This window comes from Nyctibius grandis, chromosome 27 (genome assembly GCF_013368605.1).
Source record: "Nyctibius grandis isolate bNycGra1 chromosome 27, bNycGra1.pri, whole genome shotgun sequence".
Lineage (NCBI taxonomy): Eukaryota > Metazoa > Chordata > Aves > Nyctibiiformes > Nyctibiidae > Nyctibius > Nyctibius grandis.
The window spans coordinates 4850106-4969643 of NC_090684.1; the positions used below are offsets into that span (position 1 = coordinate 4850106).

The 119538-nt window shown below is 52.4% G+C and overlaps 6 protein-coding genes across 7 annotated transcripts; 3 read left to right on the forward strand and 3 right to left on the reverse strand.

Moving 5' to 3' along the window:
* The first annotated feature begins 33473 nt into the window (after positions 1-33473).
* On the forward strand, positions 33474-35024 carry KCNA10 (potassium voltage-gated channel subfamily A member 10). Its single transcript, XM_068419321.1, has one exon. It carries the CDS (start codon positions 33474-33476, stop codon positions 35022-35024), a length of 1551 nt encoding a protein of 516 aa, XP_068275422.1.
* A 5298-nt stretch (positions 35025-40322) lies between these two features.
* On the reverse strand, positions 40323-43770 carry LOC137674195 (embryonic pepsinogen). Its single transcript, XM_068419410.1, has 9 exons — positions 43715-43770; positions 43217-43379; positions 42788-42905; positions 42232-42350; positions 41922-42121; positions 41666-41779; positions 41015-41159; positions 40656-40754; positions 40323-40460 (listed from the first exon to the last, which is right to left on the reverse strand). The coding sequence occupies exons 1-9, from the start codon at positions 43768-43770 to the stop codon at positions 40323-40325; spliced, it is 1152 nt and encodes a 383-aa protein (XP_068275511.1).
* A 4864-nt stretch (positions 43771-48634) lies between these two features.
* On the reverse strand, positions 48635-52085 carry PROK1 (prokineticin 1). Its single transcript, XM_068419449.1, has 3 exons — positions 52014-52085; positions 49761-49886; positions 48635-48754 (listed from the first exon to the last, which is right to left on the reverse strand). Exons 1-3 carry the CDS (start codon positions 52083-52085, stop codon positions 48635-48637), a joined length of 318 nt encoding a protein of 105 aa, XP_068275550.1.
* A 2704-nt stretch (positions 52086-54789) lies between these two features.
* On the forward strand, positions 54790-56601 carry LAMTOR5 (late endosomal/lysosomal adaptor, MAPK and MTOR activator 5). Its single transcript, XM_068419422.1, has 4 exons — positions 54790-54873; positions 55033-55094; positions 55602-55719; positions 56231-56601. Exons 1-4 carry the CDS (start codon positions 54839-54841, stop codon positions 56289-56291), a joined length of 276 nt encoding a protein of 91 aa, XP_068275523.1. The 5' UTR covers positions 54790-54838; the 3' UTR covers positions 56292-56601.
* A 1669-nt stretch (positions 56602-58270) lies between these two features.
* SLC16A4 (solute carrier family 16 member 4) lies at positions 58271-69883 on the forward strand. 2 transcript variants are annotated; one of them, XM_068419339.1, is made up of 9 exons: positions 58271-58456; positions 59007-59113; positions 60243-60375; positions 60743-60886; positions 60995-61156; positions 61690-62238; positions 64222-64433; positions 64959-65052; positions 69550-69883. In XM_068419339.1, exons 1-9 carry the CDS (start codon positions 58441-58443, stop codon positions 69702-69704), a joined length of 1572 nt encoding a protein of 523 aa, XP_068275440.1. In that variant the 5' UTR covers positions 58271-58440; the 3' UTR covers positions 69705-69883. The 2 variants fall into 2 exon arrangements, with proteins under 2 accessions (XP_068275440.1, XP_068275441.1); XM_068419340.1 differs by lacking the exon at positions 59007-59113.
* A 9611-nt stretch (positions 69884-79494) lies between these two features.
* On the reverse strand, positions 79495-87318 carry RBM15 (RNA binding motif protein 15). Its single transcript, XM_068419415.1, has one exon. The coding sequence runs from the start codon at positions 87263-87265 to the stop codon at positions 84380-84382; it is 2886 nt and encodes a 961-aa protein (XP_068275516.1). The 5' UTR covers positions 87266-87318; the 3' UTR covers positions 79495-84379.
* Between the last annotated feature and the right edge of the window lie 32220 nt (positions 87319-119538).

The following is a 119538-nucleotide window of genomic DNA, read 5'->3' on the forward strand; positions in this document are numbered from 1 at the left end:
TGAGTGTTACCTGTGCCAGTAAGGCCTCTCTGTGACCCAGGGGATGTCATGTCCCATTCCATGCCTCAGTTTCCCCATCTGTAACACAGCTTGCTAAGCTGTCTCCAAGGACCCAGGCAATTGCAAAGCTTAGCTCAGTACTGGGACAGCAAAAATGCATAAATGGGTGGCTGAACCTGTGGATGGATGTTGTCAGGAGCAGAGGAGGTATTTAAGGGCAGCCAATTAAGTATGGAAAACCATCTGAGTGCACAAAAAGGAATGTAGGTATTTACGAGCAATGCCTCCTGAGCGAAATGTCACAGTATTTGCTATAACACTGAGTGGAAGAAATCCCCAAACTGGGCCAGTTTGTGTTTCTCAGCCCCATTTCCAAGCCCAGGAGAAGCTCCAGACGGCTTCGGCAGATGCCAAACCCTTCCCTTATCTGTGTCCTGTTGGCTTGTGGGCTCATAAATGTCTAAATACAAAGTGGCACAAGGAGTTTGTGGAGTCGAGTCTGCTCTGCACAAGCTCTCCAATGAGGCGGCAGGAGGAGGCTGCGAGGCAGACACAGTAATTGTTTTAAATTGCCGGTCTATCAGCGTGCTGCACCATCCTGGCCGTGCTTGGAGGATGCAGGAGATGCTGTCAGGGGTGTTGCCTCCTCCTGCTAGCCAAGCTGCTTGTGCTTTTACACCGTTCAAAGGGACGAGGAGAGGGATGGAAGAATTACACCATCAAACGCGGAGACCTCCCTGCGCTTGGGCAGCCCTTTTGGCCCCGTGATCAGCAGCTCCCAGCCTGCGATCCCAACTGCGGCGAGCGGCTGATCCCCGCCGAGCGCAGCCTGGCTGGTTACGCCTGCGCTAAATGACCTACTTTCCTCCACTTTCTTTGCTGAGTGTTACCTCTCTGCCAGGCAAAACCCCACGAAACCCCTCGCAGATCCGCTCTGGCTCATAAATTAAAGAGGATTCCAAGGTGGCACAGCGATGCTCTTCGTTGCGAGGAGGACGGCCGCACGCCTTTGCAAAAGCTCCTCTCCCTACTGAGGGGCTCAACCCCTCAAAATCCTGCTCATTTACATCGAGGAAGGAAAAGATTCAAGTGCCAAAGCAGCACTACCTCTGTTACCTGTCCTGGAAAGCTCGGGATGCTCAAACCCCGCTACAGCCCATCGCGTGCACCCCAGGGACACGCGGGAATTTTTAGCCCTCCCGGCTGCCCGTTTGCGAGTCCACTTCCATTTGGCAAAGTGGGCGCTTGGATCCTGAAAGCACCTCCCGGCCGGGAGCTGCGAAGAGGCCATTAAGTAAAATGCTGAGAGTGGGGAATGGAAAATGATCCCGCACCCAGGATGCTGCCGCGTTCCTGGTGATGCTCTGCGGATGCGGTGGGAGCTGATGCGGAGTCGAACCATCGCTGCTGCAGTGCAGCCGATTCAGAGTGGCCTTAACCAAATGGCTGGGTGCAAAAAATTTGCAAGGGTGGGGGTGTGAAGCGGGGCCCCCACAGCCTATCTTTAGGTAACCTCCAGGCAAGGGTTTGGTGCTTGCACAGCGCTTGCCGAGACGCACATTTATCCCGTGGCTCTGGAAATCAGGCCAGGTGCCTCTTTCTCCTTCCCACTTTCTGTTCCTCCTTCTTCTCCCTCCTTTGCATTATGCTGAAAAAACTATTCCTGGGAGCAGAGCTCTTATCCGCACCCCGGCACGGTGTGTGGGGCAGGAGAAGGGGAGCTTTGGGCAAATAAGAGCAATATTATTAAAGAAACATAAATCTACGCTTTTACAGATGCAGAATTGAGTCTGCTGAGACCCTGGATCTACGAAGCATTAGGGCAAACAAAATAATGAGATGGGATCCAAGGATTTAAGCCAGCTCTACCCAAATATTTAGAGCTACCCCAATATTTAGGCCCCTTGCTTCAATGTTACCCCGATTTCATGGGGAGGGCAGGCACCCAGCTGCCTTTCTCAGCCCAGCGTGCTGCGGTCCTGCTTGGACGTCGCGTTGCCCTGTGCCTCTCTGTGCTGGGGAGACGCAGAAAGAGCCACGGTGAGACTGCCTGAGCTTTTTATCCTAAAAAATGTTTGGAGAATCTGGGTCCAGGGTGTGTGGGAGATTTACCGAAGGCTCAGCAGGTTTGTCCCCCTCCTGCTCTCCGTGGCTTGCTGTCGTCGGGGTAAAGCTTGCTCACCACCCTGGTGGGCACGGGAGATGGGGGCATTGATCCAAGCCCGAACTGCATGATGCTCCACAGATGAGTCTGTGGGAGATTATTGGTGTGAAGGACGACTGGCTGTGTTCATGGGGACCTGAGGGGATCAGGCACCACAGCCTCAGGGTTAGCAGAGAAACCCCAGGGCTGGTGAGAACCCAGAGAGTTCGTTTTCCTGCTGCTTTAATGCAGCCACAATCAGCTCCTGGCAAGAGCAGCGCTGGGGTTTGAGGAGCCGGAGGTGCCAAGGTCATCCTGCTCCTTGTATCTGCACGGAGATCAGCCGGGCACAATCCACCAGCTGCCCCCACATCCTCTGCAACCTCCCTCCCACGATCGCCTCTCTGGTCCACAGGCACCGAGCAGGATCAGGGCCCAAGGACGTGGTTTTTTACCCAGCGAGAGGTGAAGGTGGGGTTCAGGCAAGGGAAGCAGAACGCATCTGCCAGGCACCTGCTCCCTGCCTTGCAAAAAAATGCCGACCTCGCTTCGCGTGGGAGCGCGGCCTTTTCTGCGTAGGCGTGGGGTTGTCTTCCACTGCCCTTTTATCCTTGGCTAATTAGAGGCAAATCTCTGCTGAAGGAACACGGTTCTTCATAGCTGAGCCTTAATAACTAGAAAGTGGTTGCGAATGCTCAGAGGCAGCTGCAGAAATCCTGGGCAGAAATAGGATGTTTATCTTGCAGCTCACCAGCTTTGGCTCCGGGGATAATGAGTTTCTGAGTTGTAGAAGAGGCAACAGCGGATACAGCCCCGTATTGTCCGAGTTTAGAAAAGGATCAGCTGGATGGACCAACTAAACTCCCAAGTCACCCCTGGGGAGGACCTTGGAGATGATGTGGCCATGGCGAGGTCTCACCGATCCCCGGGGATGATGTGGGGAGCAGCTTGGGTGAATCGTGTCTGAGCAAATGAAGGTGTTTGCTGGTCTCTGGGCAGCTGGTTCTAGGTGCAAGTCCTCTCATCCCCAGGGAGATGTCTACAGGCAGCTGGATCCCACCTGGAAAGGGCATCATCCTGCTCTAGCTGCTGTAGAGGAAGGTGAGGGAGGCTGGTCCCAGGTCCCTGATGTTGGGTGAGATCTTTGAGATGGGTCCTGGGGAGCCCAAAACCAGGCTGGCAAGGTGGAAAGGGCAGAGAGAAGATGGACCATGGCACTTTCCTTCCCATTGAGCTGCGGTCACTCTCTGCCCCTGCCAGCACTGTGCGGTGGAAGGGCTTTGCTCCAAACCTCGTGTTTTATCCCTATGGAAGGACTGGGCAGGCCCAGGGGAAAGGAGCAGGGCTGAAAGGAGCAGGTTTTCTCCAGATTCAACTGGAGAAACCAAGCAGTCTGGTCTGCTGAGGTCACCTGGGGCTCAATGTGCTCGATGGAGACACTGGGACCTCCGAGGGATGGAGGGATGAGGCTCCCCTTGGCTGTTGGCCTCCATCCAGTAACTGCACAGGGGGTCCAGATGGTTGCAACTCCTTCCACTTCCAGACTAGCATGATCCACGCTCTTCAGCGTTCACATGCTGGTTATTTCCACTCTTTAAAAGTCAGAAGGAGACTTTAACCCTGAAAGACCTCCATCAAATAAGAAGAATGCTCGTACTTGTATAACGTCTCCAAGCCAGGCAGCCCAAAGCACTTTACTCACAAATGTTTTTAGAGGGTTTGGGTTACTGTAATGCCCTGAAACCCTTAAGGATGAAAAAAACACAGCGGAGCATTTGATATAGCAGGGCATCATTTCGTGAAGACAGACACACACAAAAAAAGGGTTGTGGCATCCAATAAGGCTGGCAAGAGGCAGGCATTGATAGTAACTATTATTATTCTGACGATGACGTTACGTGGCTCTTACACGGTGCTTTTCATTAGTAGCTCTAAAGTGCTTTAGGAAAGAAGGGATTCAGATGTCTCGACTGTCTGCGGAGGAGCACAGTCTGATGCAGAAGCTCTTACTGCAGTTCTACTGGTTGCAGGGCAAGGGCCTCCTCTGCTCCACTCCCAGCCACCCTAATGGCATTTGGTTTATTATTCAGCTTCTAGAAGTCTCCCTGTGCTGCACAGCCCAGGGATGTGGTCCTGATAAACCAAAACAGCGCTGGGGGGGTCACCCCTTTCCATGAATAACCCCCTCCCCTATGACCCTCCCAACATTCCCATTCCCCCTGCACTAAACACAGCAGACTGATGCTAAAATCCCAGTATTTTTGGCCATTCACACACCTATGTGAGCAGCAGCCTTCCTGCGGTGGGAAGGGGTGCGAAGTCCCTGGGAGGGGGGACACCCCCACGGCTTCGATCCGCCACCCCCACAGGGTTTTGCTCTGCACAGGCTGTGCAAGGACAGAGAGAAAGGGCATTGCAAGAGCTCCCTGGCACAGCTCTGCGGTACAAATTCTCCTTCAGCCTTCCTCCCTGCTCTGGCTGGGGGCCAGGCAGGTAACATCAGCCGCCCTCCACCATAGCCCTGCGGATACGGGTGCAAGCTCAGGCTCCAGGCACCTGGGACCGTCCCTGAAGCATCAGTATCTCCATCCTCATGGCACCAGGCAGAGCAGCCTCCTCTGCGCAGGTCTGTCCTTGCCTTCACACTGCCTGCCAAGGCCACCACTAACCCATGTCCCTCAGCACCACATCTACACGGCTTTTAAATCCCTCCAGGGATGGTGACTCCACCACTGCCCTGGGCAGCTTGTTCCAGTGCTTGACAACCCTTTCAGTGAAGAATTTTTCCCTGATCTCCAATCTAAACCTCCCCTGGTGCAACTTGAGGCCATTTCCTCTCGTCCTATCACTTGTTACCTGGGAGAAGAGACTGACCCCCACTCTGCTACACCCTCCTTTCAGGCAGTTGTAGGCAGCGATAAGGTCTCCCCTCACCCCCCTTTTCTCCAGACTAATATACATCCATTGAATCCCAGTGAGCACGGGTTTCAGATCCCTTCCCCTCCATGCCCTAGTTCAGCCTTTAGTGATGATGCTGTAGGGGAAAATAGCTCATGGGTTTAGCTCAAGCAGTTCCCAGGTGGGATGGTGACATGTTGACCATGGTGGGAGTTGTCTCTGGAAGGAAACAGCCCCTGAGAGCTCCAGAAAGAGAAACGAAGGAGCCTTTGGCCACAACGCAGGCAGTGCTTTGGTGCTGTGCAGGATAAATGGGATGGCACTGGAATACTCTGCTGGAGGGAGAAGGTTTGCTCAGGTGGCTTCTCCCTGGCAGGGGCTCGGGGGTGCTTTGGTTCAGTTCTGCTGTGCTCTGCGGCTCCCGTGAGCTCATCCTCTCCCTCCCTACCAGCATCAGCAGAACCGCCAGCTCAGCACAAAGCTGCAACATCGCGGCTCAAGGATTAGACATTCATTTGCCATAAATAGAAAATTGGGGGAACGTGTTTTAGTGTATTAAATATATTCCGAGAGGCTGCTGATGCGCAGGAAGATGACTGTCCTATCGATCCCTGTCCTCATCCCGCTCCCCACCTTCCTCTGGGCAGAGATGACCCTCTCACCCTGTGCCGACCCCAAGGCCTGACCCTGTGACCAGGAGCTGAGGATTTGTCACCATGATGGTGCTCTTTGGGAACGAAGAGCCCTAGAGCCAGGCTCCCCATCAGGCTGGTCCCCTGGGGATGTCTCATGCTTATGGAGGACCTCTCCATTCGGTCTCAGTGTTGGGAGCCCCGTTACGGTCAGCAGAGAGAAACTCCTCTGCATGATTCATCTGGCTTAATTCAGCCGTTTGCCTCGGGGCCAGCAGAGGCATGCCTTAAAAGAACCCATTTTTCTGCATTCGTGGTGAAAGGAGTCAAGGAAACAAGCTCAGGTGGACCATAGATGCCCACTATTGGTACAAGAGATGCCACTCGGATTTCCAGGGCACTGATGCCTGAAAGACCCTTACTAAGACCTAACTGTTAGGAGCTGCGTGGGATGGGATGGCTTTGCTGTGTGCCCAGGCAGAGCGGTGCTGAGATGTGGGGTTCGCATGACTATAGCTGCTTTCCATCACCAGCTCCATGCCTGGATCAGTATTTTCACAGTGAAGCCATAAGGACATGCCCCCGCTCTCTCAGCTGGTGTCTTTTGTGCCTACAGAGAAGAGAGAAGGCCCCTCTGGATGCTCTTTTCTGGGCCATGTGCCTTTGGCGTGCTGGGGATGTGCTTTCCCGGCTGCCTCTGCTCCTGCCTTCTGCTGCAGTGGCATGATGCCCACTCACGCCTTGGCCAGATGGTTTCCCAAGGCAAGCTCTTGCCAAGTGAAGACAGGTTGAATGGCCAGCCAGCACAACACCATAGGTGCCACAAGCCTCGGTGGTGGCATGGGAGAAGCAGTTTTGGGGGCAGTAGAGGACTGCAGGGTCCACATGTGGCTCTGATGAGTGGCATCTCTTGCACTAATGGTGAGGGTGAGCATCTATGGTCCATCTGATCTTGTTTCCCTGACCCCTTTCACCATGAAGGCAGAGAAATGGGTTCTTTTAAGGCATTCCTCTGCTGGCCTGAAGGCAGATGTCTAAATTAAGCCGGAGGATTGATGTGGAGGAGGGCTTCTTTCTCTCCGCTGACCATGACAGTGCTCTTGGCAACAAGACCCCATGAAATTCTCCTGGGGATGCCTCTGTATGTGTGAGAGATGAGGAGATGAGTCAATGGGGCTCCAGGTTCCTGTAAGTGCTGTCTTTCCCCACACCAAATACAAGTCATCCTCTCATATCCTTGAGTCATCACTGCTCAAAGCAGTGGTAGAAACCACTGCAAGATGGTGCTGCAAGAGGAAGCCAGAGGAGCACCAAGGTCCCATGGCAATGCAAGGGCCAACAAGGCTTTGTGGCAGCTCAGTGCCATATTTTCTGGACTACTGAGCTGGTTCATCCCCAGCCGCACAGCTCAGAGTGGTTCCCAGTGCTGCCAGAGCCCCAGCACCCCTCTGCCACCACGCCCGTGCCCTGGCCCTGCACACATCCCTGGATTTACTCCAATTTTATGCCTGATGAGGCTCAGGCCTTACATTGCCAGTTAACGGACCTTAAAATGCCTAGAGATCCTGGTCCTGTTTCCCTGCCTTCAACAAGGGTGAAATTTTGCTGCAGGGGGGGTGATGGTGAAGGTGTAGGTGCCCAAGTCCCCTGGGAGCAGGGAGGCTCATCCCTTCAGGCCCCATGGGAGAGCCCAGACTCTGCCTGGAGGTGAATATTTTGCCTGTGTTTTCATGCTATAAGGAGCTATAAGATATTATTTGTAAGGGCATCCTCTATTCCTTGCTCTCTTAATATTGGGTGAAGCCTATGCCCATGGGAACTGCCTCATGGCTACATGTTCCCAAGCCAAGCAGGTGTGTCCCCTCCACCAGATCTGTCTGCAAGAGGGTTCCCATGCCCAACAGAGGAGCAGAAGACACTGCAAGGGACATGACGAGGCGTCTGCAGGGAGATCAGGTCGAACCCAAGTGTCTCGGGAGTGAAGAATGTCCTTCTCAGCATGTCCTGGTGATGTTTCCACCCTGGAGCGAAGCCACTCTTTTTTAGCGACTTCCTGCTTATTTCATAAAAGCATTGTGAAGGATGGGAAGATTTTCAGTGGCCTTGGGAGAGACAAGAAGTCTCACATGGTTCTTCTCCCTATTGATCGGACCCTCCAGATAAGACTTTCCTCTGAAAGCTCTTGCCTCGGTTGTCCATTTTTCCTCCAAAATCCTCCTGCAATGATGGTAGCTGGCTGCTGTCTTCAGCGGTTCAGCTCACGCTCGCATCTGCCGTTTTTATAAATAAATGATGAGTAGATTGATTAGTCACTTCCCTCCGACTCCAGGCCTCTCACCCCCGACCGTTTGTTGGCTTAAGTGGAAACTTCTCCAAACTCTTCTAGATGGTACCAGAGTGCAATTCCCCTTGGGATGAGGTGGGAGTGTTTAAGCATCAGGAAAAATCTCTCCTTCATCTTTTTTTCCCCTCTTCCTTAGACATAGGGCTGGTTTTATCCTTGCACACCCACTTACCCATGGTGTCCCATGCAGCATGTGCAGATCAGCGTGGGATGAAGCGGAGCTGTTGGTGGGGTGGTTGCATCCACTCTGGGGTCTTCACTTGGCCAAGGTGGGGGATACATTAAAGCAGGATCATTCCCATGAGCCAGCCTGGCCCTGGGCATCACAGGGAAGGATGCTCTGCCTCGTTTCTCCCTTCTACAAAGCCTTGGGCAAGTCCCTTTAGAACAAACCCTCAAAAAAAAAAGGGTTTGGTGTCCTGTGGGTGGTTTAAAAACCCCGTTCCCCTGCAACGAGTCGCTGCTCTACAAGGTGGGTTTATCCTGGGTGGGAAGGAGGGTTTTATTGGGGTGTCTCCCCCCATTAACCCCTCATCTGCTGCTAAATGTGCTTGCTGGGGGGGGAAGGAGGAAGGGGCCAAGCCAGCAGTCCCTACCACTGTCCCCTGTCCCCCTACGCCAGATTTGTACCCTTCTCGATGTGGTGCACCAGCAGCTGCATCTTCCTACTTAGAGGAAATCTATAAACCACTTAGTACAGAGCGAACCCGCCAGTGGCCTTCTGCGGAAAATTGATCAGCCAAGGGTTTAATCTTGGCATTTTCCTTTTTTACCCCTTTCTTTCTCTGTTTTTCTGAAGCCACCTGGGCCATCTTCAGCAACAGCACCCAGCACCCTACGGCTCCATCCCGCTCCCACCTCTTGTGCAGTGGTATGAAGCCCCATGGCTGATGCCTCTGTGTCTAATGGGCTCCCCCCATCAGCCCTGGGGTTTTGGGGACAGTTTGAGCCCAGCCAATGGCCAAGGTCCTATGGAGTGGGTATCTGAGCTGCTTGTGGGCTCTACTGCACTTGATGTGGTCCCTGGGCTGAAAGGGGGTGACGTCCCACCGTGGGGTGCGTCAGTCCATACAGACCAGTAAAATCTCCCCAGTGCATGGACATTTCCCTCTCTCATCATATCCAGAGGTGAGGAGAGCCACCAAGATCTAGGAAACCATCCCCAGCTGATCTGCACAGTGGTGTCAGTTCATCTGCACACTCTCCTTCCCCTTTGCAGGCTCCAAAATCTCTGGAGATGGGTGGAATAAGCCAACGGGGCAAAGCCCGCAATGCCAAAAAGGTTGTAGATCTTGCCATCAACCTCAGAGGAAGGAGTAAACCCTGCCCAGGTAACCTGAACCTACACCTACACCCACACCCAGAAAAGCCCCACATCTGGCCAGGACCCACCACATCTGGCCTCAGGGGCTGGTGCAGAGATTAGAGCCATTCCTGAGCAGGGAGCCGGGGAAATGTTTATTTTTTTTTTTCACAGAAAAATGATGACTCATTGACTGAATGCCTTTTGCTGTTGTTGTTGTTGTTGTTGCAAACATATTGTTTTGATTAATATCTTGGCTTGGGAATGTAGATGAGGAAAAAAATTTGAAGTTTTCAAAGCATCCTATTGGGAGAGCAAAATCTGTTTTATTTCAAACGTTAAGTTGTTTGGGAAAAGGCTTTTAAAAGGTTAAAACTGAGTGAAATGCTTGGTTTAAGAGCAACACTCATTCAAATATTCAAACTGCAAATTTTTTTGGTGTCTCAAACTCTTCATTTACTCTAATTCTAGGGAGGAAAACCAACCAAGCCCCACAAAGAGCCTCCAGAGGTGGGAAAGCTGTTCCCATCCCAGAAATTATCTTTAGAAGAAGGATTATAGGGTCAGGCTTTGTGCAGGTACCTTGGAACCTGTTTTTTTTTGTCCAAGGATGGCCCCAAAGCCTCTGTGGTGATGGAGCTGCTGGTGCTGGCATGGGCAGGAGCTGCTGGTGCTGGCTGGTCCCTCCTCGGTGGCTGGGACATCGCCCCAGGATGTGAAGCAAGGGCTGGAGCTGGTGGCAAAACCCCTCCTGGAGGTTTTTTTTTTTTTCCTTTTTGCTGGAGGATGATGAAGGTATTTGCAACTAGAGTCCTTCCAGGAGGAGGACCGACAGCACCATGAGCATGTCTTCGTATACGCAGGCTGATGCAGGGCACTCAGTGCACTTAAAACTGCTCTTGCAAGGCTGGAAAAGCCCCAACACTGGTGGAAACCACTTAAATCTCCAGGAAGAAAATGCCCAGAGTTTCAGCAGCTGAGTGCACCCCCAAAGGGGACTTGAAGCATCCCCAAAGGGGACTCGAAGCCCCACCAGGGGGACAAGGTGGTCAGCAAGGGACACGTCAGCTGAGGACCCAGGAGCAGCATATTTCTGCAGACACTCTGGCAATAACTGCTCCGAGCCATTACCTACGGGAAGGTCTGCAAAATACCGACGTGATGCTGAAGCAGGAGGAGATGCTTGGGCACACGGCAGCTTCCCAGGGACGTGCTGTTCTCCTACGCACCGTGAATAAAAATAAAATAAAAGCAGTGTCGGGATGGGGTTTGTCCCTGGAGGGGATCCCTGATTCCTGCAACGAGCTCCCAGATGTTCCCAGTCCATTGGGATCAGGTAAATCTCCCCAGTAGGTGCCCCTTGTGTCCAGGCTGGATGCTGCACCACGAGCTGGGGGACAGCGCAGGGCGACACGTTATTTTAGTGTCAGATGTTGTTTTCTGGTTTTCCAGGCAGAGAGCAGAGTGCAGGGAGCTGCAGACTGGAGCAGAGGGGATTTGCTGATCGTTTTTTTGCCAATCACAAATTCGAGTGAAATTCCACCAAGGTTTGGAGCCAGGGGAAGGCAGCGGGGGAGAGGGGAGGAGGCTGCCGAAGGTTCAACCATGTTGTTTGGATATTTGTTCAATAAAATTCTCGCTGCTTTCCTGCGCTGGGAACACATCCCCTTCTGAACTGCCCTTGGTTTGGAAGGGCAGAAAGCCTTGGACGTTCGCTCCTTACTGAGATATAAATCAGATTTTTTCCCCTGGGGCTCCTTTGTCCCTGCCAAAGAAATGTCCCACCCTGTCCCCATGGCATCTGCCACCCTCCCCGTGCACCATCCCCAGCTTGCCCCCCCTTCATGGGGCTGTCCCCCAAGCCAGAGACTCTGCTCAGGTTCATCCTCCCAAAGCTCAGCTCTAGACATCTTGGTGCTATTTAAATATTTACAGCGAACGGGTGGTAAAAAAGATTGAACCATGAATTATTCATGGCTTCGCTTTTATCTTGGCAGGGGCCGTTGTATTTAGCAGGGAGGATTCCTCCGGCAGAGGGATGGTGGTCAAGAAAGTGGTCGAGAAAATGGGGACAGAGGGAGGGTCTTGGGGTGGCCGAGGGGAAACTGAGTGGGCACGTACAGGGCATGGTGAGATGAATCCGGCGCTGAATCAAGGTGTATTTTTTCCTCCTTGCACACGTTTTTAAGCAGCACAGGGCTGGTGCATCGGGAGGTTGGTATCCTGCTGATGCGCCAGAGGACGTTGGAGGTCTCCAAGTGCAGGAGATGCTGCACCTGCACGGCCCCGGGGATGGGTGTAAGTCATCCTGTGTGTCCCTGTGCGTCCCTGTGCCTGAACAAGGGGGCGATTTCAAAAGGGTCTGTGTCCCCCTGAGCTGCCCTCGCTTTGGGCATCCCTGGCACTGGGGGGTCTGTAACCCAGCCTGCGTGGCTCGAAAGGGAGCCATCTCCTGCAGGTAAGGCTGTTCACGCAAGCGGTTTCCAGCGATTGGGGAATATGCTGCAAATCCCTCCATCCTCCTGTTCACCCCCAGCAATTTACCCCAAGGAAGCTCGCAGAAAGCATAATGCAACCCCCCTGCAAGACACTTTTTCTGGGGACTCAAAGGCTTCAGTCACACCTTAGAGGCAAAAATAAGTGTTCAAAACCTCAACTGCAAAAGGGAGATGGAAAATCCTCTTTGCCTTTCTGTCCCTGGCAGCTTCTCCCCATCAGGACTCTCTCCCACTAGCCTGCAGATGGATTTTGACACCACTTTGGACCTAAAGGGGAGCAGGTGATGTAAATCGGAGTCAGTTTTTGGAGGGGAGGAGTGGGGGAGAAACATGTTGGGGAAAACCCCCCACAACCCTGTGTCTCCTCTCGTTGGGATTAGGGCTTGTTCTCAAGATGATGGCATCTTGTTTGCATCCAAATAAACCTGAACCTGGTGCTGGACCAGTCTCACCAGTATGGCCATGGGCACTTTCCCATTATTCAGCCTAAAATCTCCCCGTCTAAGTCATCGCTGCCATGGGGGCCAGCCTGCCTTGCTGGGAATACCCCGTGTTACCCCAGCTGGGGATTTGGTCCCTTGACTCCATAGCTGCAGTTTGGGGGGTGTTGGACCCTTTTGGCCCTGGGCTCAGCTCCCACAGCCCCGCTGAACACCTGCACCGGCAGAACGATCCCGCCGTGCCTCAGTTTCCCCATGCCTGCAAGAGCCACCACACAAAGCTCGGAGGGATACGGTTTGTAAGACAGGATTTTTTATGTTTTCCTGGGAGAGTGTTTCCTTGTGTACGCCCTTGGGGGGGGAAATTAAAGGCCAGAGAAGGAAGTATTTGGATGCCTGCACCCCAAAACCTGGGTGCTCTTACAGAGCAGTAACATATGCGTGCACTGCTACAGACTCAGCATCATCAGCCTGCAAACAGAGGATGCCCCGGGGTTTTTCAGATAGGAAAAGCTGCATTTCCCTGTTTGGCCACTTACGATCACCAGCGTTTCCCTAAGAGATTATTCAGCCATAAGCAAAAAAAAAACCAAACTGTTAAATGATTCTGCATAATTAATCCCATGGAGATATCCTGGCGTCATGCTGGTGGGGTGGGAGAGAGGGATCGTTCCTACTTAGGGGATGGACAAATGAAGTGTGAGGAGCTTGTCTGAGGAGAGAAATTGGTTACGCCAAGGGTTTGCCCAGCCTCGTAATTAAGGGCTATCCCTTCCCTGGGAAAGACCCATAATTATTTCCTTGCTCTCGAAGGAGAATTAGTCATTGCTGGCCCCAAAAAAGATATTTCTTATTTTGTCCATCTCATCGTCAGCAGCCCAGGCAGCTGACCAAGGGCTGTCCCTGTGTCCAAACCAGGGCCAGCTCCAGTTTGATGTGGGATTTCAAGGGACTCCCCCAATGCAATCCCCCCACTCCCAAAAGCCAACCTCTGGCTACCCAAATTTCAGCCCATCCCTGGGCTTTCAGTGCGCAGCAGCAAAGCTCTGTCCCAGCTGGGGTTTACAGGGGGGGCAGCTTTAATATTTTGTTTAAAAGTCTTCTCCAAGAAGCCCCCCAGAGCTGGGCTAAGCAGGGTCACGGGCAGCCCGGGGGACAAGTAATATTAGGGTGAAAAGGAGTTTTTCTCCCTATTCCTGGCAAAAAAAAAGCCAGTGCTGGAGAGGGGACAATCCAGGGAGCTATTTCCCACTCGGGAATTGCTTCTGGAGGCTCCCCAAAGTTCAGCTCTCCGAGGGGTGCAGCACGTCTTGCAGTTTTATGGGTGCAAACAGAGGCTCGTCTACCCCAGGATCTTCCAGGAGTGACCAACATCAGCTGCCCATGGAGGAGGACAGGGATGGGGACAGTATCTCCAGACCTTTCCCATGGGGGAACATGTGCTTTGGGGACTGTGCTGCAGAGCCCTGCCTGGTTCTGCAGGAATTTGGCCCTGCGTGTGATTTGTGGGGCAGAGACGATGGGTCAACAGCTATGGTCCAGCAGAAGGGAATGGGGACGGAGGATGCTGCAACCAGCACTGGATGTGGGGTCAAACATGTTACCCAACATGTTTGTTGGTTGATCATGGGTGATCACGGGTGATCACGGGTGCTGATTACCACCAAGATCCTTTTCCTTCCTATTCCCTGCCCAATTCCTACATTTTCCCCCAGATTTTCATCCCAACCAACACATCTGGTCCCAACCAGCAGGAAAACCTCCTCGTTAGCATCATCAGGGGAGCTGCAGCCTGCCAGGGCTGGGGGCTGGTTGGGCACCTGAGCAATGAGGCTGATCATCTGGTGAGCAGCTCCACCTGCCTGAGGTTAGAAAAGGACCTTTGGCAAAGGCAAACCAGTCTGGGACCATCCCTGGGGTTGCTGTTCTTACTGGGACAGCCAGTATGCTCTGCTCTTGGGTTAAAGCAGGTGAGCGAGGGCAGGCAGAGTTAGGGGGGAGCAGGGGTTGTGGTTAGTTAATTAGACAGCAATAAAGTGCAAGATGTGACTATTTGAGGGTGCGGGGACGTATTTCGTGTGCAGCAGCGCTGGGGATGTTGTGACAGTTTTCTGGCAGCTCCTGTCTGCATCGTCCTCCCCTGGGAGATGCGGGGAGGGGGAAGAGGGTTTGTTAATGGGAAGGATGAGGAGAGGTGGGTTTCTGTGGGTGGGTTTGTTTTACACCAGTGAATTTTGCTGACTTGTTTCAGGGCACGTGCTGTTGAAGTCGGGGTGTGGTGCTGCCTGTTGAGCTGGTGGGAGCAGGGATGGAGGGGACCTTTTTGGGGCAGCAATGAGCTACCAGCCCCCCAGGAGCCACCTGGACTTAGGAGCAATCACCTCTTTTATTTTTTAAATGCGTATTTTTATTATTTTACCCCAGGAAGGCTGTGGGGTGCAAAGGCCATTGGGCTGATGGATGTATCGGTGTCTAAGAGATCCTGATAAATATATCTGTGTTAAAAAGTGTCTAAGCTTAACCTCTCCCTGCCCAAGGGACTGTGTGGAGGTGCTGAGTGGGTGGTTTTCCCCCTTTTTTTACCCCAAAGAGGGCAATTGTGCCCCCTTAACTTCCAGAAGCATTGCTGCATCGAGGCAGGTTTACACCAGCTGAGGATCCACAGCAGCTTTTTAACCATCCCATTGGGGGTGAAATGGGTGAAGGAGGGCGAAGGGGCTCCTGTCTATGGGGTCTTTTCTCATCGCTTCTGCACGGTGGTGGAGGGGATTGGTGGAGTGGGATGTGACAGGTCACCACGCTGACTTGCCAAGCTTTGGGAGTTCTCTGGAAACTGGGTTTTGAATTGCAAGGGTCGAGCTTGGGGGGAGAAAACAGCGTTTTAGGTAGAGCGCTGGAAAGCCTCATCTCCACCAAGACCATTCCCGAACCATCAAGTTGCCCTTTGCATCCAGCATCTCCGCCTCCACTGCAGAGTGAAGTTTCATGATCTAATGCTTTGTTGTCACCAAGAAAAGCGCCTGCCTTTTCCCCAGCTCTGGCATGAGCCCGCTTGAGCTCTAAACCAGCAGAAAAGTGAGGGGTTTTTGCAGCAGGTGAGCAAGCTGAGGGGGTTGGGAGAGGGGAAATGGGACCTTTCCAGTGTCTGCAGCACCCTGGCTGGTGCAAATATTGGTACCTGTCACCAAGAGCCCCCTCTCCCCCCTGCCCTAGGGGAGTGGGGCTGAGAAAACACTTGTTATGGGACAAGCCTGGCTTTACATCACAGGGGTAAATGATGTTTAGAGGAATACATATAGACTTGAGGGTCCAGAATATGGCACAGCTATGAACCACTCTCTTCTTGCAGCTCCTGAGAGCTGGTGCCTAAATCCCTGGGACATTTTGATCCTAGATCCCTCAATCCAGTGCCTTTTGGTAGCAGAAGGGTCCCTCCCTGTATTTCCACCCTTTTCTTCCTCCCTAGAGCGAGGAGCATCGGCAGGAGCCTGGTGCATGAGTGGGGCCTGGCAGGTTTTGAATACCTGTTCCTCTGTAGTTACACCAATATGCATATTGATATGTAGGTGTTTGCATTCTCTTTTGTCTCTCTATATGTGTGCAGGTAGAGGAATACATATATATATATATATATATGTACCTGCACACACTTTATCTCCTTCCCTGGAGAGCAATGACACCAGCTGAAGCAGCTTCCTCTACACCTTTCTAATCAGCCCAGTAAGTCTCATTTTCAGTTGAGGTGAAATTTTCCCCCAAAAGACCAATTCTTTTTGTCCCCAGGCTCAGCCTTCCTTGCAATGCACCCCTGCTCCCCCCCCAGCAGCCCCAGAGGCTGTCGGAGCTGGGACCTGCTGCAGCCCATGTCCCATTAAGCATCAATCAGTGCAATGGCTTGATTTGTACCCACAGCTGGATGGGTTTTCAGCACTGACAATGACCTTGACCCCTGTCATACCCTTCTGTGTGTGTTGAAATGGGTGGGTTTAATAGTGAAGAGGGGAACTAGAGCCCTTAAAATCCCTCTTGGTGCATGTGTGCCCATAGGTAGCACATCCCTAAATAAGACATATGCACCGTGGTCCTCTTCGGTCTGGAGCTGTTATATCTCAGCTGCTTGCCAAGACCTGCAGGATCCTTTTTTTGGGGTAAATTTGCCACGTGCCATCCCTGCCCACTGCAGAGGATGGGATGTGGGGGCCCAACTTCATCAGCAGCACAGCCCTGGGTTTGGGCAGTGAGGGAGGGGGGTCTGGATGCAGCCGTCAGGTCCTGGAGGCCCTGGGGTGCTACGGTGGGTTGCGTCCCCCATCCTGGTGAGATTTAAATAAATGTCGTGGCATGCTGTAAAAATACAATGTCTTGGATTAAGCTGCTATATTTCCATCCCCCAGACAGGGGCACTGTTGGATTTAATTCCTGGTACAAGATATTTTGATCTTTTTCAGTTTACGGTCCACTGAAGCTTCTCTGGGAGGGGCACAAATTCCCCTGCAAGGAGTATTTAAGATTACTGACAGTAACTTTAATTTTCTTGGTCATTTTTTTCAGAGCCACCCTTAGCCAGCAAGACCCGGCAACCACAAAACAGACAGAAACCACTGCTTTGGAGACACCAGCAAGCACTTTCTGATGTTACCAGGCTTCAGCTGCTGCAGGGACTTGGTTTGGAGGCTCAGACGGAGCAACCCGAACAGGCAGAGCTGCTCCCTCAAGCTGCTGCCCGTGTGCTGAAGGAGGAGTGAAGGCAGCAGACCTGCACCTCCCTCACCCGATGCAAAGGGCTGGAGGGATGTTTTGGCAGCTCAGGCCTCTTGCATGTGCCATGCCTCAGTTTCCCCATCTATAACCTCACCTTGGCCAGGGTTTTGAGACGATGAAGTGATGCCACACTTGGCCTTATGACTCTGTAAAGCAGGAGTATCTGCTTGGGGTGGATGTTGTCTTACGCTGGTCTCCCACACCATGCGGGAGGGATCCTTCCCCTCTGCTGTGGCTCCAGTGAGGCTGGTTACAAGCAGGGCACCAGAGCCAGCTCCTCGCCTTCCTCCTGGCTGTCCTCATGTGCAGGGAGAAGAAAGACCTAGCAGAGGATCTAATTTCAGACTTTCCCCCTTGCTCTTTCTTCCCTCCCTAGTTTGCAGAGGCACTGAAGGAGGGGTATTGACCCCTCTCTTCCCTGCTGCAGCCTTTCCTTTTCCATCTGCATTTCTTTTCTTCCTTGATTGTCTGAAAAGAAACCAACTCCCTCGCCGTTGCCTCACCGCTCACCCCAAAATGGGACACAGCCACATCTTCATCCCTGCACCGGTCCAGCGGCAGAGACAAGGTGGGCAAGCACATCTCCTCCTCCCTTTGCTGATTTGAGGTGATTCTCCTCCTCTACTCTGCTCTGGTGAGACCAGTCCTGGAGCACTGTGGCCACCTCTGGGGTCCTCAGCACAGGAAAGACATGGACCTGTTGGAGCAGGTCCAGAGGAGGCCACAGGAATGATCAGAGGGATGGGACACCTATGAGGAAAGGCTGAGAGAGCTGGGGTTCATAGAATCATAGAATGGTTTGGGTTGGAAGGGACCTTAAAGATCATCTAGTTCCAACCCCCCTGCCACGGGCAGGGACACCTTCTACCAGACCAGGTTGCTCCAAGCTCCATCCAGCCTGGCCTTGAACACTGCCAGGGAGGGGGCAGCCACAGCTTCTCTGGGCAACCTGGGCCAGTGTCTCACCACCCTCACAGGAAAGAATTTCTTCCTAATATCTAATCCAAATCTGCTCTCTTTCAGTTTAAAACCAGGGGTTGTGCAGCCTGGAGAAGGGAAGGCTCTGAGGACAACTTATTGTGGCCTTTCAATAATTAAAGCAGGCTTCTGAGATGGGGACAGACTATTTAACAGGGCCTGTTGTGATAGGACAAGGGGTCATGGTTTTAAACTGAGCGTAGATTCAAACTAGATATAAGGAAGAATTTTTTTACAATGAGGGTGGTGAGATGCTGGCATAGGGTGCCCAGAAAGGTGGTAGATGCCCCATCCCTGGAAACATTCAAGGTCAGGTTGGACGGGGCTCTGAGCAACCTGATCTAGTTGAAGATGTCCCTGTTCACTGCAGGGGGGGTGGATTAGGTGACCCTTAAAGGTCCCTTCCAACCCAAACTATTCTATGATTCCTCATCCTTTGGCTGATAGAAAATGGACAAGCAACATTCCCTTTGTGGAGGAGGCTGTTGTGTGGGTTAAATATGGGCTGGATGCTTTGATGTCATCCTTCGTGGATGCTGGGGTGAGATGCTGCTCTCCCCAGGGAGGAAGCAACGGTGCGAGCAGATATGTGCTCCGGTCAGAGGTGGTGGTGAGAGTTTCTTATTACTGATACAGAATAGCCTGATTTCGGTGACCAGAAGCTGCCATGACGTGGGTTGGGGTTATGCAAACCCGCCGAGGAGGTGACAGGCGTGGAACAGGAGCCTGCCCGTTGATGGGGCATCATGGAGTTGGGCAATGAAGACCTTCAGGGTGGAACTTCATCAGGGTCAGTGTGGGGTCCAGGGTGATTAGTGACAGTGTTTATAGATGGCTCGATGAGGGGGTGGGGATCAGATTGCCCAACATGGCCCCGGCACGAGGGATAGCATAGCACGGCCTGGTGAAATCAGAGTGGGCAGAGAAAGTGATCACGAAAGATTAGAGAAGGGGGGAGTCCTGGGGAAAGGGGGTCTCAGGGCACAGGGACAGCGATGGTGGGCCATTGTCCTCTGGTTAAAGAGCTGGTCCAGGGACTGGATGGTGCTCCCGGCTTTGCCCTAAATGCTCTTCACCTCCTCTGTGTAGTGGGGAGGGGGTTGTACCGCAGACCTGCCTGAGGTCCCCAACTCAAAGCCATAGTGGAGAGTTAACCTGTGTGAGCATCCCTCATCTCCTGCGCTCCTCTTGCTGACGGGAGCCAGCCCCAAAGCACAGGGGTGGTGTGGTGGGCTCCATGATGCTGAACAAAACACGCACCCCTTTGCAGAGCTGGGGCCAGCATCCAAGTCATGCAGGGGACAGGGAGATCCCCAGACCTCCTTTTACTGAGTTAGTCTCAGCTTTCCCTTCTCCTCGTCTGGGTTTTTGGGGTGCTGAGCACCCCAACTCCCAAGTGCATGGAGCAACCCTCTTTTTTCTCCCCGCCCTGTGCCATTGCCTAGCCTTCCCTTTCCCTCTCTGCCTGCCAGGGACCCGCTGGAGCATGGCCGGCGCAGAGCTGCTGGCGTTGGCTGCCTGTACCACGGGCAGCTCGGGCTGCTCCCGCCGGGGCCGGGCAGATGGCAGGCAGGGCAGGTTGCATCCTGCACAGCAGCCCGGAGAAAGCCACCGTGAGAAGCTTTTGTTTTGCTGCCTGGAGCTTCTCTTTCAGGTTCGGCGTTTCCAGGGCATCAAGGGGTTTCTGGGAGAAGGAGCAGCACTGATGTGATGGGAGAGGTGTGCGACCCTCCTTGGAGAGGGCTCGGGGTGACTTGTGGTCCCCTGTCCTGCTCTGGATTGATGTGGGCAGCCAAGACCCTGGGGGGAGGCTGGATTCAGCACTACAGCTTTGAAGCTTTCATTGATGAGCCAGACACAGGTAAGTCTCACAAAGCAGGAAAATAAAAGAGGAAAAAAGAGCCAAGTGGGACAGAAACCAGGGAGAAAGGAGGTGATGGAGACGGCAGGGTGCGGCGAGGAGGGAGAAACACAATCCACCCAAGTGGGTACATAATTTATTTGCCCATTAGCTATTAATAAGCCGGCCTTTTGTATCAAGTCTCCTGACGTCCTTGTAACAACTTCAGGCCTTTCTGCGGAGCATCACCCTTTCTGGGTGTTCCTGTGCCACTTGCCATGCTAACATGATTCTTGATATGTCCCGTGCCTTCGTTACCACCATTCAGCTGAACGAGTAATTAATGAGATTCCCCATTACTGCAGTGTAACAGTAACCTCTGGGAAATACCCGTGAGGCAGCACCATCTCCTAGGGATACTGGGCATGCATGGCTTTGGGTGGTGCTTAAAGGGTAAGGTAGGTCTTTGGGGCTTCCTTATGAGTTGGGTTAAGGCAGAACTGATGACTTGTGCAAGCCATGGACCTTTCCTTCCACCACCTGCTATTCATGATTACTGCAGGATTGGACGTGGTACCTGATACCAAGATGCAGATCAACTCAACGTAGCAAGGAGAGGTGGAGAAGACCCATCCGTCCTGGTCAACCCTGCAGCCTCCAGTGTGTACCTTCCTCCTATCCTCCTCACCAAGCAGAAGATAGATGGGCTTAACCCATCCCAAGTATTCTTGGGATAAAGATGACCAGGACACCATACCATAGGCTTGGAAGGACCCATCAGAGCAGTCAACGGCTCCTACAGCTGGTTCTTGGTGGCTCAGGGAACGAGGTTGGTCTTTGCTTATGGGAAGATCCTTCTGCAACCCTGGGGCACATCACCTCTTCCCTGGCATTGCCTGATGCTGCTGCTCAGAGCTGAATGCGGGGCCGCTTTTTGAGTTTGCCCACAGTGTGGGATGCTCAGTGCCTCCTGGCAATCACCTTGAAAACCTCCCAGGGCCTCCCTGGGACACAGAAGGACCACAAGTCAAATGGTCCCCAAAGTATTGGCCTTGTGTCCCTTAGGCATTGCACAGGGAAGAGCGGTGAGGCCAGGACCCAAGCCCGATGCCATGCAGCTCCTGTTAAGGCAGCAACGTGCCTTGGTGGGACCAAGAGACTGGACTACAGCCCACATCTGGGCAGGTAAGAGCTGCTGGACTCTTTGGTGCCTTTTAGTCTTAAAATGTGAATGTTGCTTCTTAAAACAGGTGTTGCTGCCAGGTGGGAAGCTCTTAAGGTCAAGGGGAATCCCTCACCCCGTGTGTGCGCTGCCCATGGAGCAATGATGGGGCCAAATCTGCTCCCAAGTAATGAAGCTGTCACTTGGGGGGGTTCAGCTCAGAAGCTCTTGGGGGTACAACCCCTCTCTTGGGGCTGGTTGCCGAAGGGTTTGGGTTTGTTCGGGGCAGTTGTTACCCCCATGGGTGAAGATGCACCACAGCCCTACTTGCAGCACTGCTTTTCTTCCCCGTGTTTCCTTTAAAGCCAAGGACTGCAAGACGCGGTAGGGTTTCATGAGGGTATAGGATTTCCGAATCTGAGTCTTTCCTGAGACAAACTCTTTCTAATCCTTACCTGCGTGTCAGAGATGCGCAGGCACCGGCCACGTCCATAACCACCCAAGATACTCTTACTGCTTGAGGAAGGGCTGTAATTTAGGCTGGCTGAAGGGGGCTGCAGGTGAGTGACTGGTTTTAATTTTATTTACTGTGCTTATAAAAGTCTCTACGGCATTGATGATATAATGGAAATGTAACTGAGCCCAACACCCATGGAAAGCTCCCACTTATATTAAGCCAATCCTTTTATTTTACTTTATTATCACTAAGATGTGGAAGAATCACCTGGTTGAAAAGGTTTCCATTTATCTCCAGCTAAAATGGCACTTGGCTCGTGGTTTTGTACCGAGTTGTGCTGATACAGGAGTTTTGGATGCTCTTGGGTTTGTGCCTGAACCCAGACAGATACGCTCTGTGCTTTGAGCATTTACAGCCTTTGTTTCTCTTCCAAGACTTAAATAAAGTCGTTACTCTTGGCTGTGATCTTTTTAATGGGCTTGAATGCTTTACAAGTCTTCCATTAGAAAATCATCAGCTGTTGCAATCTGCTTTATTGGAGCATATGCAAGAAATGTTGAAGACATCGAAACACAGGCGAGGAAATATCAGTTGCCTTCAGCCTGCTCAAATTAAACTGTAAGGATCTGGGGTGAAAGGATTCATCAGTATTTCTGACAGGCTGAAATCTACGGCTGCCAAGGAGTCAGTTAAAACCCGAAACAGCAGCGGGAGCATCTGTGGTATCGGGATGAATGAAATGGGGAGGGGATGAGATCCAGAAACAGATGACATCAGATTCAGGCTGCAACAATAGGAGTTAATGGGATCTTTTCTTTTTAGATGGGCTTGGTCTCCCCTGGAAATAAAAGGGATGTTTTAGGTGATCCCGGGGGACTGAGTGTGGGAATCCCCACTGCACTTATCCCGGTGACGCAGAGCAGGATGTGGGGAGGGTTAATGGGAATATATTGGGTCAAAACTGCCTCTAGTTCCAGTGGATTTAGTACAGTTTGCACTTAGTGGTGAAGAATAAGGTACAATTTTCAGAGAGTCTGGTTTAGGTCGTCTTGTGGGTTGGTGCAGGAGCGCAGACGGAGCTGATCCTGGCGCTGCCTCAATGCTCACTGCAGCTCTCGCACTAATGAACACTTCCATCCTCCAAGCACTAATGAAAAAGCCCACGGAAAACCAGTTGCTGGGGGTAAAGGTTGGGTGGACGGACTCAGAAGGGGCCACAGAGACTGTCCTTGGTTAGTACTGGGTTCAGGTTCAAGCAAGAATCAACCCAGAGTTACTCCATGAGCACCTTCAGGGTTGTTTGACGTGTGATGATTTGCACGGTCTCAGGCAATCCCTGTAGAGACTGCAGAAATTTCCATACAAGCAAAGCTTCAACCCAATAAAGCCTAATTTTTAATGGGGGGGTGAAAAATGATTGTATTGCTGATTCCCAGAGCGATTCAGTCTGGCTTCCTCAGCTGAGCCGTTCCCTTTGCATCTCCCTCAACCCCAAAATGGCTTAAAACTGCAGCTTTTACAGCCGTGATGGTGCGTCTGTGCCCCTGTGAATGATTTCCCGTTGCACCCCAAGGTGAAGTTCAGCTCATGGCGTGCAGCTGGGAAAACCACAGCTTTACCCTGGTTGCTTAAGTGCTGCCCTGGGCGAGGAGAGGGGACCAGGGCACCCCATTGTGGGGCGGCCATACACCCCTCCGGGCTCAGCTGCTGAGGGTCTCGGCCGTATCCACTTTCAAAGGTCACTGGAAGGAGATGGGGAAATTGCTCCAAGGCAAAATCAGCTCCAACTTTGCACGAGGAGCCCGGGGCTATTGGGGGAAGGTGACCCCAAGGGGCAGCTTTTGCTCTCTGAGCTTTGAGATCTCCTTTACCCCCAGAGCTGGGGGGAGATTTTCCAGGACTGATTTTCCAGGATGTGAAAAGATGGTCTTTTTTATTTCTTTTTATTTCCTTGGGGTTTGGGTTTTTTTGAGCAACTTCTCTGGGAGACCCTGACTTTGCACATCCCGCTGCCGGAATGCTGCTGAAAGGGCTCAGCGCTGCCTGATCTCGATATTTTCCTTTCTCAATTTCAACGGCACAGCGTGGAAACCTGCCCCAATTACACAGGCTGGAACGAAGCTTGAGGGAAAGGCTCAGCATCCCGAGCTGCTGGCAGGAGGATTCGGGATGCAGGTGAGGGCTGGGGGCGGCTTTTGGAGGTCAGTTGGGAAATGCTGTGGCTGGTGCTCACCCTGTTCCTGGGTGCTGGCTCCCTTTCCAGGGTGATGCTCTCATTTTTGCCTTTGCTTGTGAAGTTTTGGAGTGGGGAAGGAAGGCAATGCTCTGTGCAGGGGCTGGGGGAAGAAATGGAAAGGGAAATATCTGTGGGTTCATCAAATCCTGCCAGCAAAGTGGGCGGGGGCTTGAAACAGCAGCTCAGCTGCCTTCGCTGAAGGCAATAGGTGATGCTGGCAGCCCCGACGGCTCTTGGGGCTAACTGAGGGGTTATGGCCGAATCCAGCACCCTCTGCTCTGCCCCTGCCTGGGGCTGCTCTTGGCTGTGTCCAGGGTAAGGCCTGGACCCACTGTGGTACGGGCAAGGTGTGACCCCCCGCCCTGCACAGGCACCCTTGGCCACAGCGATATAAAATCAGGATGGAAAAAGCACCCTGGGGTGCTGTTCTTCCTCCCTCCTTTGGCACTTTGGGAGCTCCCCTCTTCAGCTAATGGCAATTAAGCTCCTGGGAATGGAGGATTTTCCTGTGCACCAGCACGAAGTCAGGCCCAGACATAGGAAGTGTCCGGCCAAGGGGATGCCTGGCCTGAGGAGCCCTGGATGCCTCTGCCTGGCTGGTGCCTTGGCATGCAGCCACGCCGTGGGAGCAACTGAGGGTCCCAATTCTCTGGCTTCTCCTTCCTTTCAAGTGGGTGCAAATGGATGGGGAGTTCCCTGTGAAATCAGCACCGTCCCAGCTGACCGTGGCAGAGCATCGCAGCGAGCAGCCCTGTGCGGGGGGCACAGAAAGGGCCACGTCTGAGCATCACCTCCTCTTCCTCCACTCCTTCCTCACCCTCGTTTGGAAAGCAAAGGCCATGCATGCCTTTGTGGACTTGAAGGTGGTGAGTTGAGGTCCTGGATGCTGCTGCTTGCGGGCAGGACCCAGCAAGGGAGCAAAAAACCCATTTCAGGCACAAGGAGAATGAGGGCAAGGAGTCCCACTGGGCTCACGTGGGTACCGGCATCGCCTTTCCGCCCAGCACAGGAGAGGTACGAGCATTCCCGGCACTGCCGTGGCCATGTACCTGCGAGAGGCAAAGGGGCAGCACCGCCAGGCAGCCCCCAGGCAGCGGAGCTGAAGGAGGAAGAGGAGGATGGAGGCGAAGGGACCGGGCACCCCACGTGCTGGGGGAGGATGAGGATGATGCAAAAGCCGGGTTTGTTGCTCCCTTCTTCTTTGCAGCAGCCTTTGCCGAGGGGTTTGGAGGAGAGGAGGGTTTGGGGGTGGGTTTGGGGCTGTTGGGTGCTGCACTCCTTTTTTGTTGGGTATTTTTTAGGTGGTGGTGACCAGGGGAGAAGTTTAGTTTGTCCTTGGAGGAAAAGGGAGGGTGAAGCGCTGCAAGTAACCCTGCCTTTGCCAGGAGCGTGAGGGTCCCATGGGCATCATCTCATTTTAAGTATTTTAAGCTTTTTGCTTTTGGGTCCAAATTATCATGTCCTCACCTGGATGGGACCACGGGGTCACGGGCTGCTGTGATGTGCTTGGGAGAGCTGCCCTGAGCTCTGCAGCGGCTCTGGTAAGCCCCGAGTGACACCAGGACCCCAAACCTGCCCCCGGCTCTTTGTAGCTGCTGCTGTTGCAGAACTCGGGATCGATGCAGGTATCCGTCTGACCCGATTAGCGGCTTCCTATTGCTTTCCCTTTATACCATATATCCATTTTTGGCTCTGGCCGACAACCTCCGAGCAGGGTTTGCTGCCAGTGCGGATTTTGATGGGGGGGGGACACACAAAGTCCTTTATTTGTCCCTAGGAGCAGACTGAAGTTACAGCACTGAGCTCCAGACGTTGGGTCGAGGTGGGGGTTCTGCCTTTCTCCCAGCGCTTTTGGACAGACTGGGAAAGTTTCCCATCGATTCGGGATCGACTTGTCTTTATCGCGTTACAGCCGCGGTAAGCAGGGAGGGTGAGAGCGGGGAGGATGGCTGCCTCCCCTGTCCCCATCCAGGGGCCCTGATGGAGCCGGGATGCTCGAGGGGGAAGGGGTCACTCCGTGCACCCGCATGTTCTTGCGCTTTACAAGTGCTTTACGTCCGTCTGTCCAGCCCCCAGCCCCTTCCTGAAGTGTGCCAAACACTTGGCAGCAGCGATTTCTTTGCGAATCCCAGCGGAGAACAGACCACCAGCCTCCAAAAGCCACCACAGCCCCCTCCGAGTCAAAAACCCATTTAAATCTTTCCCCGAATCAGGCTAAAACCCCGACTCCGAACACTGGGAAGATGAGGGCTCAGCTGTGGCAACGCCTGGCCCGCACCCAGGCCATCGCCAGCTCCCTTCGGCAAGCAGCCCACGATGCCACAGAGCTCGTTTCGCCCCATCTGGCTTTTCCTGCTACCTGTGTTGCTCTGTGGCAGTTTTTATGGGACCACGGCGGCTCCCTCCTAGCAGGGACTTGCCCTCGCTTGTTATTAAATTACATCCTGACCCGGTTAATCCAGAGCTGATTAATTTTGGACTGTATGGCTGGGTATCAGAAAGGTTTCATCCGTCTCATGGTGTGTACTGTATGTACCGGGCTCTCTGTTAATCTGATTTTTTTTTTTTAAAATATAAAAAAAATATGGGTGGAAAAATCAGAATGAGGTATGCAAACTGGGGGGGATTAAAGGGGTCCAGCTGGGAATGCTTCCCTGCCTTCTGTGGGGGTCAGCAGGAATCCAGTTTGGGATCTTCCTCCTGTGCGTCTTTTCCCGCAGGGCTCCTGCTTGCCTGTAGAGCACATCACCGGCTCTGGGGAAACTGAGGCACGGAGATGGAAGTAGCCCATAGGAGTCAGTGGCTGCTGGTTCAGGCTGATAATTTCTTTGCTGGTGCGATTTGTGGGTTTAAATGTTGGGGCTCATCCTGCCCCCCCCGCCCCTTGCCTAAGACACACTTTAACCTCTCCTTTTAAAAGCAAAGGTCTCGCGTAGGGGTCTCAGACCAGGCTGCTCCTGAGCTCTGGGCTCCTTTGGTGCCGTGGGGCAGGAGAAACCCTGGACTCGCTCTGAGCCACTCTGGTATTTCAGTGTATTTTGTCCCCTTTTCCATTTCTCTGCTGTTCCCGCACAGAGGACCTGAAAGCAGAGGCAGCTTTTGCCAGACCCCTGTCATCCCCTTGAGGGTTTGAATTATTCTTTCCTATATTTTTTTATCACTCAGAAACTACCAACATCTCCCCTCTTGCTTATTCCCTCGCAGCTGCACACATTTGCCTTGAACTTAAAGAGCTTGATTTGCAAATGTGTCTCCTGAGGAGGGGGATGATCCACAAACTTCTGTGGGATCTTCCCCAGCAGCAAACCCAGGAATTCCTTGTTTTCCTTCCAGGGACGGTTCCTGCCCCATTCCCGGCAGCAGCAGATGTCCTGTCCATCTCACTAAGCTTCCAAGGATGCTCCGTGCCTGAATCAGAGCTCAAATACTCCCTTAATTATCACCATCCCTTGCATTAACCTGGTGCAGCCCATCTGGCTGGAGTCGGTCCATAAACCCAGCCCTAAATCGAGGGAGTTGAAGGGTTTGGGTTGTGCTTTTGCATATTGCCTCCCAAAATCCAGCCCTCCCCAATTTGCTAATTGAGGGGCATTTCACGCAGGGCTGAGAAATAAGAAATATTCACCCCACTATCTCAAGCGGCTGCAAAGGTGCCGTGGAGACAGCGCAGGTCCAGCCAGGAGCCACGTAGCTGAAATAATAGTGCTGAACCCCAGCTAATTAGTTCTGCTAAGAAAGAGGAAAATTAGCAGGGGCTCATTACTGCAGCAAATTGCCCCGTGGCCTGAAGCGTGCGCCTGGCGCAGAGCGGAGCCCAGCAGACGCGCTGCTTTGCAGAAGTCTCTGCTGGCATCGTTTTGCTTGGGAATTAGGGAAAAAAAATCAAATTAAGTGTCATTGCCTTGTTACACAGGAGCAAAGATGGGCTCTGCAGGACCTTCTCCTCCTTCTTCCCTCCCTGCTCCAGTTTATTCTGTGTCAGATCACAGGGGAAACGGGTGTGATGAGCTGGGCAGTACTCTGCCCCTTTCTCCACAGGGAAAATTAAGCATCTCGGCAGAGCTGGTGATGCCAGGAGTGTGGAGCAGAGGATTAGAGGGAAAGAGGTGAAGGAGGAGGTTGTGACACCCAGGGCAGCCTGGCTTTGGGGGCGTATTTAAATCCTTAGGGCCAAAAGGGTGTTTAAAGTCACCTTGGTTGAATGCAAAAGCAGAACTGTCCCAAGGGTGCTCAGGGTGTAGCCAAAATCTCTGGAGATGAGCGAGTTGTGTAACCGTCCTGTTTCTTGGAGGTAACGATGTTATTCTGGGCATCTCCCCCTGTACCCATCTCCCCCTGGACCATAACCCTCCTGTGACTTCAGGGATATTCCTATTAACAGCAGGTTTTTGCTAGAGTTGACTTTTCAGCCCCAGTCCAAGCCAAATCATCAGCTCCTGTGGATGGTTTTAACTCTCTGGCTTTCCCTCTGCCACAGAAGCTCTTTGCTGAGGTGCAGGATGTGACCCTGGTTAGTGCTGGGGAGATTTGGGGGGAAAAAAAAATCCCAAAACAAGATCAGGTTTTGCCCACAAATATCATCAGCCTGTGGTCGAAGCCATCCCAAAGCTGCATTTGGAGGGGAGATGGGCACAGGCTGAGGCTGAATTTAGGTGCCAAGAACATCAGTTTAATGTTTTTTGTTCATAGATCTCCAACTGCCTCACCAGCGGTGGGTAAATATGGGCACCATAGTCTATAGGGGCACAGAAGGGGGTCTATAAAATGATAACCCAACCCTGAAGGGCCTGATCAAAGGTCTGGATAATGTTGTGTCCTGTTTCCTTCGCAGACAGCCGGAGATGAGTATAAGATGCTCCAAGCCAGCAGGTCTCGGGCTCTCCTCAGGGATGGGGCGGTTTAATGTGCTCATTAATGTTGTGGGGGTTGAAATAGCTCAAAGGACAGAAAAGGATTCTGGAGGGAGGGAAATTGAGGTGACCGGGTCCCTCAAGAGCAAAGGAGCGTCACTGTGGAGGAATTCAGGCTGAACCACGTGGGTAGAAATGTGCCATCCCCTCCTCTGCTTTCCCCAAATGCAGAGACCTGGGAGGAGGAGAAGGAGGAGGAGGAGATGAAGGAGGAAGAGGAGTGTGGGAAGGTAACCTGGGTGAAGGTAGAGGTGGGACCCAGCCTCATGTGAGGCCACCCAACAGGGATGAAACCACCCTGGACCACCCAAGGTGAGGATGTCCTTGAGCAGAGCAAGCTCTAGAAAGGAAGGAAAGATAAAATGGGGAAAGAAAAAAAAAATCCCAGTTATTTCAGTGAATGGTGCCAACCTGCCCAGTCCCACCCATCTGGGACATTCATCCATTTATTTACTTATTCCCAGAGGTTATAAGCCCAGCAGTGCTGGCCATCCAAGCCAGTGGCCAGGCGTGAGGAAGGGGCACGTCCCCCTTCTCTCCTTTGTTCCCTGCCGATGCCCTCCACGGGGCTATGCTGGCCGTACCTGCTGCTGCCACCCATCCCAGGCACCTCAGGGGGGATGGAGATGTCCCATGTGGTGGTGGCACCGTGGCCGTCCCCTCCTGGACAGGAGCCCACTGTACCCATGGCCACAGGAAAGAGGTAGGTGGGCAATGGGGGATGCTCCAACCCTTGGGCTTTCCCCTCCCCTCCTCTTTTTAATATCATTGTATATTAATACTAAAAAGAGCCCTATTGCCTGCTGGAAATCTCTCTCCTGGTGCCAATGGTCCCTGTCCCCCCTCTCCGCCTCCCTCCCGGGGACCAGCTCAGACCTTGCCACGTCATGCACAAGACTTGTCCTCGCTGGACCATCCGGAGCTTTATTGGGGATTAAAGGTGGCATCGCCAGAAGGGCACGTCCTCAGGGCGCGTCCTCCCTGGTGCTCGCCGATGAGCAGGCGGGGGCAGGAGGTGGGTGGCCGGGTCCCCCCTCCCGAGGCCAGCAGGGCATGGGGACAGGGTGTCCCCTGCGCCCTGCCAGCCCTCTTCCCCTATGGATCCCCGGCTCATTTTAGGGTTCCCAGGGCGATGGCGGGGCCAAGGCTCCAGATCCCGCTGCCGTGCCTGCCAAAGCCCATCCCCGGGGCGCCGGGCTGCCAATTATACGGTGAACCAAATAGGGACGAGCCTTTTAAATGACATTGCCCGCGTTATCCCAAAGGGACCTTTCAAGGGTATGGCTGGAGGGTTTTTTTTTCCCTCCGCTTTCCCTACACATCCCTACGTGTGTTTAATAACTCTCCTCCTGTACCCACAGCGTTGGCACTTCCATGCCTTGTGTGGGTAAGTCCCTGTAGGTGATGGCATGGGGGGGCTATGGGAGAAATCGCCTCCTTTCTCATCCCAGTACAGGGCTGATGGGGAGGGGATGGGAGGGGGGAGAGAGGCTCAGCATCTCCGATTTTCTGGAAACGGCTGGTTTTCACCCCAGGAGTGTGAGGGGTCGCTGGGGATGGAAGGATGACGGGTGGGAATTGCAGACAGGGGAGGTTTCGATGGTTGCAGAGGGGCTGGTGGAAACCACAGCCCTGATTTACTGGGATGTGACGAGCAAAACACAAACTCTCCCTCAAAATGACCTTTCTCTTTCGCTGTCTCTCTCCCTCGCTTGTTTTTTTTTTCATTATTTTCCCCAGCCAGGGATTTCAGCTGAAGGGTATTAGTTAATCAGATTCTGAGAAGCAGATGTTAGGTGATTTAGGAGGAAAAAAAAATGAGGCAACTTTCTAGTTCAAGCCTCCGCTGGAGCCCGGAGCGTGCGTTGCAAAGCTTTGGGAGGGTCTTTGGTGGCTTCGGGCAGCGCCGTTCGTTTTAGTCTAAATTTAAAATGAGATGGATAGGGTGGTCTGGGGGCTTGGGGACAGGTGTGGCATCTACCTCTGGTGACAGGGACAGGCAGACATCAGCATGTTTTGGGGCTTTGAAGGCAAGATAAGGAAAGTCAGAGCCCTGCATCCCGCGGGCAGCTGCCTCAAGGGCTTGAAACGGAGCTAAAAGGCACCTTTCTGTGTCCCAGAGGGGAGGTTCAGCACAACTTTCCCCTCTCAACCCTGACCATGTCATGCAAATTGTCCCTTCACAGCTCCGTGCCTCAGTTTCCCCATGAGGGATGATGCTGGGGGGAGCTCGGTTCAATGTGCACAGAGGCTCCAGAGCCAAACCAGCTTTCAAGATACCATGATTTCTTCTGGGAGCAAAATTCTTGCATTGAAGCCGTTCTACCAAGCAAGGGCTGGGGAATTTTCTTGCCCGCGGCGCCAGCGTGCAGTATTAAGAGCTAAGCACACTTAATGCTTAAAGTACCAAGATCATCTCACGGCGCTGACTTAGGATGCGATTTCACGGTCAGCTTTAGCTGCTCTAACTTTGCTCCGCTGTCGAGAGAAGCTCCCGGGCACGTGGTCCCCTCTGGGCTCTCCCACCAGGATGGAGGTGTGGTGGGGGAGCGTGTGATGGGTCAGGTCAGCTCACCCATCCAGCTGAACACTAAACACTCCTGCTCTCCTCATTCCAGGTGATATTCTTTATTGATTTCCAATTTAAAAATTATCTTTGGGGGTTTATATTAAGAAAAAATAGGAACACAAGAGGGGAAAGATGTGTGCTGCTTTTCCTTTTGTCTTTAACACTTGTTTTTCCCTCAAAAGGATTCAGAAGAGCTTTGCTGGGACCAGAATCCCTTTGCCTGCCTCCTGATGCTACACAGGCACTGAAACATGGGGTATCTGCAGCTCTCGGTTGCTCTCCCCACAGAGGTTGTGTTGCACTTTCCACACCCAGCGTTGCTCTGATGCTACGTCTCATCCTGCCCACAACAACTTTCCAACAGAGCCACCGCAAAGTCAAGCCTGAGCTGAACCCGGCCCCATGGAGAGCTGCTGCGCCTTGGGCATACCTGAGCAGGACGTGGCTGGGGCTGGAGGACTCGGGTTTGGGGTCATTGGGGCTCCTCAGCTTTGCAGCAGGTTGCTTTAGAGGGCAAAAACCACGCTGCTGCTGCTTCTTCCAGGCATCATTTCTGCCCCGTTGCCCCGAATGCTCCTCTCTAAATGTGCCCAAGTGTGTAAATTGGCACAAAACCAGCCCAAAGCAGCTTTATAGAGCTGGATGCCTCAGAACAACCATGCTCCATGGCTTTTTTTTAAGCAAAGAAACATGATCTTTAAGCGTTTTTGCCTTGGTTTATGATAAATGGTGGGATTTGTCCCCAAATCCAGAATCTCATGATGCTGCTGAGGATGAGCTCTCGTCTGGGATACGGCTGCTGGCTCCTGTATGAAATTTTGATTTTGGGCTTGTAATGCCGAGAGCAGAAGAGGGAGGATGTTAACATCTACTGCAAAAGATTTGGCTTTCTAGCTTGTCCTACCCAACTTCACCAGCAGTGCACCAGCATGGATGGATGAGTGTTCTTCTGGGGAACAGGAGAGAAAAACTTCAGAGCCCCAAATGGCTTCAGTTAAATAGGGAGGTTGAGGCACCGGGTGCAGCATGGTCCCTGTGGGCAGGATGGGTCCCTTCCCAGCACCTGGTTGCACGAAGCAAAGCCTGCAGTGTAGAGCATCCCCATGGCAGGACCGGCCCCAGCAGCACTGCTCCTCCGTGCAGACGTGGCCTAAATTGAGTTGCTATTCTTGGCAGTCGAGGGCATTTGGGTTTTTTCACTCCTTCTCTCTGATCTTCGCTGGGTAAGAAAGCCAGCGTGCCCTTGGTGCAGCTCTGCGTGTCCTGCTGTGGTTTCTCATGTCCGGAAAATGTATTTGTGGGGGAAAGAGCTAGAGGGGAAATAAATCAGGGGGTTGAATGTACTTGGAAAGTGCATTTGTGGGCAAATCTCCCCAGAACCGTTCCCTGTTAACATCTAATTTCTCTTTGCTCTTCTCCCTGAGGCAGGACAGATAATTTCCCAGCTCTGTAACTTGGCCTGGTCCCTGGGCTCCTCTTTGACTTTGCTTCTGAGTTCAGTACAATAGCAGCGGCGTGTCGGGGAGACGTGTGCCCAGGAGTATTTTAGGGACATGGTGTCTGTTGCTGAGCGTCTGACAGAGCCAGTCTGGGAAAAAAAATCCACCCCATGGCCTGAAAGATGTTTAATCCTCAATATTCTTCCTATGGCTGAGAATATCAGGTCTACCATGAAGGAGGCCTAGGAGAGCTCTGGAGGACTTCACCCACTGCACACCCCAAAGTCTGGATGAAGACAAGGGGTTCCAGTTCATACCCGCCTTCATACAAAGCAAAGGGGTTCTCCAAGGCTGGTGGACATGTCCTTTTCCTCCTGATCTGCCTTCCTCCAGGGCTGCACTCCCCAAATCCCAGTGTGTCCAAACTCTGGACCCACACCTGGAAATGTCTGACATGACCCTTTGTTCTGCAGGGCTGGGATTGCTGGGGAAAGGCTGGGTGGGACACCTGGGTTCACCACTGTCCTCTGCTACTGCCTGACCTTTTATCCTTGGGTGCTGTAAATGGTATTGGGAGGTTAATGATGATGATGAAGCCACGCCAAAAGGGCTTGCAGGATCCATAGATGAACGACTTGCTGGAAGTATAAGGCTTTTGCCAGTCAATAAAAATGTTTCCATTAAAAAAACACAGGGTTTTCTGACCTCAGGTTTGTTTTATTCTTTTCAGTTGAGCCAAGTGCTACACATGCACAATTCAGCTCTGTCTCCCTGTCCGTTCACTTGCAGATCCTCATAGCGTGGGAAAGACGCAAGCTGCCGGCATCCGACCCGGGGATTTATGCTGCTAATCTGATTAGTGTATGATGGACGTGTCCAGTTGGAAGGAGATGGAGGTGGCACTAGTCAGTTTTGACAACGCTGATCAGATCGTGGAGGATCCCTGTTATTCAAACGACCTCAGCCCCGCCGGCCAGTCGCGGAAAGGCCATTCCAGCTGCGCCAATCTCCTCTCCAACTTGAGAATCCTCATCAACAGTGAAAACGCCAACAATGAGACCATTTTCTCCAGGTTCTCCGCCGAGTTCAGTGAGCATCTGGTGGGGGAGAGGGTGGGCATGGATGAGGGGGACCAACGAGTCATCATCAACATCGCTGGGCTGAGGTTTGAGACGCGGCTCAAGACTCTCAACCAGTTCCCCGAGACCTTGCTTGGGGACCCAGAAAAGAGGATGCGTTACTTCGACTCCATGAGGAATGAATATTTCTTCGATAGGAACAGGCCCAGTTTTGATGGGATCCTGTACTATTACCAGTCTGGTGGGAAAATACGGCGCCCAGCCAACGTCCCCATCGACGTCTTTGCTGATGAAATCACCTTCTATGAGCTGGGTGATGAAGCCATGGACCAGTTCAGGGAGGATGAAGGGTTCATCAAGGACCCTGAGACCCTCTTACCAACTAATGACTTTCATAGGCAATTCTGGCTGCTCTTCGAGTACCCCGAAAGCTCCAGTGCGGCCAGGGGTGTAGCTTTGGTCTCCGTCCTGGTCATTGTCATCTCCATCATCATCTTCTGCATGGAGACCTTGCCAGAGTTCAGGGAGGAAAGAGAGTTTAAGTCTACCCAGGAACTTTCTAAGAATCTGACAGACACCTTGCTGGCCCACAGTACCTTCACGGACCCTTTCTTCGTCATAGAGACTGCCTGCATCATCTGGTTCTCCTTCGAGCTATTCGTCAGGTTCATTGTGTGCCCCAGCAAGACTGAGTTCTTCAGGAACATCATGAACATTATCGACATTGTGTCCATCATCCCTTACTTTGTGACGCTCACCACGGAACTGATCCAGCAAAGCGAACTCAACGGGCAGCAGAACATGTCCTTGGCTATCCTGCGGATCATCCGGCTGGTCAGGGTCTTCCGCATCTTCAAGCTCTCCCGGCACTCCAAGGGGCTGCAGATCCTGGGGCAGACCCTCAAGGCCAGCATGCGGGAGCTGGGTTTGCTCATCTTCTTCCTCTTCATCGGCGTCATCCTCTTCTCCAGCGCTGTCTACTTCGCAGAGGTGGATGAGCCGCAATCCCATTTCTCCAGCATCCCCGATGGCTTCTGGTGGGCTGTGGTCACGATGACAACCGTTGGCTATGGAGACATGTGTCCCACTACCTTGGGTGGGAAGATCGTGGGGACTCTGTGCGCCATTGCAGGAGTATTGACCATTGCACTGCCCGTCCCCGTCATCGTCTCGAACTTCAACTATTTCTACCACAGGGAGACAGAGAATGAAGAGAAGCAAATCCTACCTGGAGAGGTGGAGCGAATACTCACCAGCGTGGTGGCGGGAACCGGCAGCATGGAGTCGCTCAATAAGACCAATGGGGGTTACCCTCGAGACAAGGCCAAAAAATGATGGTGGAGGCCATGACGGGACTGGGTGCTGGCAGGTGGGATTGGCTGGATAAGGTACAAAACATCTGCACGCTGTGATTTATTTTTTTTTTTTAAACCAAATGTGCTGCTGCTTTATTTTTTTTTTCTGGACATTTTTCAATCTCTGATTTCCTGTGGCTGTTCAAATAAATACCATCTTTCTTATCTCTCTGCCCTGCCCATCAGTCTGGTTTTTATTATTTGATGCTCATCTGCTTGGCATTTAACTTCTCTATCCATGGCGTCAGAGTGGAGTTTCCCATATACAGAGATTTCCTCCATTTACCGGAGGGGGAAAAAAGGGCAAAATGACATGAAGTGCTTTGCTTGGTGGCACCCAGCTGTCCAGGGATGAAGGTGGGTCCAGCTCCCTGCTTTGCTTAATCCATTTTAAGTAGTTCCTCCCCACCCACCACTCAGGATCTGGGGCTCTGACCAATTCCCAGACCTGGGACTGGCTGAAAAATAAGCTGGCAAAAAAAAATAAATTAAGTGTTATATTTTTAGCCTGATGAGTTCCCTAATCTGCCTGCCTAATTAATTTTGTTGGCACAGCAGCGTGGGCAGTGATGGATGGAACCAAGCCACCAGGTGAGGGGATCAGGAGGAGAGGGATGGTGACCCGTCACGGTGGCAGAGCCACCAAGAAAGGTCCAGAGCACCGTGGCTCAACACCCACTGGGGTTTCTGATGGAAAACTGGGGTCTGAGAGAGGGAAGGGGATTTCTCCTGCACCAAATGCTCGACTCAGGAGTTACCTGGTGTAGAAATGCCCTTGTGGGGACGAGGCACCGTGACCTTGTAGCTTTTATTGTCACTTATGTTGCTGAAAATGGGGCACAAAGCAATGAGGGCTGACGCTTCCCGACAGCTCGTTGTAAAAAGGCACTTCTGGTTGTTTAAAAACATGCAAATTTTCCATCGGCACTTTCGATGGTAGCAACCAGCAGCAGATCATTTTGCCGTTCTCTCTAATGCCAGCAGGTTTTCTGCCGACAAAAACATTTTGTTCCAGCTTCACTGTTTCAGTTGGCTTTTGGGGATGTTTCTGCCTACATTAAAATCACAGTTTCTCATGCAGTGTCTACACATCCGCTTTTATATCCCACATCTGTTATCCTCGATGTCTCATCTCCTAAAGGTTCGACACCATCGTTACGCAACGTGCCAGCATCTCTGGTTTGCAATTTCATTCAGAAAGGAGCCGTGAAAGATGGATTTTTTTTTTTTTTTAATTCCTGGGCTGATGGAAAATGGGAGTTTGGGCGTGCTGGGATTTTCCCCGTGGCAGAAATCCTGCATCCTGCCAGCTCTGCTGCAGAGCTTGTGCTGACTTCGCTCTGGGGGGTTGTTATTTTGGTTTTTGGGGTCTTTTTGTGAACTATCTTTCTGCAATGAGGTATTTCTCACCCCAGGGAGGTGGATCTGGGACATGACCAGCACAGCTCCTTCAGGACAGGTTTTTCCCTCTGGGACAAATCCCCCTTTTCAGCTGCTCTCCCTGGTTTCTTCCCAGCCCTCCACCATCCTCTTCCTCACCCCATCCCTTGCAACCCCCAGACCATCATCCCAGACAGGAGGAGGAGCTGTGAGAGCTATTTAATCTCCTTCCCACCGTGTTCAAGTTCTCACCATCTGTGGGGACGGCTGGAGGAGGCACAGCTGGGCACGGCTGGAGGTGGCACATCTGGAGAGCAGCACCCTGAGATATCCCCAGCTCCTCTCCGTTCACCCCTCAATTCTCTCCAGCAGCTCTGCCATGTCACTATTTTTATTTCACAGCAGATTCTTTCTCCTTTTCCTCTACAACACTTGAATTTTTTTACATTGTTTTATTTTTTTAGTGCTCTCCTCTCCAAACTTCACTCCCAACCTGTCAAAGCTGAAGCACTTTTGGTGTTCATTCCTTGGGAAGTCACCACGAGAAATCCTGGTGAAAAGGTTTTTGTTGGGAAATATTCAGCCTGATCAGCTCTGAGCACATCTTCACTGCTCCTGCTCCCTTAGCAAACAGGGACCAAAATGGTGCTGGGATGGATGGATGGATGGATGGATGGATGGAAGGATGAACAACTTGATTCTTATTAACTTGTAAACTTTATTCTCAAATAAAAGAATCGATGCTTCCAAGTCTGGCATGCAGAAAATATTGTTTATTTGGACTCAGCATTGTGCTCTTGGCTTTGTTCTGCTCCAGGGGAGCTGGTCCCCAGCTGGAAATTGTGTGCGAGGGTTGAAACATGGGACATTATAGACCTGAAGGCTCCAGATCTACGAGCTGAGGACAAACTCTGCAGGGTTTTCTCCAGCACTTTGGCTTACACCGTCCATTGCGGGAGGCCAGGTCTGAGGAGGATCCCTGATTTATGCTTTGAGGACAGGATCAGAGGCATTTAACTTATTTCCGATTTATCCTAAAGCGAAGAGGAGGAAAACCAGGCTATGAACACCCAGCGTCAACACTCAGCTGGTGCTTAATAAAAACCTGCCAGAAAACCCATCCTCCCGTACAATTTGCAGCTCAGAACCTTCCCAAATACAGACCCAAAGCTCAAAGCTCAATGAAATCCATAAAAGGCTCTCATTAACTGTACTATTCTTGAGTCAAGCCTTAATGAGCCAATTTGTCATGTCCTCTAGCACGCAGGCTGAATTCCCACTTGAAATTTGCTACTGCCACAGAAAAAGCTAAAAAGAAGACAAGAAACCTCTTATTTGCTTTATCAGAGAGATGTCCTGGCTGCTTTTTATCCCTGGACCAAGTTGGAACTTGCGGCCACGTGTGAAATATTTATCATCTAGAAGCATCCCCCTCCTCCTTTGAGCTGGAATTTCCAAGCAAGCCCTGGAGCATCTTTTTGCCACCAGCCAGCTATTTCTGTGCTCGCCCCTCTCCATGCACAGTACAGTTTTGGCACCGCAGCCACGAGATGGCACCCCAGGATAGACATTTCCCTGGATGCAGACAGTCCTGACGTGTGTTTCCTGCTCTCTAACTCATGCTTGGAAGCTTTTAGCTGGTTTATTGCATGTGTGAGCCTGGATGTGGGAAGGGATGCTTTGGCCATGGGGGATGCTCTCAGTGAGGAAGCCCATTGTAGGGTGGCATTTGCTGGGGACTCTTGGCATCGGTGCAGAATAGTCATGCCAGGAGTGTTTAGGCGCTGCCTCCTGGCACAGCACTGGGGCTGTCGGGTCTGCCTGGGGTAAGGAAAGACATCGAGGTGCTGGAGTGAGTCCAGAGAAGGGCAACGAAGCTGGTGAAGGGTCTAGAGAACAAGTCTTATAAGGAGCAGCTGAGGGAACTGGGGGTGTTTAGCCTGGAGAAAAGGAGGCTGAGGGGAGACCTTCTCGCTCTCTACAACTACCTGAAAGGAGGGTGTAGTGAGGCAGGGGTGATGGGGCGAGAGGAAACAGCCTCAAGTTGCACCAGGGGAGGTTTAGATTGGAGATCAGGAACAATTTCTTCCCCAAAAGGGTTGTCAAGCACTGGAACAGGCTGCCCAGGGCAGTGGTGGAGTCCCCATCCCTGGAGGGATTTAAAAGCCGTGTAGATGTGGTGCTGAGGGACATGGGTTAGTGGTGGCCTTGGCAGTGCTGGGTCAACGGTGGGACTCAATGATCTTAAAGGTCCTTTCCAACCAAAACGATTCTGTGATTCTATGACACAGCTTCCCTCTCCTATCCCACTCACCAGGAGCACAGCTACAGCCCCTGGGTGCTTCTGTTGGGTCTTGTCCATCCTGGCAGGGGCTGGTCCATGGGTTGCTGATCCTTGGAGCTGTGGTTCCCACTGCATCAGATTCATTTCTCATTGCTCAAAACAATGAGAAAATTCCTGTGATGGAGCTGGAATCTGCCCCAAATCCAGGCTTGGGTCCTTCTTGGCCACCAGGGATTCCCACCTGCTGGGGCTCAGTGACCCAGGCCTGTGTGATCTCAGGGAGCTGGAGATAAATCACATTTCCACCATCCCACATCATATACTTCTTGCCAGCTGGCTCAAAGAGAGGGCAACGTTTGCATGGTGAGAGGAGAGAAAAATTCATTTCCAACCCCGTTTGCCTGGATCTCTCCCTCTGCATCCCTGTTCCCATCAGGTGAGCAACCTCCAGAGCCAATCAGTGATCATTTATCAATCAATAATGCAAATAACCTCTTATCCCTCAGCACAGTAGTAATGAAGAAGCAGCAGGGACTCTTGGATCTCTCTCCCAGCCGCCTGCTGAGCACTTTCACTGAGGCTGCTCGGGAGGGAAGGGGGAGCCTCCATTTTTAATAGGATTTTACATGGATGGAGGTGATTTCCTTTTCAAAAATGGGAACTGCTACTTTAAAGGAATGGAACAAAACTAGAGGAGGAACCATCTAGACCACTGCGAGGGAAAATGATCATAAAATAAATATATTAGGTTTTGGGGGGTGGTTTTTGCACAGTAGTAAAGACTATAACTGAGGACTAGCTGGTGTTTCCAGGCTCTTGGTGACCATCTCATAGCACAGACTGGTTCATTGTTGGGAAAGGGACATTTATTTGAGATTCTTTATGGGGAAACAACTAAGTGTAATTGGATTTTTCTAAACTATGGAAACTGAAATTAAAAAATCACATCTACACATGCTGTGGATATGCTTCTATAAAAGCCTCATGATGGGAGGGCACAGTTGGGTGAGAGCCATCTCCTGCCCTGCTCTCTTGGGCGATCCAAGGGAAATCTCCAGCAGACCCACATCCTCCTGGGGAGTCACCGCCCTGAGATGTCTTTGGGCTATCGGACACCATGTAGGGGACATGGGGGCAAACCTTGAGCCCAGGGACAGGGAGCTACCGGGTGAGCCACTGGTGGGACATGATTGTGGGTCTGCAGGGATCTGCTCTGATGGGCTGTATCTGGGATGGTGAGTTCATCCTCCCTGGATGGAAATTTGGGGTTTCCAGAATCACTCACTTTATGTAGCCCAAATAAAAGAGCCAATCTTGACTTCCTAGGGACCCACCCCTCAGCCCCTGCAGGCTATGACCGCAGCTCCCAAAGGCCTTAGTCAAGACTGTGTTGACCAAATGCTCCTTAGCCACCACAAAGCAGCAAGTGTATAACAGCTCCTTCCTAATTCCTGCCATTTTATCCAAATAAATGTGCAGCCACCAGCTCTGAACCATCAACACTTTATTTATTTGCGAGCAAGAGATTCTTTGGGGATCTCTTGCTATGTCAAAAAACATGGTTGTGGTCTGGTTGCATGATGAAACCACAGCACCGCTGGCATCATGGTGGATCTAAATAGCCTTGGCCAGTCCAATGCGGTTGTTGGCCCGGTCAAAGATGCTGTAGTACACCCTGATGAAGACATCTCCCAAGATCCAGAGCTCCCCAGAGGTGTTCTGGAAGCTGCTGATGCAAGATTCTTGGTCGTTCTGCATTTGAGCAAGAAAAGGCAAATGGGGGAAATGTGGGCTCGTATCTTTTCTTGCATTGCTCTGGAGGCCCATGGCCATCCATCCCCTGTCTCCCATGGGAATAGGAGAAGCCAAGGTGACCAGAGCCATTGGAGAAAGTAGAAGGACCTTGAGAGAGGCTCCTGCAACCAGGACCACCTGATTCCCCCTTACCTGCTCAATGTAAGCCAAGGCAGACACAGGATACTGAACCCCATCGATGACAAAGATGATATCAGGCATGGCAGAAATGGAGCTACAGTTCATGTTGTACTGCAGAGAGCAGAGGAAAGAGGCTCTCAGATGGGAAGCAACATGTTCAGAGGGTGAGGAGTGAAGGGGTTTGATTTTATCGGTATAAACTAGAGACTAGGATTGTCTGATGGTGATCTCTAGTGGAGGCACCAGAGGAGCAGAGCTGGTCTGCCATGAGCAGAGTTGAGGTTTCCCTGTGGGTGGAAGCAGGCTTGGCGCTGGGCTCGGCAGTGCCAGGCTGCTCCAGGGCAAGCAGAGCAAGCCATGGGTGCTCTTACCTCTCCGTATGTGTCCTCCCCGGCCCCGACTGCGCTCTGGATGTTACTGATGTCGGAGGGTGGCCCAGCCACGAGGGAAGTGCCGGTGTCGATGATGGCTTGGCAGCCACCACTGCATGCGATCTCCTGGCTGTTCACGATGATGCTGGAGGGACAGACAAAGCGTGGGGCCGTTAAATAATCAGCTGGATCTTAGTGATGTTTCTGAACTTCTTTTCTAACAGTTAAAGCTGGGTAACACAAAGTGCTGCCCTTGAGCCTTTTTCTCCTTGGAGTTTGCGATGCCAGCTGGTATCACAGCCCTTATTGCACACGTGGGCACTGAACTGCTGAACACAACCCAGCAGCTGGGACCCAACTGAGCCCAACAAAGTAGCTTTTGGACCATAATTTTGCTCTACTCATCACCAGAAACGTCCCCAAGAGCACAGGCTTTGTGCAGAGAAGAACTAGGCTGTGCCCCAGGCACAAAGCATCCACATTTTGGGTAGCAATTACCAAAGTATAAAGGATTTTGGCCCCTTAAGCTTCTGCATCCCACAGCCATGGGGTGTTAGATGCCAGTGGAAAGCCTCTGATGTTGATGGGTCCAAGGTCTCTTTAGAAACGATGGTTAGAAATGAACATAGACCAGCAGAGCTGTTTTGTTACCTGTCCATGGAGATCTGCCAGTAACCTTGGTAAGAGACGGAGATCCAGTGGATGGAGCCAGTGAAATAAGACTCGTCGATTCCCCCAAAGATGACCACACTCCCTGTTGTCTCACTGGATGATGCAGAAAAGAAAAACAGTGGAAGGTTTGCCACGTGGCTTCAGTGGAGGAGCTGGAGCCACCAGCAAATGCAATGACGATCTGCATGAGATGCATCTGCTACCTTCTCCAGCCCTTGAGACCCACATGGCTTACCGGGACAGATAGACCGAAAAAAGGTTCTCCTCCAGCAAGCTCTCATTCACCAAGTTATCAAACACCGGTGTGATCCCATCAGCAGCCAGATTTGGGTAGCCCAAGCCCAGGATCCCATCAAATTTGACATAGACAAAGAATTGGCCAGGCTCGGTGGTGCTCAAGCCGAAGAGCTGGTTGGTGTCCACCAGAGATGCAACCTAGGGACGGGGAGGATGCCATAAGATCTGGATCGGGCACTGCAATATTGAGGTTAATCAGGTGGAGAAGGCACAAAGGACCCCACTGGAAATGACATCATGATACTCACGGTGACAGTGTCGGAGCCCACGATGCCCTCCATGTCACCCGTGCCATAGTGAATGGACAAGTTCTGCCCTGTGCTTTTGTAGGTGGAGGACTGCAATGGGTTAAACATCTGATGGTTTTCTAGAAGGTAAGTGGGAAAATCAGAAGTGAAGCCTTTCAGCAAGGGAAGCATGGGAGGAGGAACCCTGCTGAACTGCTCTTTAGACCTGCCATTTATCACCCTGCTTTCAGGAACAATTTAGCTGTGAGCATTTGCTGTACATCCCTGTCCCTCCTCCAACAACCAGGGATCCACAGGAAATCCCATCACCCCCTTTGGACAGATGGGGAAACTGAGGCACTGAGCACTAAGCACATCACCCTGTGGAGCACAACACTGAGTAGGTCCTACACTCCAAATACTCATCTCTCCAGTGCATTTCACAGATGCTAGGTGGTCCTCAGTCCCTTGGCAAGGTCACTCCCAAACTTTGGGCTCAATCATGCAGTGATAAGCCCAGGACGTGCTGCTGGACCCAGCTCTGCTGAAATGGGGAGCCCTGCCTGCCCCTACTTACGGCAAGCCAGGCTGGCGCAGGAGATGGAGGGAACCCAGAGGTTGGAGGAGCCGGTGTCGAAGACCACGGTGAAGTTCTGTGGCGGGGTGCCAATGGAGATGGTCCCATAGTACTCCATCTGCAGGGACAGCAGGACCAAGGGTCGCTTTTAAGGCCTGAAACCAAACCTGGAACTTTCCCAGGCTTTCAGCCTTCATGGTCCCCTTCTTCATGGGGACACCCTGCTCCTAGCAGAGCTGCTGGGGGGACATTTCAGTATCCTGGCTCTGTCCAGGGCCACCAGCATGGGCAGGAAGGGGCAAAGGATGTGAGCTGAAGGCGCTGGGGAAAAAGGATTCAAGTTTGGTCCATGCACAGCACAGACACAGGGATGGGTGTCCCACAAACCGCCCCGGGGCTGCGCCGCTGGGGGACAAAGCCAAGACTCACGTCGAGGGTGTTCAGCAGGGGCTCGGTGGCCACTTCGGTCCCATTGGGAAAAGCATGAGGGAATTTGGTGCCAATGTCGTAGCGGTGACGCTGGAAGAAGTGGTGCAGCAAACCCTTCTCCCTGAGGACCTCTCTCAGCTTCTTTCCCCTTTCCAAGGGCAGCCTGGCACAAGCACCACGGGGAAAAAAAACACCCAGTTAGACAGAATTTTGCTGCCTGCAGCTCCTGCAGCAGCATTTGACACCTTCAATGTTTCTGCTGATCCAACAGCAGAAGAACAGTGGACTCCCCCAGAACACCGAGTCAGGGGGATTTCTGCAAAACCCCAAAGTCCCTCTAGAAACCAGACCCGCCATGAGGCACCACCATCTCCTCTGCCCCCCTGCAGCAGCTTTCCCAGACCTCACCTCCCCTTCTCAAAGCCGTTAAAAGGCTCTGAGTGCTCTTTTTCCCCCACTTTGCCTTAACACAAGTGGCACCGTGCCGCAGTGACTTACTTGGTGACACCCTGGGAGAGGGCAGAGGCAGCGCAGAGAAGCACGAGGAACCGCATCGTGCCGGCGCGGCCAGGGCAAATGCCCAGCGCTTTGTATAGCCCCTGCCCACTCCATCCCTGGTGCCAAGAGCAGCCAGGACCGCTGCTGCCCCGTCCCCCACCCTGGTGGGCACCCAGCCAGGGCAGGTGACACCCAGGGACCGAAGGACACGGCAAACATTGGATAATAGAAATACGTCACCTGGCAAGGCGGGGGGGACACGATCACACCGTGCTGACCGTGACACCCTACCACTGCCCTCATGCTCCCCCCGTATCCCCCATTTCAAACCCTCCATCCTTTAGCACCCCAAATCCTTCATCATGACGAGGCACTGCCTGTGAGCATCATTTTGGCACCCAAAGCCATCGCAAGCAGCAGTGGGACACCCACCCCTGCCCCATTACTGGGTGTTGGGACGGGGAAAGGGGCCCCTTTGGGTGCTGACGTGCGTGTACACCCCGGGGAGGTGGGCGCGTGGGGTATGCGCACGTTTTTTGACACGTTATCTACAAAAACCAATTAGTACAGTGGGATGCAAACAGGCTGCGGGAAAGGTGACCCTGCAGCACGCTGACCCCTCTCAGCGGGGTTTGCTCAGTGATACCGGGGGGGGACCATTAAAACAGGATTAAAGAAATTCCTAACGAACACCTGGGTACTGCCCGCAGCGATAACGGCTCCCGGCATCAGCTGCCCTTGCGCGGTTTGCACAGAGGGATGGGGGGGGCTGAAGGACACGGGGCGATGCGGGATCAGGATCCTGGTACCCGCTCGGTGCTGCTTTTATTTCACAGAATCACAGGATCAATCAGGTTGGAAGAGACCTCTGGGATCATCGAGTCCAACCATTGCCCTGACACCACCATGGCAACTAGACCAGGGCACTAAGTGCCATGTCCAGGCTTTTCTTAAACCCCTCCAGAGATGGTGACTCCACCACCTCCCTGGGCAGCCCCTTCCAATGTCTAATGACCCTTGCTGAGAAGAAATGCTTCCTAATGTCCAACCTGAGCCTCCCCGGCGAAGCTTGAGGCTGTGTCCTCTTGTCCTATCACTTGTTGCCTGGGAGAAGAGGCCGACTCCCACTGCGCTACAACCTCCCTTCAGGTAGTTGTAGACTGCACTAAGGTCACCTCTGAGCCTCCTCTTCTCCAGGCTAAACACCCCCAGCTCCCTCAGCCGTTCCTCGTAGGTCAGACCCTCCAGACCCTTCACCAGCTTGGTCGCCCTCGTCTGGACGAGCCACTATAACCCCTCCAGACTCCCAAAACTTGATGGCAGCTGCCAGTGTCTCAGCAGGAGATTGGGTTTCTCTGATGACAGCATGGAAAAGCCAACGGACTCTTTTTTTGTCTCTATTCCTTGAATTTCCTACCGGCGTTGCGGCTCTTTAGAGAGGGTGCTGTGGGCGAAGCCCCTCCATCCCCACGCCACTGGGACAGTCCCCTCTGCTGCAGGGGGAGAAGGTGGGTTTCTGCGATGGAGCTGGCTCCTGTAATGGAGTAAAGCAGGAATTAATAATGATTCTTTTTTCAGCAGAGGGAAGGGAACCAGCTGGAATTGTTCTGTTGATTTGTATAGGAAGGGGCTGGGCTGGGCTATGGGGGCTGAAAAGGCAACGAGGCACATCCCAGTTTGGTCTCAGACATGAGTTCAAAGGCATCAGGATGAAGCGCAGAAACACCTCGGGGCCAAAAACCTCTCCCCAAGCCAAAAAAAACCCCAAACTACATAAATAATTAAGATAATAAAAAATTTAAAATAAGTAATATATAACAATATATAATAAAGATATAATAGTAGTGATATTGTTATAATGTTAGTATAGGCTATGTGATATATTATATATGATATACGATGTGTGGTATAACAACAAATAAAATAATAAAAATAAATATAAATTGTATATTATATTTATTTTTATCTATAAAATAAATATGTAAAGCTCACAAAGTCCATTCTTAACCCCAACATTAGCAAAGCAGCTTTTCAAAGGCTGCTGTCTCCGTTCAAGTTCGCAGGGGGACACTGCAAGTTGCTGCAGCGAGAAATGTTGGGGGGGGGGGGGGGAGCAATAATTTACACTTGGTGTAAAAGAAGGGATGGGTTCGAGGTGTATTTGAGAGGGGAAAATCGCACGGTGCTGTTTGGAAACCATACAAGGAATTATTTTAGGTGTTGAATATTCAGACCCGGGAGCATCACTGGGATGTGGTGCTGGGGTGGTGGCATCTTGGCCATGTCCCAGTTGGGTTCCAGTTGGGTCCTAGCCATGTCCTTGCCCTGTCCCATTTGGGTCCCAGTTGGGTCCCAGCCATGTCCCAGTTGGGTCCCAGCCATGTCCTGGCCCAGTCCCAGCCCACGTTGGCTTTTGCACCCAGTCATGGTTCACCTTGGAGCCAGAACATCAAACAGTGAGTGGGGAAACGCACGTGCAGGAGGGCGAGTTGGGCACTTGGCACCGCGCCGCGGGGGGAAAGTGGCTCCCGGGAAGCAAACAGCCCCCGACCCTCCCGATTACGAGGTTGTGTTGACTTTTCCCCCCTTCCCCGTGTGAGGACGTGAGCTTTGGCTTTGCTGCTTGTGCTTTTTTCCCCTGTGTGGAGGTTTCCACCTCTTGGGAAACAAAAAAAAAATATTTGCTGGGTTTTTCTCCCCTAAATGCACTTTGAAAGCAGCTTAAAAGTGTTTTTTTTCTGCTAAACTGCAGGTAAAACCATGCAGGGACACGTCCCCGGGAGAGGGGAGCGAGGGCAGGGACCTGCTCAGGCTGTGCAGCTCTAATTTGCATTTTTAAATCAAGAAGGAGAGCCTGCGCTTGCAATCAAAGTGTCCCTCTATATATTTATTCCAAAATTGAGTGATTCCCACTGAATTGTCGCCTCCTGCAGTATAAAGCCACCAGGAGATTGGTAATTCCCACCAGACAGCCCTGCTCGGGGTCTGAGGAGTCCCCCTGAAATGGGGATTGAGGGTGGTAAGAAGCTGTTTAGTTGTTTTATTTCTTTATTTTTTGCTGTTGTTTCTGCTGGGAGAAACTCATTTGCAATATTTTTCACTGGGAGATGTCTAAAAATTAACTAAAAATGCCCTTTCTGCGCATTTCCAAGCTTGTGGGAAAACCAGAAGCAGCTAATAAAATAAGGCAGCTTAATAAAAGAAACCCAAACCATGACACTATATAATTTTTAACACTGTTATGAAATATTGTGCTTTTTTCCTGACTTTTTCCCCCTCTCTCTATTTCTATACGACCCTTTTCCATATGGCACCGTGGTGCCAACGCATGATGTCCCCAGTGCCAAGGAATGGAGGGGGTAAAAGATAACATAAACTCACCCGTCTGGGCAGCTGCAGCATCCCCACTGCAGGACTGTTCTGTTGTAAATAAAAAGCAAAACTTCTGATGTGTTAAAAATAAAAAATATTAAAGAAAATCAGCCCAGTCATTGCAGTGTTTTATTTTTACCAAATTTACAATAATTTTTGGGGGGGAGAAACAAGCGCGGGGAAGCTTTCACCCGGCATCAACCGCTAAATCTGAATTACTTTACTCTCCACGATAACACAGCGTCTGCCACAGCCACGCGTTTGGTGTCCTTTGGGGTCTTTAGAAATAGAAACAGTTGCTGCTTTAGCACCAAACCCCCCCAAACCCCTGCAAAACCCACTAATTAGGGCCCTCCCCTGATTCAGACCGTGTTCAAACCCCAGAAATAAGCTTTGCCTTTAAGCCCTGCTTCTGCCCAAAACTAAACCAATCGGCGTTAGGTTTTTTTGCTGTAAATATTGATTATTCTTTTTAAATTTAATTTATTTTTTATTTATTATTTTTATTTATCACTGCCAAGGGGTTGCTGTAGGAAGCAGAAGGGAAGCTCGAGTTATACACGATATTTCCACAATATGTTTCCAAGAGAGGAACTGAAAACACGTGTCCTAGAGCACTTTTAGCACATTTAATTAACTTTAATATCCCGTTCTCCTCTCAAATTCGACTGACATAAAGAGAGGCTCCCAAACCTCAGACGCTGCCTGAACCCCAGGCAGATGCTGAAGCTGGAAAACATTTTCCTGCATCCCAAAGACCCACATCTGGCATGAGACTGCTCCAGCCAGCCCTGCTTCAGCCTCTGCCAAACACATTGCGTTGCTTGAACTTTGGGGAAACCCTTTCCTTAATTCCCCACAGCTACTTGATATCAATTGCTTTTAATTGCTGGCTATTAATTTAATTTAATTGCTGCCTCCATCCCCAGCTTGAAGAGCTGCTTCCAGGAAAAAAATAGGCTGATAAGACACAATCAGGCAATACGACAATGGGAATTATCGTTACAGAAAGGGTTTATCCAGAAGGAATTGCAGGGAAACTGCTAAAACTCCCCACAAAAGGAAATTTCTGCCCCTCTGGGGTTTGTCTTCCCTAGTGAACGACTGGGATAAAACCCCCGAGAGGCAGCGCCGGGCTGCTGGGTGCTCGGCGTCGACTTTCCCTCTTCCCAAATTCCATCACCCTTGATTTTGGCTGTGTAAAATAAAGGAGGGAGGTGAAATCTAGCCGGGACATGCAGACAACATCTTGTGAAAGGGGTTTTTGAGGCTACAGACACTTGCCACACACCCTGTCTGAGCTGCTCCTGGATTCTGGAGCCTGGTCCAGCTTCAGGCTGGGGCAGAGCTTTGCTAAGCTACAATGTTGGAGCAGCTTGGTCTGAGCGTGCCTCAGTTTCCCCATATAATATATAGTTTAAAACAACACCGTCTATCTTGGAAAAGCACTTTTAAGTTTGCCTGGTGCTACGCAGGCACCCGATGGCTGTGGGAGAGGGTAAGAAACGGGCGCTGGGGGCTTTTGGATGGAGATCTGGGAGCATCACCCTAAAAATCGATGCTCTTGAAGTCAACGGAGCAGCGGTAGCGGCCGTCGAGGAACCTGGAGCATATGAAGTTGGGCAAACAGGGGCAGGTGTGGTGCTGGCGCTTCCCAAAGAAAGGGACCTGCGGAGAGACACGGGAGAGACGAGGGCGTCAGGGCTCCACCGCCACCGAAAACTTATCAAATGGGATCAAAGCCCTGAGAAAATCTCTGCCTCTTCTCACAGGTTTAACGGGATATGTTTGAAATTAATTTTTGATCCCTCTGAAGCCCTTCGCTCCTTCTTTGCACCATTAAATCTTGCTCCCACCATGCAAAATCAATACGGGAGCAGGGAGCGGGACGCTCCCCCCGAGGCCGGGCTGCTGCTGCTAAACCCTCACGGAGGAGGGATTGCCGCGGCGTCGGCTTTGGGCTAATCCCAGCGCGCGGGGGTTTGTTATCGGACAGAAATCACGGTGCTGGGGCGGCTCCGCGGCATTAACTCGGCTTCTCCTCGCTTGGCAAGAGCATTTACGACTCAATTTGGAGCAGCGTGGCGGGCGCTTGTCTTTAAATGAATGGGCCAGGCGGCTCGGTCTCAGCTCCTGGTCGAGGTCCACAGCACCCATGGGACATCCCGAGGATTTAGGGTGGTGTGGACAGGCAAGGGGGTGCTCAAAATACTTGAGAGGTTGAAACCAGCTGTACTGCACCAGCTCGGGGACCACCATGATGCTGCCAAGGTCGTCATCCTAAATCCACCCCAGCCACCCACTGACCCCTTTCTCCATCCCAAACCCACCCCAACCCCCTGACATTGACCCCTTTCCCCATCCCAAATCCACCCCAGCCCCCCCATTGACTCCTTTCCCCATCCCAAACCCACCCCAGCCCCCCCAACATTGACCCCTTTCTCCATCCCAAACTCACCCCAGCCCCCCATTGACCTCTTTCTCCATCCCAAGCCCACCCCAGCCCCCCATTAACTCCTTTCCCCATCCCAAATCCACCTCATCTCCCCGACATTGACCCCTTTCCCCATCCCAGGGCTTTAACAGAGCTTTTCTCCCATATGAGGAGCTCAGTGCCCTTTTCCCAGTCTTTTTCCTCCCATCCCAGCCCCACTGGGCACCCCCACACCGATACCTTGTGACTGAAGGGGTGGCACTCGTCCCCCTCCTGCCCCAGGGGGGTGCACATCCGCAGCCCCCGCAGCCAGAGGCTGACGGCACAGCAGGTCCCGGTGCCGCACTGCGGGTCCCGCTCGCAGGCCTGGGGAAAGGGACAGGGGTGGGTTAGCGGGATCAGCCCAGTAAAGCATCACTACCCCTCTTCTGGGGCGGGGGGTCCAGTGGAGAAATGAGCCCACACCAAGCTGCTGGGTGTAACCCTTTAACGGGGATTTAAGGGTTAGTTTTTCCTAGATCTCTCGTTTTAGGTTACTTTGGGGAGGTTTTGGGGCAGTGCAGGGGTTGCAATAGGGTTTGCAGGATGAATGGGGAAATCCCTCGTGCGTGCAGTGACAGGAGGGATGGGGAAAAGTTGGCAGCTGCTCAACTTCAAAGCAGCGTCGGCGGCGAGGCAGAGCAGCGGCGTTGGGGATAAACTCGCTGTCCCGATCCTGTCGTGTACACACATCGCCTGTAAAACCTGCTAAATAACACCAGTGCCCAGTGCTTTTATTTTTGCTAGTAGGGAGCAGAGTAACGCCAACAACTCAGCCTCTCCCACCCAGGGCAGATGTCAAGTGGAAAACGGTCACCTCTCCCCAGCCTGGGATGGGGAAACTGAGGCACGGATGCAAATGCTGCTCCAGCTCACCGCCACACCTGGAAGCCCATGAGGCTGTTGAGAAGAGGTGGAGGAGGGCACCTCGAGCACCAAACAAGTGCTCTCGAGCCCCTTTTTGCCCCCCACGCTGTGTTTTCACCATCACTAGAGCAGCTCATCGCACCCCCGACCCCTTCTCCAACCCCTTTTCCTGACATCGGGTCGGCAGCACAAGAAGCACCGATGGGGCTCACCCAAACCCCCCCCCCGCCGCGGTCACCCCCTCCTTAGGGCACCTCGGAGCATCCTGCAAGCTGGGAGATCCCTAAATAAGGACGTGTCCCTTTGGCCACCAGCATATTTAAAAGCCACCGCGTAAGGTTTTGCTGCGCTGAGCCCCTCGGTCCCTGGTGCCGGTGGGGATGGAGAGGAAAAAGGAGCAAATTCCCTCCCTGGACCAAGAGCTGAGCCTTGGATCTGCCTCCCACGATCTCCCAGCCATGGGCACAGCGTTCCTACAGACAAAGAGGTGTGGAAATTGCAACTGGGGAAAAAAAAACGACGAGGGCAATGGATAGAGCATGGTGATTTTGGAGTGGAGCTCTCTTGCAGGGGGGAAATAAGGGGATTTTGCAGAGTCTTCCCTTTCCTGAAGGGAATCTGATTCCCCACGAGCATCCGAAGTACCTTGTAACACCCAGATACTGCTAAAAACCAGATGTCAGCGATGATGGACCCTCGCTTGCAAACTCTGAGGGGGCTGACGGGGGCTGCAGGCAGCCGGGTCCATGTTGGGGAGATCCAGCCAAAAAAAAATCAATCACAAGCTTGGAAGAAATAGGTCTGACTCTAAGGGGTGTCTGGGAAAAGAGGAGCCAAAAACCAGCTGAAGTCAAACACAAAATTCCCATCGGCTGGGAGAAGCCAGGAGGCAGAGAGGCAGCTGGGATGTAAACGTGTCGTCTTGGTTTTAAATAGATTTTTTACTGTCAGGGGAAAAAGGAGAGGGTTCAGCCAAGCCTGGCTTTGCTGAAACCAGCACCTGGACTCCTGAAGCACCACAAAAGCCTAGATTGTGTCCCCAAAACTCGCTGCTCCTCTTGCTTTTAAGCATCACCCTTCGATCCGGCTCAGCACCAAGCTCTGGGACACGCCGAGTCCCAAAAGCCCATTAACACAGCAGGGTAAGCATCGCACCTCTCTCCTTTGCATCCTGACATTTCCCTCCTCTTTTAATAATTTCTCTTAATTTGGGAGGGAGAAAGACAATCTGGGATGCTCAAGCCCTTGTCCCAATTGGGAACATGCTCTGGGGGCTGCCCATAAAGGGATTATTTTTTCCCTGCTGGAAAACTTCCTAAAATCCCCTGTTTCCCTGCGTGCTGGGTCTGACACGGTGCTGAGAAGAGAAGCAGAAAGAGCAGCTCACAGGAGTGACTTTACACTCACGTGGGCTGGGGCTGGCTGCGGGAACAGCACCCACGGGGCGAAAAAACAAGTAATAAATTGGGGGAAAAAAATAAAAACCCAAAGCAAACAGCGAAAAGCACCAATTCCTGCCTTATTTCCCCAAATTATTAAAAAAAAATTAAATAAATCTCCCAGGTTGGGGATGGAAGCAGCACTTACCCCGGTGATGACGGCGCAGGGGCAGGAGGTGATGAGCAGGAGCAAGCAGAGGGTTTGCAGGAGCCGGCCCATGGTGCTGGGGCAGGAGCCGCCTCCCCTGCGCTGCCCGGCTCTGCAGCAGCCCCGAGCCTCTCGCCCTATATAACCCCTTCCAGCTCCGCCACCGTGGGCTTTTTTTTTTCCCCCCTGATGATCTCAGAATAAGCAGATGAGACCTGAATCTTTAATGGTTTAAAAGATATATTAATAAACCACCAAGGAAGGGAAAAAGAAAAACCAACCCACCTCTCCCCCCCCCCACCCACATCCCAGGGTTATTTTTCAGCTAAGCCAACGCTGCTGGATTTTCCAGGAATACCTCTGTAGCCATATCTATCCCTGACAGGTGTATTTAAGAACTGAATTAAGAATTTGTGATTATTTAGCTAAAAGAAAGCAGAAGAATAAAAGTTAGCCTGCTACTTCTTGGCTCGTAAGAGCACAACATGTAATAACGTGGCTCTGCGATAAATATCCTGTAGGAATAGAGCCTTGGCTGCATTTATTTGTGAGAATAAAAGGCAGCAGAGAGTGAATAATATCTTTTTCAGTAATAAGGGTATGTTTGTATTTGAATTTAATGTGTAAATATGTTGATTTATGGCTTGAAACCTCAAATTGCTTTTGGTGCATCCCCTGGGAGCCCAAGTGAATCAGCCCCGGGATTGCTGAAGTGGTGAAGAAGGGCAGAAAAAGATGGAACTATCGGTTGCTTTTTTAATTTGTACATGGTGGGATGGATGCAAGGGACAACACCCCAATGTGCTCGGGTATGGGAGGGGCGACCTCGATGAAAACACTCACTGGCTCCCGTGGTCACATCCATCGGATAAGAGGAGCAAGAAACCTCTACAGCCTCTGTGACGTGATGTCCCCACGGAGCTGGGGCTGTTCCTTACCTGCCGCCTCATCCCGTGCAGCCCCCCTGGGAGTCCAGCAATAAAAAAAAATAATTATAAATTTAAATACTCTTCCACAGCCAATGCACGGTCCTGGGCTCCCACGGTCCAGCCTGGATTCGGCCAAGGACCCCCAGGACCAAGCTCCCAGTGCCCACAGCCATGGTGGCCGGGGCCGTGCAAGCAGAGACTGTGGCTGAGATCCTTTGTGCAACAAGGGCAGGAAATAAAACTCCATTTTTCCCCCCCAAAATCAAGTTGGGTTTGCAATTCTGACCCAGCCAGATGGATTTTTCCAGCCCCAGATTGCTAGGTACCATCCCCGTGGTATCAGGGCTCCTCACCAGCATTATGAATTTAGTCCCTCATGGTTTTTCCCACTGAGGAATAAACATCCCTGAGCCTGATTTTGGGGCTGCTCCCTGCCAGGAGGGGCTGCAGCCCCAGCCCCACCGAGGGGATGGAGCATCCTCGCCAGATCTGGTCCACGGGGCCAAATTAGGGACTGGGAGGAGCTGGGGGGGCTCAGCCCCAGGGGGAAACATGGCCTGAAGCGATGGGCTGGGATTTAAAATATGGGTTTGATCAGAGCCACGTGGTTTAATCGAGCTTTTCTGTTAAATTTCTTTTGTAGAGTATCAGTTCAGTGCTAAATCATTTATTTAATTAGTTAAAAATAGCCCAGGCATTTCCCTGCCCGGAGACCAGCACTTCTTTTGATGTGGCAGCTGTTCTGCTGCTTCGCTAAAGTCTCTTCCACCTGGGCTTGAATTAATTAATCCCAACTCTCCCCAAAAATCCTCCCCTCCAGAAATCCTGCAGCCAGGAATGGCTCGGGAGTGGTTGTTTTGGGGCGGTTTCCTTGAGAAGGAGCTGATGGGATGGGGGGGATGCAGCCCCCCGGCCTCCGTAGGGTGTATTTGTATTTTTGTCCTGCATTGCTTCCTCGGGGTGGGGAAAAAAACCCAAACAAATTAAAAAAAAAAAAGGCAATATAATCCCAAGCCATCCCAGAAGGGTGGGATGCAGCGGGGAGCCCTTGGGCTGGCAGGATCAGGACTCTGGGTGCTGCCCAAGGGAGCTCCCAGCTCGACCAAGGGGAAGAAAAGAATTAAATAGAAAATAAAAAATACATAAAAAAACCCCACTGCGCTTCACTTCCCCCATCAATAACATTTTAATTTTCCGACCTGACAAGCCAAGATCTATCACCAGGCGCAGTCGGGAGCGGCTTGAGCCGGCACCTTATTAGCGCCGCCGAGCTTTGCGATGTGCCCGTCATAAATTACCTCCTACTCTCTGCTGACGGCGGGGTTCGGTTCTGGGGGGGTCCTCGCAGGGGAGCGGGGCTGGGCATCGCTTTTAACACCTCTCTGCAGCGTGGGGATGGGGTGGGGGTCCTGACCTCCCCTCGGTGCCATTTGCACCAGCCCAGTGTGGCTCTTCTTGCTGCAAGTAGTGGGCTCCAGCCCATGTCTCTGTGTCCCCGTGTCCCCATGTCTCTGTGTCCCCATGTCCCCGTGTCCCCATGTCCCTGCATCCCCCAGGGCAGCTGTGGTCCAGCTGTGAGAGGATGCTCTGGTAGGGGAGGGTGTGCAGGGGCGCTGCCATTAAAACATGGCTTGAATTTCATTTTGCTGTGCCAAATCCTGAGTGGTGTCGCGTGGAAACACAAATCAGCCACGCTCAGAGGAGAAAGGTGGAGAAAAGGGAGGGGAAAAAAACACGGGAGCGGTTTTGGGGTGCGCCCCAACGGGGCCTGACGCGCAGCGAGGCCTTTTGGCCCCGCGGAGCCGCCGTCCCCGCGCGTCACGTGGGTGACGCCGCTGCCAGGAGCGGCCGGTAAGGGCGGAAGTGGAAGGGGGGTGGTGGTGCGGGCCCGGCGGCATGGAGGGGACGCTGGAGCAGCACCTGGAGGACACGTACGGGCCGGGGGGGGGGACACGGGGGACAGGGGGAGGGCTGGCCGTGCCCCGGCGGGGCCGCGGTGGCGGGGGTGAGGGGGGAGTCGGGCCTAGGCCGGCCCGAGGCCTGGCGCGGGGCCGCCCGGCGCTGACCGCCGCTGTCTCTCCCCCCCGCAGCATGAAGAGCCCGGCCGTGGTGGGTGTCCTCTGCACCGACTCGCAGGGCCTCAACCTGGGCTGTAAGTAACCGAGCACCGCCGGGACCGGGGGCACCGGGGCCTACCCCAGCGTGGAGCCCGGCCTGGGGGGCACCGGGCCCTGCCCCAGGCTCTGTAAGGACTCTGGGGGCACCGGGCACCGGGCCCTGCCCTCCCCGTTTGGGGGCACTGGTGTGCAGGGGCCTCCCACACACTCTGGGGGCACCAGGCCCTGCCCTACTGTAGGCTTCACCCCTCCCTGACTCCCCTTTCAGGTGTCCCCGGGGTCCCCTTCTGGCACTCACCTGCACCATGGTCCCCAGCTTCCCACACACAGAGGAGGAAACCAGAGCCAGCTCTTCTTGCCACTTAAACTCAGGGTTTTTGGTGGTTTGAGGGCAACAATTAGGGGAGAAGCTGCGTCAGCCCACGGGGGAAACACGGGGGCCCAAGCAGGAGCAGCCCCCCTTGGCCCCAGGGAGAGGCTACTTCACACAAAGCACCATCACAACACATGTGGCTTCAGCCACCATCTCCCACCTCTCGCAGGCCGAGGAACCCTCTCCGATGAGCACGCCGGCATCATCTCCGTCCTTGCCCAGCAGGCAGCCAAGCTCACCTCCGACCCGACCGATACGCCCGTGGTGTGCCTGGAGTCAGACAGCGGGTGAGTTTCCAGCCACTTTTCTCCCTGCTCACCTTTCCCCCCAGCCCTGGTGGGACCCTCCGCCAGGTCAGATCCCTAGAGCAGCTCTCCTCATCTTGAGCTACACGGGCATCTGTGGAGGAAACCCCATCTCTGAAGCCATTGCGGGGAAGGTAGGCACTGCCCTAGGCATGAGAATTCGTTAGATTAATGGGACCTCAAGAAGCAGGAATTGTAAAAGCAGGAGGAAACCTTTCAGGGGGTGGTGGCTACTGCAGCTCTGCACTTCTTCCACACTCGGGATCCCCACAGATAACAAAGCCCACACCATAGCCCGTCAGTATGGCAGGCAAAGACTTCTCCAGCACTGCTCATGGGAGCGGGCAGAAGAGATGCAGCAACCACCGGGTCTAGCGCAGAGCTGGGCATTGCTGCAGCCACTGAATGATACCCCTGTCCAGTTGCCCACCCACATCGGCTCCTCCTCGTCACAGCTGCCTTCTCAACTGCCTCAGCACTTTTCTTGTTCTAGGAATATCATGATCCAGAAGCACGACAGCATCACTGTAGCAGTGCACAAGCTGGCATCCTGACCCTCAGGCACCTGCGCAGCGCTCCGCTCCCTCCTCCGGCCCAGCTCCTCCTCACTCGACAACCACTCTCCTCTGCTGCTCCAGCGCAGAACGTGCTTGTAGTACCAAACCTGGGCTGAAGGTTTTCCCTCTCCACTTAACAGCTCCCGTGCAGCTATCAGGGCCTCCAACTCACATTTTAGCACTTGTGCTGCTGAGGATGAAACGTGGGTCACTGACCAAGCTCATGTAATGATCAGATACTACGAGGTGTATGTGTGTGTGTGTGGCCTTACTTGTTGGAGAAATCAATAAATGACCTGCAAAAACACACCTTTGCTTCTCTTTGCTCCTGCTATGAAAACCCTTGCCGGTTGGTTTGCCTTGTTTCCAAACCAAGTGAGGTCACTTCTCCCAGTCCCTTCTTCATTAGCATTTCTCTAAAGAGGAATAGTGCACAAAGACTTGAATTAATGGAGGCTCCTCCAGTGGAAAAGATACAAACACTTCCTGAGGAATTTCTCCTAGGAAATGTTTAGCCTCCTCTAGTTAAACATTCTGTGCCAGAGTTACTTGCTTACTACGCCTTGGATTAAAGTTCAAACCTAAACGTGCTGGCCCTGCCTGTGCTGCCTGGGCCCTGGGTGAACTGTAAATGGATGTTGACAACATCCTCGCAAATCCAGGCCTCCCTTTTCCTTACAGATTGGAGCATTTGAAATGGTGCAGGGAAACAAGCCTGCGGAAAGGCTTTCCCCTTGAAAATCTGCTGTACTCTTTACTTCCTATGTGTAAGGGGGGGTGAAAAAAGAGCTGGCCCGCAGCTGTCCGCACGTAAAGCTCTGTGCAGCAGAGCGCGAGCTAACAAAGTGGGCTGGGTCAGAGATAAAACGACATTCACGCTGCTTTGACTTTACTACTAGGAGCAGCTCTGTCAGCAACACTCACAGTCTCACAGTTGTTGCTGCGTATGAAACACGCAGTGGGGACGAGCCTGCGCTGTGCGGCTGGGCTCCGCGCGCCTGCCGAGGTCAGTGTTAATTCTACGTGACGACCCGGCCCCGGCAGCAGGAGTTGGTGTGTCCAACCTCTGCGGCGGTGTGGAGGGGTCCCTCTCCCCTCTCCCTGGCGGCCCACGTTGCTGGGAGCAGCTCAAGCCGGAGTGTTTCCTCCCGGACATCCGACAGCTCCCAGTACAGCTGCTGCACCAGATGCTGCTGCCGCTGCCAGCACGCCCGGCCCCCCTGTCCTTCAAGCCCTTAAACCCTACTCACTGCAAAACCCACTCCACTTAAATAAAAGCTTAATGCACATATGACAAGCCCTGCTATAGGGAAAGCTCCTCCGTAGGCTCGATATACCTCTGTCCTGGGCTCCTACAGCAAGACAGAGCATTGCCTCCTCTGCCAAGGGAGGGGAGCAGAGATCGGTATCACGAGCCTACAATTTTATCTGCCCTCAGGAACGCCGATTGGGGTGACAGGTCAACCGAACCGGGGGCAGGAAGCGTGAGGGCTCTGTTTACCCGGGAGTTTGTACATATTTACAATAGAGGCACGGAGCCAACTCAAATCCCGCTCGACTACCAGCTCTGTGGCGGCACGGCTGCTCCGCTCCAGCTGCTGAGCATTTTAGCTGGAAAAACCTAACGATTTCCAGAGTATCCTCTCAAGTGACGCATTTTCCTGGGCTGGGGGCCGTGCAGCAGAGACAGGACAGGCAGGGATGGGGCTCTGCCCCCCTGCAGCCACCAGCAGCCCCGGGGTTGGCTTCAGTCCCCCATGTCTATGTCTGGCAAGACCCAGGGCTTTGCCTGGAGCTATAATCCTTGCAGCCTTCCCCTCCTCTTTCGTCCCAACAGGATTTCTGCTCCGAAAGCCCCGGGTTTCCTGCTCCAGGCTGGGGAAGGGGAGGGACTCCTGGCCTTGGGGCCCCGCAGCTGGGCTCTGCCTCCGGGGAGGAGGAGGAGGAGGAGGATGGGCTCTGTCCACCCAGCCCCAGCGTTCGCCAGGCTCCATGTCCCGCTGCGGGGCTCGTCGGGAAGGATGGACACCGCAAATGAAGGGCCAGATTTTGGGGTGCCACGTCAGGAAGGGGGGATTTAGTCTCTGGAGCAAATGAAGAGACGATTCCTCTTTGCAATCGACTGTTTGGGGGAGGATTTTCCAGCATGCAGCAGCAAGGCGGTAAGGAAAAACTTCAGGTTCATCAGCCTCGACTGCTCTAGGGTCCAGCTGCTCACTCAGGCAGGGTCCTGCCGCTGCCAGAGGTGCGGGATGGGCGAGGGGAGGGAAGGGGGATGAGCAGAGAAGGATGGGGAAGGGAGAGCTTCCCACGAGAGCTCAGAGATGGACACAGACAGACGGTGACCCTCTGACTTCTGGCACAAACCCACCAAACTATCCGCTCTAAAGCGGCGGTAAGGTGCTTGTCACTTAAAATCCCTTCAAGCTTAAAGGGTTACAGTAATTTGGTGGGAAAAAGAAATGATATTAACCCATTTGCAGGCAGTGAGAAAGTGCAATTTAACATCTGTTGGCAAAAAGGTTGGTAAAAGCTTCACCCACCCTCAAAACCTTTTGCAAGCTGAATGCGAAACGCTGGTGCCTACCTCGTTAACAGCAGAGGAGAAAAGGGTTCAAAGGCAGCTGATGCTTCCACATGAGAAGTTTTTGCAGGTAAATTGAAACAGCAATTGAGCGAGGTGTTAACGTGTCCTGAAATTCTCATTTCCAGGGGAAAGGAAAGAGGAAGAGCTGGAGGCTCTGGCAGCCGGGAAGAGCCCAGGCGCCAAAGCCACGGACGGAGGGTGGGCATGGGGAGTGGTGTTTCACTTCTTCCTGGTAAGCAGAGAACAAATTCACCCAAACCCTCCTGAAGCTGGGGCAGCTAGAAAGTCCCGAGGCTCACTCACGCAGAGCAGAGGACAGGCCAGGCTGACCCCACCGAGCTAAGGGCAAAACTCAGCCGTGCTTTGCTACACCGAGTGCCATCACCTGTTTCACCACAGGCTGAGCAGACACACACACACCTTCCCCTATGAGATGCCACTTGAAAACATCTCAGTGGATGGAAATTAAGGTGCCCAAGCTGCAGCCCGGGGCCAGAAGGCAGCTTGCGACGCTAAGATGACTTTTCCCTACTCAGACACACCATCGCTGGGGTGTCAAATCCCAAAGGGGTGTCTTGGACCTTCGCTAAGGGCAAAGTCCCATCTTGGGGCAGTGAAGGATTGGAGCAGAGGTGGGTCCCCAGGGACCGAGTGCAGGAGCAGCACAGGGCGCAGGCAGCACCCACACGCTCGGTTACGCTCTCCTGGGAGGACCGGGCGTCACACCACCACTTAAAGGCACTAATTCTCCGTGCTATGGGCTTTAACACCATCTTCCCATCAGTGATGAAGACGCCGCCATCCCCCAGCAGGAAAGCTGGGAAGCGCAGGAAAGCTTTCCCCGCTTCCACACCATCCAAAGTAACTCGCTGCCAATCATTAACCATGAGAAGAGAGGGAGTTAAAATTAAGGACACAAACCGTCCTTTGGCCCCCTGGCAGGGCAAGCCTGGGAAACCGCAGTGGCTGATGTCCATCCCCGCTCTGCTCAACACCTCATCAACTGCTAGGGACCTTTCAGAGCGCTCAGACCCCTTTAGATTATTTTTTTAGTATTAAAAAAATAACTTACAGAGAAAAAAATACCTACAAGAGTCAGGCTCTAGTGTTATTTTGTTCCTTTTCTTTGGCAAAGCTGGTTTGCACAGAAGGTTTTTTGAGAATCTGTTAATAAACCGCAGCGCAGCCACCACCAATCCACCCTGCTGATGAGTCCCCAACACATGCTACACCAGTTAATGTGTCCCAGTTTGTTTCTCCCCAAACACAACAAATTATCCACACAAGAAAAGCAGAAGGAAAAGCTTTTCCCCTCCCACCTGACCCCTTTGGCATCTCACCTCCATCTGCTTCCAATCCAGGTCAACGTACTTGTCATTGGGATGCTCAAGACCTTTGGGATCTTCTTCGTGGCTTTCCAAGAGGAGGTGGGGGGTTCCTCCGAGCGAGTCAGCTGGATCGGCTCCATCATGTCCTCCCTGCGCTTCTTAGGCGGTGAGCTGGCATCCCACGTTCAGAGCAAAGCCTCACCCGTAACACCAACATCGTTGCCTCCAAACAAACCAGCTGCTGAATAACTCACGGCCGCCGAGCGCGGTGTGTGTCAGGAGCAGGCTCAGGGCATCTGAAAGTTTGGGCTTTGACTCCTGCCCCGTCCCCCGCGCTCCCAGGGTACGAGGCGAGGTCTCTTGGCCGCTCTCCTGAGTATTAACCCATCCCGAATTTCTCGTGCACCCCTCTCCCTCCCAGGGTGGCACAGGGGCCACTTGCCAGGCCACCAGATCCAATGTCCCCAGTACAAGCCTGACAAAGCATCATTTGGCATCTTCAGCCTGTGACTTCTCCCTCCTTTCCCTTCCAGCCCCGCTCGTGGCCGTGGTCTGCAGGAGGCTGGGCGAGCGGCCGACCTCCATCATCGGGGCCGGCTTGGTGGGAGGGGGCTGCCTGCTGAGCACGCAGGCCACCAGCGTCCCCTTCCTCTGCGTCTCCATGGGACTTCTCCTGGGTGAGCTAGACAACAAGCTTGGGGTGGCATGACTTCGAACCCCCAAAGCTCACACTATGAAGCCATCACTTTTTGGGCATCAACAACTTCTTTCTCCCCTTCCCGCAGGGATGGGGTTCGCCTGCCTGTACCAGGCGGCTGCGGTGATGACGGCCAAGCGCTGCAGGACACGGTTGGCTTTCTCCAACGCCATCGCCCGCTCCGGGATGGGGCTGACGTTTCTAATTGCGCCGTTCACTCAACTTCTCATCGATTATTACGGCTGGCAAGGTGAGCACATCTCCTGTTTATCCACATTCATCAGCACTGAGAGGGTATTTGAGGACATCTGGGCAGGATAAGAGGATCTTTTTAAAAATTAAAATTGGATGCACCGAGGAACAACTCTGCCTCTTCTAGGATAGTTTGGGGACATCTGGTTAATGATTAAACACTTAATCAGTCATTAAAGTTAAGTCAGAACCAAAACAGAGACCTCAGAAACCAAAACCAAAACTGAAAATCCCTACTTTTCCACACTTTCTCAGGCCATCTTGGCGGTCCATCACATGTAATGGGCTTCTAATGAGCGAAAACGAAACAAACTCCCAAATCCCAGAGGCAGCTCTGGATTTGTTGCGTGCATCACAGCAAAAGGGACTTCCAGCTAGAAAAACAGGAACAAAAGCTCCTGTCAGATGCCTCCTCCTTATGCCAGACCTTCCTCCGTGTTCAATACAAACTACACCCTGTTCTAGGAAGATCATTTCCTACTGCTCCTCCTTTCCCATGCCAAGAAAAAAGCATCTTCTGTCTTCCCTCAGGTACTCTCCTGATTTTTGGAGGCATCATGTTAAACCTTGTGCCTTCCAGCATGCTGCTGCGCCCCGTCAGCACCCGGCCACCTCAACGCTCCTCTCCTCAAAACCAAGACCGTGGGTCTTCAATGGTAAAGAAGGATTCAGAAACCCTTGATAGATGCTTAGATGAAACCACTCGCAGGGACATACAGCTTCCTGGCGCACAGGACCTTCCCACCACGGAGGGACTCACGATGTCGCACGGCAGAGACATCTCTGCTCCAGTAAATACGTTGGCTTTGGAAAGGCTTGAGAAACCCCCCATGGACAGCTGCTCACCAGAAATAGCCACCGAGGCCAAGCGAAGCTACAAATCCCTTCCACCAACCGAGAAAGAAAATTCGCAGCCTCTCCTCGACTTCTCCCCACTGAAGGATCCCATCTTCTGCATTTTCACGTGGTCTTTTTTGTTCAGCCACTTGGCCTACTTCGTGCCCATCTTCCACCTGGTAGCAAGAGCCAGGACGCTGGGCATCAGCAGCATGGATGCCTCTTACCTCATTTCAGTGGCCGGTAGGCAAAAGAATCTTTTAAATTCATTTGTAATTACAATGATACCAAAATAGGAAAGAAAAGCAACACAAATCTTGCCTAGAAGTAGTTCCAAATATGTCCTAGAAAAAATCTTCTCGGAAGAGCTTTAGCTCACAGTCCTTACCCCCCTTCTGTATATATAGCATTGCCTTCTGTATGTGTACGAAGTCGCTCTCACATGGTGGGTGGTTCTCTCAAGCTAAGCTAGATGATCCCCCATCCTCACCACACCGAACAAACGCGCGTTCCCAATGACATAGGTGCTATCTGTCCTCCCAAAGCCTTCCCACCACAGCCCCTGCTTTGCTTAAATCCACAAGCCACAGGAATCCAGAGTCGCTCAGCATTCAAAGACCTCAAGTTTGACCCAGGAATGTGTGTGCAGAGAGAGATCACAGAATCACAGAATCACGGAATCAACCAGGTTGGAAGAGCCCTCTGGGATCATCAAGTCCAACCATTGCCCTGACACCACCATGGCAACTAGACCAGGGCACTAAGTGCCATGTCCAGTCTTTTCTTAAACCCCTCCAGAGATGGTGACTCCACCACCTCCCTGGGCAGCCCCTTCCAATGGCTAATGACCCTTGCTGAGAAGAAATGCTTCCTAATGTCCAACCTGAACCTCCCCTGGCCAAGCTTGAGGCTGTGTCCTCTTGTCCTATCATTAGTTCAATATTTTTCATAAAATACTAATAAAAAAAATTTATTATTTTTCATAAAATACTAATAAATTAAAAAAAACCTGCACATTAACTTAGATCTAGCTATTTGGATTTGGCACATTCACCTCCAAGGGGGGAAAAAAAACAGCCCACAACCCCCCAAAACCAAAACCATGCCTGATTATAAGCAGGGATTAACGTTAAAGTAGCATCGAGTTAAGAAAGCGGCTCCAACCTCAGTCAGCATAAAATATTTTATTGTACAAAAATAAATTTTACTTCCACACTGCTGTATGATATTTAGAAAGGACGTACGCTGTCAAGGCAGCTCAGAGGAGAATGCAGCAATTAATGTGACATTTTGAATTAAGAGTAGGAGGGACACGGGTCAGCACGATATTAGCTGACAGCGAGCGCTCCTCTGATCTTCAGGTCATAAAAACATCGAGAAATGTAAAAAACAAGTATCAAAAGTTTGCTGAGCCTTTAAAAAAACGCTGGGCTTCTGTCCTTCTTTGCTGCTTTATAAAAATTAAAACCTCATAAGCATATTTCTTCTTAATATTCTGCTTTTTCTCTCTCTTGAAAAAGAGATCAAACAGCAAGTTCATCTTTTCTATTTCTACTGAAGGGCATTTCTGCTGAGGGCACAACCCTTAATGGGATTTCTGCAGAGCACTTTGGGGCACCCACAGGCACTTGGCAATAGCAGGCACCAAGGTAACAAAAAAAAAAATAAAACCAAACCCATGAATTTTACAACAGCCTAAAAACGCTTTCCTGTAACTTCCTGGCATTTCAGCCCTTTGTGGGCACGTTCTTACAGCGAGCGGCAGGTGGAATCGGGATGCGTTTCAGAGCAGTGTAGTGCAAAATGGGGATAAAAAATGGAAAATGGAAAAACAAATATAAAAAACAAATATAAAACAAAAAGAAAAAATGAAAAATAAAAAAATAAAAAAGAAAAATAAAAAAATAAAAAAGAAAAAGAGAAAACTAACAAGAGAAAACTAACAAGAGAAAACTAACAAGAGAAAACTAACAAGAGAAAACTAACAAGAGAAAACTAACAAGAGAAAACTAACAAGAGAAAACTAACAAGAGAAAACTAACAAGAGAAAACTAACAAGAGAAAACTAACAAGAGAAAACTAACAAGAGAAAACTAACAAGAGAAAACTAACAAGAGAAAACTAACAAAAGGAAAACTAAAAAAATGAAAAATAAAAAATAAAAAATAAAAAATAAAAAATAAAAAAGTCATCTTTGAGGCTCCAGTGAACTCTTCTTCCCCCCAGGCATCACAGAGACGGTCAGCCAGCTGCTCTCGGGCTGGGTTGCCGACCAGAACTGGACCAAGAAGTATCACTACCACGTGGCTTACCTCGTCCTCGGCGGCATCACTAACCTCCTCTGTCCTCTGGCCACCACCTTCCCGTTACTCATGACCTACGCGGTGGCCTTTGCTGTTTTCTGCGGTGGGTTCATGGCTCTGGTCCTCCCTGTGCTGGTGAGTAGGAAATTTCATTAAAAAAAAAAATAGTATGTGGCATTTCCAACAGGATTCCAGAATTATCCCTTTGGTAAAGCTGAAGTAGCCTGGGCTGGTGCAGACCTGCACGAGAGGGCTCTGCCCTCCAGCCTTCCCAGTCTGAGCCACTGGAGAGCTCCAAATCTCCTCTCCAACTTACTGGTATCCACAGCCCAGATGCACCAGAAGCACTAGGAGTTTATCACTCATTTTTAGTGACCTGGCTCTGCTAATTGCTTTCCACACCCTCCTTTCTGAAGGAAGCTGCTCCAGCTCACAGGAATTAAGATTAATCCATTTATTTCCTATCTCACTAAGGCTCACACAGAGGGTTGTGTGTATCTGCTCCTGACCCCAGAATTATCTAGAACACGCACAGATCACTTACGGCAGGAGAGGAAACTCCCCAGGGAAAAAACAACAAAAAAAAAACCCCAAAAAACCCCAATCTCTTTGCATTCACATGAACTCAATTGATAATTATCCATTTTGCTTTATGAACAGGTAGATCTAGTGGGTGTGCAAAAACTCCACAGCTACTTGGGGTTTGCTGCCTTCTTCGCTGGGATAGCAGCCATTGGCGGACCTCCTCTAGCAGGTAACTGCTGTATATAGCACCATATATATATATATGGTGGGTATAATATATATTATTATATATAATATATATACTATATATAATTATCCAGTGATAAAACATGCTGCTGGTTCACTCTCCTACCCGTATGCATCCAAGGATGGGTTTTCTGTCCAAGTGGGGAAAAACCCCACCCATATTTCAGAAATTTCTCTTTATACACAGGCAATATTTCACTCGTGAATTTGTAAAACCCAACGAGCAGTTTGGAAAAAAGCTGCCTGGAAAAAAAAAAAAAGAGGCTAAACCCCACGCATGCGTTTTAACCCTGACCACAGCGGGAGAGTAACAACCACGTTACCATGGATCTCACCCCCAACAGGGCATTCTAACACTGAACTGGGAACTGGGGGACTGGAGGGGAGACAAGGAGAGGAGGGTAAAGCAAGGACAGGCTCAGCAGCAGTCCCACCAAGCAGAGGCACTGAAACATAAGGAGAAGGCTTGGTAATCTCTTGTTTTGAAGAAGATTACGCAGCTCAGCCACGAGAGCTCCTGGGCCCAGAGATAAGGAGGATGAAAAGCCTTTCCCCTTCTCCCTCTGCCAGAAAACCAAGGCAGTTTTGAGTATCTGGCAGATTTCAAGCGCTTAGAAGCGTCTCCAGTCTTTGCTTATGTGCAAGGGACTTGTTCTGCTCCAAACATCGTGGCCAGGACAAAGCTTTTCCTTTCCCTGATGACGCTTTCGCCGTACCTCAGAATCACAGAATCAACCAGGCTGGAAGAGCCCTCTGGGATCATCGAGTCCAACCATTGCCCTGACACCACCGTGTCAACTAGACCATGGCCCTAAGTGCCATGTCCAGTCTTTTCTTGAACGCCTCCAGAGATGGTGACTCCACCACCTCCCTGGGCAGCCCATTCCAATGGCTAATGACCCTTGCTGAGAAGAAATGCTTCCTAATGTCCAACCTGAACCTCCCCTGGCGAAGCTTGAGGCTGTGTCCTCTTGTCCTAGCGCTGGTTGCCCGGGAGAAGAGGCCGACTCCCACTTCACTACAACCTCCCTTCAGGTAGTTGTTGACTGGATCTGAGCTCTTCCGAGGTCCCTGCGATGGAAACAAACTAGAAAAAGCTGCAAGGTCAAATATCAGCGTGAAGGGTGTCCCGTCCCTCACTGAGCAAACGTGTCCTGAATCAAACCTGGCAACTTGTTCTTCATTTATTGCTGCCGTCCCTTGGCTACCAGCTGCCCCTTAGCTCCCAGCTGCCCCATGCCCGCAGAGGCACTTTGCTCGAAGCTGCCAAGGATTTGGTAAACGCCAGCTCCGTGCAAAGTTTTAGCAACGCTGCTGTGAAAAAAAAATTGATTTCCCTAATCAATATTTCTAGGTCGGCAAAACTCTGCATACAGATGCAATTTCGAGCAGCTAAAGCGTTGCACTGACAGCGTGCTTTACACTGTCACGGTGACACATCACCTCTATCAGATAAGATCCCTTCTGCTGATACAAGACGTATGCCCACCAGAAAGCAATCCCTGCACAACCATCGCAGTAAATTCTCCGACACAGTAACATACAGGATGAAAAAAAGCTGAATAATTTGGCTCTCTCTTATCCATGCATCATACGTGCTAAGATAGCGGTTACGCTTTCATCCGCTCCCAATATATTTTTGCTAATGGGAAGCCTTTTGCTCTTCTGAAAGTGCTACCTACTCACCGCGGGAACACGTCTGGATTTTGCAAAGCAAGCGGGTTCCCTGCAAAAAGCCTTCCCCAGAAATCACTCTTCTTAATACTGGTGGGATAAATAAAGGCCAAAGAAAGCCAAGAAGCAGAACACTCGCTGATCCATCTCACCGTAGGCAGAGCGAGGAGGGAAACAACTCAGAGTTCAGGATCGAGGTTTGTGATCCAAGATAAATTCTGCAATTTTCTCTTCCAATACAGCTCTATCAAGCATGAAAACTGAATATAACCAGCAGCTGCTGATTAAGTGTCTAAAAGCATCTGCTCCTTGCAGACCAGGATTTAAATGCTATGTGAGACCCTGGGGTTTAGTGCCTCTGACTGCTGCTGACCTCCCTAAAACCTTGACTTTAGAATCACAATTTTGTAAAACTCAAGTATTTTTAATGCAGCGAAACCCAAGGCACAACAAGAACCACAAAGGTTAAAAATGCTTATTTTGCCTACTAGACCAAAGCCTAATCACAATGCAATGAAAAGGTGACTTACCTGCAAATCTGGTTAACTAAAAGCCCCTAAATCCGGAGGCAGCCGGCCCGACCGAAAGCCCAGGGTGAAAAGTTTGAGGGTTCCTTCCTAGCTCCAGCACTGCTGAATGCTCCTGCCATGCTGAAAAAAAAAAAACAACACAAAATCAAACCAGAACAAACATTATTTTGGCAAGTTGCGAGCGAGCCAAGGAGAGAAGAGCACATTTTATTTCCATAAACAGCACAAATCAGTAATTCAAGCTGCAAAAGAAAGAAAACAAACCACGTAACCCAACATTACGAAACAGATTCCAGCAACTGGCACACAAAAATTCCAGCCCCAGCACGTTTGGGTGGACAGGGGGGAGCGGATGGAGTCGTTTGAAAGCTGTGCTGGCACGTGCATTTAGATGCTTTCATCTGAATTTTACCTGCACTTCACACTGGGTGTTGCTACTTAGGATGTAAGGAATAAACCACATTTCTGCACAAATTCAACAGCCTGCTCACAGCCTGCAGCGTGAGTATGTGCCATGGATGTTTAGTTTGGACCATTTAGGTGCCAGGGATTTACTGGCATTGCTTACAAAACTGCTGCTTTGCTGGAGTTTGCACACCATGAGCTTTTAATTTGGCTTTCTGCAGCAGGAATGATTTTTTTTTGGATGGGGAGCGGGGGCACAGACACTGTAGGTGATTTAAAAGGCTGGGGCGTCACGCAGTGGAAGGTGATCGCTGTGCTGCTGGCGAGGAGGCAATGCTGGTCTTTCAGTGCCAAGTAGAGCTTATAGAAAAAACAAGAAAATTAAAAAAATATCCTGAAGGATATTTAAAAAAAAAATTGAAATAAAGAAATCCACAACTGGAGCACTCTGTCCTGTACAACTTACAAACAACGACGTCAGCAGCCCTTCTCCTGTCCAAATCCCACAGACTTTCACACAGCAAAACCAGATCCCACCTCGGAGAATAAACCACTCTGCAAAAACACGAGGGTCACAGGAGAGCCACCCACGTCACCAAGCCCAGCGCCACGGGATCCTCCTTTCTGACAGCCAGCTCCGTCTGCCACGGCTCACACGATATCCCTGAGAAAAAAAACAGAGCTGAAACTCCCCCTGAGAAAGGCACGAGCCAACAGAAACTGAAACCAGGGTAGAGCGAAAGCAGCCCGCAGCCTTTCCCCTGCTTTATAAAACCCTCCTGTGGCCACGTAAATCCACAGCACGGCAAACGTTGGCCCCTCTGCTTTGTCACAGACCCCCAGATTTCACCGGCACCGTCCCCGTCCCTACTCAGAGCCGCGGACTCACAGATACCAGCGGCAGCAACGCTCCTGCGCAACCGAGACCGGGGTCTCTGGGGACTTGATTATTTCCCTTCCTAACCAGAGCTGGTTTTAAGAATCCCAAATTTAGGCCAGATCTCCCATTTGTGTAAATCACACGAGTTCAGGGATGTCACCGGAGGAATTGCGTTTTACGCCAGCAGCAGATCTGGCTCAGCTGCTAACCCACCTCGGACGTCCAACCCTCCCAGGCCAGATTTGGGAGTATATTAAGGTTTTTATTACGTGCAGCAGCAACTCCCATTGCTTTATATATTTTAGATTCAAACAGAGGAATTACCCACCTTTAAAACGGTTCCCTAGACACGAGATGATATGCCATAACTAAACAAAACACTCTGAGGTCATTTTAAAAGGCGACCTGCCCCCTCGCAGATTCCTGAGTCTCTGTGGAATTTAAGTTTTCCTTTTAAGTGCTCGCAAAGCTACTTTTAAGCAAGTTCACTTCAAGCTCCTGGCCTGGGATCTCTCATATTAGACAGGTTGCATTGAAGTGGGTCTGCTCACAAGAAGGCAGGGCTGGAGAATCTGGAGTTTGCAGCCCAGATGTTGCAAACACATGCGAGTCATCTCTTTAATCCGATGGGATCTTCCATCTGCTGCAGCAGCTACTTTTGGCCCAGTTATTTAAACAGAGAAAAAAAAAAAAGTCAGGGATTAAATTCAATCAAATTAAAACCCATGTGCACTCCAAGGATGAGGAGAAGTGAGCTCTGGGAAGAACGACCTGCAAGTTTGCCTGTTCTACCAATGGTCGGTCCTAACTGTCCATGTAAATGCTGCCCAGCAGCAGGCACAGGAAGAGTTAAGATAATTTAAAGAAAATATCTGAGGAATTCTTCAATGAGAACACACATCCTTTGCCTCCCGCCCACCTCCCAAAATGATTTATTTTTTTTTTGGTGAGAAAAATCCAACAGCTTTAATAACAATCTTTTCTCCTGCAGGGTGGCTGTACGACTACACGCAGACCTACGCCTGCTCTTTCCTCTTTGCCGGAGCCTGTGCTCTCGTCTCACCTCTTTCTTTCTTCTTTGAGCCTTCGGCCCAAAAATGGAAGCTAAAAAAAGCCAACCTGAACAACGGCCCCAGGCTTGGCTGAAGCGATTCCGCGGTGGAAATTTTAAAGGACGGTCTTTGATTGCATCCACGATTGGAAAGCGATCGCCAGCAAAGACCTTCTGTTCCGGGAAATATAAAGAGCAGCAAAATTGCAAAGAGGCATTTTTAGATGACAGATTCACAGTTTGTATATCTAGATATTTCTCCTGCATGTGTGATTAAAGCCATATGAGAAATAAGTAGTGTAAAGAATTATTTGATGGGAAAAAATAAGGCCCACGGCCCGGCTGGATGCGGGCTTCACTTTGACTTTGCTCCTGAGCTGTGTCTTTGTGTCTCTCAGATGTAACCCCGCTGCGTTCAGTCCCACAGCTCCGTGTCCGAGCTCAGAGCCGCCCCTCCAGCTTCCCCAACCGCCGCGAGAGAGCAAAGCTGACTCACCTCTTGGGATGAGGCAGCCAAGGACCTCAAAAGTGCCAAAGCCCAGCAGGAGATTTTAGCTTGTTCTGTTCAGATACGAATAATCAGCTCCGGGGAGGGATGTAAAGACAAAGACAGTACAGAGAGATAAGGATTAAACTTCCACGAGGATACGGGGAACAGCCGCTCCACAAAACCCCCTTTCATCGAGAAGGACGCTGCGCTGCGGTCGCTCATCCTCCTGGGCACGGTGTTATTTGTCGCAGCGCAGAGGACCTGGAAGCAAAACCCATTTTAATTAAAGCCAGTACCACAATACAGCAAACTTAAAGATCGTGCCCATCCCTCACACTCCTCTCCCCCCTTCTCCCCACCCTCCCCATCATCATGGGAGTCAGTGGACATGCGAAGGCAGCTTCCAAGCCAGGCAGCAATGCTGAGCCTGTATTCAACCAGCACCCTATAGATTTAATTTGGATGGGCAAGATGTAACACAGATGCTTTGACTTTCTTTCCGGTAGCGAGGTTGCAATTTTTTGCATTATCACCAGATATTTGAAATTATTACGTGGATCTGGGACATCATAAAGGCTTTACACACAACCATCCCAGCCACTGGCATTATCCTTATTTTTCCCTCCTTTTTTTTTTTAATATTAAACCATCAAGAGAGTTGTTTCCCCTATAGAAACACTCCTTTAAACTGTCAAATAGGTTATTTCAAGCACGAAATTAAACGGTCTATATTTAATAAAAAGCTACGGACCATTACAGCGGTATTAAGGAGCTAAAACATCGCCACAGGCAAGAAAAGTTCCCTCACAGATAACGTGCCAAATTCAGCAGTTACACAACTCCACGCCACGTGCTTAAATGAGGAAAAAATTAGCCTTGAATTTGCAGTAGATGGGGAATATCAGTGCTACAAAGGGGTTTATTTTTCATATGCTGATTCACAGCTCCTCCGAACTCCCGCAGGAATCGGCAGGCAGCAAATGCTTCTGAAATGGTCCTTTTACACCTTCACCACTGCATCAACCGCAGCACGTGAATCAGTTGTACCAGTCACTATCTGTATCCATGAGAGGATCTCTAGTGGGTTATTTTCCAAGCAAGTGGGGTTTAAGGATAAGACGACTATTTAAGAAGCGTTTAAGGCACTGGGAGCTCAAGAGGGGTGAGCAGGGACCGTGTAATTTGGCTCAAGCCAGTCCTGCACTAAGCCTTCAGCCGAGACCACCTGAGCAGGGCTGAAGCTTTCATTCACAAATTCGAGTTTTCACCTCTTGAAACATCATCATTCATCACTTTCCTACTGAACAAATTAACGACCACCTGCAGCACTGGTTTGCTGCTGTAATAGGAACTATTAGGAACACTTGGCTTTAGGTTTTCCAATCCAAAAGCTTCAAAAAAACCCTCTTATTCTGCATTTCTAACACTTATTTGAGCTCAGCAGTGCTTTTTGCTATTAACAGTGTGAGACCCAGCGACCAAAGTAATGTGGGGACGAAGAGCCAACACACCACATCCTCACCTCACTGCTCTCACTCTACACCATTTATAGCAACTATCCCCATGCCCTAATCTCTTCCTCTCCCCATAAATAAAGCCCCTCTGCTCAACACCATCCTCCTTTCAACACAATTTTCACCCCTTTTGCCACCAAGAAACAACTTGCAGTGGGATGCAGTGTCCACACCTCCCATCCCATCTGCTCCAACAAATGGGCTCCCTTTAAAAGCTCCAGGTTTTTAAGGAGGAGAGTCCTTCCCTGTCCTCTCCAGAGTAACACATGCCACCAATTCCTTACTCTTATTAAGGAAAATGGGTCTCCCACATGCTTGTACCCTCTCTTTTCTTCTGCAAAGGAGCAAACAGCTCAGGAGCTCCCATTTCCCACAGCATCTTACCCCACAGATGGGCACCACCAGCTTTTATTTGCCCCAGAAATAATTCCGCAGGGGTCAAGTCTAGCCTCGATCATCTCTAATCTATCAAAAGAGGCAGAGGAAAACAGTCCCCATAGCAAGAAACTCCTCCCAGCTGCCCTGTACAGTCCTACCATCGGGCTGGGAGGTGGGAGAAGAGTCTTCAAGCCTTTGTCTTGGCACCGGAGCAGGCTCAGGGCAACCTCCGGCGGTCAGATACGCTCCTCTCCTCTCACACCCTTTGCTGAGAAGGCAAGCACAGAACAGATGGTTTAGTTCTCCTCGCAGCTCCGAAAGCTAAAGCCATTTATTTACTTGCAAAATACACGCAACACATGTATTAGAGAAACAAACAGCGACGACAACGGGAACATCTGCCCGGAGGAAGATTTTTTTTTCCATCGCATTGAAGTCATCTCGCAAACAACTTCATAAAGGCAGTTTTGCATAGCAAAGAGCATCGCACGCTGTTTGCATCAACGCGAAAGCAGGATTTGCTGGGACAGAAGTTTAAAAGAAATTTAGCTGTAATCTCTTGGGCTGACTAGCAAATCCCCTTCGTGCTGCTCCCGTACTCAACCGCAGAAGACAAGGGAGAGAAAATGAGCAGCGGCGGCTTAATAGGATCTTCAGCACGGAAAGTGCTTTGCTTCAATGCGACGCCCTCCCCAGTCCTCCCTCCCGGTCCTGGGAAAGCGGCAGCCCAACAGCAGAGGGCTGGATCCCCTCGTGCTTTCCAACCTGCAAGTATCTCTCGAGCATCACCTCTGCACTGGCTGTGTTTTGGAAAGAAATTGCTAACAATCTCCTAGAGATCTTTCCGAGAACACAATTTAACTTGTAAAAAAAATAAAGAAAAAAACCTTGTAACACTAACCACAACCTCAGCACTCTGCTTTGAGCCGCTCGGTGTAACATTTTCCTGCCCCAAGCTCACCTTTTGCACGCGCGACGCCTAACGTGCTGCCCTGCGCTTGTATCCTGATGAGAAATCGGATTTGGAAGCGTTCGACCAAAGATTCCTCAGTTCAAAAACCTTCCTAAAATTCACAACAGGAAGATGGCACAAAGAAACCGAACGCTAAAAATCTCTCCAAAGGATACAGTGACACGCAGGCTACCAACATCTCAGTGCCAAAAGGCTTTTAGAAGCCCAAGGAACCAGCCTCCAGTTTTCACTGTATCCCAAAAGAAACCTGGTGCAACACCCCCAAATGCCTTCGAAACAAACCCCTGCTTTCTTTAGATAAAGTTTGCTGAGTACCGACGGACAGGGGACCGTGAGCCTGATTCCTGATTCATTTTAGCGCCACGAGACTAAGAAAAGGAGAAAAAAAAATGGACTTGGCTTCTCCAAGACATCACAGCAGCCGCTGCTGCAGTTCAGGATTAGTTTCTGCTGGGTTTGTTTTGTCCAAATAACTTGGCTGCAAGGCTAAATGTTTTTCTGTCATTATTCAGCAATTTATTCCCAGGTATAATCCCACAAGGCAGCTCCGGGAGCTAAAGTTCGAGCCAAAAAGGGAGCGAGCAGTAACACAAGAGCATTGGGACTTTGCTGCCGTCTCAGCCCTGCCCAGAAGAGCCTGGTCACCCTCCGCCCCCCGTTGGGACCCTCCTCCAGGTACTTCGGCAGGACTGATTTACGGGGTGGGACCTGCTGCATCGCCATCCCCGCTTCCACTGATTTAAAAATAAATAATAAATAAATATAAACAAATAAAGAAAAAGCTGCTAAGACTCAGCTCAGGTCTCTCAGAGCTACAGAAGTCGGTGCGATCGGAGATGACATCGAGAAGCACACCACGAGTCCTTAACTCACACTGGAATTATTGTATATTATTATTTTATACAGTCATCGTACACCTCTGAGGGCCCTGGCTGTCGGCTGTAGGTTCCCCATCCTCGTTCTGTATTTGTGGGATCCTGCTCTGGGTCATTGAAAGTCATGGTAGAGATTTTAAAATATGGATTTAGCCATTCCTCCGTCCACAAAATAAACCTCCCCACCTCACGCTCTCCATGGTCAGCCTCTCTCCTCGATAAAAAAAAAAATAATCTACTAATCACCAAGGCTGGGACTGTCCCAGCGCTCCTCTCGGATGGCGACGACATAAACCCAGGCACTAAATACAGAGAAATATGATCCTGGCGTTTATCGCACAATAAGCGACGATCTTTATCTCGCAATAAAATCCCCTCCAAGGGCTGGAATCGGTTCAGCCGTCTCACCGCCGTGCCCGAGCTCCGGGTGAGCTCGGAGAGCTGAGCAGGAATCACGGAGCCGCTCAGAGGTCTGAGACCAGGGTGAGGGGCAAGAAATTTTGGGGTTTAACCCATCACCTGGGATCTCACGTTGACCCCTTCTTGGCACCTCGGTTGCTTTACACAGACCCTCGCCTGCAGTGATGCTGCGAGAAACACCAGCTTTGCAGGACACTCATTAACCACAGGGAGGGGGGGGAAAAGCTAAATAATTCAGATTTTAAAGGAGCACAAAACACTTTTTCATGCCTGTGGCAGACGCAGGTCTGTTATTCGGGTGGCAGTTCACAACACACCCCAAACGAGGGGTTCCACCTCCCAGCGCTCCTGAGGTTTCTGCTTTTACCTTAAGCCACAGGAAGCAAGCAGAAAAAAAAAAAGCAATTTAAAATAGCTGGGTAGGGCTATGACAACACGGCCTTCCAGCCACAGGAAACAAGGCTTTGCTCTTCCTTCGCCCGCTCGTTTGGCAGATACCGTGTGCGGTTTCGGCTGTTTACTTGCCCTCACACATACTGATAACACGAACACTCGGCTTTTTTTTTACTTTTTTTTTTTTGATGCTTGTTTCCCTCCCTGCCTGGAACACGTCCCGCGGCCACGTTTGCGACGCAGGGCGTTATTAGGCTGAAATTCGGCAAAGCCTGAATTAAAAAGTTTAATTTCCAGGCAGATGAAAGCCTCCACAGGAGGTGAGAAGGGCTTTTTTATTTTGTTTTATTAAAAAAAAAAAATCTTTAAAGGTAGCATAACAATTTTCATCGAAGTTGATGGGAATTTCTCAGCTACCCTAATGAAAAACAGATGTTTCAAAACCCAAAAGTTTTAGCTTTAGGTAAGAGATCCCCACGGAAAAGCTTTCAAGCCTGCGGTACCCGCGAAGGAGACGGGAGCTCGTGGCCACGGACAGTTCCAGAAGTAATTCATGGGTCAAAGTCTCCACTTCCAAAGCGATACAGACTTTGCCTCCTAAGTCACCACCGAACTCTGCAAAACTCTCCCCTGCAGATATTTCTCACGTGGGCAAGGATTGCTCTCTGGGCTCGGGAGAGGCAAAGGGTGTCTTTACAACACCCCAGTGATTAATATAATGCAAATAAATTGATCTCCAACCCCTCGAGCCTTCGGTCAAGCAGGGAAAGGGAGCTACGGCCACGCTGGCTGAGATAAGGGTGGTCATAGGGATGGGGTATCTAGGGCTGGGCTCTCCCAGCCTCAACCCGCTGCTGGGACACAAGTCTGGGTGCAGTGAGGAAGAGCAAAAGCATTTGTTTAAAAATATCTGACAGCCGGGAAGGTGTTGGTGCCGATAAGCCTTACTGCAAGAAGTATTCACGCACCCAAGAGAAGCAGCACGAGAAACAACATCCCCTTCCTCGCCGTGCCCTCCCCGCGAGCCTCAACGACAGCAGCTCGGCTGGTCCAAGAGCTCATCCTGCACCAACTCTGCCCAGGCTGGCAGCGGTGCTGGGTTCAGAGCTGAAGCACCCAACGCTGGCCTGCCGACGCTGCAGGCAACGACCAGAAGCAATCCCTTGGCCAAGGGGGCTGCAAACACCGCCACGGTCCACAGGACAACTCTCGAATGGCAACAAGAGCTTAACAACAACCCTCATGGGACCTCGTTGGCTTCCCTTAACTCAAAATCCTTCTGCACCCTACATGTGTCCTCAGGCGTACTTTAAAATGTCTAATTTTACAGGCTTGAACCACACGTGAAAGAAGATACAGACTGAAGGACCGAAGTGCTCACATGCTACAAATGGTAGAAATGACAGGGAAAACTGCCAGTTCGGGGCAGGACGCTGGGTTAAGTCGTACACGTCGCTAAAAGCCAGCCTGACCTATCACTGGATCTGGGGACAGGAAATACTGAAGAGCCAAAAATCTACAGACCGATCTTCAGATCCGATTGCAGAAGTAGGTATGAAGGTCAAGGCAGGGAGGTAAGGAGGTGAAATATCCGTTACCCACAATTAACCTGCGACTCATCCGCTCATCTGCAGAAGCCGACCACTTGCACATCCAATCCTGGGACAACACGGCCGAGCTCAAAGCCAAAAGCATGGGCCCAGGAGCTGGGCTGGGAGGTGGCAACTCATGAACCCACAGCAACACCATCGTGTTCGACAGCACCCATACCTCGATTCTTCAACCACATTTAATTAACACATATCCCTGGAGCGGGATCCAAAGGATTGACAAAACACTAGACCTTTGTGGCACCACGTACGCACTCTCTGCTCCTGCTAGAAGCACTTCAACTCCCTCAGCACATCAACAAATGGGATGAACACCAGCAGGCTCTTGGTAATCGGCCCCGAGTAACCCATCCCACCGAGTGCGGCTGACCGAGCCCTTCAGCAGCTTACTCTGCCTTAAGACTTTACTTCACCCAGTTCTCAAGCCGGCTATAATTAAACTCAAGCACGCAGCTACCAGACAATAACCGGAGAAGACACAATAGAAATCACAAAGCCATCAGCCCAAGACACTTCCCACTTCTCTCCTTGGCCCGATCGACTCGCACCAAAACCCAGGACGCGTGGTGAGAGCGTATCCTCAAAGAGCATTTGCCATTTCACAGTAAACCAGCAGCACGAGGCGAACATAAGCTCGTTATTAGCGAAGAGCAGAATCTGGGCCATCTGATGTTTTAAACTTACTTATTAATTCAGCTGCGGCTGCTAAAAGCACAATTCTAAAAAAAAAAGGGTGAATTCAAATAACTGGTTCCCCGTCTAATCCACTTGCATCGCTTTCACTGCGGTGCAGTTAATTAAATGGTTCTCTTTATAAATCCACTTTTCCCAGAAATCTCATTAGCCAAATTAATATGATGCATATAGAGCACTTAACCCTTCAAAGAGACTAGCTTTAACAAAAGCCTGGCTTTACCTGGCAGCTGAAGCATCCCTCGAACCAATTCAGAAGGCAGAGGGGCAGACCCAGCACACGAAAAACAACTCGCTCTTACAAAGCAACCACAGGAGAATCATCCCACACCACATCCCACAACACCTCTAAGCCTCTGGAATAAATACGTAACGTAAAGGAGAGAGGGAACAATCTCCTGGTTAAATACACAGTGAAATCTGAGTCAGAGAGACAAATCTCTGCTGGAACAGCCACCAACGGCTTCGTTTGCCGTAACGCCACAAGTCAAAGCATACCCAAAAAGTTGGAGAGTGCCCAAGCCCTGAAACACTTGCCCCATTACCCAAGCAGCTAGCCAGCTGGTCAAAAACCCCTCCTTTATTTGGGTTGTGCCAACAGATCACTCATCTCCTGTTGGCATCAACCGCCCACCCGAGTTAGAGGTTGAAACGTGCCTCCCGTGACTATCACCAGCCCCAAACCTTTTGTACAACACTTCACATTATACCGGTTTCAGAGGTCGTATATTAACAGAACATGAAATACATTGCAAAAATATGAATTTTAACTACAAACGCCAACTTCTAGAAGAAAAGGTGTCTCCAGAGTCTCCCCTCCCCGCTTCCCTCCCCTCGTTACCAGCAATACCTACAATCGCTCCCATTTACAATAAACAATTTAAATGCTTACATCAACATCCCATAAACACACAAGACAGCTTTGCCTAACCATTGGCTTGGCTTTCCATATCAACATATACACATTGTAACTGGTGTCCTGGGTTAAAGCAGCGTTAATTCAAGCAGTTTTACCCACGCGGCATCTCGCCCCAGGTAGGCAGAGAAACCTCGTCTTTGTTAACGAGAACCCCCAAAGCAAACACAGAAGCTACATGGAAGAGTTTGTTCCTTCACTCCCATCCCCGGAGCAGCACGTTGACCGAAGCAACCACATTAGTACAAGTTAGTAGGCTGGAGAATCAAGAAATAAAAAGGTGAACAACAAAACCATCTTCTTTTACATTACAATTCAGTTGAACCTTTTAAACCTCCTTACCTGTCTGAGGGATTTACACAGCTCTTTGCCCCCGGAACAGACACTTTGCAGAGCACAACCACGGTATCCTTTTGTTGAAAGGCACCTGCAGCCTAGCAATGATCCTGCACGGCTGCAGGACAGCACTAGGTTCGTTATCCACGGGAGGTTAAAGTATGTCAAGGCAATCAGGGCAAGCTTGCATTTCAAGGTGTCTTCATCTGCACGTCACATTAAATTCTAACAGACCGGCAAGCACAACACGCGAGGTTGCTGAAGCCAACGATGCAGCAGTGTCAGCTTCCTCTTGACGGCTCCGGTTGTCACAACGTGCCCCGAAGTCTCCTGCAGCAACCATGGAGTTGGTAACTCCTGCACTGGAACAGCCTTCCACAGCTCAGGAGCCGCCAGTACAGGAGAACGTAGCAACTACAGCAACACAACATTTTCAGGTCGCCTCCATATATTTTTTTTTCCTCCTCTCACCATCTGTACTACACAGTGAAGGCGACTGCAAGCAAACATGCAGTCGTACCTGGGACGCGATCAGGGTGCATGCACATCCGAGGCGTGTGGAACCATTTGCTTCGAAACCGGTCAAAATAAGGCACTGAGACACCAACGCAAAGGTTTTAAATTACCGACTCGAGCTCTCAGGAACTCTTCGGCCATTCAGCACTAAACCCATCACTGCATAACCGCTGAAAAGCCCCTGGAGATGGAGGAGCGCCTCGCGTACGGCAGGACAGGCTTTATTAACATCATTTAAACACTTCTAAGGACTCATTTCGCTCTTTCTTTTGGCAATTTGGTGCAAAGGTTTTACGTGCAAGATTCAAAGCAATCTCAAACTTTTTCTTCAAAATTAAAAACCAAAAAAATAATCAAAACTAAAGTGGGTGAACAAAACAAATCAGAAACTTAAAATTCAGGAACTCCAGCTCTTCAAACCAGCGAAGCCCCAGACTTGGACACCGTTCTGAGACGCAGGGTGGTGCTTCCCTGCTTCTTGCATGCCAGCATCAGCACCGCTTCCTCGTCAAGGTGAGGAGTAAAGCAGCAAGTGACCCCCTTTTTTTCACTGCCAACAACGGGGGGGGTGCCACAGCAAGACAATCAACTAGATTTCTTCCGCTTTGGTACAACAGGCCGGTCAACGCGAAAGGTGTCGGTTCTCCCTGCTTCTTGCTCAAGACCCACAACTATGAGCTCAAACATTGAGCAGCAGCAGCAAGTAACCCCTCCGCCGCAAACAAAGGGGTCAAACGTTTGTCGTCAATTCACTTCCAGGCAGAAAAACCATTTTCCTCAAAAGAAACAATTTATTTAGAATGAAACAAAATCAGCTCAACGGTGAGCGCATGTTTGAGTGACAGCTACTTTTAAGCTGTGTGAGCCATAAAAAGGGTATTCCTTTACTTTTCCAGCAATCTTGTGTACACAGCACAAAGCAAAGAGGTCATTTTTTTTTTTTCCACTTAAAACACGGGCATTGGCATCACAATAGCAGATACACAACTTTTTTTTTTTTTAAAGCTGCCATTTTAGTAAAATGCACAAATACTAAACAGATAAGCTTTCTTCCATCAAGAGGCCCATGTAAATTCCACATAAGCCACAGCTGCTCTTCCCAAAGGTCCATTAGAGCTTGGTATCCCACGTGGTTGTCTTCTGCAGTCCACCAGCTTTGCTTGCAGGAGGAAAGAAAATGTTATTTCAATACCAACGTATGCAACAGATTATTTTTTTTTCCACCCCCCTCGCTACATTATACAGATGAACATAAAGAGCTACAAGGCCTTTCTGAATGGTCTGCCTGGGACTTCAAAAAGCACCAATACCACCCACGGGCACGAGACCTTGCAATGAAGTCACCTTCAATGTATAGATGCATAACAAGTAGTGCAGGGCTTCTTTTTGGACCAAGGTTAAACTAGGCTTACAGTACTGAGGATTATTCAACTTTCAGTAACAGTTAACGGGACACACCAAAATAATTAACCATGAGAAAAACCAACCGAATTATTGACAATGCGGTTGACTTTCCTCGAAGAATATTTCCCGAACTCAACTTCTCAACAAGAACATGAAATGTAGTGTTACACGTTTCTCTTCTGTTCTCATTTCTCTGCCTAATTCTAACAGCAATTTCAATATTAAAGATCAAATTCAAGACATAGTTAATATAATTTAAAATGGTAACTACTCAAGTAGCATTTCTCATCCACCACTTTCACACAATCAAAACTGCATGAAGTTGAATATTCGATTCACCATTCTCTGAACCATACGGTCTGCTTTAAGCCTAATACAAAAATCATTTCATCCAGTTTATAAATCATTGGAATATCTGTCCTTCGGTGCTATCTGCAGAAAGTAATTAAAAAAAAGGGGGGAGACAAAGGGGAAAGAACCCCAAAAGCTCTATAGTTCACATGAATAGTTTCTTCCACTCTCGTTTCTGTTCAACAGGCGAACAAGCAGACTCCCCGAGGAGTACTGCCCTCAACACTTATTTTCTTATAAAGCCAGGAACGATTTTCCAAGCCATTTTTCCCTGAGTCCTCAGAGTTTTTTGAACCTGTCTTCACAATTTTCATTCACTCCTCCTCTCCATTAACACTTAAGGCCTTTCACCTCAGTTACCATCAACCAGATGGTTCCCCAACCGACGCAAGAAATCTAAAACTCTCTTCTCTGCCCTCCACAGGGGGCTGAGCAAGTTGTCATCAAAATATTTCAACATCCTTGTAAAAAAAAAAAGAGAGGGTAAGATTTGTCTGCCTGGCACATAACACCCTTCTCTCTCTATGATGCTTACAAGGATGCGTCGGTATTTGGAACCCACGAGCCTGAAACCTCTGGAGTTGAGGGTAACCTCAGTGTTCGTGCCACAGTCCCAGTGAACAGCAGAACGGTCACTAGACGGGAGCAAACAAAGCCACTGGCCGGCAGCCAAGGAAGTTGCGTAAAGTTTCCAATTAAAAAAAAAAAAAACAACACTAAAATCTTAAACAAAAGTATGAGTCATTTGAGGTTCTTCCCCCAAAGCATAAAGCACAATTATGAAATGATTCAGGAAAAGGACATCCTTTTTCCAGGCTAATTCAATAAAACTCGTGAAATACAGGAACGTCAGCTGCACACAACGTTAGAAGAAATACTGAGCTCTCGCTAGAGCGACATAACGCCGAACACGGCGAGAGAGCTAAAGTCTGCTACATCTGTTTTGCTCTATACAGAAGTGGTATCACATACGGACTTCTCGCATTCGGCCCTGGCCAAGACAACTTTTAGTGGACAGTTACTCCAATGGTGCACACTCCAGAGCCTAAGAGAACAGCACAGCCGACCGAGCTGGCCCAGCCTTGATGGCAGCATGTGAACTCAAGTGCCAGCAAAAAAACCAAAATGTTGCCAGTCAATTATGTTTTGACATTAAGAACCCTCAAAGGGTGTTAAAATCCTTGCTTACAAAACAGAGCAGCAACCACAAATAAACCAGATTTAAAGAAGCAGGTACTCCATGAAATAAGGAACCAGAAAACCTGGAGTCAAAGACAGCCTCGCCTGTTCCTTATTACCCTCCAGCGCAGCACAATTTTGACTCATAAAAGCCCGTGGCAGGTATAACCACCGCTATTTTACAAGGGAAAAATGGAAGTGCACCAGGATGCTCTTTCCAAATGAGTTTGCTTTGACAAGCTACGTTGACCCCAAGTTTTATGGGTTTTAAAAACAGGTGCCTACTGCGTATCAGCGTAACAAACGCTGTTCTCAGCAAGTTTAAGTGTTGAACACAAACGTTAGTGCTGCTTTTTTTTTTTGGTTTTAGGCAGATCTGAATTCCCAGTGGTTTGAGTTTCTTTCCTTTAAAACTCCGCGCTTGCAAGCGACTCACATCAGATGCAACGAGCAAACTCACTCTAAATGAGCGCAGCGCTTCGAGTTCGCAGCAGTGTCGGTTACCTGCTGACACACAACAGACACCTGCTAGGACTAAAACATTCTTTGCAATAAGTGGTAAATATGCTGTATCTTCTAAAACATAAGAGTTATCTGCGTTATCGGTGTCATTTCGGAAAAGTCTCATTGTTAATAGTAAGATGAACAGCTGAATTCTGCCATCTATTACATTCACGCTGAAGGACAACAACCCAGAAATCCTGGATTTTACCCTCAAACATTTAAGAGCATTAAATGAGGCTTGTTTCCATTTAGAAAGTAACTATAAAAACAAAATCTGTTTTCAAGACACGCTGCCACATTCAAGTTCTCAGTTCACCGCGATGCTTGAGATACTACTTATTCCAGTCAGAGAAAGGAAAACCAAAGCCCACTTAAACCAAAGCACTCTCTGACGAGTGGTTCAGTACAGCGGTATTACAGAAATACGTATTTTTGCGGCAGTGAACCTCAAGCAAGTACAGTCCCACTTCAGAACTGCTGTGCCCATAAAATACATTCAAGACATTTCCTCCTCCACCTACTATGCCGCATTTTGGACTCGATTTTTTGCGTCACGCAAGTTGAAGCAGAATTCAACTCGCTCCTGTAGCCCAAGGAATACAGCGGAGGATCGACCGAGTGAAGCAGCGTCGCTTTTACATTGCCCAAGTCTCTGAAAACGTGGCTAAGTGCAAGGCTACATTCCGGGTTTAAGTGCAAGGTTACATCTTTGGGGCCTGGGAATAGATACAGTCGGATTTACACTTCAGTTTCGAAGCTCGCTGCAACCTCCTTTCGGTTGTTAAACAAAACAACAGGGATTTAGATCCCTTCTTCCCTCCTGTATTAGCAAGGTGGCCAAGACAGCTGGAGCAAAGTGCCCAAGAAGTGGGGAAAAAAAAGCATAAGAGAAAATGAACTAAGTTCTTTAAAAAAAAAAGCAAACTGTTTCCTCTTAGAATCACAGGAACAAGGGCTCAAACCTCAGCATCTCACAGTACTTTTAATACTTCTCCGAGATGCTAAAAGCACTTTACTCCAGATGCCTATAAAATGATAAACCTCATGTAATGCCCACTGTACTGTACCTGAAAAGTCCCTAGCAGACAGCAGTTTCTTGCTATTAACAAAGAGGTAAAATGTTAACGAGAACTTTTATGTAATTAAATTATCACAGAATTAAAACCATCTCTGGAGAGAAGCACACTTGCTCAGAGTTTGCACTGTGGAACCAGACCCCCACTGTACCTGCAACTCTTCGAGAAAAAAAAAAAAAAAAGGCAGTAAAAACAAAAAACCACAAATAAACTAAAGTTATTCTTAAAGCACCTCCTTGTATCTTGCATACCAGAGTAAGCACAAGACATTCACGGTTTGTAACACAGTCCTCAGCTATTTACCAAACATTGTCACTGCTACAAACCCAAAGTGCATATATGGGATACAACAGAACTCAAGAGAAAGAGGAGAAATACACCTGTGTAAAAAAAAAAAAGCATACTTTCAGTGCATGCATTTCGAGGGGCTGGATGAAATTATCAAACACCCAATAAAGGAATTCAATGTTCTGCAGTGTACCCGAGTAGGTGCTGGTCACCTGAAAGACATCAACCTTGAGCCATGCAACTCAAAGGGGAAACCATTCAGGCTCCTGAGGAGAAGGGATCCCGGCGGGCCAAAGGGCCGCGGGCCTGAGGCCATCCCAGAATTTCAAGGACTTGAAAAAAATGAGCTGACACCAGTCTGCTAGTAAGCGTGTGGTTTTCAGTTTCAACTACTGAGTGCTTTAAATCTGGTCTTTTCGGTTTGTAACTCTACCAAGGATGAGCTATTGAACTCGCTTTAAAATACATGAAATGAAAAAAGGACACGAATCAAAATTAAGAAGACGGGAGTTTGTTCTTTCCCCCCCACCCAGTTTTTGTTTTTTTCTGTTTTTTTCTTTTTTTTTTTTTCTTTTTTGTAAATCAAAGCAGGCCTAGCCTCCCTGCTATCCCCACTGATGGGGGATTCTCGAAGTATTCTATTCACACTAATGGCTAACCAACCTTCCTGGCTTCTAACTTTATAGAAAAAAACATAGTAACAGAAAAACGGGCAGGGAAAGTCACCTACAAACGAAGATCTAATTTAAAATAACGACAGGGCTGGCTAAGGCTGTATCCCATAGCACCTGGCACACGCTGGAGGGGCTGCGTGGAGGAGTTAGGCAGGGTTGGGTACAGAGAACACGAGGGCCTTAGGACGCCCCACGGACAATGATCATGACCAGATAGTCGTCCTCTGATTTGGCCAGTGCCTTGGCCGTGGAGTCCAGGAACTGCTGGGAGAAATCGCAGGGCGGAAAGGCGTGCAGGACCCCGCTGTTCTCCTTGTCTTTGTTACCCCCCACAGGGAGGCTGATCACCCCAGCAGCCTGCTTTTGCTTTAGATAGGACACCAGATTCCTGAGTGGCCTCTGGGTGGAGGTGGTGGCAGCCTCAGCAGCTCCGGCTGCGGAGCGGTTGTCTGAGGAGCCGGGCACAGCCAAAAGGATGGCGTAGCCATTGGGACCCGCCACTTTGATGCGACGATTGACCTCGTCTAGCTTGGGCTGGTCCAGACGAAGACGTTGGGTGATCTTGAGCTGAGCTACTTTCCCACCAGTCGCTCCCTCCACGAGGAGACTGCTGGCAACACCGAGGTCCCCCTGAAGCAGATGCATATTGGACGGGAAGTTGCTGTTCTTCAGCAGAAGCATCCCCTGCCAAGCCAAGCACAGCTTGGGGGCTCCCCCGGCCTGCGACGCTCCGTCCTGCTGCTGTTTCTGAGGAGGAGGTTTGAGGCGGGAGCCTCCGCCGCCTCCTTCCGTAGCACGTTCATCCTTTTTGGCTGGGCTTTTGCACTCCTGCGCGGCGGCTGCCGCAGAAGCGCGATGCTTCCGCTCCCGTTCGGCGGAATTCTTGCGGTCGCGCTTTTCGTTCTGACCCCGCTCCAGGCTGCCCCTGCGCGATTCCCGGACAGGCGAGGGTCGCTCCAACAGGAGCAAGCGGGAGGACGAGCGCTCGGGGTCACTACTGTAACGCTCCCTCCCTCCGAGGAGCTCGGGGCTGCGGTCCGGTGGAGACGTTGTGGCTAAACAGTGACGCTTGCGAGAGGAAGAAGAGCGTTCACTGTCTGGAGAGCGGTCCAAGTGCCGGCCTCCATCCTCTGCCAGTCTCCGTTTCCTAGGCTGATCCCTACTACTACTGCCCAATTCCCTCTCCCCTCGGTCCCGCTCCAAGGACCAACCATCCCGGCGGCGCTCGAGGCTTTCCAGTGGGTCATAGGCAGCTGCGCGATTACTCCTATCCCGTACAGGGGGTGGGGGGGGCACCCACTCTGTCTCAGGATAAAGGTCTCTGTCGCGGTCTCTATAGAGTAACGGTGGCGTCCTGTCCCGGGCCCCCCGAAGAGGATCAGGTGGGGCTCCCCGGTGAGCCCCAAAAGCAGCCGCCTCCGCCACGAGCTCGTAATGAGCAGGGGGTGGCAAGGGCAGAGGCTGCAGGTAGGCCTGCTGGAACCGATGCTCGGTGTCAGCGAAGTCTACGCGGAGCCGGCGATCTGGCCCACCCAAGGGAAAACCACGCATGTGGGTGCAGGCTGCCTGCGCCGCGTCCAGGCTTTCATACTGGATATAGGCCCACGAATCACCTTTGCGGTAATCAATAGTGCGAATGGTGCCAAACCGATCAAACTCCCTGGCCAGGGCAGCGAGGGGCACCCAGGGCCCAAGGCCACCCACCCAGAGCCTGGTAGTCGGAGTGGCTTTACCATACCCAATCTTGATGGGGTTGCGCAGAAGCACCTTTCCTGACATGGCCAACTTGGCCCGGTGCGCCATGTCCAGATTTTCAAATTTAAGAAAACCATACGTGCTGGTCTGCCCGCGCCCCGGCCTCTTGATGTCCACCTCAGTGATGACCCCAAAACGGTCAAAAGCTCGGCGTAAATCTGACTCGCTCACAGTGATGTCCAGGTTGCCCAAGAACAACGTGCGGTTGGCTCTCTGGTCATCCTCGGGGCTGATCTCCTCCTCGCCAGCAGCTCCAGCACCCCCTCCTCCTCCACGAAAGGCGCTGGCAGCCGCCACACCGGCCACCCGCTCCAGCCCATAGGCCTGCCGCACTCGCGCTTCGTAGAACCCCCCGTAGTCCCTCTCCCTCTCCAACTCCCTGGGCAGAGGGGGCGGAGGCGGCAAGCGGCCTAGGGCGAGCTGCTGCAGCCGGTAGTCTCGATAACCCAGGGCCCCGCCGCTACCGGCGGGTGACAAAGCCCGCTGCGTGGCTCCAGCCGGAGGGTGCCGCACAGCCGCTGCCGCGGCGGCCGCCACCCCTATGGCTGCCGTGCCGTAGGGAGACTCCTTGTCCAGCAGCGCCGGGGAACGGCTGCTGCGTCGCCGGCTGCTCCCTCCGCCACCCCCGACGTAGACGGCCTCGATTTTCAGCGGGCGGTCGTAGAGCACGAGGCGGCCGCGGGCGTGCTTGGCGGCACGGGCGTCCTCCGGCCGGCGGAAGTTGACAAAGGCCACGCGCTCGTCGGCGGCGCCGGTACCGGGAGGGAGGCGGCTGATTTTGACGCTCACGTCTCCGAAGCGTTTGAACTCGTGGAAGAGCCCGTCCTCCACCGCCTCGTCGCTCAGCGCCGAGCCCAGCTCGCTGATCTTCAGCGTCTTGTACTCCCCGCCGCCAGACTCGGAGGAGGAGGAGGACGGAGCCGCAGCCGCTGCTCGGGACTCACCCCCACCGCCGCGGCTGCTGCTGCTCCGCGACGCCTCCGCCGTTTTGCCGCTGCCGCCGCCGTAGCTGTGCCGGCTGCCCCCGCCGCCCGCCGCCGCCGCCGCCGCCCCGGCCTCGTACTCGCGGCTGCCGGCGCGGCCGGCCTTGTCCGCATGCGGGCCGCGCCGGCTGCTCCCGCTGTTGCTCTCGGTGGAGGCCGCCGCTGCCGCCGCCGCTTTCCCGCCGCTACCGTTAGAGCCGCCGGAGCCGCTCGGCTTCTTGCTGCTCCGCTCGCCCCGCGCCGACGAGGAGGAGGACGCCGAGTCCTCGCCGCCCCCGCCGCCCCGCGAACGCTTCGCTTTAGCCGGCGAGCGCTCCTTGCCCTTCATGGCGGCGGGCAGCGGGGCCCACTCCCGCCCCCGGCCCTGCTCCCGCCGGCGGCCTCACCGACTAACTGACCGCCGCGCTCACGCACCCGCCGCCATCTTGGAAGCCGCGGCGGCAGCGAGCCCCGCCCCCTCGGCGCCCATTGGCCGCTCGGCGCCGGCCCGCCGCCCTCGTTGGCCGCGGAGCGCTTCGCCCCCACCCACTCGCCCCCGCCGGGCGGAAGGCCCGCCCACTCCTCCTCTCTGCCCTTTTCGATTGGTTCAGCGGGCTGTCCTTCCACCAGCCGGCCTCGCGCGCCTGAGAGGAGGGGGCGGGAAGAGCCGCCCCTCCACTCCTCCCCGTCCCGCTCACTCATTGGACGGTTAGAAAGGGCGCGGCATTCTGATTGGGGGCCGTCCCCTGTCAATCGTATCAGGTCAACCATGGGAAGACTTCCCCGGCTCATTGGCCATCGGAGGCTAAGATATATCCTCCTTCTGATTGGCTCTCTTACCTGCCAGTTACAGTGGTCCTGCTGCGGCCTCGCCCCGCTCTTCCCCATTGGCTCGCTCGCTTAAACGCGGTTTCCCATCGTCCCGCTCAAATTCTCGCGAGCTGCTCTTTCCCCGCCCCCTTTCCTCATTGGCCACTGGTAACCCTCCCTGCGCTGCTCTGATTGGCTGAAGTCCACGCCGCTCCCGAAGAAGCGCGGGCTACTGCCCAAGGTCCCCTCTTCGTTTATCATTGGGCGAGAAAAATCTCCCCAGGCACCTGATTGGGTGCAGTCAGCTAGCTTGCGGATAGGCTAAAGTGGAGAGCAGTCATGGCTGGTCTTGACTCTGATTCGTTGCGGCGGTGAAGAGGGCGGTTCCCCGGCAGAGCTCGCCGTGCTGCCGCGGCTGAGGGCTCAGTGCGCACCAGGCTGCGGCGCGGAGCGGAGCGGTGTGGGTGTGTGATTCCCCCCCGGTCTCCTCAGCCCGCAGGGACGCGCCATCAGTCGGGGAATAAATGCCACCGGGGTGGGGTGGGGCTCGCCTTCACCGGAGGGAAGGGCGGAGGGGGAAAGGAGAGAGCGTTCAAGCGGGTCGCGACAGCTCGGCCTACAGTCAGTGGGCGTTCTGCCCTCTGCCTGTTTGTACGTGTGTCTGTCTGAAATACACGGAAACACCTCCCGGTGCGGCTGTGGGAGCCCCGCGGGTCTCTGGGCCGGCAGTGTGCTGGGGCCCAGCCCGGCCCTCCCGGGTGTCGGAGCCTAAGCAGGAGCCGCAGGGAGCAGGGCCGGGGCCTGTCCCCTGACATGGTCACAGCTCACCCTGTTCCTGCCTCACTCGAGGCTTTCAAACCATTTGCAGTATTTCTCGTTTAAAGTGTCACAGAAAATGTCAGTTACACTGATAAACATTTTCATCAATGTTACCTTTCACTCGGGAGCTGGAGCTCAAGGGGTGGTGAGGGATGAGAAAGAACAGCTTTGATTTCGGTCCCTCTGAGGCAAAGGTTTGGAGCTGCTCCGACCTCCAGGTCAGGGAAACCCCGTCCCAGTGGAACAAGCAGCTCTAATCCCTGTATCTTGTGAGGATCCCGCTCCCCCGAGCGATGCTGTATGGCCCCAGTGTGCTCTTGCTCCTCTTTGCCCCCCTGTTCTGCCTGTGCGTAGTGTACAAGGGAAAAAATGTTCAAAGGGTGAGAAAGCTGTGGCAGGGGTGGACCCCACTGTCAGTACTGCCCCTGCATCCTACTACCCCCTAAATCATCCTCCCAAACCCTAATTTCACACCCCTGGGGCTGTGCTGGAGAATTATCTATTCCTTCTTCTTGTCTGCCATAGAAATGCATCGAAATCCAGAGAACAAAACCCCTGCAACCACACTGCAGCAGGAAGAACTTCATTTAACCCAGCGATGCTGCAGCCCCCCTGAGCCATGTTTTATAATCACAGCCTAAGTGGTTTGAAATAAAGAGAGCAGAAAGCACAATGTTCTCTCGCTGTGCCTCTGAGTGAAATGTCCCCGCAGCTCTGTGTCACCCCACGGAAAGAAGATCGCTCCCCAGGAACGTCTTAACCCAACAGAGAGAAAATTCAATCAAATTTTTTAATAGCGGTCCATTAGGCTGCATTTCTCCCTGTCATATCATCTTCTTCTGACAGAGATGGTACACAGAGGCTCGTGAAATTGTGGGTGGGTTTTCAGTGGTGGGTAAATAGCTGATGTCTAAATATAGACCTAGAAATTGTGTTTGAGACGTATGTTGAGCTTCTGAAAAAAATGAGATCCTCCTATGTAACAACACTGAGTTAACCTAACAGGCGTACAGGAGACAGACCTGCAATGATACGGGAGCTCGGCTCATGTGGATATAATTATCGTAAAGTATATGGAAGACAGATACAATTAGGTGGATGTGGATTATCCAGATGAAGTATGTGCGGGAGGGGCGGCATCACCGGTGCGGAGAAGCCTCGGCTGAGCGAGACACCGAGTCTGTCAGACAGGCTTATCGCAGCCGCTGCTCTTGTCTGGGTCGAGCCGCTTACCTGGGGACACACAACTGAAGGATAAAGCTCAGGCTTTTTTTTTTTTTTCTTCCCCCCTAAAAAAAAATTTACTATTCTGTCAAGGTGTTACCATTTTACAGGGATATCTCGCTTCCAGGGCCAGGATTGTGAGAAAGGTTTCTGGAAGGTGGGATGGGATGGATTGAGGGAGGAGACCCAGCCCACAGCATGCTTTGGGAAGGAGAATATCCCAGTTTACCATAAAAAAAAGCATCACTTTAGTCTGGATCAGGTACAGATACCCCTCCCTGCCAGCTCCTCTCGTGTGTGTCCCATGGTGTCTGTCAGAGCATCGCAGAGGAGCTGAGGAATCGCTCCTTGGCTAGATAAGATAAAACCAGGGGGAAAAACCTATTTTTCCATATTTCAGCTTCATCTTTGAGGTTACATCTGGTAAAATCTGGTACAGCTCCACTGGCTCCAGAGGAAATGCATCACTTTAAACAGCTGGTGAGGGAGACTTCTACCTGCCAAGGGCCTAACCGCTTCCTCGGGTTGGGAGAGAAACACAGAAATTAAAATTCTTCAGCTGATGAGTCACAGCTTAAAAGACACCTTGGGGGAGCGCTGGGCCACATCACCCCAGAGACCGGCCCTCCTGATGGACATTTATTCTGATTTCAGTCCTCCTGACCTGCTCTTTCCAAGGCAGGACTCCTCTCCTCCTGGATTTTTCCACCTCCGCATCAGCTGCCATCGATGTGGATCTCTGCAGTGTCCGGTTCAGCGGCACTGGTGCTTTGTGGAGGGGGTTTTGGCACTGGGAAAAGGCAACGCAGCATCTGAAACCAGCCCTGGAGAGGAGCACACGCTTCGTCAGGCCCCAAAAAACTCCCCCCAGGCCCAGGCTCAACAAAGAGCGCTCTGTCTGCGCTTGTGTAGATGTGTATGAATAATTAAGGTGCCAGATGGCCCTTGAGCCCCTGGCCTAGATATAAACGTCTAATTACATTTGGTGTCCGTGGGAGTTGGGTATCCAGGTCCTTCTGCGGAGCTGGGCTCATTCCAGAGGGTACTTGGGTGTTGTAGAACCAAAGAAACTTGCTGTTTTCCTGCAAAACCCTTTCTCTAGGGGTTTAACTGTGCATCTTCTTCTCAAAGCCTGGATGGGGACGAGCACAGAGCTCAGTCTGACGGAGGAGGAGAAGCAAAGAGCTTCCTGGTGGGATCCTGAAGCCCTCTGCTCCGAGCCCCGCGGATGGACACGGCCAGAAGACTTGCGAACATCTCGACTGGGGAGGCGTTCGCTTGTTTGCAGTTTTGCATTCGGACAAGCTGCCTTTCTTCCTGGAGATGCGCTTGTATCCCAGCTGGCCATTAGAGACGTCGAAATACATTAGCTTCACTTAGGCAAGGCCACAAGAGCCCTCCTGGGACCGGAGCTGCCAGCCCAGAAATGAGCTGTCACATACTTCTGACCCGGTGAGGAGGTGAAAGCTTCACCCCGAACGGTTGCTGCGATTTCTCGCGACGATCTCCGCAGCGGCCCAGACCTCGCCTTCGCCAGCAGGAAAAAAAAAATAATAATAACTGGAGAACATCCACCCTGCGGGATGCCGGTGAGGTTTGGCACCGAACCGCAAGGCAGCTCCCAGCACCTCGAGGAAAGCCGGGAGAGAGCGGATTTCTTCCTGCCCCCAGGAAAACGGTGTCCAACCCTCGCTGGCAGCCTCACGGCGAGGCAGCATGGGGATGGGGTCAAGTTCAAGACTCGTTACCCTGCCCGGTGCCTCTACTCGAGTTAACCGCTGCTGAAAGCCAGGCTCCCTCTGCTGTGGTTCCGCTCTGGTCAGCACCATTCCCGAGGGCTTTAGGGACAGGTTTTACAGCTGTTCCCCAAGCAGGATGGGCCCTGCGCCCCGTTCTGCACATCCACCTCCTCAGAGCATCCTCGCAACGAGCAGCCCCAGGTGCTCCCCAGCCTCCTGCACCCCCTCCCCGGGGACCCCAGCCCCACACCTGGGGGCTTTGCCCCCTCCTGACCGGCAGGCAGAGCAGGCAGGGCAGGGCAGGCAGGGCAGGCAGCCCCTGCCCGTCCCGCTGTCAGCAGAGGGCAGCTGCAGCCCATGAATTCCCAGGGCCTGATCCTGATCTGGCCCCGCTGCCACAGCCGTATCCAGGGCTGGCCGCAGGAGCTGGACCCTCTGCCCTGGTGCAGCCCCTCCTAACCCGCCCCCCCGCTCCTTTTTCTTCTCCATTTCTTCTCTTGTTTTTTCCCCCTTCCTGCTGCACAGGGAGTGCTCAAGTTTAATAAGTAATGAAGGAATTTATGGAGCCATTAGCACAGTAATTGTTCGCTTTCCACCTAATATTCAGAGATTAATGGAGAGGGAAAAATAAACCCCCAAAGTATAGAGAGGTTTAAGACAGGATTGGGGATCCAGGCTCGCATTGCAGGGCCACATCTTTCACCAAAGTGCCCTGTGTCCTGAGGATGACTGGTGCATGGGCATGAATCTATAATTACAAAGATTTGAGCACCCAGAGACCCTCCATGCTCTTGGTCTCCTGCCCTTTCCGCTCCCCAGCTGCTCTCCCTGGGACACACCGAGGATGACCCCGCTCAGGACAGCGATGTTCATATGGGGTGGAGGCACTTGAATTTGGATGCTCACCCCTGGCCCCTCCTGCTGGGATGCAGCCCGAGGGAGCCAAGCAGCACCCTGGGGAAGCTGCAGATATCCATGAGCTTCAGGGGGTTTGGCTCCCATCTGTCTCTTGTCCATCTGCCCCCTGCAAGCTGGTGCCCTTGCCTTCCAATCGCTACCTGTGCTCAGAGGAGCCCAATTTTACCTCCTGCTCCGCTCAGAGACCCTTCCACCGAGAGGCAGCAATCTGGTCCATCGTCACTCTGTGCCTTGGTTCCTCTTTCTGAGAGCAGGAAGAAACTGAAGGAACCCCCCCAGGGAGGAGCAGCACAGCCCAGAAGGACTCAGCCCGTCTGTGCTCACACGAAGTGGAGACAAGGCCCGCCACGATCCCGGCAGCCAGGCGCCTTTAAATGCTGGAGCCTCCGCTCGAGCCATTGCCATGTCACCGCACGGTGACACACTGCCACGGCCGGGACGTGACGTACGAGAGCTCCGCAGCAGCAGCCTCACACGAGCTGGGTCTTGCTGGGCAGACGGCAAACAGGTGGCGGCTCTGGAGGAGGGTGACCTCACCTAACCATGGGACCCCAAAATGACCCAAACACCTGAGATGTGTCAGGGGGGTTGGGACTAGATGATCTTTAAGGTCCCTTCCAACTGAAACCATTCTGTGATTCTATGTGGCTTGGTCTCAGCCAGGGCTCTCGGGTGCCTTTGGTGAAGGAGGGTTCTCCTTGGATAATGGGGGGGGAGACACCCCTCCCATCCCTACTCCGAGCTATAACGTCACCGCCGAGTGTGACGTGTTTGCAGGACAAGTGCCACTTGCTCCGGGAGGCAGAGGCAGTGCTAAAGGATGCTGTGAAAAGCCAACCAGAGGCACCAGTGCCCAGCTCCCAGCAGCTGAGACCTGCGCCTTTCCCCCCATGTCCTGGTGAGGAGGAAAGCAAGGACACGACCTGCGGCAAAAGACATTTCTCAACCATTTACAGCAGCAGCCGGGAAGGGAGAAGCTGGGCAGGAGCCTGTGAGGAGCCCAGCACTCACACAGGGGGACCAAGGAGACCTTGCACCTCTCTTCCACCCCCCTAAGGATAGGTACCTCACTCCTGCTGTGCCAAACGCTGTCACAAACGTCCCCCATCTCCCTTTAGTCTTCAGGGTGGCCTGTGTCACATCTCGCAGCTCTTCCCTGTGACACGGTGGGAGCGGAGAGCGTCACGCCGAGCAGCACGTCCTCTCCTGTCCCATCGGGGCATCTTTGCCTGCAGGCCTAGAGGAGAAAAGATCAAATCTTCACAACATCTTCTCTCCTTTCTGTCACCTTCCCAAGCGAAAAGGTGTCATGCTGAAACGCATCACCCCGTGCGGCAGATGAGGAGCCCAGAAGGTGCCTGGAACCCCTCTGGTCTGAGGACACACGTGCTGACCACAAAACTCTGGGTTTTTTTCCCTCGTTATTCCCCTTCTCCACGTTACCACCCCCAGCCACGCATGGGCAGCCCGACACTGGTTTCTCCTCCCTGTCCCCCAGACACAAATGCCTACCTCCTCCTAACCAGCTTCAGTGCCTCAGTTCCCCCACGCTGGGGGTTTTCAGAGAGGGGTTTTTCAATGCCCCCACTAAGCACCAAATTCCCCCCCAGCATGTCCCACCTTGGGTACTCCAGCACAGGTTCATCATGTCTTTATGTCGCTAGCAGGAGGGAAAGATGGCAATTAAAATAAATCAGAGGCTGGCAGCTCCTTTTGTCATCTGGAAGGGAGCAGTTGCAATCTGGACAGGGTGGGAACGCAGGCAGGAGACAATCAATAAAGGCCGCAGGTCTGTAAGGAGACACCCATCAACCTTCAGTCGGGGCTCCAAAGTCAAAACCCTGCCTGACTTTGCTGTTGGAGCAACGCTGGGCTCGAGGAAGGAACGTGCCAGTTGAATTCCCTCGAGTCTTTGGGTTTCCAAGCCGACAGCCCTGGGCAAGGCTTTGCTGCTCAAGGAGACCCTTCTCCATGGCGTAACGGGATCCTCCGCACCACGGAGGAACGGTGAATAATTCATGGGCTCTGGCTGATCACACAGCTCCTGGGGCAGACCTGGGAGCTGGGCAAGGAGGGCTGCTCTGGGACAGGGCCTTTAGCCCAGGATGCTCCTAGGAATGAGGGGATCTTCTCACTCATAAAGCATTGGGAGCTGGAAGACACTTTGGGATCTCAATGGCAATGGGCCAGCTGGTGTGAGGGGTGCAGTGCTGCTCCCAGCCACCCTGGTGCTTTGCACCTGCTGAGCATCAGCCCCATGGTGGCTTCGTACTCTTCCTCCCACAGGACTGTACTTGCCACTCATGTCTCTTCATGGGTGTTTTGTTACCAACTCAGTCCCGTGCCTTTCCAACCCTCCAGCTGGTCCATCAGCAGTTCCCTTCTCCAGAAGGGCTGCGCTCAGTCCCACACCTCCTCGTCCGCTCCCAGCCTTCATGGGGACAAGGATCCAAGCCAGCCTGTCCTCACTCAGGCAGAGGGACCAGCAGAGGTTACTCCCGAGGGAGGAAAACCGTGATGGACAGGGTCCTGGCACCGCAAACCTGCCGCACACAGGCTTGGTGAGAGCCCTGGCAGCCCGCAGGCTCTCCAAGGGTTGTGTTGCCAGCCCCATCAGCAGGAGCCCTGGGTTTAGCCTGCTGGTAGACTTTGATGGAAAAGGACCTTCTTTTAGAGACCCCAAAGGCTCAACACGTGGCTTTATGCAGCATGGGGACAGTTCACGGGCAGGGGAGGGTGGCTGAGAGCAACCCCACAGCCTCCTGCCCGGGGCACCATGTGGGATCTCCCCCCCTCTCCATTCCACGAACCTCCTCCCCGATAAGTTGTGCTAGATCCCATGGGTCTTTATCAAAAACTACGCTGTACATTTGGTGCCTGGAGCTCCCTCAGCCATGGACTATGAATTCTTGCTAAATATATATTTAAGGGAGTCGTGGGGATATTTTTAAATGACCCCTGAAGCTATTTCTGCTTAATTTCCCTCACTTTTCCTCTGTGTCTCTTCCTGATCTTCACCTCCGCAGAGGACAAGAGCTCATTTTCATCTCTCCTGTCTGGGAGATGGGGTGCCTGGCTGGCTGGAGACAAAAAAACAGTCCAAAAAAGAGCAGATGTGGCTGAGCAAGAACAGCAGCTGGGACTGGCCCAGGGCAGAGCATGGCGGGGTCCATCCCCCCTCCTGCTTCAGGGTGCTGCTATCAGCAACCAAGAGCAACCAGGGTGAATTATTCCCCTCTGCAGCCCTGCCCAGGCACCCAACAGGGCTTTGAGCCCCTCTGTGATCTTAAATTAAATTAAATCTATGCAGTCAGGACAAGATCTATTCACAGTCCTGATGCTTTGGGCCAACCTTTAGTCCAGGCTCAAAAGCTGAAGGCACGTCCCCGCTGCACTCAGCTTGCTGCAAGAAAACAGCGGGTCCATCCATAACCCCAAAACCAATTTACTTTCCACGCTGGGCCAAGCCATTTCACTCCTTTACGTCTCCATTTTCCCATCTGACACCTGTGGATAATCACCCTGGAGCTCATAAGGCCCCTGGTGCCTCCTGGCCACGAGCCACGCACAGACCCTGCAGATGGAAGAGGTTATTTTCCAAAGCAGCCCTCAGGGGAAGGGCAACGTGTGTGTACACACATGTGGGTTTATTGCACCTAAACACTGCCAGGAGAGAGCTACAAACAATGGAAAACCCAAGTCTTTGCTGCTGATAAGAAAGCAGGTCATTGGGTTAACCCTTTCATCTCCGCCGCGGTCTCCTGCCTCGTCCTCTTCCAACTGGTGCCCTTGAGAAGCTGCCGTCGTTCATCTCGGGTGAGGACAGAATCACAGAATCAATGAGGTTGGAAGAGCCCTCTGGGATCATCAAGTCCAACCATTGCCCTGACACCACCATGGCAACTAGACCAGGGCACTAAGTGCCATGTCCAGGCTTTTCTTAAACCCCTCCAGAGATGGTGACTCCACCACCTCCCTGGGCAGCCCCTTCCAATGGCTAATGACCCTTGCTGAGAAGAAATGCTTCCTAATGTCCAACCTGAACCTCCACTGGCGAAGCTTGAGGCTGCATCCTCTTGTCCTATCGCTAGTTGCCCGGGACGCATTCGTCTTCCCCACGGGTGTGATTTGCCGCTCAGGCTCTGCCCCTCGCCCTCACCATCCGTCCTTTACACGGGCAATTAACTCCCAGCACTAAGCTCCATCCCACCCGCCGGCGGCTGTCTCCACCCCACGGCAGACTCCCCCTCATCCCGACTGCTTTGGGCACTTCTTCGGTGGTCATGGGGACTTTGTCTGGCTCCTTTGGGTGGGTTGAGTGGGAAGCTGCAGGATTGCCTGCTGCCTTCCAGCAGAAAAGGGTGAAATGCTCCTTGCTTCTTTCCATCCCTGCTTTTCCTCCCACAATTCCTCACCTGCAACCCACCTTTAGCTTTTTTTTTTGGCGCTTCCCCAGCTGCTCAGACACCTCCAGCCCTCACAAAGTGCTGACTCACCAGGATCCCTCAGAAAACACAGACAAGAGCATGTAGTAAACCAGAAAATGGGGATCCTGGGGAGGGGATGGATCCCTGCCGAGGTCCTGCCTCCCAGGGAGCTCCCCCAGCCCCAGGGCAGGATTTTAACCCGTGTCTGCACCATCCTGGGTGAGCATCCCCAGGATTTCACCAGTGAGATTTAACCACCAAGGTCCAGCCTGGATTTCTCACCCGGGCTCCTCCAAACTGTCCCACAAGGCAGGTGGAGTAGCACAGATACAGGAGCAAACACATCTCAGAGCTTGAAGACACTCAGAGCTTCAATTTTGCTCCAAATCTCTCCAGAAAGCTTTAAGAGACCCCAGCTGCTTTTTTTCTGGTGCTTAATGAACCCAAGGTAGAGGCTGCTGGTAATCCTACCCAAGGCAGAGGTTGCCATCGCTCCACTGAGATGCAATAACCACCGCCGACACTCTCAGTTTATTCACAAATGAAATGGTGTGAGCCAGTGCAGCCCATTCCTCCCTGGGTGCTTGATACACATTCGGGGTTTGGCACCGAGGTTGTTTCTCACACCTCAGTCAGATGCAGGCTGGAGCCGCTGTGAATATTCCTCTGCTTGTTGGAAAAAAATCTCCCCAAATTCTGGCTGGGAGATGGGACAGAGGAGCTGAGGACAGGGGAAACTGCATGGCTTACTGTAAAACTCTTTCTCAGCCAAGGTCCTTTGAAAGTCCTGTTGCACATTCCGTCCTGGAGATGCTCCATCAACTCCTGCATCCATGTTTCAGCACAGGATGGATCCAGGATCCCTCTCTGTTAGTAGCTCCACAGCACCCACATGCTACAGCCTGACAAACACACTGAGACCAAGTACAAATGAGGCGAGATGCCCTGAAATGCCTCTAAGAGGTGGAACCTGACCCCAGGAGACCACTGAGATGCGGAGAGGAGACCCTACAGCTTCAGAAAACGTTACACCAAGTGAGAAAAGTTGAGCGCTGCAACCTGCACATTGCATCCAACCACCTTCCTCACCTTCTCCAAGAGATATGGATAGCCACAAGACCCTGGTGCTCCTGCTTGGACCAGAACAGCCCCGGACCGTGCCCTTGGACCAGCTGTCAAGAGCTTCTGTGAAGGCGAATTGCTTGCAGATGTTCTTGGGGCAGGTCCAGGACACGCCAAGCTGCTGCAAGCTAGACCCGGGCACACGGCGCAGAGAAAAATGGCCAGAGAAATGGTCTCGTTCACTATTTACTCAGTTTTAACCAAGGGAGAGCAGTGTCCTCTGCACTTCAGTGGAGCCAGAGTGCTCCGAGCTGGTGGCTACCATCACACAGCGGGACAGAGGTGCTGCCCGAGGGCAGACTCGGAGCTGGAGACACTGACTCAGCTGGGACACTGTGGAGTGGGCAGGTTGCTCCCTTGAGCACCAGCACTTCCCTGGGTCCCCAGGGGAGCCCAAGCACGTGGGATGGGTTTTTGGCACTTTGGAGCCCCTAATGTCCCCTCTATCTCCTGCTGGGACCCTGCAGCAGGGTTTGAGAAGGCTCCGAGCTGCCCAAAGGAAAGAGAGTCCCCTTGCCTCGACTGCGGGTGCTCATCCAGAGCAGGCTTCACCTCTGAAGCCATCCCTGGAAGACCAGGAAGGTCTTTCCAAGCTAAACCACATGGGGAAGAGGTCCTCCCTCACACACCAGACCAGTGTGCATCTCCCTTCTTTGCAGGCACTGGTTGAAAAGGCAGAAATCAAGCAAAAATCCCACCCTGAGCCAGTCTGGGTCCCGCTTCAGCCCCAGGTTGCCGTTCCCCATGGCAGCTCCAGGCCCTCCGTCCTGGTACGCTGCGTCCCTTCCTTTCTCTGAGCAGCAGCATCACGGTGAGAGCTCTTATCGCTCGAGCAGGCACTGCCACCCAGAAAAGGACTCCCAAGGACATGAGCCAAGGAAGGTCACACCACGCTCGGCTTGATTAGATGGATTAGAGACCAGTTCCTAAGCCTCCTCCGAGGCCAGCGCAGCAGGGCTGTGATCTTCCCAGGTGACTGGTTCCAGATTGCCTGGGGCTGATCTCTGGGGTGGAGAAGGGGACATGTCAAACACCTCCATGGGAGCCACCTTTTCCTCATTTCCAAGGCCAGGGGTGCAGCCCTGCAGCATTCACCCTCTCCCCGCCCCCGCTCCTCTGGCCACTGTCCCCACAGGGAGACAGGCAGCCGCTGAGATAATTTACCATTTAATGTGGGCAGATGGCTTAATTTAAACAAAATCAGAGAGGAGGGCAGCCAGGCTGTGAATGTCTTGATGAGTTCAGCCTGTTCTCCCATCTCTCCCCCCTCCCTGCACTGCCCTTCTCCAGCAGCAGGTAAGGTCCCCATGCTGCAGGGCTGGATCCTGCCCCAAAAGTTCCTCGGGTCCTTTCATCCTTTCTCCCTCCTGCACAGTGAAGCTTGGGGAGGAGAAAAAAAAAATATCCAGGTGCAGCAAAAACACCAGCCTCCCCCAAAGCCCCTTTGTAACTCAGTTTGGTCTAGAGAAGCTCTTGAGATCTTCACCTTGGAGGGGCTGGGTTGGCCAATGGCCGGTATTGGCATGGTTAGAGGTGGTGGCATGGTCACCCAGCAGTGCTGTGCCCCAAGGACTGCAGGAGCAGAGGCTGTTCTGCCAGCAATGGAGAGAGGGGCTGAGGTGGGCAGAGTTATGGAGAAACCTGCTGGGGTGGGAGGTGGGTGCGGGAAAGCTGCTGAGCAGAAGAAAGAAGGGATAAAGACCAAAGGGACTGCAGCTCCTACGCTGTACCAGGCTAAATCCCTTCCTCCTCCTGTCCTGCTCCTTGGGGACATCCCAGCTATCATGGTGCCTGTTAATCCCTTCCTAAACTCCCCTCCAAGCTGTGCTCCTCAGACTCTGCACCTCCACCCAAGACTTTCACATGCTTCCAGCTCTTCCCCATCTTGAGGTCTTCCCCCATCTCCGGGCACCTCCTGGCTCTTGCCTTCCACCCAAACCCAAAGCCTGCTCAGGTTTTAGCCACACAGGTCCCATTTTATGCCCATCAAACCCCTCACACAGCAAGATCCTGCCCAGGCTGGAGCTTTCAGTGCTAAAAAACACCAACATCCTCTTGGCCACACTGGTCAGCAGGGGCGGAGGAGGCACATCTAAGCCAAAACCATCACCAGAGCCCCGTGACAAGCATGGAGGGTGCTCAGGCAAAGGTACGACCAAGCGTTCAGCAATTGCAGTTTCCTACCCAGGAATTAACACAGCACGGCTCCGTGTGCTCACGAGGAGAGCCAGGCAGCCATCCCTGCTCCGGGCAGGCATCGCAGAAACAAACACAACACCTTGGGTTGCCAACCACCACCACCCCTGCCTGCACGAGCAAAGCAACCCTGAGATGGGGGGGAAAAACCACCCACAACAACTGCGCCGACCCCCTTAATTTCCAGCACAAACACGGCGGGCTCTTCTCTGTCAAGAGACGGTGATTTTCCTATAATTACCCGCGTCCCCTCTGCACATAACAAATCCATTCTGGTTATGCAGAGAGTTTTCATAACAGGTTGCATGGCCGTAGGTGATTGCTTTAAAAAGCTCCCCACCCATGGAGCCGCGCTCGCCGTGCCTGTTCCCTCCGCAGTAATAAATGCTAATAATAAGGCTTAGTACCACGCAGAATTTTTATGGCCTGTCTAATGCAGGAAGTCAAAGTTACTGAACACAATGGTCTCTTCTAGCCACAAAAAAAAAAAGCAGCATAATCCGAGGAAAAAAATGAAGCAGCCGTTGGAAGCGGCAGAGCGCGTCGGCAGCCTTGATTTGGGATATCAAAGCCGAGCCTGGGAGTTAAGTGATGTGCTCGAGGCTAAAAAGCACATCAGTGGCAGAACCCATGGCTGGCGATTTGCTCCTCTCCCACCCCTGTCCGTGAGCCTGTCTGGGGCGCAAGAGGCTTACACCAAACGTGGCTGGATTATTCCCATCTCCCCCCAGCAATTTTCTCCCCCATTAGACTAATTAGACCCCCCCAACCCCAGTGGGTTGTGCTTGTTCCCAGCCTAATTGTGTGTCTCTGACAAGGCTGGGGGGTCTTGGGGAGCTGCTCGGTGCCGTATCAGCACAAAGCAGTTGCTTTGCAGCAGCTCGGAGCGGTGATTAGCAGGGCTGATAGCCAGCCAGGACGTGCTGATCCGAATTTCAATCAGGCCAGGCAAAACCCCATCCACCTGCATCCTCCACAGGGGAAATTTTGGCGGGGAGAAACCCAGAAAATTCTTCCTCCTGTATCTTGGGAAGATGCTGATCCCATGGAAATGCAGTCAGCAACAGGGTGTTGAGGTGGGATGGGGTGTCAAGGTGGGATAGGGTGTCAAGGTGGAGGGGATGGTTTTGTCCTGCAGCTGGAAACCCAGAAGGTAAAAGCAGCAAGAAAACATGGGGAGAGGAGCCAGGAACAAAGGTGATGGGGCTCACTAGGAAACTTTTCTTTTTCCCTTCCCCCGGTGAGGTTTTGAGCAGGACAAGCACAGACCATGGCCACGAGAGGCAGGAGACCTTCCCTCAACAGCACGGGCAGCTCCTCACCCACTGTGGAAGCTGGGGATCCCCCATTGCACCTCTTTTAGGATCCCCCAGCAGCAATGAGGGTCCCAAGTGCCTCAGAGACACATGAACCATCCTGATTTACACCTGCCCTTCAGCTTCCCCCTTCACTCCTGCCCAGCCCGTCGCCCTCAGCCTGCCGGGGCGGTGCCATCTCTGCAGCAGAGACAACGGGATTAGCATCGATTTACCAAGAGCAGCATCCTCGGCGCGGGCTCCACATGCTTCCCTGAGCGGCCGAGAGCACCCACCATCCCCGTGGCTCCCTCCCAGCCTCCGTATCCACGCCTCTTCCTCCCCAGCAGGTCCATTTGCAGAGTGTCTTGGCCCCGTGTTGCTCCCAGCAGGGAGAAAAGTGGGTCCTGACCCAAATATCCTGTGCAGCTTTGAGAGCTGAGCCCCAATGTGCTCATCACCTCCCTCCTGCTAGCTTGGCTTTTTGGGTACGGCTGTTGTAGGACAAAGCTGTTTTCTTATACAAGAGAGAGAGAAAAGCATCCCTGGGACCAAAGAGTGCTGGTTTGTCCCCAAAAAGCTCACTGGCTCCAGTAACATCTGTGCAACTCTGGAGGGAAATGGGGAGAGGGGGTGAATGTGCAAACATTTTGGGATGGAGAGATGCCTGCAGCCTGGAGAGCTCCTGCATTTAAATTGCTTTTCATAGCAGCTCGGTCCCCGTTGTGGTACCCGGGGGCTGGCGTGGAGGGGAAGCGGCAGCACGGCTACCAGCACGGCACAACGTGGCCCTGCCGTGCGGCCGGTGGCTCCCCCCTGCCCCACCGGGGCCGTGCAGTCGCCAGTGATTTCAAAGAGGTGCTGAGGAACGGAGGCGCTTGATCGTTGTTAATGATGCATGTTCAGCTCTGCACTGAACGGGAAGCCTTTAAAGTCGGGTTCCTTTGATCAGACAATGGACAGAGAGAGAGAAACGCTTCCCCTCCTCCTTCTCCCCCATCCTCCATACCCCTCCTGCCCCAAAAGGGCTAAATTTAGAAGCAAAAACCCCAAGAATTGCAAAAGTAAGGGACGGCGGATGCTGCCCGAGAGAGGAGCAGCAGCCCCACGGCCAGGCACGTTCAGCCCACAGTGTCTCCTGATGGGTTTTAGCAGAGGATGGGGAACACCGGAGGGGCTCCTCACCATGCACCCCCAATTTATACCCATCATTTTCTCGTATACCAGAGCCCTTGTTCTGCCACACAGAGCCAACATGTTTCCCCCCCATCACGGCCACAACCAAGACCAGAATGGAGAACCTGCACCTCTCCCAGCTTCTCCCTAAGTGCTGCCCTGGATGGGGTTGTTTCAGTTCAGCCCCAGCCTCTTAAAAGGCCATTTCTCCCCACAAAACCCAACCCTGCCAAGCTCATCGGCTCACGCTGGCTTTCAACACGCCAGTCAGCACCGAGGACACATCTGAACCAGTTACGGGAATGTGACATCCTTCTCCGAGAGGGACAAGCACTCGGGAAGCACGAAGGGCCCCCAGCTCCAGCTGACTCCCAATTATTCTGCTCGGAAATTGCTCTGTGGTATTTTTTTTAGTTGTTAATGTCCCGTTAAGCAGAGCTGGCTGGCAGGGAGCTGGGCAGATGCAAGGCTGGAAGGAACTGCAGCTCTCCCGTTATGGTAAGTTTTCCAAAACCCACTAGTTATGTCCCTAAATAGTTTCCTTCCACAAACAGTGAGATGGTGTCAGCTGCTTTTTTTAAATGAACAGCAGAAAATAACAAAAGAGCTGCAAATGACAGCTATAAATGCAAAGCAGAGGCTGGAGCGTGGGGGTCCCATGGAGAGGGACTGGGGGTTTGCAGGGAGAAGAAGACAGAATCAATCAGGTTGGAAGAGCCCTCTGGGATCATCGAGTCCAACCGTTGCCCAGACACCACCATGTCAACTAGACCAGGGCACTAAGTGCCATGGCCAGGCTTTTCTTAAACACCTCCAGAGATGGTGACTCCACCACCTCCCTGGGCAGCCCCTTCCAATGGCTAATGACCCTTGCTGAGAAGAAATGCTTCCTGATGTCCAACCTGAACCTCCCCTGGCGAAGCTTGAGACTGTGTCCTCTTGTCCTATGGCTGGTTGCCTGGGAGAAGAGGCCGACTCCCACTGCGCTACAACCTCCCTTCAGGTAGTTGTAGATTGCACTAAGGTCACCTCTGAGCCTCCTCTTCTCCAGGCTAAACACCCCCAGCTCCCTCAGCCGTTCCTCATAGGTCAGACCCTCCAGACCCTTCATCAGCTTGGTCGCCCTCCTCTGAACTCGCTCCAACACCTCAACACCTTCTTGAAGAGCGGGGCCCAGAACACGTTCAAAGGGGACCACGTTCAAAGGGGACGATGCCGACGCTGACCCTGAGGCAAAGCTACTCGGACATGGGTGACCTTCCCTTTGCTCGCAGTCTGGAAGGAGATGGTATTTACTCCAGCTGGAAGTAACCAGAGCATCCTTACTGCGAGCTGCTCTTAGGGCTTCTCCCTTCTTCCTCTGGCCAAGCCTCCTGCAAGCTCCGTGCACAAGGAAGGGCACGATGCTCTACTACAAACAGGGAGGTGTTTCCCACCAGGGCTTAAATGCAACAGGTTTCTAATACATCTCCCCTCTCTCCATGCACTGCTCACCCCTGCCCGACCATCCCTGCTTCCCATGGGTGCTGGGAACAAAGCTGGACAAGTCATCCTCTCCCAAAGGAGGGCCACAGGGTCCCACAGAGAATTTAGCCACGTTACTGAAATAAAGTCAATAGATATCTGGAGCACTGCAGTTTGGTTTGGGTTTTGGTTTTTTTTGTTTTGTTTTTGTTTTGTTTTGTTTTGTTTTTTGCTGTTCCACAAATATCGTTTTTCTGGGAGCAGAAAGCGAAGATGAAGACAAGCTCACCCTGGGAAAAACAAAAGGCTGATGACGGAGCAGCCCGGGCAGCCAGCAGTGATACGGAACAATTCATTTGCACGTGTTTCATGCACAAGACACATGCAAAAAAAGCCTCTTGTTACCACTGAGCGTCTGTCAGGGTTGAGTGTGGCCTCAGCGCATGTTCCCCAAGCCCAGGGACACAGGGGACTCCCTGGGACACTCCTGCTCTTGTGCGACACCATACCCAGACACCCAGCAAGGTCACATCTTGCATCCCAGCTGAACGGCTACCCCCAAATCCAGCATCACGGGTGTTGGGGTGTTAATTCTCTACTAACCCATGCCAAGTGTTGGCCAACACCAACATCCAAGAGCTGAACCATGAACTTCAGACACCACAGTCCCTCTAGTAGCACCCTCTTGACTCCATGGGGAAAGACACAATTTCCAAGACTACGCAAAACCAAGGAGCTGGGTTGAAATATTACTTTTTCCCCCTCCTTTTATTACCCAGAACAAGGAAAACAGACCATTTTCTGAATGCAGCCTGAGTAGAAACAAGTCTGGCTAAATTCACCGTGAACATAGATAACAGCCCATCGTGTCGGCTGTTTCCAATCCCAGAAAATAACCCGTTGGATAGGAGCTGTTTCAGGTGTGCTGAGCACAGGCTAGGGATGGTAGAACAGCGATTAATGAAAGTAGAAGTGGTTTTCTAATTAAAAAAAAAAGCCAATAACAACAGTTTTTAGATCAAATGAAGCCTTTTCACAGAAAGTGTTCTGTTTGGGCAAAAATATTAATCAATCAGGCTGCAAAATGCTGCAGTAAAAATCGTTTTGTTTGGGTACAAGTTCTCAACTTGGATTTTGCTCGGAGGACATGGGGTTTTAAACATTCATTTCTCTTTTAATGAAAAAGCCTTTGAGAAACTAAAGAAGTCTTTCTGCAGCTGGGATTTCTTTTTTTTTTTTTCCTAGGTGGAGGATGGGAAAGCACAAACTCTGCTTTGAAAACTGAGTAGTTTTGTTCAACCGTGGCCGCTCTCAACTGGTTTGAAAAAATCAAAATACCAAATGCTGTTGTAGAGGATGTGGCCTTGAGGTACCTGATTGCATTGGGGGTTTGGTGGCTTGAGATGTCTGTGACTTCTTGCAAAATCTCTACTCTGTCTCTCCATGAAGCCCACCTGCCCTCAGATACTGCTGTAGGACGAGATCTCACCAGGAGCCTTGACTTTGGGAGCCCTTCTGCTCCCAGAAGCAGCTCATCCCTCCAGAGATGATCCATCCCAACCCTGCCCAGAAGTTGCACCACATTGCACATCACCCATGGATTCCTGCAGATCCAGCAGCCCCATGCAAGTAGGCAGTGAGGGGCTGGCCACTCCAAGAGCTGGCCTTTGCTTTGTGCTTTGTATCATCATGCTTTACTGCTTGGTTTCAGCCTCCGTTGGGACAGCTACAAGTGGTCCCAGGCTGGGTTTTCTGGGTTTCTGCCCATTGGGTCACCACATGGAAAAGTCCCATCAGAGTAAAGGCAAAGCAACTGGGAGGAAATACCTCAGCTCCAGCTTGGATCTTGGTGGGGGCCAAGGATGGGGCTTGCTTGGAAAGCTCATGACCAAGGCAAGACCCTGCTGCTGGGGACCATATGAGCAGAGACCAGCTCCTGGAGTTCAACGTACAACCCATGGCCACATCCCCTTCAAAACAGTATCTCCAAGGGTGACACCAAATGAGGCCACAGACCAACCATCTCATTGTTATTAGGACAAGCAAATGATCATCTTGTTGCTGCAGACCAGCCATCCCCAGGTCTCTCTTGCCAAGTCTTCTCCAGTGCCAAACTGGGAGCACTGAGTTTTCTACATACTGACCCACTTTGCCACCCAACACTGTCACCGCACCAGCTGAGATGAGCCCCAACCACAGTGCTGGGGACAGGCAGGAGAAATGATATAAATGTCTAGCAAGAACTAATCTTTCTTTTTTCCTCCAAATTTTCAAGACAGATGTAGCAGGAGGGGGAGAAGGGGAGATTTGCTGATCTAGAAAATAAAGGACAACAGCAACATTTCGGTCCCTTCTCCACAGGAGGCTCTTGTGGCTGACGTCTCTACATTGGCCAACAGGCCAACCAAGACAGGGGGGGTCTGCAGTGTGATCCTAAGCAATCATCTTCATCCTCCTGTCCTCTTAGAGCATTTCTGCTCCCCCATGTGGACTGGAGACAACCTGCCCCTGGCAAAGCCCGTTCAGAGGTGCCTCAAGGCAGAAGAGGACACTGTGCCAACACGGGTAAGACGATCTGCTGATTTAACTCATTTAACTCCTGGAGATGAGGGGGGCAAATTCCTGGTTCCACCATTCCAGGACAGCAAACCCAACCCCATCTTCCCCTTGGCACCATGTCACTGCCTTTCCCTCACAGCAAGGCACCAAGACCTCCTGCCAATCTCCACCACCAACATAGCAAACCCACCACTCAAAAAGCACATCCAACCCCAGAAAAAAAAAAAAACACCAAAGAGGGATGGGATGGGACGAGCAACCCAGCATTTAATGGCATTTCACAACCTAATACCCACATCTCTGCTTCCACGCTTGCATCCTGGGTGAGAAATGACCAGGATTTATAGCCACCATTCTCCTTCTGGAGCCAGAGCTTGGCCTTCCCTTGTGCCCGCTCCCTACCTGCTGCTTTATTTTTCTTTTTTCTTTTTTTTTCAAGGAAAACGGGTTGCCCTGGAGCTGGGTCTCCATGGAAACTTGGGTTTTTCAGACACTCAATGGAAAAGGCTGGCACGGAGAGGCTTGTGCAGGAATACTGATTCAGCCCCAGCGTCTGTAACACTGACTGCATTTTAATCCCGCTCCGCTACCCGGCAAGCTAAAAATACCCCAACGCGCTGTCGCCTCCTGAACTCGCGTAAACAGCTTAAAGCAACACGGCGACGCCAGAGCAGAAATTTCATGAATCAGCTAAAAAAAGAAAAAGAAAAAAAAGGGATGGGGAGGTAATGGTGGGGTCTGAGCCCTCGTCACGGTGTTTGGGGCACCAGCCTGGTGGGGAAGAGGACATCCCTGCTCAAGGGATGGAGGGGAAGGAGGAACTGGAGATGTGCACCACACGAGTCCTTGGGTTTCTGTTTCACCTCCCCAAGATGCCCTTTTCCAGTTGTAAAAGGAGAAAACAAGGTTCCTCTCAGTCCCCAGCCATCCAGGAGGAGCGGTGTGTTCATTGGCATGCCAAGCTCAACACGTAGCACCACCATGGGCTGGGAGAAGGAGCCAACTGACCCCAGTGAGGAGTCCAGGGACAATCTGGGGATGGGGTGACCTTGGCTGCCCGCTGGCGAGCCGTGACCTGGCACGGTGCTTTCCCTTTCCACTTGTACCATCTCTTTGAGAAAAAGATGTCGAGGTCCAGCAAATGGTTACCTCCGGGATGGGGGACGTCAGGGCTGTCTCCACTGCCAGCGCTCGCTGTGCTCGCAGCCGCGTGTGAGCCCAGCATTGCTGGGACCGTAATAGGCAAATAAGATCGTGCTTCTCCTCTCTCCAATTATCTGGGACTGTCCTCAGCTGACTCCCAGAGCTTCTTTTTTGCAGAATACACAAACATCTCTTTTTTTTTTTTTTTTTTTTTAATAAGTTTTCTCCCAACAGCACACAGTTCCCTGGGAAGGAACACCCAGATGAGGAAACTGAGGCACAAACCTGCTTGCTCAAGACCTGTCTGCAAGCTGGGAGCGAATCCAGGTTTCCCAGCTCCTCCAGCCTTACTGGGAGATGGGGGTCAGGCATCGCCCTTCACCAAAGCATTGCAGCCTGCAAGACCCCTGCGCACCCATCGCAGAAACTCTCCTACCCCCAATTAGTGCTGCCTCCTCGTTAAAAACCTTTCCAAAGCCCAGGGCAGGGGGATGAACCCACATCCAAGTGGGCTTTGTGGAGGCTCATCCAACCCAGCAGCTGGCTGGAGAGTTGGGGTTGCTTTTTTGAGGGGAAAACTCTGCATTTGCACAATTTGCTTTCGTCCCGACAGCGGGGGGAACAGCCAGCATTCCCGGGATGCTGCTGGAAACCTTCACTTCCATCAGGAACCAGAGAAGCAGGAGAAATGCCGTGCCCAGCTCAGTCAGAGGATTTTGGGTGGGTGTTAAAGCTGGGTTTTTGCAGTGGAAAATTCCCTCTTCCCTGCCCAAAGCAGGAAAAGCCAATTTCCCCAGTAAAAACCATTTCAGGTGAATTTTTCTAGGCTGAGGACAGGAGAACTTGCTACAAGATTTCTCATTGCTGCCTCAGGGAGGGGAGCAGGCACCCTGGGGTCCCTCAGCCACCCCCAGCACCCCAGGCATCCCCTCCCAAGTCTCCCCGCTGCTGACCTGCCTTTCTCAACCCATGTTAAAATAGCTCAAAGTAGGGAGAGGGGGAAAAAAAAAAAAAAAAAAAGAACATTTTAAGTCACTTTTTGTGGGTTCTGAGAGCTTCCTCCAGCAACAGTAGGATTAAGGCCATTGGCTCTGAAGAGCCAGAGCAGTAAAATAAATCCATGCAGGGATGGATGCAGCCAAAAATGGGTTGCAAGTCTCCATAGTAAAGAAACGCCATTCTGGGCGTGAGTTATTTATTAGATTTCATCACATTAAATGAGTGGAAACTGGACATACTCAACGCCACCGTCTCCAGCCCTCCCTGCCAAACCCCTCAGCACCAGCCCTATTAAACTGAGAGCCTGAAGCATCACTGCCAGGGAGGGGATGCACAGAGATGCGGCAGCCGGGGACCACTGTGGCTGTAAATCTCCGTGAGGGTGGGATAAGGGGGGGTTTCATCCACCCCAGCCCCTCATTTGGCTCAGCACCCTGTGCATACAGCAGTGGTTTGCCAGGTGGAACCACGCCAGGGTGCTGGGACAGACCCCGGGGAGCTCGCTGGGCATTGAAACACCACCTGGGAGAAATCCCGAACCCCTCTTCCTAGCAGCAAACTGGTTCCAGTTGCTTTGGAGTGGGGTGATGCTCTGGTAGAAATAGGGATGGTGGGAATGAAGCTGCCAGGAAGCTGGAGAGAGACTGGGCCACAAAGGGTTTCTCAAGTGACTGCACCAAGCTTCGGGGGGAGGTTTCCACCCGATGAGGTTGGGGCTCTGCCCTGCTGCAGCGGGGCTCAGCAGGAGGAAGGGGCTTCGTAGGGTCCCACCGATCCCAAACAGAGCAAGGCAGCCCCTTGAATTGCTTCTCTTACCTTCACCATCCCCGCTCCGAGGCCGTGACCAGCAATATCAACTGTACCAGAGACTTGGGTAGCCCCAGGAGCTGCTCTGGGGTGGGTTTATAACCTCTCCAGTGCTTCCAACTCCACCTCCTGTAGCCCACAGGCTGCTCCAGGCAGTGGCAAGCACAGGTATCCCCAATTAAGAGCCAGGATTAGGGTAGGGAAGCAACTGCCTCATCTTTCCACGGGTATTCAGTAGGAAGGAGGAGATACAGCTGGCTCCCAGGGAGCCTCCCCCCTTCCAAATTCTGCCCAGGTGATGCCACAGCCCCAAAGATGAGCGTGGTGGGAGGCCAAGTCAACCAGAGCAACACCAGGGAAGTTGCCCGCTGTTTGCGGGGGTTTGGGAGAGGGAACACGGCCAGCGTCGCTGCTGGGCTCGTATGCACCTGCCCAGGACATAAGCTGGTCCCAGAAGTTTGGGGTTTCTCGACTCTCGGTGCCTGCGTGGCTGTCAGGGAGCTGTCACCCCGCTCAGGTCACGGCAGGAGAAACACGGGGCAGCGGGGAGAGCTCTTCCCCCCATGGGCTCAGGGTAGCACCTTCCAGCCGGCTCAGAACGCGGCTCTGCTCACGTCGAGCTGCCTCCCCGCTGGAAATCCCTTTACGAGGAGCTGCCTGCTGCTGGGTTACAGCGATCGCTGGCCTCCAACGGGCCGATGCTCGGCGCAGCGGCTGCGGCTCCTCCTGCTCCCGTCCCCGGGATGGAGACACAGAACGAAGCTCTGGAAACCCGTCCTCACCCGGAGCTCGGTTACCTGCTCCCGGCAGGGATGCTCAGCTCCCGCTGCCCTTCTCCTGGGCTTTGCTCCACGCTTGTCCCACAGCCCGCTGCTGCCTTCACCCAGTCTCTCTTTTTATACCCCCCCGCCCCCAGCAAATCTGCCCGTCTTTAAGGAGTGATCAAGCATCTTCACTTAGGAAAGGGGAAACTGAGGCACGGGAGAACAGTCCCCAAGCAAACCTACTGCAGAGAAACCCAACATCCCCATGCAATGACCAGTCCCCCCATCCCTTTCCCCACCATCTCCCCCTGCAACAGCACCCCGAAGGGTGGCCTGGCCCCGGGGTGGGGGGAAGCCCCTCTCCCAGACCGGGTCCAGCCCCTCAGTTATCCCTGGCATGGATGCAGCTCGGCTCCGTGCCGTTCCCCTCCTGCCAGCTACTTTCCTAGATTAAAAAACCATGCGCTCATCGCCTTGGCGCTGCGCCACGGAGCCTCTCGCTTGTTTTTATTGACAGCACCATCTTTTCGCTGATTAAAATTCCTTTAAGTGCACCCGCCGGCTCAACCCAGCCCCGAGGCCAGCGATGCTGTCACCGTCCCCCCTCTTCCCTCTATATCAAGTCTTTGTGCCCATGTTCCCTCTCCGCTCGCGTCCCAGCCTGCCGGCCCCGCTGCGTGTCCTCGGGTGCCTCCTCCCTCCCCGCTTGGTCTTTCCTTGGAAAAATTCAAAAATAAAGGAAAAGAGTCAAAAAGGTGGAGGAAAGGGTGATTTTTTTTTTTATTTGGGAAAATAAATTGGAGGGGTGTAAGGGTGTGCCAGGCTCCATCCCCATCCCTTGTCCTCCTCCTCCTGCCAGATTTCTACCCAGAGGGATGGGGAGCCACGAAGCGCAGGCCAGGAGGGAAGTCGTGCCCAAAGAGCCCAAATCCAAACCTCGCAGCTCCAAATGAGCAGCAGCACTAATGAAATCCCCACCGGCCCTGGGCTGGGGCTGCCGGAGCTGTGGGGCTCGCCTGGGGCTGGGGCTGGGGCTTGGCTGCTCCGTGGCGATACGGGGAACACCGGGAGCATCCCGCTGCGGAGATTGGTGCTTGGGTCCAAAAATGGGTTGAATTCCTCATGGCGATAGCCATGCTGGCACATGGTGGTGGTCCCCGGGACAGGGCCAGGAGCAGCATCAAGAAACCAACCTTTCTGCTCCCCTTTGGACTTTCTGCTCTCTCGAGGAGCTGTTGCTCCTCCATGCCTGGTCCCAGTGGTCCCCCAAGAGGGTTTTGACCCTCCCCAGGGTTCCGGCCTCTCCTGTCTCTTCCCACCACAACCCCTCTGTGTCTCTGTGGTCTGTCAGGGTGCCCACAGCCATGCCCAGTACACAGCCCCAACCCAGCATGATGGAGCATCCGGAGCAAGAGCTAAGGAAGCCCTGCACCGGCTGGGGATTTGGGGTGGGGGCTTCACCCCCCTCCTGCACTCAAACACCCCCACAGTGACCTGGGGTGAAGGACCTTAGCTGGCTGCTGTCTCATGTCCACCTCCATGCAGCTTCAGAAAGGCTTGGGAACATTTCACACTCACCTTCCCACCCCCCCAATCTAGGGTGGGGCCATAAAACTCATCCTATAGTCCTAGGATGGGGTGTAGAAGGACTCACCTCTCTCACCGAGCCAACAGCCACAGAGGGAGGAGGAAGGAGAGGGACACCCGGGGGAGCCGGGGGGTCCCACCAGAGTGGGAGAGCAGCCACGTTTGCTGCTTCTCTCCGGACAGCTGCTGGCGACTGTGGACTCGCAGGGAAGGGACCTGTCCCTGCAAAACCTCGGGGTTTCCATGGAAAATGCAGAAAAGGCCAGACCTCTCCTAAGTCAGCAGCCTGGAGCCGGCCTGGGGGAGCTGCTGATCCCTGGGGACACGGTGGGTCCCCGAGCCACCGATTTGTTCCTCCTGATTAATTTTTGCACAGGAGTTGATGGGAAACAGGTTGCATCTCCAGGATGGAGAAAGGACGCTGTCCTGCTGCCAGGGGACACTACAAGGGACATCTCCAGCCAGCTTTGTACCAACCACCCACAACGTGACCACCCTCCTCCCAAAGAGTCAGGCCATCCCGCTCCCCTCAAGGTCACCCTCAAGCAGCCTGGCAGGTCCTGAGCACCACCAAGATGCTCCAAGCGCTCCCGGTCCCCAAACGCTGCATGAGCCGGACCCCAGGGGGATGCAGGTCCCCAGCATCACCTGGCCGAGTGTCCCTGCTCAGCCAACCCAAGCACTCGGCTTCAATCCGACGATCAAGCCGTGACCACGTCGGAGCAGGGCCATGGCACGGGCAGCACCGCGGCGGGGCTCTCGTGAGGGCTCTCTCTTTGATTGCTCTTTGGCCCCCGGCCACTGCTTGCTCACATTTGTGACTCTTTTCTTTTCAGTATCGCGGCAGCTTTTTGGTTTCCCCCCTGGTTTTAGCCATCCCAGCCTCTCCCTGTGTCACCGGTCTCAAATAAAAGACCTCATGTCCCCAGGGTGGGTTGTCAACAGGTAGAGCCCCAAAATCTCCATCCTGGAGGTGTCAGCTGAGGCCCCTCCAACTCACTGCAGCAGTGATCAGAGTCGTGCCAGGTCTCTCCGGCTCTCCGGGGGCTCACGCTGCGCCTCGGGGGGTGCAGGGGGTTTAAACCTCCTTTGGAGCTGGGCAAAGGGCGACACCGGGAGCAGCCCAGCCCCAAAAGGGTGTGAAATATTCAGCCCTAAACCCATGAATCAGCTTCGTGCCGTCTGCTCAGCTCTGTGGCCAGGCTGCCCAGGCAGCTCGGGGCGGACCAGCCCCTTCACCTCAACGCAGTGTTCACTCTGAAACCTAATGATGGCACCGGTGTGGCCATAATGCTGGATTATTTCACCTTTGATAGTCAAGAGCAGGCCGAGCCGATGCATTTGCCAGCTCTGCAGTGCTTTTCCTTCAACAAATGAAGACCACGTGGATGTTGAAGCCAGTCTACTGTGGGCTTTCCAGCGGGCTCTCATCCAAGCCATGCAAGAAAGCAAGGAGCTCGGCCACAACAGCCAGGCAACACTGCTGGTGAAATCATCCTCCTTGGTGGCCAGGGCCACCTCGGGGTCAGGACAGGGCTGTGTGGGCACGCAGGGAGCCAGCGGCAAGGAAATCCCGAGGCAGGAGGGGTATGGGAGCTGACTCAGCTCATGGATGTCTTTATTCGAACTCTAGTACGGTGGGACAGGTAGAGGCATGCGTACGGGACAGACGGGAACGGGAGGAGTATTGCCTTGATCACAGAGATATGGAACAGCGTTAGAAAGACACTGACCCTTCCAGGCCAGCCAGGTTCACCCCACCTCAGTCACCTCTTGCTTCCCGTCCCCGCGCCCCAACCGACCCGCTCGTCCTCCCCACCGCCCGCTCGGGGCCTGCACCCCGGGGTGAGCACCCGTAAAAGGGGGGGGCGATGGTGCAGTGACCCGCTCGTGGCACCTCGGATGGAGCCTTTGAAACCCCGGAGAAGGGTCCCCAGCGGCCGTTGGATGATGGAGGGGGGTCAGAGCCTGGATGGAGCCGCAGGCGGTGGTGTCTTGAGTGAGCGGCTGGTGAGTCTCCGGAGGCGGAGGGGCGAGGTGCATCCGAAAGCGTGGGCGAGGGGACGGGGACAGCCCAGGGGTGCACTGGGGAGATGGGCAGCAGGGATGTGACAGGGCTGGCAGCAGGCAGGGGAGGGAGCGGAGCCGCCCCTGGCACCCTGAGCTCCCCTCCCAGCCCCGCTGCCCTGCGGCACCTCTTTGGGGGGACTCAGCTGCCGATGCCCCCCGGCCACAGAGGTGGCAGCTGGAGCTTTGGGCTGCTGTGGTGGGCAAGCAAAGCTCCTTGGGGAGAGCACCCCTGGTGGCATGCACATCCCAGCCTTGGGGAGAGCATCCCTTGGCCTTGGGGGACAGCATCCCTGGTGGCATGTACATCCCAGCCTTGGGGAAAGCATCCCTGGGATTTGGGGAAAGCATCCCTGGGATTTGGGGAGAGCATCCCTCAGCCTCAGGGAGAGCATCCCTGGGGGATTGCATGACCCAGCCTTTGGGAAAGCATCCCCCTGCTTTGAGGAGAGCATCCCTGGGCTTTGAGGAGAGCATACCTGGAATGCATCGCTCAGCCTTAGGAAGAGCATCCCTTGGCCTCAGGGAGAGCATCCCTGAGCCTTGGGGAGAGCATCCCCTGGCCTTGGGGATGGCATCCCTTGGGGAAAGCATCCCTCCACCTTGGGGAAAGTACCCCTCGGCGCACACATCCCTCCACCTCGGAGAAGGCATCCTTCAGGGCAGGCATCCCTCGGGGCAAGCATCCCTCGGGGAAGGCATCCCTCGCCGGGGCACTGCCTGCATCCAGCCGGGGCTCAGGAGAAGGTGACCACCTCACCCTGGGGGTAACTGGAAGAGAGGACGTCTTGGCAGGTGTCTGCAATTAAAGACACAAGTATTAAACACGCCGTTAGACGCTGCTTTCATTGGCTGTTTGTGGAGAAGCAGGAGAGGGAGAGAGAGAGACTGAATTTCAAGAGGACCTAAACTTTGCAGGGTGCAAAAAACAGAGTAACACCAAAGTGAAATGGCCTTCTCCAGAGGGACAAAATGCTGCTATTCCATCAGTAAATCTGGAAAAAATGTTTTTAAAAAGCCTCAGAATGGACCCAGAGATGGAGACTCAGGAAATGATTCTCTGAGAGAAACCAGCTCTGGAATCAGGGTGATTTTGAGGGTAAAAATGAAGAGCAGAGGAAAGAAGCCATCCCCACCGCAGCCTTCTCCTCCCAGAGAGCTGCTCTTCACCCAAACTTCCCAAGCCAGATGTCCCAACGCCAAGCCTGGTGCATTAATATCCCGCAGTGTTTTTTCTTGTCTCTCTCTCTCTCCATCTCATTCGTTACCATTGAATTAATTAACATTGATTGGAGCTCTGAGTCACAACACCGCCTCTACCCATGGGCCAGGACCTGCTTTCCAGGCGAGGGGCTGTCAGACAGCGCCTGATCCACCCGATAAGCCATGGAGATGCCCTTTTCCACCCAGGGATTTTGCTGCAAAACCCAACACCGGCTCCTGACCGTGCGTTTCACCCAGACTTTCCCCTCTGCAGACCCAACACCGCTCCAAAAGTGTTTAGTTTTCCCCAAAACAAAGGTCTCAGCCTCCGTCGAGCATCACTGCAAAGCCCCAAATCCCCAAAAAAACCCTTGGGATTCAAGTCCCTACATCCCAAGGCTTTCAGGAGAGGTCCCCACCTCCCGAGCTGCCACGACGGATGGGTTTGAGGGACCCAGCATCATCCCCCAGCACTAATTTGGGAACCAGCGCTGGTCATGCACAAAGCTTAAAAAAAAAACCTCACTGTTCCTGGTTCAATCGCTCCTGCAAGCAGCTAAAAGCTCTCGGCAGAGCTCGTGGCCTTGCTAGAAACATTCCCCGTCAGGTCGATTGATTTACCGGGGACACGACTTGGCTTTTAACTCCCGTCTCCTCCTCCCTGTTCAGAGCCATTTGGTGTGCTAGCTCGAGACCTGCCGCCCGCACCCTCCAGGGACCTGCCTTGGAAAGCAGCTTCCCAGCTTTGGGAAAAAAATAAATTAGCATGACTAAAAATAAATAACAACAGCCGAGATTTTGTTGTCGTCGTTGTTGTTGTTTAATCGCTGTCCCCCAGACAAAGCCGCCACGAGAAATCTGCTCTCCTGGTTCTGCTTGCCGTTACCGGCTCGATCCCGCACCGCCGGCGGGTCCCAGCCCCTCTCGCCCTTGCAGCCCCTCTTTCCTCAGCCCCTTTTTTTTGGGGTGCCCCAACGACAGCGCGGTGATGCCCCCCCACCCCCTCCTTGGGTGAGGCAGGAGCCTTGGCACCACCCGGCTGTCACCCAGCCCTGAAAACCCCCAGGGTTTGCTGCGGGGCTGCAATTTCCCCAAATTTCCAGGGATGGTGAGTTCACACAGTCCCATTTTCCCCCTACAAGCATCTCCCCAAACACCCTTAAGCGTTGCCTTCCCTGGCTGCCAGCCTCCAGCTGCTCCAGCACAATGTTTGGGTAGGTCCTACACTAACATTTTTTTCCTTCTTCTTCTTTTTCTCCCATCTGTTTGCAGACAAAAGGCTCAGGAAAGAGCAATCCCCAAAAGCCAAAACGCTCCCGCAGGGACGGCTCCTTGCAGCCCCCCCAGGACACTTTGCAGGTCCCTTTTCTTTTCACTGCTGTACCAGGGAGGGGTTTGAAGAGCCACCAAGTGCCCCGTGGGGCAGAGCACCCCACCGCGCACCCCAGATGGTGGAGTTAAACACCTCCCAGCCAACATCTGCATCTCCCGTGACACCCAACTCCATGGACCACAACAAGACGGGGGGGGTTTCATGAAGATGGAGCAAGACCTGGCAGTGCCCTGCAGGGCAGAGGACCCATTAGGAAAAACTTCTTCTCAGCAAGGGTCATTAGCCATTGGAAGGGGCTGCCCAGGGAGGTGGTGGAGTCACCATCTCTGGAGGGGTTTAAGAAAAGACTGGACATGGCACTTAGTGCCATGGTCTAGTTGACATGGTGGTGTCAGGGCAATGGTTGGTCTCAGTGATCCCAGAGGGCTCTTCCAACCTGATTGATTCTGTGACCCCCAGTCCCCACTGTGCACCCCAGATGTTGGAGTTAAACACTTCCCAGCCAACATCTGCATCTCCCACGACACCCATCTCCATGGACCACATAAAGACGAGGGGATTTCATGACAACGCAGCAAAAGCCAGCGGCCACCTGCACCTCCCCTGCTGTGAGGAGCTGAGGTGCTGCCCCAGGGGGGTACACGGGGAGGAGCACGACCTGCTGCCCTGCAGTTCGCAGAACAACTTTCTGAGCCTCCATTTACCTTTTCACTGAGGAAAAGCGTAAAGATCGATCGCCCGGGTGGAGGTAACGAAGTAACAGACTGGAAGCTGGGAGGCACCTATTTATAAGCTCAACCGCATCTTATTTTGCATCTGCCTCTGCTCTCCCTGTTCCTCGTCAGCATGGGCAAGGGATGTGGTTGCTATTTATTTTTCCTTTTTTTTTTTATTATTATTGTCATCAAATAAGCACTGAGGATTTTTCCTGGCAGTGCTGGGGAAGGCAGAAACAGGCTGCTTCTGGGTAGAGCAATTACTCTCTTGACATCTTAACCTCCTGCCCAGCTGCCTGACAGGCCTTGCTATTTTCTCAGCTCTTCCAGGCATCTCCTGAGAAACAGAGCGGTTGGTGCAATAATAATAATTAATACTTCGCACGCGAGCGGGGATGGCGGCACAGCCTCCGCGCAGCACCGGCCTCCAAGTCTCCCGGGAGGAAGATGCTGCTGGATGATGGAGGGGAGGAACTGCCCCCAAATCCCCCCCCCGGATCCAAAGGATGAGGCTGCTCTGGTTTTGCTCCTTTCTGCACTGGGCGTGGGTGGTTACAGGGGTTTGCTCCTCATCCCAAAGCGCTGCGGGTCTTGGCAGACACACGCAGGCAGACGGACGCAAGGACTCCCCACACCACCAGGGCAGCCCGATGCTACGCAGCATCTCTGATCCCAGCCCCTGAGCATCACGTGCGTTTGCAGCTGCGAGGGGAAGAGGAGCACAGGGCACTAAAGCGCCCCTGGGTACCACACTGCCAGGCATCACGCTGTACAGAGGAGCACATAGTTATGGTATACACAGGGCTTTATCTGTATGTTCCTGCTCCATCATAGCATCCTGCACCAGCACAAGCTGGGGGTGACCTGCTGGGAAGCAGCTCTGCGGAGAAGGACCTGGGAGTTCTGGGGGACACCAAGTTCCCCATGAGCCAACAATGTGCCCTTGGGGCCAGGAAGGCCAGTGGTGTCCTGGGGTGCATGAGGAAGAGTGTGGGCAGCAGGTCGAGGGAGGTTCTCCTCCCCATCTACACTGCCCTGGTGAGGCCACACCTGGAGTAACTGGGTCCAGTTCTGGGCCCCCCAGTTCAAGAAAGACCAGGAACTACTGGAGAGAGTCCAGCGGAGGGTACGGAGATGGTCAGAGGGCTGGAGCATCTCTGCTACGAGGAGAGGCTGAGGGAGCTGGGGCTGTTCAGCTGGAGAAGAGCAGACTGAGGGGGGATCTTATCAATGCTCACAGATACCTCAGGGGCGGGTGTCAAGGGGATGGGGCCAGACTCTTCCCAGCGGTGCCCAGCGCCAGGACAAGGGACAACGGGCACAAACTGAAACACGGGAAGTTCCGTCTGAATATGAGGAAAAACTCCTTTACTGTGAGGGTGCCAGAGCCCTGGGACAGGCTGCCCAGGGAGGGTGGGGAGTATCCTTCTCTGAGGATATTCAAACCCGCCTGGATGGGTGCTCTGGGTGACCCTGCTTTGGCAGGGCGTTGGGCTGGATGATCTCCAGAGGCCCCTTCCAACCCCAGCCAGGCTGGGGTGATCCTGTGATCCTGCCGGGAACAGGACAGCAGCTCCGACCCGACATGCTCACCCCATCCCATGGGAAACTCTTCTTCCCAGGCTGCGATGCCGGCAGCGAGCTCCCTGCCCCAACAGCCACTGTACACCAGCTGCTTTATTTTTTATTTTTTTTTAAATGCCATTTTAGGACTTGGGCAGAGGCAGCCGGACTCCTATTGATTTATTCAGTTCGTCAAGAATAAATCAAACCACCTTGCTTTCTCCTGCTGCTTTTCGCCTTAGCTGGGCCGTGCCCTCCCTCGCCAGATCCCTAAACATAGATAAGCGGCTGGGAGGATATTCAGGGGAAGTATCGTATATTCTTGCCCTATTCTTATCCTATTCTCTAGGCAGCCAATTTTGGCCACTGTTTGAGATAAAACCTTGGGCTACAGAGATATTTAGTGGTCTGCTCTTCTGATCCACTACAGCTCCTCTTCGAACCTTATCCAGGGGATTAACCCCTGCTAAGTGGTCCCCAAAACCAACCCCGACCCCACCTAAAAATAACACCACGCTGTTTTCCCCCCCCCAAATCACTTGTTCAGAAGGCAGCGGGGAGGAAGAGGGAGAAGATGCGATGGGTTTTTCAACAGTTTGGTGCCTCCCACTGAAATCCCTCCGTCTCCCATTTGGGGCTCGCTTGTTTTAGAGGAGCTTTTTGCACATTAGTCATCCCTGCTCCCGAGTTG

What these genes read in the sequence shown, in the direction of transcription:
- LOC137674195 (XM_068419410.1), bottom strand. Translation starts at nt 43,770, where the DNA reads ATGCGGTTCCTCGTGCTTCTCTGCGCTGCCTCTGCCCTCTCCCAGGGT. An exon ending in CCCTGCTGAACACCCTCGAC is followed by an intron (nt 42,906 to 43,216) that starts GTGAGTCTTGGC and finishes CTGTCCCTGCAG; the next exon opens with ATGGAGTACTATGGGACCAT. An exon ending in CCTTGGCTTACATTGAGCAG is followed by an intron (nt 40,461 to 40,655) that starts GTAAGGGGGAAT and finishes GCTCAAATGCAG; the next exon opens with AACGACCAAGAATCTTGCAT.
- RBM15 (XM_068419415.1), bottom strand. Translation starts at nt 87,265, where the DNA reads ATGAAGGGCAAGGAGCGCTCGCCGGCTAAAGCGAAGCGTTCGCGGGGC.
- SLC16A4 (XM_068419339.1), top strand. An exon ending in TGGTGTTTCACTTCTTCCTG is followed by an intron (nt 59,114 to 60,242) that starts GTAAGCAGAGAA and finishes CTTCCAATCCAG; the next exon opens with GTCAACGTACTTGTCATTGG. An exon ending in CTCTGGTCCTCCCTGTGCTG is followed by an intron (nt 64,434 to 64,958) that starts GTGAGTAGGAAA and finishes CTTTATGAACAG; the next exon opens with GTAGATCTAGTGGGTGTGCA.
- KCNA10 (XM_068419321.1), top strand. Translation starts at nt 33,474, where the DNA reads ATGATGGACGTGTCCAGTTGGAAGGAGATGGAGGTGGCACTAGTCAGT.
- LAMTOR5 (XM_068419422.1), top strand. Translation starts at nt 54,839, where the DNA reads ATGGAGGGGACGCTGGAGCAGCACCTGGAGGACAC. An exon ending in GCAGGGCCTCAACCTGGGCT is followed by an intron (nt 55,095 to 55,601) that starts GTAAGTAACCGA and finishes CACCTCTCGCAG; the next exon opens with GCCGAGGAACCCTCTCCGAT. An exon ending in TGCCTGGAGTCAGACAGCGG is followed by an intron (nt 55,720 to 56,230) that starts GTGAGTTTCCAG and finishes TTCTTGTTCTAG; the next exon opens with GAATATCATGATCCAGAAGC.
- PROK1 (XM_068419449.1), bottom strand. Translation starts at nt 52,085, where the DNA reads ATGGGCCGGCTCCTGCAAACCCTCTGCTTGCTCCTGCTCATCACCTCC. An exon ending in CCTGCGCCGTCATCACCGGG is followed by an intron (nt 49,887 to 52,013) that starts GTAAGTGCTGCT and finishes CCCTTTCCCCAG; the next exon opens with GCCTGCGAGCGGGACCCGCA. An exon ending in GCCACCCCTTCAGTCACAAG is followed by an intron (nt 48,755 to 49,760) that starts GTATCGGTGTGG and finishes GTCTCTCCGCAG; the next exon opens with GTCCCTTTCTTTGGGAAGCG.